The sequence below is a fragment of the Parasteatoda tepidariorum genome, chromosome 3 (genome assembly GCF_982258835.1).
Source record: "Parasteatoda tepidariorum strain Cologne lab strain chromosome 3, Ptep-v5.0, whole genome shotgun sequence".
Lineage (NCBI taxonomy): Eukaryota > Metazoa > Arthropoda > Arachnida > Araneae > Theridiidae > Parasteatoda > Parasteatoda tepidariorum.
In genome coordinates this window covers 42,564,246-42,690,268 of record NC_141757.1, presented here as the reverse complement: position 1 = coordinate 42,690,268, position 126,023 = coordinate 42,564,246, and the positions used below count along the sequence as shown (strand labels likewise).

Genomic DNA, 126,023 nt, shown 5'->3' with positions numbered 1-126,023 from the left:
GACAAAATATAAGACATTTTATTCGTACTCAGGAAGAGGTTTTCGTTATTTAAGAATCGTACCTGTGACAGTGTAAACAAACTCGCTAAGGAACAAAATTAACTATCAATTTATTTTTAAAGTTTAGTTATGAACATGCTGACCGGCCGGTGTAAGGGGCAGGGAACTGTCCTTGCATCAGAAAGGTTCTGGGTTCGAATCCCGGGCAAGGCATGGATGTTTCTTTCCTTCTATCTGTGTTCTATGTCCTTTCTCCTTTGTGTCTGAATGTGACCCGCCCTATAAACGGGTTGTGGTAGTGTGACTGCATTTTGTAATGCGAGGAAAAATATTTTATTTTTAAGGTAATATCTGCTCTATTAGGAAAGATTACTGAGATGAAGGCGATAATTGATCATTCAAACTTTGCCGTACAATTCTAATAATAAATCAAGCGTATTTTGCAATTTTGTTCCAAAGTCTTGCAAATAGCCATAAATAAAACACCATTTCTTTATTCTCTCATTGTAATATTTCTATAGAGCAATGGAACAAAATATTCTCTTAGAATTTATGCCAGATTTTTCAAACATCTAAAAACAATTCTAGAAATCGTTTTTCCTAAACTTATTGTTAATTTACTCATTGACTTATCTTCTATTTTGAAAAAAACTGATAGTCATATTTATATCCTAATTCTTAACCAAGAGAACTTTTCAAAAGTCTTAATATTTCCGTTTATATCATTATCAAGTATTATAATTATAACTTTCTCATGGATCCTGAATCATCGTCTTTAGATAATTCTTATTATAAATCACTCAGGATTTTGGGATGATTGAGGTGGTTTATTTATATAAAACACAAAACTCTAAATTTTAATTTTAGGTTTTATGGTTACTATTAATTACTTACCAATAAAATCTAGAAGCAAGCGCATTATCATCAGTAAAAAACTTTCATACAGCAATAAATGTCATAAAAAGTAATATCTTATTTGAAAATTAAGTAAGTTTCAGAAACATATCTAAGATATTATATTTGAAACAATTTCTTACCTTTATAGAAATCTATTAAAAAAAGGAAGAAAAGTGTTTAATTAATGTTTTGGCTAGTTTCTTCAATTGTCATAAAGAAATGTGTTGAGAACTTTTTACTTAACATTCTGATTAAACCAATATATAATGTTTATGACCCATGAATTTGCAAAAATTATATTATTTTAAAAAGCATTAAAAAAAACTAAACATATTTTTACTCTCCTTGCTGCATTTGTTTGTGATCTCTCCCAAACAAATAAGTCTTGAATGGATTTCCATGATTTTTCTCACCATTTATTCTTTCTTTTAAATATTTGCTTTAGAATTATCTCTCTTCAAAATATTCAAATCGATCGTAATTTGTATGAATTTTGTATCATCAATTAAGATTTTTAAAATCGTTTTATTAAAAGGGTATAGAAATATTATTAAAGAAATAAAGATTAAAGAAATCAAGTCCAAAAAAATTCATTTGAAATTACAGTGATCTCTCACTTATGCACCACCTCTTTTATGCACCTTTTTCATTTATACGACGATTTTTATAGGTCTCAGTACATTAGATAGGAAAATAATGATAAACATCCTTCGTTTATGCGTCGCTCTAAAAATAAATTTTTAATTTTAATTAATTAATTAACTTTAATTTTTTAATTTTCACTTTAATTTTTTAATCCTTTAAATACTTTTTCTTTAAAAAAAATGTTTTAAATTAAAAATGAAGCAACTGAGCAATCCTTGTTACAGATAAAAAGAAATATATGTTGTTAGATCCTATTGAATTTGCTTCCCCCTGTGACCTTTTCATTTTTGCTGTTTCTGGAAAGGCATTTTTTCCAAAATTTTGAATAGGGAGTCTTATCTGTTACACCAACAACAATGAAAGCCCATTCATCTTTCAGAAAATGACCATTCCTCTTGTCCAAAGGTTAGTTTTACTCCCATGCTGTTTTCTAGAAAAAGAAGACACCTGGAATACTAAAGATGAAAGAGACCGCGATCACTTATTTGCAGTCAGATGGACATTATGAGTACATAAAAGGAGGTGATCTGTTTAGTGAGGGAAATACTTGAACAACTTATTGTGCAGCATATTGTGACGTCAAGTACTTTTCTTAGAAATTTATCATGTGCTGTTTCACCCCCTCCCATAAAACTCAAATTTCTTGTGAAGAACTGTTCATTTATATCTAACTAAAACTTGTGAATGATGAGAACGTGGTGGATGATACTGACGAGATGATTAAGTTCTTCCAAATCACACAGCAGTATTGAAAGCTTTAGACACTATTCCTGATTACTTACAATTTAATTTTGCTTCTGAAACTTATATGAACTGGAAAAAACTGTTTTTGAATAACGTCGGCAAAAACAAATACAAACATGTATTAAGATTATTTTGTATGAAAATAGATTGTCTTAAGGTATGTTAAATTTTTTCGTTGTATAATTATAGTAAATACCAAAACAGAATAAATATTAACATTAAATCTTTAGAAACATATTTATTCATATTGTCACTTCAATTTACGTTCATTTATGTGCCTCTTTCACTTATGCGCCTTTTTCTCTTGGCCCCTTACACCGGTGCACAAGTGAGAGTTCACTGTAAACTCATAATTACAAGTTTTGATTTATTATATAAGTATTTGTGAAATTTAAAAACAAAATCGTATTCATACCGATACCAATATCTATAAAATGAAGGAAAACATTAATATAGCGGAATGCAGTTAAATAAAAGAAAACATCAAATTAAAGGAAAGAAAACATAAAATAGAAAATTTTTTAAATTAATAATCCTACATAGTGACATTTTATCATCTTCTTAATGCTAAACCATGTTGAAATTTAGTTATGTATAACATTACCACTTCTTCATTAAAAGTTCACCATACTTATATTTTCTTGTAAATTGTAATATTTAATTTCTACGTCATTGTAATTTTTTTATTAGCTCTTGCTTGTAAAGCTTTTTCTATTAATTTCTGAATCAAAGAAATGCTAAAAAATAAGGATGGTTGAAAAAAAAGAGCATGAAAACAATAGTAAATATGTCATATGACAAAGAATTTTTTTTTTTGTCATATCAAATTTTCTTCGGGGTATCTTTATTATTCGTGTATTTTTTGGGAAAATGAAATTAAAAGAAAGATTTTATTATGATTAATGTAGTTGAGCATGAAAATTTTCTTTTTAAATAAAAGCGCATTTTTCAGTGTGTAATAATGCTAAAAACAACTATAATAGTGTTAATACCATTGAATTTTTTTAATAAAAAATTATTTTTCGTGTTAATCAGTAAGTAATTCATTACACTTCTGCAAACATTTTTAAAAATGACGGTCAAGAATAGGTGTTTAAAATTAAAAAAAATTCATTTTAGTATGTAATAATAAATACACTCGCAAAAATTTTAAAAACATTTGCATCCTGAAAGTTATGCTTTGTAATAAATATTTTCTACTCTTAAAAAAGTAACTTTACACTTTGATTTTAAGTTATAATTCCTTTTGAAAATTGCAATCAGAGACAAATTATACTTTGCTGAAAAGAAGTTGTTTTATTAAGCAATGATGCATTGGTTTCATAAGAAAATATTTAAAGCATTTTTACTATGGATGAGTAACTACTCGTGCTCATTTTTAAATAGGTCTCTAGCACTTAGTTTTAAAAATTTAAATCTTTATTAAACAAACCAAAAGGATTTTAACTAATTTAATTAGTATTGTACAAAGGCATATTATAGTAATTACAAAGGCATCGAAAAGCGAGATAATCTAGATATTTCATGACATATGAAATATCTAGATTATATCATTTAACAATGATAAGAAAAAAATATTTTTCCACACAGTCAGAAAAAGTATGTCTAAAATTATCGGAATATAGTAAAATTTACCATGTTTCTGACTCAATAGGAACATCAGAATCTTTATATTTTTTACCGAAGAACTTTGGTAAAGAATCTGGTAGAACTAAAAATAAAATAAGGCTTTTTCTATTATATAAATGGTATTTTTACCATATGTTTGGTGGTAAGTGATTTAATATTTGATAATATTTGGTAAACATGATACCTTTAGAGCATGGCATAAAAACCATTTTTTCGTTAAAATATACTTTACAGTTTAATAATTATTACTAAATGTGTGACAATTTGTCTCGTTTGGTGCCGTCTGTTGAAAGAGTAGCAAAAGTCATTGAATACGAATTAAATTGAATGATTCTGATTTCCTTTTTTTATTTCAAGAAACTGAAAGAAGACACAGACTTGAAAATAAACATATTAAACTATTCAAGTTATTACTTTCCAATTTGAATGTACTTTTACTGTGATAAATTGTTGGCTCTAAGGAAGATCTAGAACTATCAGAATTTTCGGTAAACAGTTGCCATGAGAGGGAAAAAATGCAAAATAAATGGCTCAAGTACTGTACATTATTTAATTAACTGGAATTATGGTTTGATTTTTACCAGAAATGCCATTACCGAACAAACTGTAATTTTACCAGAATTTCTTCTGTATGTATAGTAAGAGTTGATGGGATTCTGCTCATATGTTTCACTGTCTATATTACCAAAATTTTATTTATAACATGTTTAGAGAATAAAAAAGTCTGATTAGTAGCTAACTTTTTAAGGAATTTAAATAGTTCTATCGTAGAGCGCTTAATTTTTATTTTATCCTCCTACTTGTAATCGTTCATTGAAAAAAAGCAAAAAAAACGTTCATGGTCAAATTGAGGTATTTAAATCTAAACACTTTTAGAACCGTTTTTAATTCTATCGCAAACATTAACTGTCAAATGTGAAGTCGAGATATTTTTTCAACAATTAAATTGTAGTTAAGTTTTCTATGCACGTTTCTACCTAACAAAAATCGTGCAATGTGAATAGTCATAGTATATATATATATATATATATATATATATATATAACATTGTCAGTGTCGCTTGAGATTTTTTTGTAAAATCTTTCATTTAAATAGTATTTTTGATTTTATTTATTTTATAGACAACCTGATAAACATATAATTTCTATTAAAAGACTCTTAAAACTCTTATTTGAAAATTTGAAAATTATAATTCTTATTTAATAATTATCTTACTCAAAATTATTTAAAAATTATAGTTCTTATTACGAAACAGTTTGTATAAATTGCAAAACTATAAATTTAATTCAAACGACTAAATGGTCTTTATGCCGTGCTGTAAGATATCGTGATAAAACTACCAAACTATACCTCATTTAACAAATTAAAGCATATATTATGAAACACATTTATCTTAAAATTTACCAAAATCATTACCACAATCCTTCCATAAAAAATAATTGAGCTTTTTCGTATTGCCATTGAGCCAGAAATATGGCAAATCTTAAAATATTTTGGTAGTATTAGGAATACTTTTTCGTCATTGTATCCTTAAAAATTTTTTCATCAATTTTTAAATCTTGTATTCTTGTTCTCTCTTCCGATATTGATATAATCATCAGATGTACAAATGTATACCCGTATAAATTCAAATTAACAAAGTACTAAAATAAATCCCTTACATTAGAGCAACGCTTCTGATTTAACAATAATATTTTCAGATAAATTATTTCATTATTTATGTTGTATACGTTCATTCCGCATGGGGTAAAAGTAGCATTAACATTAAATAAATTTTTGTAAATCTAATTATAGTTTGTGTGTGTTGTCCTCGTTCCTAGGTTTACATAAATTACGCTTATTTTATAGAAATTGTTTCGAACTTTTCCTGACAAATGTTTTTCACATAGAAACTTTTGTTTAAACTTTTGATTTCAAAAGGCAAAAACTATAGTTATTTAAAGTAAAATAGTGATAGTGTTTCAACCTATTTTCTAAATTTTTTAATTCATTTTGACAAATGAAGTATTTTTATTTTTAAAATAAAAATATTTTTGTTTCTTACCTTCAATGTAGGCTGAAAAAAACGAAAAATCATAAAATAAAGATTATTAATCAGTCATTATTTATTACTTTAAAACTATTATGGGTAGAACTTTCTTTTCATTTTGTAAATATGCAAAACAACGCAGTTAAAATTTGAATCATACGAAAGCTAATTTGAATGTAGCACTTTTTGGAACATAATGAAATATTTTCTTATTATTAATGAAATTGCATTTATTTGTTACATTACATAAAGCATAGCCATTCAAAAACGATTATTAACGGAAGGGACATCTTCTAAATATCTTCTAATCTTATTTGTTTATATTTTGGTTGTGAAACCATGTAACCATACAAGATACACCCATTACCACGCAGCATAGATACAACATAAATGCTCCATGAATGTTCCATGCATCAAGTGTTAAACGCTCTCGTTAAAAGAAAGAAAAAAATAATCGAAATATTACGGCATTTTTAAAGTTAGTTTAACCAATAATGCTATATTTATCTTCGAATGTTTACTGCGCTATTTCGGTTTAAGCTTCAAAAATAAATTTTGTGTGTTTAGTCAATTATTTACGGTTAATAAGAAGGATAGGTCAAGAACCACATTTTATTTTAATATATAAAAGACTCAATTTATTTTATTATTTAAGAACAATATGCCGAAAACAGACATTAATTAAAGAAAGATAGTTTAGTTTTTGTTATCAGCTATTGAAAAAATTTAATTTAAAAAAATATATTTTTGAAATACGTAATTTTTTTAAAAATTTATTCTTTAGAAAAAAAAATTTAAAAAAATATTTTCTTGAAAAATTTATTTTTTTGAAAAATGTTATGTTTTTAACGTAGTATAAACTGTTTAGAGTCTGATCAGTATTTTAACCGAAAACTTTTCGTTATTTCACTACAGTACTCTCATTTATCAAAAACTACGAAACTTATTTTTCTGGAATTTCTTTAACAATCTCAACAAAAACATAAGACTTAGAAGTGAGTTTTTAAAATATATCTGGGGTACAATTACATGAATGACTATTTTTTGTAATTAAACTAATTTTTAAAATATCTAAAAAATAAAGATTCTTACTTCCAATATCTTTAGCTGAAAAAGCAAAATTATTTTTTAACTAAATGTATTAAGAGCTCCTGAACCATTTATGTTGCGATTCCGAAATTTAATCATCGACTAGAAGGAGAAAATTTTGCTTCAACTTTTAATCGTTAGAATTCCAGTTACACTGCAAAAAATTCGGTATTGAAATATGATGAAAAGTACCGGCACTCAGTAATTATCGGTATTTTTTGCCGTAAATCTATTTTTACAGGAACATACTATGAACAAAATGTCTGATATACCGTAATTTGTGCAGTAATAATTACTGTAAGTGATCTGAATAACTCCAATTAAATAAATATTACGGTTAAAAATTAAAATATTTTACGGTAAAATGAATTTTACCGTTGCTGCACCCGAAGTGCCGCTACTTTGTACAGTAATTTGATGTGGAAGTTTTTGCAGAATAGTACTTACTAATGAAGAGATAATTAAAAAATACTGTTTCGCATATGTTCAGAATTAGCTATTGTTCTACATTAAACTGTAGACGATTCAGTTCTAGATTTAGCAAACGTTATTTAATGTTTAATAATTCTTATACCAGTTTAGTGTTCAACGTAGAAGATTTTAACACCGAATTATTATTAAAATTATCTGAAATTCCATATTGTTATTGATGCCCACATGAAGCTAAAAAAAATTATAATAATGCTTCTGGTAGTTTGTTAACCATCTGCTAGGTACCAAATGTAGACATATACATACTATTGTAGGTACTGTGTTAACACTGTTCATACGAACCACCCAAAGCTATAAGTTTTTTGAAATAAATTTTAATGGCATCGAGCAACAGCATCATACCAAATGATATGCCTGCCAAATTTCACTTTTTCCTAGGATGAATTTCTCAGAAGATAGTGAAATAATAACCAAAATACAAGTATAGACAAAAATATTTTATATTTTGCAAGGTCGACACTCTTTATTGTAAGACTACTATGCATTTGTATGTTTTCTTAGTATTTGCACGCAGCGGTCGTCAAAATAATTTATGGTTAATATTATTATACAAAAACAAATTAATACAAGTAGAATAAAACAAATTTTGCTACTACTTTAAAAGCTTGAAAAAAAATTATTAAGTAATATATATATATATATATATATATATATATATATATATATATATATATATATATATATATATATACGAAAGCTCTTCGTGTAGATAGATAACTTACCAATATTTCTGACATCTATAAAAAGAGATACTAAGTGTAGATGCAATGAGTAATTTTATATACATCAAATAAATATCCATACGCATCTATTTTTATAAATATTTGCCTAAAGGATATCCACATAATACTATACGAATATCTATGTCGTACATTTTTCAAAGATATAGTTAAAATGAAAACACCGGTTCCATATATTTTTTGTCCATTATATACATGATAGAAAATACCGTAACATTTTTAGTTTATCATAAATGTGTTAAGAATGGGCATTATCTCTTTTGCAATTCAACCTGTTGGGTACTTGCTCCTGTATTTTAGTCAAATCTTCTTTAGTTTTGACAGCAAATGTTTCTGTAATCTTCTGCTTCAACTTTGAAAACACTATATACTTATTAGTACTGTAATATTAGCTGGGATCTATCCCAAACACTTACTTAATATTGAAAATATAATGTACTAAAAGTAGCTGCTTCCAACAGTTTATATCAATAATTTATGTATGAGTGCGGAGGCTCTTTTGTTACAACTCGTGGAAATCATGGAATTCCGGGGTAGAAGGATCGAGGTTTAGCTGGAAAGCCGAAGGTAGGAAGACCAGACAGAATAGTTTCTGCGCGGAAGGATACCTGCGGATGAACACAACCAACAACCACGGCTAAGAGTGAACAGGTTGCTGTCCGATATTTAGAGTCGATATTTAGCCAGCATGATTGTTGCAGCGTTCGTGACCTCGTCCCGATCTTCGTTTTCCTCGGTGACGCCCACCTTCAGGAGAAGATGCTTGCATTCAACAGTTTAAGTTTTTAATTGTTTTAATAACTATTTTTAAAATGTTTTTCACGAATAACCATTTTCTGGAGTTTGTTTGTTCATTGATGGATTGTTAACTTTTTCTATTAAAGAAGGAAGTTTCAGGGCAATAGTGCTTTATTTGGCATCTTCCAGTTAATCACTAAATAACAATGAGCTTCATTAATTATCTATAATTAGAAATCTAAAATAAGCAATAATGTAAAAAAGGCAAACATTTTAAAAACTCTGATCATGCACAAATCAATAGAATTTTAACGTCACATTGTACCTGAAATGCCGGATATGAATCGCAAATGTAATAAATCTGTCTCTATTCTACTGAAATATTACAGAAAAATAGCTTACTTTGTGGGATGTAGTGAACTAAAGAATCAATCAGTGTATTAAATTTTCAGATTAAAATATATTTTATAAATAAGCATACAAATATATTCACAGTATCAATTCTGAAGGGATTATGCGAAAATAATAGGAATAATGACTTAAGATTTTTAAAAAAAATTTATTTTTAGCTTCTGGAAAAAATTCTAATGCTTAAGTACAGTTATTTACCTAGAATCTGAAGAGTAAGTCCGAAATATTAATTGTTTTTATAAGACTTGCTAGAGGTAGATTTTAAGAAACCAGTTCCTAATTCGTATCACTTGCTCTTTAAATTGTACTTAGCTGAACAATTTTAGCAATTATAATGAAACAATTTAATAGACAGTAAGTAACACGACAAAAATATGTTTAATATTATTATAAAAAATTATGTTCACCATCTAAGCATTAAGCCCATGGGTGAAATTGCATGGAATTTCCCCGATTTGCGCTACTCTCCATTGAATAACAAGGAGTAAACTGGTTTAATAATGCTGGTAAGCTGCATGTAAAAGTTGAAAAAAAGCCAGGACTGATAACCTCCGAGGTTGAGGTCAGTTAATGATATTACAAGTCGACAAAATGCTTAGGAAACAAGATGATTTGTACAAGAAACTTCAAGCATAAATTTTACTCAAAAACTGAGACAGAATTAATTATGAAATAATTAAAAAATATTAGATTTAATATCTGTTAGGTAATAATGGTTCGGTCTAAATATGTTTTAAGTATAAAAATTTCTTTAAAAACAATTATTTCTTGAATCTAAATGAGTACAATTTTCTTACGCCCAACACCACAAAGTAGTTAAATTAGCCACAAAGACAAAGTAAATTTCATTCGTCACTTTCAATTTCAGCTATCTTACTATCATTTTGCTATTTTAAAGCTTTGTTTAGCACAAAACTAACTTGTTTCGGTACCTTGCTTTGAAAAACTCTTTTCTTTTATTTTAGCTAAATTTTTGTCTTTTAGAAGGCTTAGTAGTTAACTATTTAGTCATAGGTTGTGGAATTTAGAAAATACATTTCATTGAAACCTTCAGTAAGGAAGAAGACATTCAATTAATTCGTATCAAAAATTACATATTCTGCTACATAAATTTAGCTTTATTAAAAGCTGAGGAATCAATGGAGCACAAAACACAACAGAACTTATAAATACCTTGACATATTTTGTAATTGCTGCTGCCTTATTATAGTCTAAGCCCCCCATTTAGTAGATTGGGAACTTGGCAGTGTTAAATATCAATCCAGGTTCAGCCCACAAACACATTTTCAACGTTTTTAGTACAGTATAAACGGTGTGAAAAATTACCTACCCAATGATTGGAAACACTGGATGCGAGTGAATACTTGCAAGTTAATCATCCCTTATCGACTCATCAGCATTTATATTTTTCGAATAAATTTAATAGCCTTACAGGAAAATTGGAACTTACTATATTCTTAAAAGTGGAACAGATCAATGCGACTCTATTAGAAAAGATTTTTAATTTTGAAAAGTTAATTTTCAGCTCGTTTCGTTTTTTTTTTTGTCCGTTTTTTTAAACTAAAAGAGACAAGATTACCTGGTGATCTGCTAATATATTATTTTTGAATTTATAATTGTGACCATGCTTGTAATCTTTCAAAATGTTGTCTAGTATAGACGTTATTTTTTTTTTTTTATCTTCGATGGAATTGATTTTTTGGTACTTCGATCATCAACTTTTAGTTCAAAAGAAGACGCGATGATTTCACTACTCACAATAGCTTCCATAAATGATTATCTCATATTAAGTATCAGCATAATCAGGAATTGTGCTACTTCTTACATGCCTGAAGTGTAAAAGATTCTCATATCTATTGATGACGGGTCATCTCAGTCTAGTACTTTAGATGGATGGCTATTGATATTGTAGTGTAAAATTTTGGTGGCTTATATAGTTGAAAGTGCTTTAACTTTGGTTAAATTACTTATTTTGGTTTAAATATTATTATGCGTGGGTGTGTATATATATATTGATAAATATATAGACGAAAAATTTCAATATACCATCGTAATCATTAAGCTTAGAGTAAATTTTAAGTATATTACTTTGAGAAACAGTAAACTTATAAAAACCAAATAAAGAATTTTTACAAAATATTGCTAGCAAGTATAATTCCCAGAATAAAGACGAAAAAGATAAGAATTATACTTACAAAGATTGAAATCTGAAATGTTAAGCATCTTAGATTTTGTGATAATAATTGTTTTCATATATTCTTAAGTTTACATTTTTTTTTATAATTTAGTACTTGCAATTCGAGTAGAGAGGAAACGATTTTGCCTAACCAATTAGATTACATCAGATATAATTGGATACCTGTCAGTGACGACATGAATGTGTGTCGCACCTGGTTAGGTTCCGCATCAACAAATGCCCTTATTTACCTATGATGACGTCATTTCCAGAGGTATCCATTTCTTTTTGAGAATAACAAAATGAGGTGTGATTTATAAGTGATTGTATTTATAAAATTTTTTTGGAAAAGATTAACTATACTTACAGATTTGAAATAATTTTATGTAAAGTGAAGTAATTAATTGTAGATTAATTATGAAGTCGCAATACATCTCAGTGTCCATGCTTGTTGGCAAATGATAAATATGTATTGAAACCTGGCCCTATGAAACACTTTACTTATCATATGTAACACTTTACTTATGGTCTGGAGAGTTTATCTTATGTGAAGTGTGTTTTCAAGTGTTAAAATTTTAATTTGTTATTTTTATTTATTAATTTATTTATTTTCTGATAGAACCTAACAAACCATATTAATGAAATAATTGGGAAATAGCGACAAATAACGAAAAGGGGAAGTTCCAATTCAGGACAAGATAAGAATCAGATAAAAAATTATTGTCATTATATAATATTATTTCGTTAAAAGTGATTATAGGAATGCAATTTCCTTTACTTTAGTTTCTAGAAATAACATAATGCAATTGATACTCTCAATTTGCAATTCCAATCGGTTCTTAACGTTTCCGTACAAATCCACAATATCCATATTAAGTACTCTTATTAGTATAATGGCTAGATCATTAAAAAAAAATTTGAATATTCCATTACCATGGGTAATATCGAAATATATTTTTTTTTTAAAAATTAAAAAACACTTCTCAAGAATCAGTACCATTTTCCACTGGCATGGCTATAAGACCATGAATAAAAAAATGCAAGGATTTTTAACCATTTACAACTAGCATGATTCCAAAAGAGTAAAAAAATTTAACTTGACGAAGAAAATATAACTTGACTTTTGGTTAGGTAATGGGTATCGGAATGTCCAGAAAGTAAATTGCGGATTACAGAACACTGGAAACTCTTCATATGAAGAAAATGGAGGAAATATTCAGGCGTTAACGCTGGAACCCGTACCACAGTTCAGTCGGTCAAGAAACTGACAGATTAGCCCTCTCGGCTATAATATAAGCAGTTACAAGGTTGCAAGATTGCACTATATGGCTTAATGAGATAGGCTGAGTTGGTGCAGTAAAATTTTGGTTGCTTAACGGAATTAGGTGAGGACAGTTAATAAACGGTTTTTCTCACAATTAACAGCTTGATTACCGTCTTATTTATGATTAATTGACTGTTTTGTTTCAATATGGTAAAGTAACAATTAAATAATTTTTTTTTAACCATTTTCCTGAGTAATTACTAACAGTGTGTACAAAATAACCAATCTGTTAAATAAAGGCTAAGATGGTTTTATTATACTGCAATAAATTACTTATCTTAATATGTTTTTAATAATATGAGTATGGGTTCAAAAGTACTTAGTAAACTAAGATGCACAGATGAAAATAACTATAAATATAACATTTTAAGACATGGAATAGAGAGTCAAAGCAAAGAACTTGAATATGGAGGTCAGAAAACTTATGCACTCATAGATTACATTTATATTAAGAACAAATTAAAAATTTAATAAGCATTAGGTTTTAGAGTAGGATATAAATGTATTAAAGTAGACAAATAGCTTTTACCAATGCCATCGAAAAATTTTGCTGTAAGCAAGAAAGTATTAAAATAGTTATTAAAACAATAAAACAGTTACCTGCCCAAGAGAAAGCATTAAAATAGTTATTAAAACAGTAAAACAGTTATTTGCCCAAGAGAAAGTATTAAAATAGTTATTAAAACAGTAAAACAGTTACTTGCCCAAGAGAAAGCATTAAAATAGTTATTAAAACAGTAAAACAGTTACTTGCCCAAGAGAAAGTATTAAAATAGTTATTAAAACAGTAAAACAGTTACCTGCCCAAGAGAAAGTATTTAAAAAGTTATTAAAACAGTAAAACAGTTACGTATTTTTTTTAAGTGATTCATTGGTATTTATCATATCTATGAAGTTTCAATTAAGAACCTCCATTCTACATGTAACAGTTTAGATAATGAGCTGAATTAATGTCAATTTATAAGGAAACTAGGTTTTAAAGATAAAGCGTCCAGTGGGGAGTAAGTACGGACTACCTTGAATAACTTTTGTTTCTAATGTTTAGATCTCCACGTTTAAGAAATCAACCTTAATGGTTCAGAGGGGTGACATCCCACACATATCCTAATTAATTGCAGATGACACGATATTTTAAGTTAAAAAATCAAACATAAAAACGTACTTTCAGTGAATAAACAGACATTTTTTTCAGCAGATCATATTTTCTGATCACCAAAATACAGGAAGTAGCCACAAAATATGGTCCAAGTAGTTTTGTTAGCAGAGCGAAAGTTAAGTCACCTTCAAGTAAATTTTACTTTATGCTTATTTCACCATATATCGAACACTTTTTTTTTGCTAATAGAAAAACTTTTGCAATTTAACTATAAGCTTTGCAATTGGGGTGTCATCCTCTTGAACCATTAAGACTGAGTCTTACCTGAAATCCGATCATTGGATCCAAAGTTATTCAGGATGTTTCTTTTATTTTTTTGCACACTCTACAATCACATTTTAGAATTTTATTTTTTGAAATTTTTTTGGCATTTTTACAATTCAGATTTTGGCTTATAGGTCTTAACCATAGAGATATTTTGATATAAATTATTTGAATGTAAGGATCATGGAAATATTCTAGAAACCACAATACTTTTTTTTACCTATAGGCATAGCTAAAAAAGTAAAACAAGAATGAAAATCAGAAACATGAAACTTGAAAAGAAATGGAGCTGAAATGAAAATAAAATATGTAAAAAAATATTGATTTCAATAAATTTATTTTTTTTATTTCTTTTATTTATTTCTTATGAATATCATATAAAGATCACATAATTTTTAAAATGAACTTAAAAGCTTAAAATGATCATATAATTTATTAACAAATCGCCTAATTTTAAAGATACATAATACTCTAAATTCCGTGGTTAGTTAACCTCAAAAAATTGTGAGGATTTCTAAATTTCAAGAAAACAGCACACCATGCGTTAATATACACTTTAAATAGTGTATTTAAATCTAAATATCAAGCAAGAAAATGGTTACACGTGTCATATTAAGATGATTAATTTTATTGTGGAAAATTTTGCTCTCTTTATTTAATTAAATATAATTGATACATAATTCTAAATATCGTTTTACAATCATTCTGCATTTATTTTTTTAATTTATTTATTGACATTAAATATTTTTTAAATATATTTATTGAAGTTAAATTTATTTAATAAAATTCATTTTAATTTTATTGGATTTTAACCTATTATTGAAAATTATTACATTACAGAATAATGAAACAAATGTTTAGCACAAAACTGTAATACTTTCGAGAAATTTAATTTTCTTAGTACTTACTTTCTCCAATTCCAGCTACATTGCAAAAAAAGGTTTGTAATGAAAATCAAATTATTTATAAAATACGGCACAATAAACATAATTTGAAACTGAAAACATACCTAGACAAGTAAAGCAAATTATAACAAGACTAAAAAGTGACATTTTGCTCAATTTTTTATTTCAAAAAAATATGATGATTTTCAGAATAAAATTTAGTAGAAACTAAGATGGACAAAATTTTCACTTGCCACGTTACAATTTATACTGAAACTGCGTAGTGTGAAGATATTTTCACCGAAGTTTCCTCTTTTTACGATATCTTATTACTCTCATGAAATTGCAGACCGTATCTGTAATAACTTATTTGCTTGTTGTCTTGGCTTTATGGTTAACTGTTTAAATCTAGTAAACCTTTAATATTATATTAAACATGCTGTATTTAATTGTTTTTCAGAGTTTAAACACCCAATTAAAAGATTAAAAAGACGAAAAATATTTTTAACTGAACTAAATAGTGAAAGAGTAACCAAAATTAAATACTCTAAGAAGATACAATAATCTACATTTAAATGAGCTTTATATTTAACACTTTTCTAATCAATTTTGAATCAAAAAGGACACATCTTTTATGCTTGAATTCCAGTAAACTCTATTTAAGGCTCGTGTTTTACGAGCATAAAACTATTATTTCTCTTGTATAAGAAAACAAAATAGAAACAGCTTACTCAAACTTCCAATGAACTGATTCTCTTAATATATTTTACCATACTGCGGCATTGCAAGAGTTTTGTAACGAGCATTGTAGTGTAACAAATATTAGTTTTTACATGCTTTACAACAATTTACTCCTAAATATAACACTTATTTTTATTTTCCCATTGTATTCATTTTCTACGTCGAGAAGTATGAGTTTGTAAGTGATAGTGAAATTAGACAATACTTCATGTCAAAGCTATCTTTATACAAACACTTAGTATATTAATCACTATCAACTACTCGTAATCTTTTCTTTCAATCTTTCTTTCTTTTTTAATTAGCTTCTGGCGGATATGGCAAAAAATTACCTTCGAAGTTATACCTCCTATATGATAGTGCAAACTACTCTTAAGAATTCTGCTCAAACAAATTTGTCTAATGATACCTATTTTCTTCATTTAATTTCGAAATTTAGTAAATGTAAACTTCCTTCCACGCTCCAGTGTCGCAGTCGGATACGGCTTCGTTCGCACAGCTGGTTGGAAACCTGGTGATTGTGAATTTGATCTTGTTGACCAAAAAAAAAACAACCAACATGTATACAATGCATCTTCATAATGTTCGCAAATTCGAAAAAAAACATAAAACTTCAAAAATGAACGTTCTTATATTAGGCGACAAAATGACCCTTTCTGGCTGCTTTAGTTAGTTCCGTAATTATTTATTTTACTAATCAACAGAAGGGCATGAAATTTTGATACTCCATACTTAGAAATGATTTAGAAAAATTCAGAAAATATGACCTTCGAAGTTCACGTGTATCTTCAAAAATTAAATAAAAATTGCAAAAAACGATCAAAATGGCCCCAACGGCGCTTTTGGTATAAAAATTCTACATTCATTTAATGTAAATTTATAATCAATATTATAGTTTTATAACATCTGTGGAAACCTTGTAAGCAAATATTGACTTTTATAGTCTTTTATAAAGAAGAATCCTTTAATTTAATGCACCAAACTAAATTAAATGTACCTGTTAAATATACCAGTTGTAGAATTGCCTATGAAGTGGCTCTTGAAGTGGTAAGCCACATCTGTGGTATAATGCTCCACTTTGCGTAAAGAGAATTAAATCAGGTTTTGTCCAGATTTAAAAATTCATCGACGCTTTCTGAACAATCTCGGAAACATTGTTGTAAGAAAATAGAATACTATATTTTGTCATCTATATGTATCAAAATTGAAGTATCTCTGTATGCCTGTCCCTTATAGACTCCTAAATCATTTAACAGAGAGAAAATGAAATTTGGCATTATTCGAAGCACATGGAAGGTCACTGTCCGCACGTGGAATCGTTCGAGTGGAATGAGAGAAAGACGAAATGGAATTTTCTGATTAGTTAAGCGTTAGCATTGTTCAAAATTTAACTATAGACGATACTATCTTTCCAAATAATTCAAAGATACTATCATTGATATCTGCTAGCCTATAATACTGATGGTATTTGATCACTATTTGATCAAAAAATAGTCTATGGTACTTTTTTTTATATTTAATTATATCTTATTCGCTATGTTAGATAATTTCGAGGAAAAACGTTAACATGGTAGCTTGGGAGGAGTACGTTACTAAAAAAATTAAAAATTTTAAAAGTTATCTGAAAACGCGAGTTATTTTATTTATAGTAATTCTTTAAAAAAAAATTAACGGTGAATAATTTAAAATCAATTTATTTTCTTCATATAAATTCCTTTAAAACGTTTTTATCTAAGAGTAAATAATTCAAAAAACAACGGTAAATGAAATGGAGCAAAAAACTAGCTATGCATTGAAAGTCAAAAATATTGAAAAAGTAGTTGCAGCACTAATTAAATACGTAATACAAAAGCCAAAAAATAGGTACTTTTATGACCGTTTCTTGAAAACTAACCGATCGTTAAGGGGTTAAGAGTCTTATAAGAATTATATTTGTTTTGGAAATTTTGGCTTTAACTTGCTACTTCTAATAAATATATTTCATGCAAAACTCAGATGTTAAATGAGTTAGGTAATAAGTACTAAATACTCTAATATAGGTATAATGATATATTTGGTAATTATTATAACTGCAGCAATACTAAGCAGCTTTAATGCCGATGCTGTGGGAAAATTCGTGCTTGGGAATCCTAAGTTATGTTGAATACAGTCAATATCTATTCTAATGGGATGGACTACAAAAAGTATATTTTGCTTAATTTAATAAGGCAAAGTCACTGATGAAGGCAAATAATAATAATAAATAAGGAAAATTAAAAATATTTTAGCATTATTGATTGTGTCGGCACATGCCCTTTAGTTTTGAGCATGATTTCAAAGCGTTGTTCAGCACTGATATTTTTAATATTTTTTTATAATTATGCCGTACGAGTATTTATCTGGCATATTAATACAATTTAAATGAACAACAAAGTGAAAGCAGCTGTATAAAGAAATGTTCATGCCAAAGTGTGTTTAATTTTTATTATAATTTGAATATTTACATTAAAGTAATCGAAATTTTTTTAAAGTAAGAAACTACATAAAATTAGATAATTAAAGCATATAAATAACAAATATTAGTAAAACAACATAAAAAAATAATAATATAAAAATATTATTTTTATTGTTTATTGTTATTGCTTAAAATGGACATAGGGGTTAACGGAAAGTTAAACGAATAATTCCAAAAACTAAAGCAGAACTTGATAGTGTAAGCGCTTAACATGATTAATAAATTACAAAGGTATTGACATTTTTCGAGCTCTTAAGAATAGTCACCTATTCTCAAGACTCACCTGTTGTGAAGGGAAATAATAAAAAAAAATTTAAAAAAAATTAACTGAAAGTTTTCCGTTGAAAATGGAAAATAAAGGTGGAAAACAAATCTAGATAAACCACTGTAGCTGAGAATTAAATCAGGAGAAAACGCATTCCCGTGAACGAAAGGGGGATTGCTGAACTTTTGCGTTATCGAAATCAAAATTATTCCCAAGGTTCCAACCATGAGCAGCAATCGACATTTTATCGAATTATTGATGCCCGGAAAAATGAGTGTGTTCCATTGCATCATGTAGTCAAGTTTTCAATTCGATAGATTATCTATTGCTTCACATGGTTGGAACCATGGACGCAATTTTCATTTCAACAACTCCAAAATTCTTTTCTCCAATCTCACATCGTCTCATCTTGATGATGTGAAATTTTGTTTCATTCGTATTAAAACCGATTCCTAGGTTTACGACTTGAGCTCCTTTTCACTACTTAAAAACGCACTATTATGTTACTTGCCTTGATTTGCGTCCAAGACATAAGGGTTTTTGTAGTTTCATTTTTCACCTTTATTTTGCTTTTCATTTTTTTATTGTCATTTTTTTCAAACCCCTTGTTTTCTCCAATCACGTCTGGTGAGTTCTGAGAATTGGCGGTTATTCCGAATGATCGAAAAATGTCCAATTTTTATGTTTAAAATTCATGAAGCAAGAGAAATGTTTATAGATATAATCCCGGTAGCAGAAAACTCTTGCGGCAGCGGTCGCTGCAACATCTGCATATTTTCAACCTCAATTTATTTTTCTTAACAAATGGGGAAAATTTTGAAAACAAACAAACAAAACGAGAACAAATAAAAATTATCGATAAAATGAAAAAGAAAAAATTAAATTTCTTCTATTTGAAAAAAAAAGTATTATACTTTTTCACTTTTTTTAATCCAAATTTGATTTTGAAAAAGAAACAATGTTTATTTTACGTTTTCTTTATTTGTCTATGAAGTACAGGGTAACAAAAAATTATAGGGATCATTTTTGAATGTTTTTATTTCCAAAATTTATTACATAAATTCAGCGATGTTTCTCAATATGTCGACCTCCGGCATAATAGATTTGTCTACAACTCTTCGGCCATGATTTTAAAGCCCTCAAAATAATTTCCTGGGGGATTTTCTTCACCTCTTCTCTAATAGCTCTTTGAAGGCCTCTCAATGTAGAAAATCTTTTCTTATTCAGTTTGTTTTTCAGATGTCCCCATAGGAAATAGTCGCATGGTGAAGCATCAGGACTGTGTGGAATCCATTGTTCTGGTCTCAGGAATTTCACTTGCTGATCTGTTAGGAATTTCTGGGTGACCTTAGATACATGCAATGGGGCAGAGTCCTGATGGAACACAGCATCACTATTAGAGTACAATCTGCAGTAATCATCCTTAAAAAAGGGCTTTAATATCTTCTGTATGGAATATTCAAAATTTATTTTGGGCCCCTGGTTTCACAAACCGAGGTTTGGTCACACCATTGGCGGATATGCCCATCCAAACCATTACGCCTTTGACATGAGGCACCGTGGTTGATGATGTCAAGTCTCGCCTGTTCTGTCCACGGCTAAGATATTGAACTTTAGATTTAGCATTGGTATCAGATAGATAGATCCAAGCTTCATCAGTTGTAATGAACTTTCGCCATCTGTCCTTACAGAGAAGCTTGTAGAGAGGCCATAAGCGTTGCCTCCTAATCTGCACCGATCTCTCTCTTAAATGATGACATTTAGGTTTTTTTATGGCATTTTTTTTCAACTTTTGTTTTACTTGATAGCTTACAACTTGCTGACTCCCGTTAAGAGCTTTAGCCATGCTTGTCTGCGTTGGAGGATCCGGTTTTGATGTCATCTTATCAAGCTTCTGCAAATTTGATTTCTTCAATTTGCTTGACCGTCCACTTCTTTTTGGTTTTGCATTATTTTGCATCGATCCAAGTTTTGAATTCTTGATGCGACTGATATGGCTGAGTGAAATCGCAATACCTTTCCTTTTAAAATGGGTTTCTATAATCTTGTGGCTCCATCGAAGTTCTAAAAATGCTTGTACTTGACCAATTAGCTTTTTGTCAAATTTCTTCAAAAGCATTTTTGTGATTTTATGAAATAGTATTGCAATTGAAAGTCAAATAGTAGAGCTTTAGATCAGTATGCTATATATGTAAAAAGGTTTTAAAACTTTAGTGGTAGATAACCACAAAAGTGATCCCTATAATTTTTTGTTACCCTGTACTTTTATTGTTATTATGGTAATGAATTTCCTTGAAGAAGCTTTAAATCAACATAAATTATATATTACACTTTTGTTAACTTGTTTCTTTTTAAGTATCAAAAAATTTTATTTTAGTAATATAAGCTGCAAGTTAAACATTTATTTCTGATTTCTTCATTAGGCATGGGCTTAGTATAAACAATTATTTTTTTCTCCTTTTTATAAAAACTTAATTGTAATTGTATGAAATTTATATTAAATTTAAACAACTAAAAATTAAATTTCTACGCATAACTTTATTAAAGTTAATATTTGAAAAATATTGACAATCAAACGCTAATTTTTTGTAATATCAATGCATATTTGACCGTATCTAATTCGCAGACGCAGTTGCATTCCTGGAGGTGGACTCTGCATGCTCTGTTACCAAAGATAACAGAGGAAATATGCTAAGTGCAATAAGATGAGTCTTTTGAACTAAAACTACGCTTTAATAAGCAAATCCTAGGATTTACAGAGAAAAAATGTTTGGTCAAAACTACCAGAACATTGTGAAATTTATTTTGTTTCTGGCTGCTTGCAAAGAACAAAAATCACGGTAATTTTTACCGAAGCACTTTGGTAATGATCTTGGTAAAATTAACAACAAAACATGGTTTTATAATGTAAAATAATGCTTGGTAAATGTGGTAAAATTGGGTAATATTATCATGATACTTCAGAAAATAGAATGAAAACGATTTTTTCGGTTAAATATACTTCTCAATTTTGAATTTTCAACTATGTGATAACAAGAACCATAATTTTGAACAACTGTTTTGCTAGTAAATCATTACCATACGGGCCATTACCATTTGGACTGCAAAATTACCAAACGAATGGTTTAAGTACAGTACATTTTTGTTTTATTAACCAGAATTAATAGATTTTTTATTACCAAAAATATTATTTCCATACAATATTATTACCGTATTACAATATTATTACCAAAAATATTATTACCATTATTTCCATACAAAAATATTATTACCATAAATTTTCACTAGAATTTTTTTTTCTCCGTGCTCTATCAAAACTTCTTCGAGGAAATTCATTAAAACTGCACTCAGCTAACTATTTCTTCGTAGAAATATTTTTAAAAATATTTATATATTTTGCACAAAGAGGCAGACAGTAGTGTCACTCTTTTGTAAATAAACAGCCTAACGAACTTTATCTTTTAAACTAGCTGTATTGTTTTGTGAAATAACAACAAAATGATGATTAAAATACTTCGAAGAGAGATTCTAAAACATACAAGTAGTCCTCGTATCAGTGAGAAAGAAAAAAAATTGATAGACTTGGGAACTAATGCATTATAAACCATACTCCCCAGATTTAGGCCCTTGTGCCTTAATTTGGTTGTTAAGAGTACAGGTTCCATTAATAGCAATATCTTCAGAACTTTTCAACACATTACTTAGTCTATAGATCGCTAAATTCTAATTACGAACAAAACAGGCTTTGCTAAGTATCCTGCAACTTTTAAACCACTTACAACCAGTTGCATTCAATGCTGGTATTTGCATTAAGGATGGTAAAACTTGTTATCATGCGTAATTTTTGTGTAAATAAAAAATAAATAGTTGCCACTATTGAAGTTCTAGTTTTTGTACATATTTAACCCGGTAAATAGCATTCACCTTACATATATTTGTATCTTATAATAGACTAATTTAAAACATGGCAAGATATCAAAAGTATGATGCACTTAATCGGCTTTGATTAGCTACTGACACAAATGACTGTTTTTATAAGTGTATCCTTATAAATTGTTAGCATTCTTGCATCAAAATTTATTTACCAATAATTGTAAAGTGAAAAACTTTTTATCACGAAACAGTGTTTGGTTTGAGACAGGATTCGTTTTTTGAGACATGGCACTGCCTGATTCATTTATATACTTTGATCACTTTCTTTTGGTTAATGTCGCTTTTTTATAAAAATAGCTGTGTGGTGTTTGTATTTAATTAATTTATTTACTCCTTTATTGTTCCTTTAAAAATCGTTTTGTAACGTATAAGAAACTGAGCAAGAATTTTATAACAATATATTATTTACATAGTTTCTGAAATTCATCGCACCTAATTATTCTATACTCTGAAATTTACGGAAAAGTTTTTTTATTTTTTATTCAATCCAAATAACAGAAGTTTCTTCCAATATAATAAGCCACTGTTCTATATTTTTATGTTATAAGCCAATGTTTCTTTTAGTTTTTATGCACTAGTTTTATTGGTATTTTATTGATTAAAGTTCAATTTCATTTCAAGAATAAGGTTTAAAAAAACAATTTGATCATTTAATGTTCAGATATAATTTACTACAAAAGGCTTTGAGGTATTACTCATACAAACTTCATGATTACTTTTTATCCTTTATTATCCAATTGATAATATATCGATTTATTTTATTATCCATTATTTATTAATCACCAAAACCCAACTAAAATAAATAAATAACATGAATTGCTTACCATGTAAAATAAATTGTCTACTTTTTGTAATACATTTTCCGGTTTTGAATTCAAATACTAATTCTAAATATAAGAGAAAAGTAATCTATGTATTTTATTTTCAGTTATTTCTTAGTGAAACACATAATAACCCATTTCAGTTGTATTTAGAAGTTCTTAAAGGTTTAGTCATAGAAGTTTTTAAAGTATAACGAAGTTGCATTTTGAAATTAATTTTAAATGACTGTCATAACTGACGTGAAAGTTTAAGGAAGTCACATAAGGTAACATTTGGGGAAGTTTTTAAGACAATATAACGTAAATTTTGAAATATGTTTATTTCGAAAAAAGGAACCCTTTCCTAGCATGGTTATGTGTTTTTAATTAAAATAAGAATAGTTATTTTTTTCATTCTTAAAATCAAATTCTATACTGAAAATGATTTAAACTAAAAATTAAATTCCAAAATATCTAAGCAAAACTTTCGCCTTAATTTTAAATTTATTCCTTTCCGTTTCAACAACGAAGTGTGTAAATAGATTTTCTCAATCTGCGCTTTAGCCATTGTGAAAGATTTTTCGGGCATGATCAATATTACATTTTTAAAATAAGTTTAAAAATAAATTAACAATGCAACTTAAATTTCCGAATAATTTAAATGAGATATGCATAAATTTTAAAATGAATTGATGATGATACAACAAGCCTTACTCTCGCTGTAGGGTAAATGATCCAAAAGAGCTAATGTTCCATTTGTTAAAACAAACGTGTTACTAAATAAGTATTTATAATTATTAAAATTTAATATTTAATTCCAAAACACTACCTCACTTGTTTTTCTGATAGGTTAATAAATGTTGGAATTAAGTGATCGTCCTTTACTCTTATGATGACAACATATTTTTCATTTATTGTTGACTGTAAGTATTGTTGACTGCTCATTTTCAAAATTAAAAGAACTTGACACTGAATTTTGTAATAAACATGAGAGAGGGTTTGGGATAATTTAAAAAAAAAGGTCAGAATTTTCACGCAGGGAAATAAACATTTCCGCGTGCTGTGCTATTATCGAGCATTCTGGTCATCAAATAACACAGAAGAATATATGGATGCAAAATTTTCATCCTTCGAAAAAAATATGGTTTTTCAATACTGAGTTACTCTTAAGAAAACAAACAGTATAAAAACAGATACAAAAAATAAAAAAGCATTTTAAGACAACTAAAATGTAAACATATATTTAATTTTGCTTCATGCAGTAAGATCTTAAATTGTTAATGATTAGTAGCAAGTCAATTGTATGTTCAAAAAACCAAAATTTAAATATTGTTAAAAATATCAACTTCAAATCTGCCTCAGTTTAAAACATTTTATTAAGAAGTAAAGCAATGATTTTAACATTAATACATGGCAAATAATGTACAATGTAAAACAAATACATAAATCGGAAGTAATGTGAATTTACGACTGGATTTCCTTAACACTTAGACAATTTGAAATTTTTGTTGTTGTTGTTTTTTGTGTATTTCAGAAATAGAAAACTATAAATTAGGTGCAATTGTGATTTACGTCAGGCTTGTCTACTTTCCTTCTTTCAGTCCTTAAGCTGTGCAAGTGTTGAGAAACTTGCACATTATATTTATGCTCCTGTAGAAGACAAAAATGCATTAAACAAAAAACATGTATCTAAACAATGTAATATTTTTCTGGAATAAAAATATTAAAAAAAAACATATATCATATTTATTTTATTTTTTTATTTTAAATTTCAATTGTTCTAAAGCAAAATCCAAATTAGCAATTTAACTATACACAAATATAAGCATAACATGAAATTTGAGGTAACGTGACATTACCAAAAATAGAATATTGTTCACCAAATATTAACTTCAATTATGCTTCAGTTTTGAGCGTTCTTTTGACAAATAAAAGAATGATTGTGACTTTAATGTTAGTTTTAAAGAGGAACGTTCACCAGCATTTAGTTCACAATCAATTATTTTTACCAGACAAGGAAGTAAAGTATTTAGCGTTTCACTCTCAATTAATTAGCTGGCATTTATTAAAAAACATTTCATTTTGTAAGTAACAATTATGGAGACAATGTATTCACCTTTGTTGGTCTCTAAAATTTCTTCTGAAATTTATGGCATTCTAGAAACAAAATTTTGATTTCGAAAGCAAAGGGAGAGGAACTAATAGAAAAGCTATTCGGTAACATGTTAATATTCCTCAAAACGTTAATGGTTGTAGGAAAATATACGTTGCATTTGGAGGACTCTTTTTGCAGAAGAAAATGCACCAAGGAACGGTAAAAGCTTCCAAAAAAACTCAGAAACTCTATCTATCCCAATAAGAATCGAATTAAAAACACCAAAGCGCTGAGGTAAAAAGGAAGTCAAAAATTAAACAAAAAACACAGTTTCGTAGTTCTGTCAGTGTTTTTTCTGTATATTTTCTGTATACATTTACTTTTTGAACAATTCAAGTAATTCAAAATTAACTTAAACCATCAAAACTCATTGCATATTTACAAAAGTACTATTATGTGTACAAATGTTCTAACAATCTGGTTTGGAAAGATAGATTAACTACTATTGATTATTAAAAATATTGAACCAAACAATTGAATATAGCAATTGAATATTAAAAATAATAAACCAAAAAGAAATCTCTTAGAATTAGAAATGAAGACATTGATATAGTACATAGCAGGAGTAGTAGTCATCTCTGCAATAATCATAATATAAAAACTTTGTATCAATTATTCTGACACTTTTGCTAATTTCAAAAAATCCAATATTTTACGATAAATCAATTCAAATAGAAAAATTCAAATAAGCAAAAAACAAAAATGACTTTAAAAAAAAACCACATTGATAATGAAATAAAATTTCTGATGCTACATTGGAGAATCATATACAGTGCAAAGCAGAAAAAAGAAAAGTAAAAATGCTTAGCGAAATGAAATGGAAAAATCAAATTGTAAATGTATGGTTTCATTTAAATGAAAGAAAAACTGATAAGAAGAGAGAAAAAGAGAGATTGAAGCGTCTATTTATGATGAGTTTGATAAATTAAAACAGATACTGTGAAATGCGTTGTTATGTTTGAAAAAGCATCAATTGTAATAAAAAATTGACAAAGGTTCCCGTCTCCAGTTAAAACAAACTTTTTTTTTCAATGGGAAAAGCTGGTGTAATTACCTACAATGTCGTGTTAAAAACATTAATCTAAGGTACAAAAGCATTTTTAAGACTTGAGTTCTAATTATTGGAGGACTGAGATATAATAATGATTCTCGGAAGATGATTTTTTGCAGTAAATGAATTAGGAAGTTTTAAACGTTTGTAGTAATTCCCATTTCATGTGAATTTGTATTACCGTACTCGTTTGCTGTGGAGAACCTGGAAAAGAACACAAACTCACATGATTTTTTTAAAAATTTGTTAATCATTCTGGATGTCTAGGACGTTATTTGAATCTTAAATGAATTTTTTGTGGGCAATTAAAAAAAATATAGAAAATAAACAGCTCTAGAATTTGACAACTAGTTTTATGGAAAAATGGTCATCTTTCCTAAAAAATGATCACCACTATGTATCTTTTATGAATTGTTGTATCTGTTTTGACTAAATGCAGACATTCGATTTAGAATTTTCTACCCATATTTTTCCTTTCTAATGGTCTTCTCTGTCAGTAACATTTTCCTCGGAATTTTATTCTGCATTGTACTGTACATTGACTGAAGAGTGTATACATTTCAATTATTGTAAATATATTGGTAAATTTTTACTTTGTTTCAGTCATTACATCATCATTAATCGTACACAATTACTTTGAAATTCGAAAAATCGGTGACTTACCTTGTGTGGTAGGCTTTGCTATAATGCAAAAAATAATCAAAATGTAATTATCAATGAAGCTTTCACAATAATCAATATTAACGAAATGATAAGTTTGCGCATGGCTGTGTGTGCATGTCTTTATCTCTCTCTCTCTTAGAAATCTTGAGATGTTTATGTTAGAGACACGAAATTTAAACAGCAGGTGAAGAGTAATTTTTTAATCTCAGATCCGAAAAATGCATTAAAAAGTTTTAATTAGATCAGTCAGGAGGGGAGACGTTTGAAGAAGGAATTATCCTCATTGATTTAGCATCAGCCATTGTCGCGAATTAAAGTAAGGAAGTTTCTGTGTTCTGTGGAAGTTCAAATATTTTAAAGATAACATCAGTGATGCTTGTTAGCTTAAAGTTATGTATAATAAAAAATGAGTCTGTTATTACTTCCTTGATCTTCAATAAATTTTTATCCATTATTTTAGATTAGCTCAATGATCAATCTGTTTATTGAATCACCTAATTTATAAATTACATCATCAAATTGCTATTTCTAACCAGATTTAAAATTACGAATTAATTTTCATTATAATTAAACGTTTTTGAAAATGTTTTGCTAAAACTAAATCACTTATAATTCATAGTAATTGAATTAAAATTAAAACTAGTTGTGTACTGAGAATCAAAATAGAAAAATGGTACTTATTCAATTCTGGCAACCTTAAAAAATACCATATTATTGTTTTATTTCATGACCGTCATTGAACAGCCAATCCAATTTTTGGGTATACGATTACTAATGTTCAAATCCATAGCTTTGCAATTGAACGCAATTCAGAAGACAAGAGAACTTCTGGATTAAATATTGGGAGAAATTTGCCTTTGTGGAGGACTTTCCAACGGAACTAACCCGTATTTGAGCTACACGGAGATGAAAACCACGAAAAAACCCCATGGTTAGCCTGATGGCAAGGGGACTCTTACCTGTGATTCGTCTGGCACTGAGTAATACTTAATTCGTATTCTTATAAACTTTGGGTATCAAAGTACCTCACATAGATATTGTTGTAATACTCATTTTACGGCCTCCCAAAAAATATATGTACCGGAAAAACTTAAACATCATAATTAAAAGTAATTATTTTCCAAGGCAGAAAGGTTAAGTTGCAAAATGTAATAAAAATTTCGTATGCTTACCTGGAGTTGTAGATGCTTCTGCTAATCATGGTAAGTAAAAATAAGAAATTTAAGAACTTTATTAAAGTTATGCATTATCAATTTACAAAACTATTCCCTTGCTTTTAGTTATGAAATCTAACAATTTATTTATCTTTTACGAAATCCATTTTTAGCTATTTATTAGTTTAACATTGTATGGATCACTGTTTCGAATCAACAATTCATGTAAGTGGCAAGAAACTTTTCGTTATATCGTAATATATACGTAATGTCTGATTTTTGTTGTAATTGTTAGGGATACATTTTTTTCAAAAAAGCAAAATGAAATTCTTAATCATACTTTTAATACTTTTTAAATAATGTATAATTAAAATATTTTTTTAAATAGTGAAGTAAGGTAGATTTGGAAATTTAACTTTATTTATTTATTTAACGCTCAAAATTAAAATCGATTAGTGAACATAAAAAATGCTTAGTTTTAATATTTTAACTCTGAGTTAAAATCCGTAATTTAATATTTTTATAGCATGTAGATACATTTAATACAGTCTAAACATGCTTCATATTATGCGTGAAGCTGGTTTTAGGTTTCAAATAATTTAACGAATGACTTTACCGGAAGTTTATAAAAGCATAACTACTAATTGTAAACTAGTTTTTTAGTTTATAAACTGATTCATGTAAGTTTATCATAAGATGGTAATAACATGGAAGTACGTCTTAATAAATAAACAATTCTTTTAGTTTGAAACTTTTAATTAAGAAAACAATCAAGATCAGAAACGTAATAATAGTAGAGTAAAATAAGAAAAGTGAATATTACTGACAAATATCTTTAAATTTGGGATACAAGAATAATTTCGAGGAAAACAATATCTTCAAGTTTTATTTTAATTTTATACTGATGACAACCAAAAGAATATGGAAATAAATATGGTAAAACGGGATCCCAGCATGTAATTTTCTATGAACATATTCATCTATTATGAATGTGTATATATATATATATATATATATATATATATATATATATATATATATATATATATATATATATATATATATATATATATATATATATATATATATATATATATATATATATATATATATATATATATATATATATATATATACTTTCAATTTAGGTCCTATTATTAACACACTAACTGTAAGGACATTTATAATTCCGGAAGTATCTTGGCTCGAAGAGCAATCAAAATTCTATTAATTAAAGCAGCTTTTTTTTGTTTTAGCCCTCAAACTCTAATTGGACAGATAGAGAAGCGCAAAGGTAAATATTTCACTGAATACATATTAATGAGTAGTGCTTCAAAAAAACAAGATGTTTGTAGTTACTTTTTACGTAACGTTGCCATTTTTTCTCAAAACTGCAAAACAGAAATTTATCACAAGTTTTAAGGGCATTATTTGCCTTCACCAAAAGTGAACTGATATGAAAATGTATAAAAAAGAAAGCTTATATAACAGGAAAAAAATAGATATTTGGTAACTTATATAACTTCTATAATGCCTTAAGCTTTAAGGCCCGTTCCTGATAAGATAAATACGAAAATAATAGGAACGCTATAAATCGTGTTTTTAATATCCTACTTCCTGTAGCATAGGCTCAATCTGCTTGTCGAATGTTTTCTTCTCGAGATAATAGCTTATTATCAATTTTTAACTAATTGCACAAAAAGGGGTAGAGGTGGGGTGAAACCTCACTTGAAAATGAATTTATTTTTAACTAAAATTGTGATTCATAAAATTCACTCAGAAAATATCGCTTGATAGAACTTCATTGAAAAAAAGTTAAAAATGTGTATGCCTTTATAATTCACCCGAAATTTTAATTCCTTAGAATAAACTCTCATAGAAACTTACCTGGAGTTGTAGTTGGTTCTAAAAATTAGTAAGCAATGTACATTTCCTTCGTATTTTAATATTATTTCTAAAATTTCAAAGAAAAAACGCACAGGGATAAAAAAATGAGTAACTTACCTTTAGGAGTGGTATTTTCTATAAAATGCCGAAAAGTGGAAAAGCCATTAGGCTTAGTTCGCAAAACTAATTCGTACCGTACATCAAAATAATATTGTATACTTTGGTGACTAAGTATACAATATGAAACATTTACCCTATTGCTTACGTAAATTATTAATAAACAAATCTAATGGAACATTTTTCCTGAAACATACTTAATGATAGTAATGTGAATTTATAAGGCCAACGAGTGAATGTAATTAATTAAATAAACAATCTTAAATTTTTGTAAACGAGTTTGTCACTAAAGTTTTTATAATCATGATATTTCAACCATATCCATGAATTATATATTATTTACAATCATATCCATGCATTATAACCATGCACTACCCATTACATCCATGTTTTTACAATCATATCCATGAATTATTCTTTTACTGCCTTATTAAAGCATTTTTAGCCAATAGTAACATTAGAAACTTTTTATGATGTCAGAAAATAACTTGAAGGTAGGCTGAAGATTATTCAAAATCGGTTTTCACATCATCAATAAAATAAGCAAATCTTTCAATTACATTTATTTTAGTTCTTTTCTTGAGGGTGGGTTTATTTACCTTTGTCCGTTTTCCTTGGACATATTCGTGTAATGAACAAAAACGCAAAATATATTTATTTTGAATTAAAGGTTAAATGAATTTTCGATGAAAATTATCAAAATGTACATAAGGATTATGATTCTGTTTGATTCTGTATAATTTTTGATTCTCTATCAACCAGTTTAAATAGCAAATATAGGAAATACAATAAAATTTCTTTTTATTTTAAGCAAAAAGAGCTATTTAGATAAATAATTCGAATTAAACTTAGTTCAAAACACACTTAAAAATAATAATGTTTCTTTTTAAAAAATATGAAAATAAATAAATAAAACTGCAATAAAATAGAAAAATGTTCATTCGAATTATCTATTTAAGCAATATAATTAATTAGACTTTCAAAATCAATATCTTAAAAATACTTTTAAATAATAGCATAATATAAGAAAATAATCTTTTGCTCTTGAATCAACAAACACTTGAACTGTAATTTTTTTACAAGTTCAAATAGTTATATTATAGTTAAGATGTAAAAAAAAAGAAAACATTATAAACTTACCAGGAGTAGTGGGTTCTGAAAAGTGCAGTAAAAATGAACTCATTACTACATCAATGCTTAGATAAAATAAAACATGGATTTTGTTAAACGTATAAAGCATTTCTGATGTACTCTACTATATATATATATATATATATATATATATATATATATATATATATATATATATATATATATATATATATATATATATATATATATATATATATATATATATATATATATATATATATATATATATATATATATATATATATATATATATATATATATATATATATATATATATATATATATATATATATATATATATATATATATGTATATATATATATATATGTATATATATATATATGTATATATATATATATGTATATATATATATATATATATATATATATATATATATATATATATATATGTATATGTATATATATATATATATATATATATATATATATATATATATATATATATATATATATATGTATATATATATATATATATATATATATATATATATATATATATATATATGTATATGTATATATATATATATATATATATATATATATATATATATATATATATATTATATATATATATATATATATATATATATATATATATATATATATATATATATATATTTATATATATATATATATATATATATATATATATAATATATATATATATATATATATATATTTATATATATATATATATATATATATATATATATATATATATATATATATATATATATATATTTATATATATATATATATATATATATATATATATATATATATATATATATATATATATATATATATATATATATATATAATGGACAGACAGATAATAATATGGATAGCTAGCTTACCTGGTGTAGTAGATTGTTCTCCTAAATTTTAAAGAGTAAGAAAATTTATTGAAATAAAACTGATAACGATTTCATAATTACGTAAATATAAAATTTTTATTAGGTATAATTTTGTTTAAAGAAAAAAATTTAACACAATATAAGTGAAAATATAAGACACACATTAAAAAAAAGTTAATTGTTATCCGTAAACAAAAATGAAATTGAATAAAATTTTTTTACGTATGAATAAAACGTTGAAGGAGAAAAATTTATTTATCAGATTAAAATGTACCTAGTATAGCAGATATTTTCGAAAAATTGAAATAAAACATTGGGTAATTTTTCGGAACTTTTAAAGAGAGGCGATGGAAGAAAGGAGTTTGTGAATTCTTGTTTAAAAAAATTAAATTTTGTTTCAAGGGTAAATTTTTTAAACATGCATTGGTATAGGTATCCAACAAAAAAAACTCAGTTGAAGAGAAAAATTGAGGCTTATAATTCATATCCTGTATTGTTAAAATTATAAACATTAACTTTATTACCAAATCATATAAGTAATCGACAAGATGAGAGAGTCAATGTTCTCTTCATTCAAAATTTATTAATGATGGAGAGTTATGAGAAGAAATAATTACTATTTCATAAAGACAAAAGATTTTAGCTAAACTTTTATACTAGAAATTAAAGGAATGGATTTTTATCTAAATGTTAATTGTAAAAGCAATATTCAATTATTTGCAGGCTTTTTATGAGCGTTACACTGTGAAAAAGAGATTGAAAGTTACATTTGTTGAGAAGAAGTTAATTAAAATATTAACTTACTTTATAAATTATAGGATGAATATTATGCCTATTTTAGTCACCTTCGGAGTTTTTGCTTATCATAAATATATTTAATGTTTTAGTTATAAGTTATAAAATTATATAGTATTTAGCTTTATATAGTATAAGTTATAAAATTATATAGTAATTATAATTATATTATATAGTATTAAGTTATAAAATTATATAGTATTAGTTATAAGTTAAAAAATTATATAGTAATTATATAGTATTTAGTTATAAAATTATATAACTTTACAGAAAATATTGATTTTTGAAGTACATCTTAAGGAAGATCTTTTAATAAATATGGAATACAACAAAGAAAAGAGCAATGTCCAACAAAGAAAAGAGCAATGTTATGTGCTTTGTAGACTAAAATTTTATAATCAGTGTGTTTTCAATTTTAAATCTTGGCAAGTTTGGAACAGCAATAACTTTATCCCGATTCTTTAACAACTACAATAGAAGAAAAAATGTCCTTGGTACATATGTCTTCCAAAAACTTTTTTTACATCTTCAATTTAAAAACTGCTCAATAGCATTAATAACATTAGTTTATAGTATTGCAGAACAGCCCAATATAAATCATTAACTGAGTGTTGGATATTCTATAGAATATAAATTTTCGGTGAACTTTCCCATGCAATATTTGAATTAACAGTTTAAGGAAACGGTATGAATGAATTTAAGAAGACCAATTTCATATTAAGTATTTAACAACTACTTATAGTAACCAAAATTTCAAAAAAATCTTACAATTTCAATTTCGGATTATTCTTCTTCTTCAAAAGTAGTAAAATATTTTTAGCAGCTTTGCATTGTAAAAATATTTAGAAGCATCTTATAGATAAATATATATCGATTAATAAGTAACAAGCTAATACTAACCAGGAGTAGTAGATTTTTCTGCTAAGAATTAAAACGAAAATGAAAGGTAACAGAGGTAATTTATAGATACATATATACAGGGACAGACAGATAGATAATAATATAGATAGCTTACCTGGAGTAGTAGATTGTTCCCCTATAATTTAAAGAGTAATATAATGTATTGATAATTTAAGACTGATAAGGATTTCATAATTTCATACATATAAAATTTTAAAATAGGTACAATATTGGTTTAAAGAAAAAGTTAGTATCAAATTCTGATTGTTATTCCTTTTCAAAAGTCGTAAATTATTTTTAGACAATCTGTATTGTAAAACAAATTATATAAAAATAAATCGGTTAATAAGTAAAAAGTTAATACTTACCGGGAGTAGTAGATTTATCTGTTAAGAATTAAAACGACAATGAAAGGTGGCAGAAGATATATATATATATATATATATATATATATATATATATATATATATATATATATATATATATATATATCTTATATATACACTGGTCGCACATGCAAGATACCCGCACGCCGCTCCATGTGTTTGACAATGGTTCCGTGAATGCCCAGAGGTACAGGCAGGAGGTCCAAGAGCCCTATGTGCGCCTTTTCAGGGGCGCTGTTGGTTCTGAGTTCATTTTTATGGACGACAATGAGCGACCACATTGGGCTCTCATGGTTGATGAGTGTTTGGAAAGCGAGAATATTCAACGAATGGATTGACCAGCCAAATTTCCAGACCTGAATCCAATTGAACATGCTTGGGATGCTCTTGGGAGAGCTATCGCGATGTGCCAACCTCCCCCCAGAACTATTCTGGAGTTAAAAATTGCTCTGGTGGAAGAATTAGAGGGTCTTTCACAATTCCTCCTTAACTCCCTTATTAACAGCATGCATACTCGTAGTGCATGCTGTCTGTCTGTCAGGAGTGACCATACACCATACTAGAGGCAACACACACTGTACAAGCCTCACTTTTATTGTCATCTACATTCAGACTACATTGGATTTATGGGCAATAGGTCTTGCCAGTGAATGGCACTTTAATTTTTGTTTTGCATACTTTATTATCATGAAATAAGCTATATTCATACCAAATTTCATTTATTTATATTCAGTATTTTTTGAGATATTTGGGAAAATGTCTTCCATTTCCTAATTTGGTCTACCAGTATATATATATATATATATATATATATATATATATATATATATATATATATATAAACTAAACTCATGTTTGTGAAAATTGCAACACCATGAAGGACTTATGCGAGATAGCTGAAATTTTCAGGAAATGCAAAGTAGAGCATGCTATGCAAATGATTAGAATTTCAGACCCGTAGCGCATGCGCATGCTGAGCAGCGCCCTCTGAACGGCTGATGGATCCGAGTAGATAGACGGCTGTAGCGACCCGTGTATGGTTATCGGTGGTAATCTGCTTGTGGTAAACGTTAGCTTAGTCGTTACTTATGCCTCTTCGACGAAAGAGAGCGAGTTTTCAGCAACTTACGGACTTTGAACGGGGGAGAACCATCGGCCTTCGGGAAGCTGGATTATCTTATGGTGCAGATGCCGTTCGTGTGCAGCGTAACAGCAGCACAGTGGTGCGTGTTTGGAAGCAGTGGACGAACGAGCGTCAGACAACTTGGAAATCCGGGAGTGAACTCCGAAATGTGACGTCAGCTCGCGACTATAGACACCTGGTCCGCATGGCGCTGACTGACCGTACGGCCCCCACTAGACAACTGGCAGCACAGTGGTCAATAGCTGCAGGTTTTTCATTGTGTGCTTCATCAATTCATAGACGTCTGCTGCAGCGTGGACTGTGCGCAAGGGACTCCTTTATACAGGATCCCCCTCACGCTAAACCATCGCCGGCTGCGGCTGCAATGGGCCAACCAGCATAGGGACTGGCGTGCTGATTGGCAGCGTGTCGTGATTTCTGACGAATCCCGCTTTAATTTGTAGTACCATGATGGCCGCATTCGTGTCAGACGCTATGCCGGTGAACGCCACCTTCCGGATTGCGTTATCGAACGCCACAGTGAACGTACACCCGGAGTTATGGTCTGGGGTGCCATAGCATATCATGGACGATCTCAATTGCTACGAATTGTGGGTAATCTGAACAGCAGCCGGCTCATCAGTGAAGTTCTACAGCCCCAAGCTGTTCCCTTCCTTCAAGCCTTGCCAGGTGCTGTATTTCAACAGGACAATGCCCATCCTCATATTGCTAGGACTGTGCAATCCTTCCTTGCATCGCGGCAGGGACAGCTTCTTCCTTGGCCTGCGTATTCCCCGGATATATCGCTGATTGAACATATGTAGGATTTCGCTGGTCGGTGTCTCATTCGTGATCATCGTCCTGTTGCCTCAACTGACGAACTTTGGGTACGCATACAAACAATATGAAATGCTCTTCCTCAGGCAGACATTCAAAATTTGTTTGACTTCATGCCACGTCGGGTAACAGCACTTATTGCTGCGCGTGGTGTTTACACAAAATACTGATTTTGATTTCTTGTTATTGTTTGTTTGCTTTGAAAATTTAATCAGTTATTTGTATTACTACTAGTCAGCTGTGTATTAAATTTCATTTAATTATGATGATTCCTTCATGGTGTTGTAATTTTCCCAAACATGAGTTCATGTATACAATCGAAAATGTTTTTAAGAAAAATTGTTTCTGTATGCAAAAAATAATAAATAAATAAAAAATATGAAAACGTCTATGTGTGAAAACTAATTAAACTTAAATAAATTTATTGAAACGCTATAAATCCTACTAGTAGCATTTAGCAATCCTTGCACGTTAATATACATACGATAAAATAAACTTTCAAATTTCATCAAAAATGTACTTTTTTTTTCTTCAACGTATATAAATACATCTCCATTGTTTTTTTCGAATTTTACGTAATACAGTACTTAATATTTATAATGAAAGAAAATATATTATAAATATGCAGTCCGGAGTTGATTAATTTAGCAGTTGAATTTGCTTAAAAATGTAATGACATTTTTTTTTGTATATTAATAATGCATTAGTATTACAAAATAGTACATATTTATACGACTTAGATACGTTGTATTATGTAATGTTGATAAGAGAAAACACGAAAGAGATTTTAAAACTCCAATTTGTTGCACCCTTTGCTATATTTCTACAATATACGGAAATAATACTTAGATTTAAGAGTTTAAACAATCATGTGTACCTTTTAATGTATATCATTAATGAAGTAATCAAAAAGATTAAAATTATCAATGTGTGGCACTTACCGCCTGGTGTTGTAGATGTCTCAGCTAAATTAAAAAAAGTAAAATATAAAAAAAGGCAACATTTTTTGCAAAAATAAGGAAAATTAATTTTTTTAGAAGTATTCTATTTTCTACACAGTTTTTCACTTAATTGTTATTAATAAAAAAAATGAAACAAAGGAATTATTAAAATGAAATTCGTTTTTTTCTTTATTGATAATAGTAAAACATTAAGTTTACAATAAACATTCATTATCTAGGAAATATGGCCCTCATAGTTTGCTCAGGAGATAGGTCCAAAGATTGGACCCCTTGATGGTAATCGATTTTTTGCGTATCCTGTTGGATCCTGTTTCTCTGATTGCCGCTACCCCCCCCCCTTATTTTGGGGGCTGGAAATCCGAAACTGTTAAATGAAAGGTATGTATATTCAGAGAAAATACATTTTAAGTCTGATTTCGTAACTTTAAATATCGTCTAAACTAGTTATTTAACATATTAAGTCATTCCCTCAATCCATTAAAATGAATTTCTAGAAAGTGAAGATCCAATTTCTGGATCAAAAATTATTCAGGGAGGTCCATTTTTTATTTTGTGCACTGTAAAATTTTAATAATCATGATTCTTTTTTTTATAACTCAATGGTAAGGATATTTAAATGATGACTAATGGCATTACTTTTTAAATAAAAAAAATGTATTTTAATTTTTAAAAAAATCATTTTGTAAACGAAAAAGTACATTTCAGCATTTACCTGGAGTAGTAAATTCATCTCTTAATTCTGAAAATAATAAAAATCTCTTTTTAATAATAAATAATGAAAATAATAATAATAACTCCGATCAAGCAAGTCACCCGATCTTTAGTCACTTTTATTTTTCTTTAATGTATCAGACATACAGAAAAAATAGTTGGAATACATTATCAGTATGCAGCTGCTTTCAATTTTAAATATTTGAATGTAACTATATTCAATGTTGAGTAGTTTTCGATCATAAATTTCAAATTTATTAATTAAGTTTACCAAAGGCATTCCAAGAACTGGTGTAAATTATTAGAAAATCTCAAAAAATAAATATCTGTCACATTTCTCTTTCATGAAAGTTTTAAGGTGTCTGCTCTTAATAAATTTAATAATTTCAACAAAATTATCAATTTTTTCGCTTATTTTTCAAATAAAGCCTTTTTTAAATTTACAAAGATGTGTTAGTTTTCATAGAGCTAAATTAAGGAAGTTTAATAAAAAAAAAAATGCATACTATGATCCTGACCGTCAACGATAAGAAATTACAAGTTAGCAAACTCGTAAGAGTCCTGTAATATATATATATATATATATATATATATATATATATATATATATATATATATATATATATATATATATATATACATATATATATATATATATATTTATTAAATTTTTTTTTCATTTTTATTTATAATTTATATTGTTTATATTTGATATCTATATTTACTTACCAACGATATCTGAAAAATGAATCAGCAATAAGTTTATTTATTTTACGAAATATATATATATTTTTGCTAAAATAATTTATCAATTTAAATTATGTATATAATATTTTGCTTGTTTTTAAAGAATAATAAAGTTTAATCAAGCAATAAAATATAATTCGTAAGATATTTTATTTACCTTTATAAATTTCTGAAAATATCAATAAAGAACGGATTATAAATAAATAATATTCATGTACAAAGAGAGAGGGCAAGTAATATACAACAAAAAGGAACACCAAAGTATTAGATTAAATAATGAAATCAATGTCGTTACATTTATTCAGATTTTTTCTTTCGTGTTTCATGCAAAGAAACTTTTTCTAGAAAGAAATATATACGACAAAGTACACAAAGGTTTGAGCTGTTAAGTAAATTACATTGTTAAAAGGGATAAGTCTTAATGAAAGAATAATCTGTCTTTTTTTTCTTATGTAAAATCAGCAAATTTTAGAAATAAGGTAATGAGCATGAAATTGCATAACTTGTCTTGCTTAGACTTTAATATTTTAAACAAAATCAAAATTTCTTTTAAAAAGCTTGTAAAATACGAAAAAAAAAGTAATTTTTTTAATATTATGTTTAATATTATGGAATAGTTTCTTTGTTACTCAATTTATTTTGAACCACGTTATTACCATTTTCAGTGCAATGAAACTTTTCTTGTAAAACCAAAAAGAGTTTAAGTACATTATAAAGATAAAAATCTTCATGATAACGAATAAATTTAACTTGATATTTACCGTTTCCAACATCTGTAAAAAATTTAACTTGTTAAAAAAAATTCCATAACAAAAACATACAATAATGTGTGCATATTACACTATTTGCTAACTTGAAATATAAATTAGAGCTAAATAATAAAAATACTTCTAAAATTGTTAAAAATGCCTATTTGCAAATCTGAAAATCTTACGATAGAGCTAATAGCTGATCACGAATTATAAGTTTCTCACAATAAACTGAACATGTAAAACAAATTATATATAGGGTATAACACTAAATATAGATAATTCCTTATTGATTTTCGCTTTCAAGTGATAAAATTTTTTAATATTATGCAGATATACCTTAACTATTTATAGCAATAATTATTTTTATTCTTTTCGAAAACTAAAAAGAATTGAGAAAATCTGTTCTAAAACCAGACAACCACTAAGAGAAGACCAAAATTAATTTTAAACATTACTTTTAATTCAAAACAGGGGTACTAAAAATTTCCAGTTCTATGTTGTTAATCTATGACCTTTACCATGATAAATAAATGGTCAACTTAACACAGAATTAATATACATTTTACAGGGAAATAGTATACATTGTTTTAAGATTAAATATTTTTTTTATTTTATACAAAGCATATTAATATTTTCGTCAAAGATTAAAAACTATAATATTTATTAAATAAAAAGTACTAATTATATTATTATGAAATTATAATTATTGAAAAATACATTCGATGGAAAAAAAGACATCCTTTAAGTTTTTTTAAAGTTGTAAAGTTTTGCTCCTTAAGTATTCTTTTCATTTCAGTTTATATTAATTTGGTTGCTTTGGTTTAGAATATGTTATATAGATTTTTTCATTTTACCACTATGTCTCGAATATAAAATAATTGACCTTAAGATATTTATGCAACAAACACAATTTAGCTAAAAGAAAAATTTTAAGACTTACTTCCAATAAAGTCTAAAATGTTAAATAACAAAATTAATAGATGTAAAATGACATATTATTATTAAAAAATACAGTAAGTAATATAAATAACAATGTATGTCTATCTGCGCGTGTATGGGAAATATGTATAAACATAACATAATTATCGAAATTCAGTTCAACTCATGATATTTCATTGTTTAAAGGAGCATTATTACTAAAATTAAATTTAAAATAAAGCAGCGGTAAAATATTTTTCTTCATTTATTCAACTTGGATTTTCATTCCAAACTTCTATTAGAAAGAATTTCACTATAATATGTGTGATTATTTGCTCCCAAATAGCAATTAATTGTAAGTGAAACTTTTGTAAAGTTATATCTGGCAACGGTGAGTAAAATCAGTTAATTCAAGAAAACGGCTTTTGACGTCCTTCTAAGAAATGGGATTTTTGTTTGTTCGAAACAACTTTTTTATTAGCAGCGATCAGGCATACACTGTAGGTTGTAGTTTTTACAAAAAAATAGTTTAAAGCAATTTTTTTTTCAAAGGAAATGATTATGGCAAATTTTGCACTAAATTTAAGACGTTTATTTTTTGCATTTTTTGTACAACTGGATAATATACTAAGTAGAAATCAAATCCCATTGTCTTACTAAGTAAATTGGAAAGTAATTTCGTTTTTTCTTTATCTGCAGCAGAGGCCTCAACCAGTTAATTCATCAATTAAGTCGTTCTCCCTTTATAAATTTTTTATTAATAACAGTTTTTTTTTTAAATTTTTGATTCACGTAATAGTTTTCATTTTAACTATCAAATATCAATTGTCGAGGCCAAACGTTCAGCAATATTTAGTTTCGAAAACACAGAAATATCATCGAAGATGGAGAGAAAACAAGCCAATGAGCACAGAGAAGATATTAAGACAGAACGCCTGTGCCAAAAATAGGTCAAGAAGAGAGATATATTGCTAAGCCAAAACAATGCAACCACTCATACAAGTCACCAAAAAGTTTAATTATTTTAGAGGGATGTAAAATGCATCATCCAATACAATTTTTTAACCCGGCACTTTCATATTAATACTTGTTCTGGTTTTGGCTTATTTTTAGAAGGCAAAACCTTTACAGTAAATGAGATTGTCAAAAATACCATGGTAAGTTTTTTTTTACCAACTAGAATAGATGTTTATAATAATAGAAGCATACCACTACTAGAATTGTGGCATAGTCCTTATTAAATTAGAAATCACATCAATCGATAAAGTTACATAAAATATTATAAAATCTTCGTCTTTTTTCTAAACTCTTTCCTGAACAATACCGCACTTTCCGGAACAGTACCGGATCATAGACTGAAACTATAATTTAACATACTATAATTACAAAACTCTTCACTCTAAATATAACAATAAAATGTGTAGTTAATAGAACATAATGTTTAAATAGTTACTTGTCACTTGATCAACTATAAATAGAACAAAATTTATAGAATAAATTACGTGAGCTACTATAAATAGTGTTAGAAAAGTGCGTAGCGTAAATTTGAATAAATTATATTTCTTAAATGATAAGTATCGCTAAATACATCGTCTTATTATTTAGATATATTATTTGTCATTGGATTGATTATGTATTTTTATGTAACTTTTAGAGCTTACTTAAATTTTTTAGTTTAGGTTTGGATATCAGAACTATTCTTGGATATTATTTTTCAAATTTTGTGAATCAAAATTTTGTTCTGGAGAAAGCAATTAATGATATTAAATTATTATTTCCCTTAATTTTATTTAAAATTGCAAAATAAGATCATTATAAATTAATTAATAATAAATCAGTGCAACTTTGAATTAAAATCTTAGTCAGACAACATGTCCTACCTACCAGACCTGGCTAGTATGACAACCACTAAATAATAAAATAGCCATGTAACAGAGAACAAAACGCGTTTATATATCTTCTTCGATTTCACATTGTCAAATTAATGAAACAAAATCATAAAAATTTATCCAGTACTGTACCATGTTTCAATGACTAAATAATTATTGTGATAGATAGCTTTACACCTTTCTAAGCCATTTTTTTTTTCAATAACGTAATGTTGTTCCAAAATTGAAGAATTTTACCAAATTTGTAGTTCTGGTATAACCAAAACTACGTATTTTGAACAAATATAAGTGATGTATTATGAAATATTAATCATGATAAATACAAATTAAATATTAAAATTAATAACTATTTTCTTATATTTTAGATTTCAGCATGTTATATAAATATTAAAACTTATTTGTTTGAAACACAAACCCGTAAAACATTTTACAAGTTTGTTTGTATTGCAGTAATATGCACTGAAAAAATTATTTTAAAACTACAGTACTATATGGCAATGATGTTTGAGAGAGATCTTAATTCTGGGTAATGAAACCAAATATTTATACCATTCATATGTTAATTTTTTCATTCATATGGCAACGGCTAACCGGACATTATAGATTTTAAAATTATAGCTCTTATTGCCACACGGCTTAGTAAAAATAATCAAACAAATGATGGTTTTTATGCCAGGCTCTAAGGTATCCTGATAAAATTACTGCATTTGCTAATTTTATCACGTATTATAAAACTATATTTTATTATTAATTTTACCGAAATTCTTACAAAAGCGCTTCGGTAAGAATTACCGAGTTGAGTTTTTTTGGCTTCTCTTAGATCCAGAAACACTGTAAAGTTCACTATATAGTCGTTTTGAACACAAATTTTTTCGTAGAGTCATATTGAAATAATTTGGTTTGATATATATATATATATATATATATATATATATATATATCAAACCAAAGTTGCTTTCATGCTAAGTTGCATTTTCGGAAGACGACTAATATCAGCAAAATCAAGTGTGGTGGGCGTGGTATAGCAGTACCTGTTATCTCCATAAAAGGTATATTATTTCTGAAAAATTCAATGTGGTAGTGGTATTGCAATGATTAAGTGCAAAATATTAGCAAGATGTCATGTGATTTCTTGGAATCGTGTACAAGCAGTTAGATGAATGAAAGCAGGATAAAATATCTCCACTGTGGTCGCAGTAATCCAGTAATCGGAGTGTCAAAAAGTGTCACCTCGAGATTAAAAAAGCTTGCCAATGGGGGAAATGCTCAACGATGGCATGTTGTTATTCGTTGCAGGACAACCGCACCTCCAGAGGAATAATTTGCATCCCCAGTAGAGAAAAGGAACAGAAATGTCATTCGCAGGCAGATAGCCGCAGAACTTGCCACAACTACTTGTACACATGGTTTTGCCGAAACCATCTCACAATGATAAAACCAAGTTGGTTTTCATGCATGGAAATCTGCTCAATGCCCTTCACTTTAACCACACCATCGTCGAGAAAGAATACGCTGGAGTTAGGAACGTATTGGTTGGGATAACCAGAGAGAGACTATCCGAAGAAGCATAATTCTCTATGACAAGTGATTGTGACTACTAGTTAGTGTGGAGAGAAAGGCGAACACGTTGTGCACAACAATAGGTTCCTGAACGTAATCAGTATGGCCCAGGAGTGCCGAAATGAGCACGCATCATGCACAATAGCTGATCACCGCTTCACATTGTTGAGCGTGGTAAAATTATATCGCAGTGGTATTGCAGAGAGATAATTCTGGATCATGCTTGTCTATTTAGGGTTGTGGTAGGTCCAAACTTTCCATTTATGGACGACAATGTGTGACTACACAGGTGGTTTAAGATATCGGGCACACCAGAAAGTAAACATATTGTCCGTATGCAATAGCCTGTGTACTCCTGGGACCTAAATATTATAGAGCTAGGAAGCTCTTAGTAGACGTGTTTCACAAACAAATGCCCTTGCCAAACTGTGCCTGAGCTAAAAACGATTTTAGAGATGAATGGATCATAATCCCCCAAAGACTTTTTGATAGTATAGTAGACAGCATAAATAAGTACATTAGTACTTGAATTATTCATAATCTTACTTAGGTGCTCATTTCTGTTTCATTCTAGCAATAAGACCCATTTTTTATGTCTGTTTGGAAATCGTCCAATGAGCATCTTTTTTATTTTATTTTTATTATTTTTCGATAAGTCTATCTTTGAAATATTTTGGATAATAATAAATACATATCACCTCTACTGAATATGTTCTTAGTTTTTTAGTTATTAGTTTTTATTCAATCAAGGTCCTTTATTAATCATTCCGAAAAACGCAACTTCCTTAGCAATTGTGAAATAGTGCATATATGAAAATGAAAGATTTCATAAGTAACTTCAATCTAATTTAACTCTTTTTTTATAAATCTTTATTATTTGTTTAAATTCAAACCGAAATGGAAATAAAATAAGCAAAATATATCAAAAATGTATTATTAGAAAAAATTAAAACTGGAAATTCCAAAGTTTTTAGATTATGAAGTTTTTAAATTATATAACTTACATGTAGGAAGGTAATCAACTATAAAAAAAATTCAATAAAATATTATTAGCTGGAATCATCAAAATAAAAATTTTTAAAGCTTATTCTAATTAAATTTTATGAAGCTTATCAGATTTTATTCTAATTAATGTTTTACTATACCAGCAATACTTACACATATTGAATGCTAAAAAATAATTAGAATTGCTTTTAGAAATAAATAAAATTTAAATTTGGATAAATGTATTTAATAGAAAACAATGAGTGCTCTAATCTTGAATGTCTAATTTTTAATGTGTTATTTAATTTTACATTTTGCTATTTTGCCTTCGATTTTTTAAACATACATTAATGTTTTAAAATGTCACTTTCAAATTAGTTAATAATTTTTTCTGAGTTTTAATTTTATTTTGGTGCATTTTTGCACCCTTCATAAAATGTTAACAGATTGATCGCTTCTAAGGTGTATGATTTCTATTAACATAATTTAATCTTATAATCGATGTATTTTTTCGCTATTATAACTATATGGTTTTAAGCTACCAATTTAAATAAATGTCAATTTCAGTATCACGATTCAAAAAATACTTAAATTGAAGCATGCATTTAACGAAACAATGATACTTTATCATATCAATTGTTTTATTTCAGAAGTGAATAATATTATTTTAATTTTGAATACACGTGTAATATCCATCTGTTACATTTAGGCTCTGACTTTGGATAATGGAACATATGTTAAAAAATAAATACAACTTATAATACGGCATAGAATTGCACAGTTATTTATAAATGCATTTTTCAGAATAGACGTTTTTATATGACACATTGAAGGTTTATTCAGCAATTAAAGGGAATAATTTAAGAGTTGATTATTATTCGAGTAGACTATTAAGAGTTGATAAGAATAAAGTATATGCGTTTTAAATTTTCCGTTTCGTTAAAAAAACATTCACATTTAAATTTCAAATGAAAAAAAAATGTTTAAATATTAAAAATTTATTTGTTCATATTTTTCTAATATATGAAGTAATTGACGAGTTAACCGTTTTATGATGTTTCATATATTATTCATTAAATGTACAATATTGATCATGTTATAATCATTTAATATAAAATATAATTTCATTTTATCAACTATTTTAATGGTGATAATTCTGAGTATTTCAGTTATATACTGTATAAAAATAAAATAAAACAACATACGATTTGGCAGAGCTGAAATAACAGAGTTAGTAGAGGAAATTAATTTTTGTAAATTTTTCAAGAAAAAACATAATGCATATTTAAGCCTAACACAATACAAACTAATAAAATAAATTGTAATTGCTAAAATATATATATTTAGAACAATAAAAAAGAAACTGTATTTTTTGGCCATTTTCTTCAAATAATTTCTTATTATAAAAATATAAATTCGTAAAATGAGTAATTAATTATATCTTATATTTTTAGAAGGATTTGAAGAAGTGTTAAATTCCTTTAGAACAATACAGACTTCGCTGAGTATCACGTTATCAGAAATTATTATCATTCACCTAGATTTACCAAGTATGCTTAGCAATTTTTTTTTTGAATTTTTGAATGATTATTTTTAGTTATTCCAGTTTTTTAAATTTCAGATCACTTAGTTTTATAAAGTACGAAACTAGAATTTATTTCTCATCAAACTGACTCATCGCTCAAATACTCTACAACAGAATACCTACAATGTCTTATACCAGCTTCGGAAAATAATTTTATCTCCAAAAATATATATCAGAATTCATTTATAATTCAAACACGTTTCAATGCTATTTTGTTTGGCAATATAACATCCTGATAATACATGAAAAAAACTTTCTTTAGAATACTTTACTTACTTTACTTTACTTTAGGATATTCTTTAATTCGGTATTAAATTCCACAGATAATGCAATAATAATTGCAATGGAAAATTTATAATAAATATTAAATATAGTGTTGTTTTAATGCTGGGTAAAAATTTGTCGTCATAATCCAAAGGTTCAACTTCGGTTTTTCATCGAAACGCTTCTTGGGAAAGAATAAATAACTGTACTTATGCATCATCCTCAAACTTTCCATCGCTAACTTAGGAATAAAAGACCTTGAATTTTGATTATTTGCACTTGCTATTAAAAGCAAACCTTAAAATGTATATTCTCACATTAATACAAAATACCTAAGATTTCATTATATCACGGTCTGTAAAAAAAATTTTAAAAAATGTCAAAATAGTTCAAATAAATTAGAGTGAAATTTGAAAACTCCAAATATCATTAATCATTTATCATTATTGATGTATCTATAATCAATTTTGAGCAAAATGTAGTAGCATAGTGGTAAATGTATATTCTCAAATAGGGAGAGAGTCATATGTGAGAGAGATTTTCCTTCACAGCCGCAGCATTCGATCTAAGGACGTCCTGGTTCGTAAATGAATGCATAACCAACGCAGCTGTCAGTTTAGACATCTCCAGTCCAGAGAAAGTTAGGAAGCTTTATATAGTGACCGCAACAATGACACATCATGACATACTAATTTACAACTACAATGGTACAAGAACTCGAACTTTGGAGAACACATTTTCCAACAGCTTAATTAGGAGATAGGTAATTTTAATTTCATTTTTTTTTACTGTTTTGATTTATCTTAAAAATTTTAAGAAACTGGAGTGTATGTAATGACGCATTGATGCGAGGGCTGCTTTATAAAGTTTTCCAACTCTCTTTGGTCTAGAGCAGGGATGGACAAACTACGGGCCGTGGGCCGCCAACTGTGGCCCGCCGGAAGGTTTATCAAACCCGTGGACAGAATTTTAAATTGCCGATCCGTGGCGAATATAAACAATATACATTATACATCCATTTTCTTGTCTACTTTGTTTAAAGCCATTTTTGTTCTTTCTTTTTTAACATACTGATGACCTCTTTACTTTCTCTATTTTTGTTCTACAAGACATAGATTGATGGAAATAGTTAACACAGACAGCTTCAATTGGTAAAATGTGAAAGCAGAAGTTCTTTATAGAATAGCCGTAGATTGGCCCCAACTAGTGTTTGTCTTTCTTGAGGAGCTGACATATGGAATCTAATATAGGTGAATTGTACTTCATATGAGGCAGACTAAGCATTTTTAAGTTCCAACGAGCGGATTTTTCTACCCGCTCGAGTTCTAACATTATTTACTAAGTATGGAAAGATTGCACACATACAACGTCATTGTAAATAATGGTGAAAATATTAAATGTATAAAATGGCCATCTAGGTATGCCCATCCATCAAAAGTTTGCCTATCATTTGTTGGTCTAGGGTGTACAACAATGGTGGGTAGAACATCCTACTATGACCCCCGGAAATCTTTAGTTTGAATTTTGCAGTGAGTTAAAGAATGTCTCTCTCGCACATTTTCCCTCTAAGTCACAAAATGCAAAATCTCTATGCATTTTGCTCCAAAATTAGTATATGCTGCAAATGAGGTTTTCGCTTTTAACTGTTGTTTATTTGTTTTTGACACATTTTTGCTCAATTTAGAGAAACCTTTCTTACAGTATGGTTATACCAAAATAAATTAATATTATTTTTCTTTACTTCGATATATTTCATTTCAATGATTTTCCTTATTTTTATAAAATATCGTAACGTAAATAAAATTTTCTCTTATAATCTTGAAAATATATTTCAGTATATTGTCGGACAGATTCTATTCTGGAACTTAAAATGCTTGTTGAATGCAGAGAATGAATATGGTTCAAAATGCGTATTTAAGATGTTGATCATAGCTATATAACAAAATGGACATGATTCCGTTATTCAAATTTCCCCATTAAAAATTGTTCTTTTCCTTAGAGAATAAACTAATAGATCCAAATAAATTCGAAATGTGATATCATTTATGAAAATATTTCAAAAGTTAAAAATGATATGAGAAATTTGTAAAAAATCCAAAACTTTATTACTTATTAAATTTTTTGAAAACTTGTTTGTTTGAAAAAGTTTATTATTTTGATATTAAATTTTCATTGTACGAATTTAGATTTTCTTAAAAACATTTATCATTTAGAGTTTTGAATGGAAAGAGATCAAATAAATAGATACATCTGTAGTATACCCATTCACCTCATAATTTTGTCACACACGGACTGTGCTTAGTGTTTAAAATTTTACTAAATTCCTCGTTTAGTTTTGAAATTAGGATTGAATATTTAAAAGGCGCCATTTTTTAAAGCACGCATTTTGAGCTGTTTCCAAAATAAAAGCTACACAGATGTATAAATATTTTGAACTTTTTGATGTTATTTTCTTACACCAATAAATTTTCTTCTGAATTCCTCGTAAATTAGTTTCAATTGTAAATTAATTTCATTAATTTTTTTCCTTGCACATTAATTTCATTACAAGTTAGTTTTTTCTTGATGAAAAATGTATTAATTTCAATTTTTTTGATAAATATCATGAACTTCTTCATTTTTTATTCTTATGCCAATAAACTTTCTTCTAAATTACTTGCAAATTAATATCAGCATCACTAATTATGTTACACACAGTATAATTAATTATATATGTGTAATGTATAGATCTTAATATTTTTATTCTTAAGAAAAAATAATAAAAGAATCTATGAACTTACGAGCAGCTGATGATCCAACTGTAACATTAAAAAATTTTTAGAGTCGCATCGAATAATAGCAATTTGGAATTATCAATGAATTATTACAATATATTACCAACACTGCATATGAAGATTGCGACGAAAAGACGGAACGACATTTTACTTCAGAATTTTCTTTAAAATCAAAATTAATCAAAATTTCAATACAGGAACGACAAATCTGCTTTTCACCGTGGCGAATTAAAGACTGGAACTTTTACTGGTTGCATTTTTTATGACAGTAATTCTGCTTAGTTTTTTAGAAATAGTACATAATTTGATGCACGTCATAGTCAATAAATTAAAAATCTAATGAAAAGGGAAATAAAGCAAGCAATAAAAGATTTTATATAAATATAAATGAAAACATTATCTAATACAACTAGGAAAATAAATTAAGTACATTTTTTGGACAAAGAGAAATGAAAAATATAATTTAAATACCTTCCTGAAAAGCTTTCTTCTTCGTTTATTTCGCTACAACGAAGCTGTGTAAATAAATTTTTATCTGAATGATTGCCTTTTGTGCTTAAATTACGAAATCCGTATGTGAAATAAATAACTGTAATAACAAATGTATACATGTATGTAAAAATAAATAATATTTTATTATGAGATGGTAAATATACATGATATCAAAAATTTATTACTTCTACAGAAGTTAAATTAAAACGGAAATGAATGGCAATGATAATATAAATAAAAATGAGTATTCTTTTTTTATATATTGATCTTTCATACACACAAAATTATAAGTTTCCCAAGTCTGCTTTTTATTTGCAATTTATGGGCTTTCACGAATTACAATCCTAAAAAGGCAATGTTTAATTTCAATAGATTTTTTTTCTGTTTTGAAAGCCCTTTTTTTAGACATTTGCATCGAACTAATGTTCTTTTTATTCAATATTATTATGAATTTTTTTAATATATTTCGAAAATTTAATCAAATTTTTTCTATTTTCATTCTGTTTTAAACAGAATATAGTATTATAGAGTGAATGTAAAATCTTCAGTCCTTACATTTATTTCGCGCATAAAAATTTATTTGTTAAAATCTCATTCATAAGTCAATCATCAATAATTTTCAGAGTTGTTCTTCTTTTTCTGCATGTTAGTGAAGTGCTTACAAAATCTTGTTCTTGTAGACCAACATAAATTGGTATTGCAACCCATGAGAATGATTCCAGCAGTAAGTGAAAGTGGTATAAGTGTATATCTTAAGAAATATATACGATGAAGACCTTTATTATAATTTGTTCTGAGTGTAATTTGACTTTCTTTCCCTTTTATAAATTAATAAGTTTCGATATAACGTTTTATGCGAAAAAAGGAATGAAGTCAGAGTTTGAAAGCTGTATTCAAAAACAAATATTTATTCATTATCACTCATTCATTCACATTCTCATAAGTCATTCATCAATAATTTTCAGATTTTTTCTTTTTTTTAATAGTGTCTAGTAATTAAGATTTCATTTAATGAAGAGCATTTTACATGTTCGTTGCTATAACTAACTCATTCCAAAATAATGGTTCATAGATATGGCATATTATGCCTTAAGTTAAGAAAATATCATGGTAGTGATGTACTTATAAAATGTTGATTGTTTTTGTGAATTTGCTGTACCTAAATTGGTATTGCATAGCTTGAGAATGATTCCAACTGTAAGTGAACGTGGAATAAGTGTATATACTAGGTAATATATGATGAAGAATTTCTTTATAATTTGTGCTGTGTGCAATTTCACTTTTCTTCTCTTTTATTAATTAATAAGTTTCGTAATAACATTTCATGTGAAGAAATAACTTGTACTATTGTTTACATTTTTTGTTTATTTTCAAAGCATGGAAATCAAACTCTTAAAGCTGTATTCAAAAATACATGTTCGCTTCAGAATGAGAAAAATTACAGGCAAACTTCTAAAGTTCTGTAGACTTTTTATGGCTCTATGGGAACACCAAAATCATCGGTAATTTTTCTGAAGCTGATTGGTAATGATTTTAGTAAAATTATCAATAAAATAATGTAGATTTATTAATATGTGCTACAGTATATCTAACTACTTTATTATATGTAACTACCATATAATTTGATTTCATTAACCTGAATTATGTTTTTCTGCCCGAATAATTATACCATATTCTGGAACAGTATTGCTACCATTACTATGCTGTACATGATAATGGTACCGTATTGTACCGTTACCGTAGCGTACAGTAATTTTATGGACTTTTTTTCACCGTTCACTTTTAGAACCTTAAGACAGAAAATAGTTCGTTTCAAAAAATGTGAGCATACAAAAAATTAAATAAGTGCAAAAACAAATAGCACTAAAAATATTTAATGTTCTTAAAATTTATTTAACAAAAATGTTTGAATCATGTTTTGACTATTAATTCCCGTAATCAGAACAAGATTCTATAAATATAAGTTTTTTTTAAAAAAATACTATCATTATTATTCTCAGCCTTATCTAAGTTTAGAAACTCAAATATGCATAATAGAAATTTCAAAATGCAACTTTGCGGTACTATTCTGATTTATTCATTTATTGCTGAAATTAAATTAAACTTAAGTTATTATTTCAACTGTCAATTTTAACTTTTGCTTATTCAAACTTCATTAAAGGTGACTTTAAAGCAATATTGAGATGTTCATTTAATCTAAAATGCTTTTAAACTAAAAAGTGCGTTTTTAAACTCATGTTTTGCAGTTGTGGCATTGCTAATATAAGAAGTCCGCTTAAAAAATTTTCTGTCGTTGCAACTCTGATTAGATAGTGCCAAATCAAACAACACTAATTGCTGTATGCATTTTAGTGACTTGCTAAGATTATAAAACTACTTATTGTCTACTTTTCATTTAACCCACTGATATGGCTTGCTATATTGATGAAGTAACTGCTTTTTTATGTTCATTTAATTGTTTTTTTTTTCTTTAGAAAAAAGGAAATATTCTACCTCTTCGATTGAAGAAATATTCTGATCTAACAAATTCATCAGCAAACTATTTTTTTATTGTATTAGCGCGAAGTAAATTCTCCTTTGAGAATATCACGTTCATTCATAAACTGTAAATAGACAACTTCAAAATGGAAATCAAATAATTTTTACTACCTTTTCATACTCTGAAGAAAAAAGCATGGTTTAAACAACCAGAATATTGTAAATTTTATCATGTTTCTGGCTCTATAAGAACACCAAAATGCTCGGTGATATTTTTTGAGATGATATTAAGAGCTTTGGTAATGATTTTAGCAAAATAATCAATAAAATATGGTTATATAATGCGTGATAAAATTCGGTAAATGTCGCAACATTTCGTAATTTTATCATGATATCTTAAAACATTGGAAAAAAAAAACACTTATTAGGTTAAAAAATTTTTCCGGTTTTGTATTTATTACAGTATGTGTGGTTGTAAGTCTTATAACTTTGAAGACCAGAATTATTTCCAATCAACCGTTACCATATGAATGGAAAAATAACATTCTTTAACTGAGAAGTTATTGGAAATTTTTATATTATTCTTGTCAGAAAAATTTTATCAGCCAAGAAACTATATTTTTTTTACTGTTTTAGAGCACTGCTATTGAAATTGAGCGTCATTAGTTGTTCTTAAGAGCCTTCTTTACATGTAGTTCTGATGCAATCAGAAAACTATTTTACTAACTTACGTAACTGATACACTGAAGCAAGTGGGCATGCTTATCTAGTGCGTCATATTTAAATGTAAAGCTATGTTTTGACATAAATGGTTTGCTTTCTTTCTTTGTATATTCTTTATATTCCAGTCTGTGCTTTATTTAATGTAAAAAAATGCGTATTATAATGTTCTGATCATTAATTTTGACTATACATGGTCTGGTCACAAACGGTATTCAAATGAATGCCAAATCTAAATAAGTTTTGAGTTTACGTGTAAAATAACGTAACGTAAGTAAATAAACATCAAATACCTGTTTAATGGTTATTATTTACGTTTAATTTATTCTCTTAAAACAATAATATAGAATCTGCTTTATTCGATGTCATAAAATAATGGCTAAAAGGAACTTTCCAGAAATGATTTGCTGAAATTAATTAAAATAATTAACAGATTACCCGCTAACGGAGAAAATGTTCTGGCAAAATTTGCGTACAAGTATAGTAAATACATTTCTTATAAAAATACCATAATTCTGGAGAGTTAAACTAAACATACGGTATTTAAACGAATAATTTGGTAATTTTTCCATTTGAAGAGTATTAATATTCGTTCCTTGGTAATTCTGCATTTTAAATTGTAATTATTAATGACATAGAGTTAGAAAGTAAAAAGTAAATTTTACCAAATAAATGATTTTTATACTTTGCTCTAAAATAAACCAATGCAAATTCTTCGGAGCTATTATTCATTTCGCTATTTATTTATTAGTTTTAACCTTTTGATGTCTATGTCTATTACCAAATGCTCTTCTTATGGCTTATTTAAAATGGAGGTTTATATAAATAGTAGATAAGAGTTATTTCACAATAACTCATTTATTTGCATTAATATGATTCTCTATTCTAACAAAGGGTGAAATTACATGACTTATGGCTTCAAATGTTAAAAAAAGAATGTTTAATGAATTAATATGATTCTCTATTCTAACAAAGGGTGAAATTACATGACTTATGGCTTCAAATGTTAAAAAACGAATGTTTAGAGGATAATAAACTCAAGCTAAGGTGTCTTGTTAAGTTATGGTGTCCAACTTTTATAGGGATGGTGGGGTTTATTTATTTAATAAACCCCACCATAAATATTACATAACATTTAATAATTTCTAAATTTTACAATGTGAGCACTCTCATTTGCCAAAAAATATTCTCAATAACGTTTGCGATGATAATTTCACCCTTATATATTATAATATATATATATATATAAATATATATGTTTTAAAAATGTAAGAAAAGAATATAATAAACAGATAAATAAAAAGAGAGGAATGCTTATGAGCAAAAAACTTTTATAGTGAAATAATATGGCCATCAAGTTTGAAAAAAACTACCAGAATACCGGAGATACCTCAGCTTTCCCATTGCGCCTCTTGTGGATACATTGTGGATACATCAAATCATGGGGATACATTCAGCAAATGGGTTTATAAATCATTAAAGAACCGTTAAATGCCGAATTAGAAAGCGTTAACCAAATAACTTGAAATTTGTTAAATTCAATACTAAATAAAATAAAATAAAAAAATTGAACGAAGAAAAATTTACCATTGATTGTTAAAAATTTTCGTTTTTAATTATCTTCCCTTTCTTAACATAGCTGTTTTACGGGGGATCTTTTTTCCAGATGTAGTCAAGATCACTTCAGCTATGTGTCAGTATTTGTCTTCAGTCGGAACAAAATATTGATAGTTGAAACTTTTTTAAGCCTAAAAGAGCACACGTATCTCACAACATAACTCAATGAATTACTTGAAATCTAAAAGTAGAATTATTGAATTTCCAATGTATCAAAACTAGAAAATTAGGTTTTAAACTAATATTTTGACTCTAAAACTTTAAAATAAAATTTTAAATTTGATACCTAACAGATGGTTAAATTGTATCTTAAAGCCGACCGGGCTGTATAGGGTTCAGGGAACCGACTTTGCATCAGAAAGGTTCTGTGTTCTAATCCCGGACAATTCATGAATGTTCATTCATTCTATGTTCTATCTGTCTTTACTGCGGAGCAACGTTTGCTCACCTAACATGGTGCCCATGAAAGAGTGAACAACAAATCTGCCCTAATATACCTGAATTGACGAAATATAAACCCAGGTGGGAATAGGAAAAAAAATCTTTTTAAAAGACTGAAAGTACTGTAGTCGTTTTGTAAAAAATAATTTCAAGGTAAATTTTTTTGCTAACTGGATAAAAATTAGCAAATTATATCAAATTTCAAAAATTCTTTAAAAAAAAATAATTATGTAAATGGAACCGAACAAAATGCAAAATAATATAAATTTTAAATGTATGAAAAATAATGTTATACAGACTTTAATTTATTCTAAAATTCAAACTTAAAATCCATGTTCCAATTTCAGTATATCGGCATCTAAACGGTTAAAATAACTGTAATAGTCCGATCCAGTACCTCAAAATTAAGATTAAAAAATTTTGATTGATATCAAAATTTTATGTTCTTACAATATTTTCCTTGTTAGTTATAAGTTTCATTTCGCTAAGCTGAAATATAATTTGACAGAAATAGCAAATATCATTGTCAGTCACTTCTATTGGGCAGCAGGAGTCTAGTATGTGCAACAAGCTTTTATTGAGTACTTAAAAGCAACGATTATGCCCCTTTTTTCTTTTATTATTACAGAGAAATATTTCAGGATTAGAAATCATTAAAAATAATTGGAAAAGAAATAATCAATAATCATTCGATAACGTAATTAAAAATTTTACGCTTAAATATTTCCTCCATTCCTTGTACACACGAGAGTATTCTAATATTCAGAACTCCTCGATTAGTGACCCTGGACTACCGAAATACGGAACTCTTATTCACGCCTAAATGACGTAACCATAGAGCTGCTTAACAGAAAAAAGTCTAGTATTTCCCACCACTCGTAATAAATGAGATCTCCAAATAAACTATTTAATCCCCATTGCATGGTTCACTTGAGAATACTCAACCACAACTAAACTCCAATGTCAATTACCTTACAAGACACCAAACAAAACATTACTTCATTCTCCAGTTAACCATGATCCAGTTTGAGACTAATCTCTAGTTTTGAAACCATGCTGGAATAGTTACAAAATCGTTTGGTTTTGTATTCACGTTCTTTTTTCTCCATATCATTTGTAAATGATTTATAACCCGTAAAGGTAAAGAAGTGTTTCTAATCGCAAACTTTGCTGCAAATTGAATGGATTTTACCGTAATTTTCAAATGAAAACTTAAACAGCAGATTCTGTGTAATATTCAAAGGAAAATAAAATTAAAAAGTTCAATGTACTGAATGCGATGAATTTGACCAAATTTTATTTTTTTAAAAATCAAACATTCAGGTGAATCAGAAACAGTTAATAAATAAAATTTTACTAACATTTCTTTTACTCTTGTTTTAAAATAAACATTGCGCATTTATTATTTTTTAAAAAAATTGTATTTGCTCTCTAAAACTGTATCTTGATGTATTTAAATTTATAGAACAAGAAAAATTAAAACAAAAAAAGAAGCAGTTATGCAATCATTTAATAAGTTTTATTATCAGCCCATACAATCAGCATTTCACAAATTTATCAAAATCATTATTCTACTTCATTTAATTCGTCATTTATGACATGCATCAAAGTGTTTCCTTTTCGTCTCATTTGGCTGCAAGCAAAATAATTCAAGTATTACAATTTATTTCTCTAAGAATTGCTACAGAAAATTATAAATACACGAAATGATATGATATCTAATAGAACATTAGTCTGATCTATAAATATATTCGATATTTCCTTTATAGTTAATGTATATATCCCTTCAAGCATAACGTATTTTGAAACAAAATTTTGTTAGATAAAAAAATGCGTTACCCAACTAAGTATTCACTTAAGTATTCACCAATAAATTAAGTGCTTCAACCCTACTGATTTGGATAAATACAGATTTAGTATAAATAGGTTTTAATAGTTTCCGGATAATTAATTCTATAAGCAAGTTTCTAAAATTAGTTTAAAATTTTTCCATCAGCTGGAGACGCTAATATAGAAAAACATTCAAGCGATATTTTCAAAATACCTACTATTTGCAGCAGAGAATACTAAACTTGCTTACAAGCGTCTATACAAATATTTTAGTTGGATTGGTTTAAGTGGAGACAGAATAAAATGTTTGGTAGTTTTCTTTTTTCATTTAACGACACAAACGTTTGTTGAGCTTTATAACTATATTTGATCCGCGTTGGATCAAAGGATATAGCATTCGCGTTCCAATCAAGTGAACCGGGTTCCAATCCCATCGATGGCTGGTCGATACGAACTCCACATCCGGCTTGCATCGAACACAGTACTGACGTAAAATATCCTCAGTGGTAGACGGATAATGGGTTAGAGTCCCTTTATCGTCAGGTGACAGGCAGGTTTTCGTGACTTTCCTCTCCATGTAAAGCAAATGAGGGTTAGTTCCATGAAAAAGTCCTCCACGAATTCAAATTTCTCATAATTCTTGACCAAGGAATTCCCTTGTCTTCTGAATTGAGTTCCAAACTTCAAGGCTAAGGAGTTGAAGGTTAGTAGTCGTAAAGCCACAACTGGGTCGGCTGTTCAACGACGGTTTTAAAATTAAAATATAACCATTGAAAATTGGTGAGTATTGATAACTTACTATCTTACTATTCTAACGCAGAGAACCGTATATATAATTTTTTTGCCACCTTGATTTCTTAACAAAAGGTAGAAAAATTTACAATTCGATATTTAAAATTGCTATTTATTTTTTCGAAAACCAGCAGTCTAGTATATAGACCTTGGCCAAAGGATACGTGCTCTTTGTTCGCCAAGATATAGACAGTATTTTCTCTTTCAAATAACTTAAACTAAACGAGAGAATAAATCAAACTGAAAAATTAAAAATTAAACAAAATAGTGCCTGCAAATAACGCCATTTATAAAAAAAAAAATTCAACTACAAAGGTGGCTAGAAATGGAAATTCCTTTCGTGAATTTGATTGGATGATTTATCCAAATTCTGTTAAAAAGTGCATGTAAATATACAGTTTGGATAAATAAAAGTTTTATTTAAACAATAAGTACTGTTTTACTTGTAAAACTTAGTAAAAAATTGCTCATCTCATAACCTGAGCCAATTTTCCTAATATAAGAGCCTTATTAAACTAAGTAGTTATAATATTTTTATTAGATTTTTTTTTTAAATTCGCTACAACGTTAACTATTGATAGAAAATACTTTTTTAAAAACTCTTGGCATACTTTCTTCATTAAAAAAATTCATAAATTTTATATTGATAATAAGAACATATTTAAAAAAAAATCTGTAACTAGATTATTTACGAAAACTTTCTAGTTTCCAGCTTTGCTTATTTGTTTCTAAACAAAGTAATATTCCGGATACCTCAGAAAATTATTGTAGAATTTAAATTGGGTGTGTTCCAGATCATAACAGAAATGCGATAATGAAAAGGAATTAATTAACTACAACCCAAATTATACGTTTTATGACTTAAAAGTTATAATTACTACAAGTTATTCAAATTGGTGCAAAAATTATCTTAATCAAGTTCTCATGATTGAATTTCTTTTAATAACAAATTTTTTATTTCATTTTTTTCTTAAAACATATTTTTGAACCTGCACAAAAGTGTATTCTCTTTCTCTTCTTTGATGGTATGACTGTCCAGGGAGGGCCCTAGACTTCGCAAGAATTTTCTGTCTGGTCAGTCTTTTATTGGCTTTGATCTTCTACTTATTCACTAACAGAATGAAAATATTTCTATTTAGGTGGTGGACCCATCTAATGTTGGGTCGAACCTTAGCTCTCATACCAGTAGGCTTTCTGCCAAAACATCTATTGTGATCATACTAATAACGTTTGTTCATACAAATAACGTAGACGACAGCCCCATTTACTTTTTTGGATATTTGTGTTGATGATGTCAGGTTCGTTGAAAGCACGTAGATTTGAGCGTATGTGCCATGCATTTTTGTTCCGTAAATAATAGCTCTAATGTATTGACCGCTCGAATCATTTAAGAGCGTTTTTTTACTATTGAGCCATTGTCCGTATTTCTGATGAGTAGATGAGTATGGGTATAATAATACACTTATGAATTAATAGTTTAGTTTTCCTTTTCACTAGGTTTGATTTTAAATATTTCTTTTATCGTAAAAGTTTGTATCAGCAGTAACGATTCTCTTCTGTATTTCAGATTTGATATTGTTGTAAATATAACTTTTGTCATAAATGCCTTATTTTTGCTATGTAAGGATTTCAAGTTTATACATAGCTATTTACAGAGGATTAGTGATGTCTATTTTCTAGGTTCACAGCATGCATTTAATTTTGATTAGTAAAATGCATTTTACCAGCATTCCTCTCCAAGTCTAAAAATGCCTGTTTCAGATTAGAAGAAGAGACCCTGTCTAAAACGTCAGTAAATGCAAACATTTGTACAAATTAACGAAATATATTTCCCCTGGTGTTTATCTTTGTGTAACGAGAGATCTTCTATTAGTTTTCGATTTATACTTTCATAAGCAGTTTTGAAATATACGAAGAGGTGGTGTGCTCCAATTCCACATTCTTTGGTTTTTTTCTAGATTTGGAATTTAAATATTAGTTAAGTTTTGGATCTTCGTTTTGTGAACCAGCATTGATAATCTCCAAAGGAGTTTTCCACATGAGTAGAGAGTCTCTCAAACGAAATATTTTGAAATGCATTATATGTCGTACAGAATAGATTAATTCCTATTGGAACATGTACGAATTTCTTCTTTTTTGTGTATGAGACAGATTGTGTTAAGTTTCCATTCAACTGGAAGTGCCTCATTTTCTCATACTAATGAAAGAATATAGTGTACTTTTTTCACTTCATCTGTTACCTTGTTTTTGATGAATTATGTCGTTGCACGGTTTGGACAAAGGACTTTTTATTTCCCTTTCTAAGTCAATTAATGTGGAATAACAAGAAGCTAATTACTTACATAAATATCAAACTATTTTCTGAACAATATAACTTACCAGGAGTTGTTTCATCTATTTAAAAAAATGTAACTGTTTTTTAGAATGATTCTAATTTTGAATATAAATTAGTTGGTTCCTTCAACTTGTATAGTGTGTGAGTATACACTTTAATACCAAGCTAAACCAATGTACGAAAAGAAAGAGAAATATCGAAGAATAGTTTGGAATATTCGAAGAGTAGCTTGGTAGAATTTTTTGTATAAATTATTTATTTTTATCTCATAAAACATCTTAAAATCATAAAATAATTTTGATTTAGTGTTACTTGATTTTGTATAACGCGAAAGAAGAATTAAAACTGTTTCGATCGAAGTCTTTGAGTCACACATTTCCCTTGCGTATCTTGCAATTAATTACATGTGTTACTAAAATCATAATCGTAGATATCTTGCTTTGCAAATATTTTATTTTGTTTTAAGAATAGTAAATTTACGGAAGATAGCTTTGTTATATTTGCTTTATAATGCAGATTTTTATATACAATGTTTGTTATAACTAACTTTGTCTTTATTAAAATAATAACCAACAAAAAGCAAAAAATTACATTTTTACGATATATCTTTTTTTCAAACTTATATTTGATAGCTTTAATCTCGTTTTGCATGTTTTTTTTCTTTCACGAATTCTTTTTACTACTGAAATTACAAAAGAATATTGTAAGATAAAGAATTCCGTAAACGCATTTTTAAAACCTTTTCAGTAAATAAATGCATTTTAAAAAATATCTATTTTTAAGAAAATATAGTTTTTCATATTAGTTCAATTATACACATGTAATGTTATAAAAAAATTTTCAATAAAAATAAAAGAAAATAATTGCGTTTACTTTGTTATTTGAATTAATACATTAAATTTATTGTCAGCATAAATTAATACGCAATATATTCTATTAAAATTATTTATTAATGTCTACCCACTGTCAAATTTTATGAAACTTACAACTCAAGACGTTGGAAATCGTTTTAAGTAGTTTTAAATTATTCCAAAGAATTAAAATAATGCTTCCAAAAAATGATACTTCTAAACTGGAAAAGCAGCTCACATTACGTTTACATATTTGAATCAAAGTTTTCTATTTCTTGATGTTCATATGTTTTTTTATCCATTTTTTTAAGTGTTCGATTTATAAAATCCTTCATTATATAAATAATTTAATTCAAATTGTTATGAAACAAAGAGCCATTTTTATTCATTCATGTATTAATAAATATTATAAACCAACTAATTCGGATATTTTTTCTTAGATTTGTCAACTTCGTAGCAAAATAACTATTTAAACTTTGCATTGTTAGAATTTACTTACGTAGAATGTCTAAAAATAAAAAAAAATATTGCACATTTAAAAAAAATATTTTAATGATCTATGTATCAGTAATTTGAAAACAAATTTAAAATATAATAGCTATTGATATCTAAACCTTGGCTGCAGTTCGTAAACTACGACATATTATTCCATAAATTGCATTTTAAAAACATTCAGGATATAAGTGTCTGTTGACATTCAATTACAGGTTGAGTTATTAGGTTGCTATATTTTTAAAATTATTTTTCAAAGGTTTTGATAATAATAAAGCGAAAAAAAAATCACAGTGAAGTTTTAACGGTATTATAATTCTCAAATCTGAATGTATCTTAATGTATCTTAAAAGTAATGAAAAGATTCCGTAATTGTTTTCTCAGCGAATTAAATTTGTTAATTATTTATTTCTTCTAGGTAAGTAACTGTTTTCTTTTGGTTTCAACTTAGATTTCATATTTTTATTTTGGATCACTGTTAGTTGCACGTTTTTTTATTATTTATTCATAGAATTCAAAAGATTATCTATCGTAAAATTCACTGTTGAAGCTACACTTAGGGTTCCATAATTAATTTTGAGAGTTTCGAACAAACTGTAATGAAAATTCTTTTAATTCAAAGAAAGTCATTGTAAGAATATATTTAATCAAAATAAAAGATTTTAAAACTTTAAAATTGTGTATTGTTGTAGTCTTGATATTCAAATATCTTTTCTGAAATACTGAAAGAAGTTTTTTTAAATTACAATTCTAAACAGTATAAGATTTAACTTTTCTTCATATTTTGTTAAAAAAAACGAAACTATAGCAATAAAATAAAATCAAAACTATAAATTACTAACAACAATTTTTCTAATTCTCTTTCGTAAGTTTATATAGTGCGTATGCCTGAATATAAAGTGAACTATGCCTTTAAAAATTATGTACTTAAATTCTTGAATTATTTTTTTTAAATTTCCGAAAGCCTTTAATTAATGATTTTGGAATTTGTAATTATAATTCATAGTTAAAGAAATTTGAAAAACAATATGCTAGTTTGCTTAATTGCTATCTAATTCCATTTGACCTACTCATGCACCTTATTAAGTGCATATCAATCTATATAAATATTCAAATTCATGTTTTTCTTACCAACATCAAAATCTAAATAAAATATAAGCATACATGTGCTTTAACATTTCAATATCCATAATAGAGAAATTGAGAATAGAGTAACTGCAGCATTATATAATATACAACATCATATAATATATAATATCTTATAATACCATAGATAATGAACAGTAATTGTGATTTCGTACATCTATTGCCAGAAAATATACGCACTATATAATATTTAGTAGTATTGTTTCCAAAAGCATCAGTTAAAACATCATATAATTATGCTGAATTAACAAATATGTCTTGTCTTATAACTAACAGTTATAGCAATTAATATTTGATTAAATTTCCTAACTTTATAAATAAAGTTAAGAGTTTCAACTATAATGGAATTTAAATTCATTACCAATTTACCAATTTACCGTAATTTTTCAGTCCAATTTACCGTAATCATTCAGTCAAATTTACCGTAATTTTTACGGTAATATTTATTGAATTAAAGTGATTGAATTTTTACAGTAATATATAGTTAAAAACTGAAATTTTTAAAGTAATACTTAATGTAAAATAGCTGATTCACCTTAATCAAATAAATATTACTCTTAAAATTATGGTATAAAATTTCACAATAAAAGGGATTCTAGGAAGCGTGGCAGTATTTATACCGTAATATATTCCAGAATCACTTACAATGTATAGAAGAAATGCTGTTTAAGTATAAATTTATTAAAATTTAATGATTTTCTTTTCTTTATGAAATCAATTCATTATTTTCTTATGTCTATATGCATTGTAAGAAAAGATTTTTACATTTAATTTAACCATATCGTGCATTTTTTTGTAAAAACATTCCATCATTATATTATTAAACGCATTTAAAAAATTTTCTTTTCCACAATTCTCTTATAAAAACCATTATATTAACCATTTTATAAAAACCATTAACTGCAAAAATTTTACTTGTGAATCTACTGTAAATTACTTATCAGGAGTCTCGTGTAAAATACATAAAAGAAAAGAACTAGATTCACCGGAGACTCAGCAATTTAACAGTAAGTAAAACAAGTATAGTATGTAAGACTCTGATAAATAACGGAAGTAAAACTCTTTAAATGAATCCCCAGTTCTGAGACATTAAGACTTTTCCTACTCTGAAGCCGCCAGGGACATTACATTTGAGTGAAATCCAAACCACTAAGATACAATTGGAGAAAGTGCTAATTAATCAAACATCCTGTTTTTAGCACAGTCCAGGGATGGGCGATATTTCTAACCATCATATAGAAAGTGGCTTCTACTTATGTACGAAATAATTAATAACATATTTTAATATCTAAAAGAAAGTCCATTTAAGAAAACTCTTAGAAAAAAGTCTGTATTTTATCTAACTCTGTTAGCGAGAAATTCGGTTATGTGGGTACGAAAAAGAACTTAAAAATTTGTCAGACACATTTGTTATTATAGTTGTTTTTTAAAGGAACTATTACAGTGCTAAGCTTTTCAAATGTACCTTACTGTGATAATATATTTATGAGCATACACAAATATAATAAAATTTTCCATTCTTAAAAAACCAATATAAATTTCCTATATATTTAATAAAAATGCGTTATAAGTGTTATAAGATCATAATAACTTTTTCCAATTCTTTTTTCAAATATTTAAAACTTTACTGCAATCACTAAGTTATCAACATAAATAAACTTACCCTTTCTGAGATCTTTAAAAAAAATAGTTTATTGGTAAATTTAAAAAAAAATATTATTTGGATGATTCCTTTAATTTAACGAGCATTCTATATTCAAAAGAATATGAATTCAAATCAAGATTATACATCGCTATGAAATATGAAATGTTTATTTTATTATTGCAGAAATAAAATATTTGCAATGCACAAAATAGTTCTTCAACTAAGATTAAATATATATTTTTTTTAAATTGCTTAAAAATAAGATTAAAATAGTATTTTTAAAATTATTTAATGCAGATTAAATGATATAAGAAACACATTTGACGATATAAGACACATAATTGATTTGAATACAATAAAATATCAATTCTTACTTAAGAACAATTTCTAATTAATTCAAATTCAATAATTAAAAAATAAATAAAGAAATATTTAATAAGATAGTAGCAGGTGTTTGTTTGGGCTAAAAGAAAAATGAATAATTCTTGACTACTGATTCACTACTGATGAATGTGAGTCTGAGGAAAACAATACTTTTTGAAATTTCCAAATTTCATCTGCCAATCAAATCTGCCTTAACTGTTAACTACGTTATTAACAGAACACCATATTAATATTTAGGCTATAATCAAATTTTTATTTACAATTATTTTAACATATTAGGAACCAAAACTCTCGACATGGGAGCAACTACTCTTTATGCTTCCCCTCCATTACATAATTTAAATGCTAATAAATGGGTACTAAATATAAGCTATGACACTCTCATATATAATTTTTTGTAGAAAGAAAAATATGTATTAAGTCTTCAAAAAAGATATAATGGAATCATGCGAAGACTTCGTATGCATATACTATGTATATATGTCACGGCGAAAGACCGAAATTGGTGGTTGTTAACTTTCTCCGGTGAATGTCGACAAATACCAAATACGTCGGTGAAAGATCGAATATTTCATTACATTCTTGCACATTCGGACCCTCACCGGTGTATGTCGACAATCACAGACATGCTTTGGTGAATGTCCGAAATATTTATTACATTCTATTTGATATGAGTTTATTCGTGGGCATAATTACATTTATTCGGTATTTTTACCCTACACTGATGTTTTTTTAAGGTAAAGTGTCCATGCCCGGTATACATTTGCCCGGTATACCCTACACTGATGTTTCTTCTAATCTGTCGTCAGTAAGTATTAAAATATAGAATAAATATAAATATATCAAATAAATATAATAATAATGACGAATAGATTAATATAAAATTGGATATAACAAATATTTCGGACATTCACCGAAGCGACTACGTGAATGTTGACATTCATCGGTAAATGCCGTCGTTCTCCAGATTTCGGTGGTTCACCGTAACATATATATTTCTATTATATGTATCATGCGAAAATTGTGTGACTTTTTTTTAGCTCAATTCTTGAAAAATATTCATTACTATAATTGTATAAAATCTTTAGAAGTTAGTCGCCTCTTAAAACCTGGTAAAATTTGAATAAAATATTATTTCAAGTAGTTGAAAACAACTTCTATGATCGTCAATCCTGATGGGGGATCTTTGGCCGGAAGCATGCATTTTAAATTAAGCTGACTAAGTTCTTAGTGCAAAATCTTTTATTCTGCTTTGTGTGCACATTAGTCAATATGATAATTCTAAAAAAAAAAAAAAAATTTTGCCATTTTCTATTGTTGTGTCTTATGAGCAAGTAACACCGTGCATTCTTAGTACTTTTAATTTATATATCTGGCATGAACTATACCTAAAACTTGCTCACTCCTGCTTTTATATTTTATATATATTATCAAATTAAGTTAAATAACGAATTGTAAGTACATTGCAAAATAAAATTGTTTTAAATATACTTACCATGAAGAAATTCTAAAAAACAAAAAACAATATGTTTGAATTCGGAAAACTGTCTCTTTTTCTGTCATTATGTTTTGAGCAAGAATAAATCATGATATTCACTCTTATTTTGAATTTTATTTCTTCTACGCTATAACAAAATAATAATTTACAGTTGACTTTTAACACTGATATAAAAGATCCTATAAATTTATTAAAATAAAGCTTACGTTTCTTACACTTCTTTCGTTTTGCTCGTCAAAATCTACAGTAACTTTTGGTATAATCTTAAAATTGCCAATAAGATTTCCAAATACTAAAATAAAGCACGAGTCTTAAGGTCATCCATTGCTTATTTCTAAAATCTAATATTTTCCGCCAACTGGAATTACTTTGACAACAGGAATAACTTCAGCTATTTTCTGCAATATAGATTAGGGGGCAATAAACAGTTAATCTATCGCCTTTGAAATGTATTCCGGGATATTCATTGATAGTTTATTTAAGTGAAAATATTTACAAGTAGATAAATACATTGAACACAGCCAACAATTTCAGTACCTTAGTTATTTAGATCAGTAAAATCCATATTAATAGCGTTTACGTTTTTTTATATATTATTTATAGTACTTATATAATTTATATCTATGTAATTTATATTCATGTTATATATCATAAACATTAGAGAGACGATTTTTCATAGCTCATTGATCATAAAAAATTTTTTTTGTTCGCAATGTTACCCGATAATCTATAGGAAAATTCGAATTAAATTTTCCAAACTATTGAAAACTATTACTATGTGATACAGGCTTGAGCACTGACAATCTACATATGTCTTTTACATTTCTGGTCAGAAAAAGGATATTAATGGCGCAATATGATAAAATTGATGAAAAACTGGAATTTCACTTGCAAGTAAGAGCTTATCAGTGGTTGTGAAAACTATCGGGAAATTACTGAAGAATCGAGATTAGATGTTTATTTTTTTCACATTTGTGTCCTTTTGAATTATGTTCTTTTTGAATGACCAAAAACAAAGTAACGTAATCTACTTCACTTAATAAGTCTATGAATATGGTTTTCCTTGAAAAAAAATTTTTTTAAAGTTACTTACCATCAAATTTAAAGAAAAAAGGAACTGTAAGAAATATTTTCCACAATTACAATCAGTAATACATCTGATTTTAAACAATATCAATTAGAACATCGTAGAGCTAAATATATAAAAAAATTTAAATGACTGAAATAACAATTAAGAGAATTAAATGTATATTGCATACGCTTATACCAAATGCTTCTAGAGAATTTTATTGAAACTATCAAGCAAACGTCTGGAGTTTTCAAAACAGATTCTCAAAGATGCAATTTGTAATTTTGAAGTAATTTGTAAATTTGATCTGTACTATGATGTAAGATTAGAGAACATACTTTATCAGTCAGTTATTTTATTTCAAATTTTAAGAGGGATTCAAGTAAAAGTTAAGTGTTTTTTTTTAATTTTGCTTATTTAAATATTATAAGTTTTGGACACTGTGCATTTTCGAATGATAAGACTATTGAGACGCTATTTCCCTGTCAACTACATACGTAATTATTTTTTGAACCTACGTAACAAGCTACCTACATAACTAAATTGTTTTCAAATCAAAAATATTATAAGCAAAAGACTTTGCAGGAATTAATATTATTAATAATAATTGACAAAAAAATATTTACAAACTTAACAGATGCTTTCTCCTAAGCCATGGTGAGCTTTTTATTCAGGACACAGCTCAAAATCCACATCAATAAAGATACACAACTCAAATTGCGTGCTTAAAAATAGATACAGATCAAAATGCGTGTTTACAAAAATTGACACAGCACAAAAGGCGTGTTTGCAAACATGAGAACAGCTCAAAATGCTAGTTTGCGAAAATAGTTGCAGCTCAAATGCATGTTTATGAAAATGAACACAATAAAAAATGCGTCTTTTCACTCTGTTCAACCTAAATATAACACCTAAACGAGGAATTCCGTGCTTTCTTTTTCTTACTTATTTTAAACACTAAAAATGACACTTGGAAGAATTTCTTTCTGTTTTCTGTTGGATGAGATTTTTTAACAGATCATTGATACTTTCTTATCTCTAACTTTAAATTTGCAATTGATTTCTCACTCCATTCTGCAGTTTTTTTAAATGATATATTTAGTCTACATTTTATCGAAATGTGTAAGTTTGAAAACGTTATATATAGCCAGAGGTCACATAAATGTTGTGATATTCTCATAGAGGAGTTAGGAAATAGCATCGGTAATAAAACTACAAGGGAATCCATGATGGGAAATGTCGTCACACGCAGCTGGAAGTGCTGCAATATTATGCAGTGTTTTTTCGGGTGCTTCTGATCTGGTAGTAATTGGAGAAGTGCCCTCAGCCACGCTCAATGACATTTCCGGACTTGTGTTATTATGCAATTTTAATCTCGATTTTATTCCTTAACTCCCCTAGAAGTTTGTCTTGTTAGAAGTTGTTATGTGAGTCTGCGTCCCCCTGTTACATACAACTCTTTTAAACATATACATTTCGTCAGAAATAGGCTACAAAAATACTTTATGAAATATCTGTAGCTTAAGGAGCAAAATTAATTTCAGATTTGAAATTTCCACATCACAATTAATCAAGATTAAATATTTGCATAAATGCAACAAAAAAATCTGTTCTCCAGTGAGGAACGGGGCAAATGTGTAGGCTTTGGGGTCGGAGTGGCTAAATATATCACAGTTGTGGCTGTTTCAGAATTCTTAATACGGTGAAATCGCTTGAAAAGAAAGTGAATTTTTGAAATATGAACCCTAACAACACAAATTTACCGCCGTTATTGTTAAATTATAGGTCCAGTAGCAACATTCTATAAACAAATTTTGACTTTGTTGCTGTCTTTAAATATAATAAAAACCAAGTACAAATTTAACATCGATACGAATTTAATGAATACAAAAAATAATTACCAGTACAAATTTAATAATATATTTCAAGTTATTTATACAAAAGGACGATATTACTTAGTGAATGTATTCGCATTCATTTGTTTATTGTTTAAAATATGAAAAATACGCAGATAGAAATTGAAATAAGGAATCAATTGCTATGTTCATTTTCATAAACATGCATTTAAAGTTGTGTCAATTTTCGTGAGCACTCATTTTGCTCTGTGTCCATTTTTTTAAACATGCATTTTGAGCAGTACCCATTTTTGTTAACATTCTGCGTTTTGAGCTGGGTTCAGAATAAAAAGAAACATGTTGTTTTTTCCTTAACTTTATTTTATGTTTTAAATTAATTTTACAACATAACAAACTTGAAACTTTAAGGAATTAAAAAAAACTAAATGTGTCCAATAACCTATCTACTTACGCGGTGTCATACTCGGCGTTGTGGTTGGTTCTGTAAAACAGAAATAGTAAAACTATAACTTAAAAATTTAAATGAATGATTTAATGCATCAGTAAAAGTATCAATTAAGCAATTTTGTATTTAGTCGTCATATCCACCTTTATCAAATATTTAAAAGTTATCTCGAAAAGTAAGTGCTTACTATTTATGAACACTTTATGTGTTTAGTATTAAACTATTAGTAGCCTTCACTCATTCTACAGACCTGACAATAATATGTCGTAAGCAATTAGAAGTATATAGTTATTAAGAGTGTTCTAGCAATAGGGCAAATTTCAGATACAGACGTAAACAGTTGAATTTTTTACTGTATTGTAAATATTTACTGTCGTCCAAAATTAAGGAAAATTTCTAAGTTTGATTATTTTCTCTGATAACAATAGACTAATTTAAATTTAAAAAACATATATATATATATATATCTAGATTAGATGTATCACTAACTAAATCACCAATTGACAGTTATTACACATGCGATCGTGCGTAACAATCATCGAAGTTGAAAGACGTGAAACGGTAGATCGAGCAATCGAACGAAAAAATTGAATAGTAGGAACAAGTTATCCTTCCAGAACATTTTCTATGATATACAGTAGACACACCATCGTGTTTTCATGATAGAAATACATTTTTGATAATTTTGTAGCAATTGATGTTACTTAATGCTAATGCAAGGTCCTTTGTGGTTGTGGCAGTTGATTTGAGATTTCCTGTTGCCCTCTCCAGTGTGTCCTAGAGATAAGACTGAAATCTTGAGATCTGGATATTGAATCATGCCATGGTATAGAATTATCTTTTTCAAAATATCGTCTATAAAATTAACTTTAAGTAGACGCACATTCACTTCCGTTAAAAAGAAACCTGTGCCAACTGTATTACTAACGAAGCAAGCATAAATCTCAGAGTGCCATTTTCAAATAAATAAATAAAAAAAAACCTAGAAGTGCCTTCAAGGGCCTTCTATTATCCTACTTTTTGCCTGCTCAGACTATCAAAATTTCTGAGACACTTAAGGAGAGGTAAAATGCATCTGGCCAATACTTTTTCTTGAATCGATCCTGATACTATCTACCTATCTTCCAACTCTAGGAGAACGACTATTTTGTCATCGATGGTGCCATGGACTGATGGACATCATGTTAGAAGTTCGAACACCGGATCCATGCATTTGAAACACACTGTGACTAGGGTGAATCATATGGTTAGCCTTTCAGACACTTCAAAGGTGATGTTGGTCCTCATTTCCTATTAGCTGGCGTGATCATGTAGAGCTCATCATATGAAGTATGAAGATATCTGCCAATAGGATTGACCAGTCAGATCTCTAGACTTCAACCCTATCGCGAATATATAAGGCAATCTGAGGAGTGCCCCAAATATGATTTGAACTAGCTAAATAACTGTTCTTTATATGGAGTAAAATAAAGTAAATTGGAAAACATATACCGATACAATCAATACAAAAAAATTACAGAATGTGTTGTTTTTTTAATATTATTTGATGATTTGTCCGATTGCTTATATTTTTGATTAAACACTAAACATTTCAAAAATTTATTCCAATAATATCAAGGTAAACTATGTCCTTAAAAAACTTTCAATACAATTCCTTTTAATCGAATATTGAAGTAGCTATTAAAGCATTAAATTTTACCATATTACTACCTAGTAGTACCTATTTTCAAAATTAATAAGACATCGCTGGTATCAGTAACAGTAAAGGGATTTTTAGAATTTCTCGAAACAAACAAGCTATTTTACTCAATTGTCATTGTTAATTAAATATATAACTATTTTCATTTCAGCGATGGTTAATTTTAAATATTTTAGTTTAACAGAATGGTATTGCAAAAGCGCATCTCTTATCAAAATAAATGTGTGGTTTCAGATAACTTTTAAAGCACCAATTCCACCACGTGCTTATCCACGTTTATGTTAAGCTTACATAACATAAAAAAATAAAAATAATTGGATGCTAAAAAGCGTGTAAAAATTTAAAGTTTAATTAAATGCAGCTGTTAGCGAGAAACATCATGTTCTATTAATTAAAAAAAAACATAATCGTTAGCCGCTTAATTTTTACAAATCCCAAATTTTAAACCTATAAGAAAACGAATTTGATCAGGAACACCTGAATGGATTAAATGAAATTTTAATAATTTTTAGGAACAGGGGTTAAAATTGTTAAATTTACCTTCTGTCCAAATTTCTTGACGTTGGTATAAAATGTTCTTGATTTATAAAAAAGCGACAAACACCGACTGACGCATAAAGGCTTACTTTTTTTTAAATATGAAGTCTTGCTAGGTTACACAATAAGTTAGTAAAGTTAGTTTCTTATTTCAATTAAGCTACATTATTTTTATTCACCAGTGTATCGGTATAGATCTTAGTCATTAAAAATTGTAAGAAGTAAAAGTAATTAGAGTTTTATGAACAAAACTTACCTGGGGTTGTAGTTTCCTCTAAAGTAAGTAGTGAAAGTGAAGTAAGTTGTACAACTTATCTAAAGTAAGTTGTATTGAAAGTATTTAGGGTTTCATGAACAAAAACTTACTTGGAGTTGTAGTTTCCTCTGAGGAATAAAGCAAAGATTTAAAAAACCGCTATTTAAAACTTTTAAGATATTTTCAAAATAACATAAATTAAGATTTCTTTTCTATTTTTAAGATAACTGTTTGGAGTTAAGAATTTTAAAGATAATGCAAGCTAAGTATTAAAATAAAAAAGAAGGAAAATTAAGTTGTCTAAAGTAAATTGTAGTAACAGTATTTAGGGTTTCATGAACAAAAACTTACTTGGAGTTGTAGTTTCCTCTGAGGAATAAAGCAAAGATTTAAAATATCGTTATTTAAAACTTTTAAGATATTTTAAAAATAACATAAATTAAGATTTCTTTTCTATTTTTAAGATAACTGTTTGGAGTTAAGAATTTTAAAGATAACACAAGCTAACTATTAAAATAAAAAAGAAGGAAAATTAAGTTGTCTAAAGGAAATTGTAGTAACAGTATTTAGGGTTTCATGAACAAAAACTTACTTGGAGTGGTAGTTTCCTCTGGGAAATAAAGCGAAGATTTAATATACAATTATTTAAAGCTTTAATGATATTTTTAAAATAACATTAATTAAGGTTTCTTTTCTATTTTAAGGATAACTATTAGCAGTTAAGAATTTTAAAGATAATGCAAGCTAAATACTAAAATAAAAAAAGGAGGAAAATTTACTTATCTGAATTTGTAGTAAAAGTATTTAGGTTTTCACGAACAAAAACTTACTTGGAGTTGTAGTTTCCTCTGAGGAATAAAGCAAAGATTTAAAATATCATTATTTAAAATTTTTAAGGTGTTTTTAAAATAACATTAATTAAGGTTTCTTTTCTATTTTTAAGATAACTGTTTGAAGTTAAGAATTTTAAAGATAATGCAAGCTAAGTATTAAAATAAAAAAGGAGGAAAATCAACTTGTCTAAAGTAAATTATAGTAACAGTAATTAGGGTTTCATGAACAAAAACTTACTTGGAGTTGTAGTTTCCTCTGAGGAATAAAGCAAAGATTTAAAATATCATTATTTAAAATTTTTAAGGTGTTTTTAAAATAACATTAATTAAGGTTTCTTTTCTATTTTTAAGATAACTGTTTGAAGTTAAGAATTTTAAAGATAATACAAGCTAAGTATTAAAATAAAAAAGAAGGAAAATTAACTTGTCTAAAGTAAATTATAGTAACAGTAATTAGGGTTTCATGAACAAAAACTTACTTGGAGTTGTAGTTCCCTCTGAGGAATAAAGCAAAGATTTAATGTACAATTATTTGAAACTTTTAAGATATTTTTAAAATAACATTAATTAAGGTTTCTTTTCCATTTATAAGATAACTATTAGCAGTTAAGAATTTTAAGGAATAATAAAAATAAAATGCAATTAAGTGAGTTATTAAAAAAGGAAATGAAATACTTGATGTAAAAAAAAACCGGTAACCAGTGCAATCACACAAAAAAAATATCAAAAAGAGAAAACTTACCCGGATTAGTGTTTCCCGGGGCTGAATTCGAATGAAAAAATTATTATTTACTTCCAATGTCCGCAGAAAAATTTCCTCAATAATTTCATTTACAAAAGCATTTGTGCAAAAATACAAATATAAATATATAAATATTAGAGCCTAATAGAAAATGATTACCTTTAGGTATTCGACTGGTTTCAACCACTGTTTTTTTAATATTAATATAAAATTTTTAAAAACTAGTTTGTTTGTCTTATTATCTGATAAAAACTTCCAAAATTTGCCCAAAAAAAAATTCTTATCTTTTAAAAGGACATTTTTTGCACTTGCACTAAACACTGTAAAAACATTTCTATTTCCTTAAGCAAAAATTACTTCGAGGATTTTATTTAGAAGGCTATCAACCCTGTTATGAACTATTATCTTAACAGCAAGTGCATATACTACTGAGTTAGGGATCAATGTAGCTAAAAAAATATATTTTTTAAAAAATTCCCTCACTTGCCTTTGCGAAAATACATGTATAAAGATGAAATTTTACTTTTCCTCTTAGTCTGTAGTTCAAAACATGCGTGATATAATCATAAACACTCAAATTGCAAAAATTATGAATCGAAATATTGTGGACAATTATTTTAAAAACAATTTGAGATATGGCGTTTACTGTGGTAAAATCTGGTTATGAATAAACGCATTTAAAAACTTAAAATTATTAGTCCATCCACTGTCATCAACTTGCACAAAACTGCGATAATATTGTAAATAATTAGAATTCACACAAAAGAAAAACATTTTCAGAAAGCTAAGAGTACAGAAATTTTAAATTTGTAACAAGCACAATTTCAGACATTTTGCCCATAATCATGTTCTTGCGCTATTCAGATACTTTAAATTATTAATTGCTTTATTATATGTTATCCTCTCCACAATTCTGTATTGATCACATTGCTATTTATTTTTGTAAGTATTAACAGGTTGTTATGTTTGTACCTAATGTAAAATAATGCATGAGTATTTGTCATTCAAATATGAACCTAACCTACTTAATAACATTTTCAAATCAAATTATTATTAAATTTATTTTTTCCTTCCATAAATATAAATTAATTTTTTAATAGTTTTTTTCGTTTCATTCAGTGTTTTTAGTACTCTAACAGCTAATAGTCTATGTCTAGAGATTTTTTATATACGTGTCTAATACATTTACTTAGAATTAAAAAATTCTTTGTAGATTTATTGATTTATTGCGAAGTTTTTTTTTTTTTATAAAAGTGTTTTTAATTCTCATCGCCAACACATTTGAAATGTAGAAAAACCTTTAACGGGACACCATATCACGGTAAAAACTTTTCGTCTAAATTCTCATTAGCTCCATTACTAATTTAAAATTAAAAAAAAAAACATTAGTTCAGGCAAACCTATAGTAGGCCATGAAGTTTCAGTTGCTAAAAAAAAAACTACAAAATATCAAAATGCAAACAAATTATTGGAGAGGAATTTCTCCATTGCATAATCTTAAGTTATCTTATCAAAACTTAGTTTCATTCGAATATTTTAAAAATTTCCTTTTTTCATTTGAAACTTAGGCTTACTCTAAGCTTGTCTGAACTCAACTTTTATATACTTTAAATATTAAGGTAGTTTTTAGTTATCTCAAGCATGCTAATTAAAAAGTGCTGACGACAAAAGTGCAACGAAATCAGACTCAAAAGCGTATTTTTTCTGAATTAACCCTCACACGTTTTTTCGCAACGGGTTCAGATTTCCGTCCCCCAAAAGAGTGATCTAAAGTATGGACAACTTAACGTTGTTTTCGCTTTTAACGTATTGCACCATATCTCGAGCACTTTTTAAGTGAAATGAAGAAAAAATTCGTACAAAGCTGTAAAATTCGTTTGCCCAAAGCTATTTCCACGTAAAACATAAACTTCCGTAAATTATTATTATTTTTTATTATTTCATTTTTGTTTAGTTTTCATTATTAGTCGAAAAAAATTTGAAAGGAAAGCTTTAAAATTATTTCAATCATTTTAAAGTATGTAATTTTGCGAGGCAAAATACAAAATTTGAACGAAATCGGTTGAATAGTTTTCAAGAAATCAATTTTTAAATGTATCACTTTCTTAAAATCTGATCTCCCAATAACTATTTAACCGATTTCACGCATAATTCAAAATTTAGTATTTTGACATTTAAAATTAGGTACCTTAAAATGATGTAAAAAATTTTATGCCGTAGAATATATAACTGTTTCGACTATTATAAAATAAAATAATAAAAAGTAATAAATATTTACTAAATTTAATTCTTTTTGGATGGAATTATCTTTGAATAAACGAATTTCATAGTTGTGTGCAAAAAAATTTTTCGTTCGCTTCAAAGGTTTTCAAGGGGGTCTAAACTTTGGATCGCTCTCCTTACAAAACTATAGGGACCATATTTTTTTAGATTTTGGCTAGATATCTGAAGGTTCTAGACAAAGGTTTCAGGGGTTAGATATCTGAATAGGTTGAAAAAAGGGTATGTTTATTCAGTAAAAGTACGTCTTTGTATTTGATTTCATAACTTAAAATATCGTCTGCTCTAAATAATTAGCTTATTTGAAGTAAATCCCATGAACCATTAAGATTTAGGCCTAAAACGTATAGACCCAATGTAAAATCAAACGTTGTCTGCGCTTTTTTTTTCAAATTTTTGGCGCTTGGTTTCGGCGCTCTTTCGTTTTTTTGAAGTACCCTTTTTATATACGATACGTTGACAATTGTTTTACAATGCTGACATTGATTATGTTCTCAATATTATAAATTCTATAGACACTTTCATGCAATTCAAGTTTGAAGATGAGAATAACAAATGTTTACTTTTCTTAAACGCGTTTATTAATTGTAAATGCCATGAATTCCCTTCTTTACTGTTTTCTGGAAGCCTTTTGTGGTTTTACTGACTTCGCATAATCTTTCATCACATCTTTCTAACCAAAAGATTAAACTTGAGAATACTTGTTTTCCGTGAACTTGAAATTTGTTCTATTAGTTATATTTGTAATGTCTTATTTATACTTTGAAGCTATCCCTTTTGACAGTCGATTTTCTTCTAATATTATTTCAATTCATAGAAAATTGATAGCTCAATTCAACAAACCATCAAATTCAAATCTTAACAAGTTGATTATTTTATCCCTTTTTTCCGAAAATAATTCCAAAAAAAGAAAACACTTTGACTACATCTGAGTTTGAAATTATTTTTCCCCTTTAAATAAATTGATTCTCACTAACTTTCAAGACCCTATTGCTGATAATAATAGCTGGTATATTTATCAAATTTTTCGTTAGTGTGGTCTATGGTATATAGAATTAACTAAGCAGACAAATTGAGTCGATCTTCGACTCTAAGAACATGAAAAATACGTCAAAAATCAGGATTATAAACGATGTTAAACATAGGCTTTAGTTTTCCTCTGCTAAAATCATTCAACGCTGCTCCTCAGCCACTGAACTTGATTTTCTTGGAATTACTCCATATTTTGAAAAATTCAAAATATTTAGCTATTGATCATTCTAATATCTCATCAACTCCCAATGTATGAAAATCTATTTTAATTTGAACATTTGCCCCCTCACCTGTTTCTTATCACTTTCTTTTTTTTATCTTGTTCAAACTTGTCCCTCTGTCCTGATTGATAACCACTTTGTGCGTGTTAATCTCTTTACTTTTCTAATGCCATTTAGTGCTTAGACACTGTGGCCGATATTTTTTGAGAATCAGATCTATAGTAAGTCGATTTCTGCTCTTGATTTCTATTTTATTAACGTTGCTCTTCACTTTAGTTTATATAGCGCAAAGTTTACCATATCCTTTTGGATAATAATATAATGTAATGCATTGAGCGTAAAAAATGAAGAATAATACCCATATGAAATGGCCCTAAACAAAAGATGCGATGTTCATAATTTTTTTAAAAATATAACATGCAATGCTGTTAAAATATGCGTTATTCCTAAATGTTAATAATATTTTTAATATAATTAGAGGAAAATAGTGATAACAATAGAAAAATAATACCAGCCATCATTCTTCTTAACATTGCTAAAACAAAAATTGCAGCAAAAATGTTACGTTATTTTTTTATTTAAAAATTGTTCTACACCATACAATTAAAAAGATTCTTAAAAGTGGTAAAACAGGCAATATAATTAGAAGAAGAATAATACCTGGATGATACTGTCCTAAAGAAAGAAATAGAACAAAAAATTGTTTATATTATTTTAAAAAATATTGTTAGATTTAAAAAAAATTAAACGAATTTTTCAAATTAAATAAAAATAAAATTTCAAATTAAATAAAAATAAAATTTCAAATTAAATTCAATTAATTTTACTGAGTTCAAACGCTTTATTTTTGCTGCAATGTTTCAAATAGATAATTTTTTAATCATGCGAGGCTCCCACAAGCGCATTTCATTACTATTAGAAAAAAAACAACTGTTCTGGTCTGAAGTGTAGATAAAGCAGAATAACAATCAAGTACCTGTTTAAGTGATTTTCTTCAACACTTAATTAATAAATTCAGAAAACATTTGATGTTTTGAAATTTATTAACGAAAAAAAAATACTTCCAACTTTAAGTGATCTTAATATGGCAAAAAAATTTGGTTACAATAGCATAAAAAAAGGCAAGGGAATGAATACTGCGCAAAAGTATGTGCTTAGGAAAACAACAATTCCGTTCATTTTATGACATCTTTTTCCTTTTGTAATTACAGCAAAAGTTTAAGAACCTAAATAATAACATAACTTATAACCAAGCAGAATAATGTTTTAAGATTGCGCATAGTGAGAGTCATTTACTAGAAAAATCGTTTGAAAAAATTGCCCCACTTATTTGTGTGATAATGCCATCAGTTTTTAACTTTTTATTACTATTATTATTCCTGCATGAGTCAATTCTTCCTTTTCAAAACCTATATTCCTGACAACACCATTTGATAGGTATTTTTAATGGACACTTTATTGACTTTATTTTTTTTAAAATTCAATTATATTTAAAAAACTGATATACGGCCTTTTCGTTTTCAGTCATTGATTTATAAATTTGCAGCCTGGTTAAGCAAAAGCTATTAAAAAGGAAAAATCAGGAACCATTACAATTAGGTTTTAATATTCAACCGGTAAACTAGGGAGCAGCTTTTCAAGTGAAATACCTGCTATAGAGTATCTTACTTTCAAAAGAGTTTTAGAATGCCTATTTTTTGGTACGTAGGTAATTTTCTACATAAAGCAACTGCTTAGTGCTTCAATAATATATATATATATATATATATATATATATATATATATATATATATATATATATATATATATATATATATATATATATATATATATATATATATATATATATATATATATATATATATATATATATATATATATATATATATATATATATATATATATATATATGTACACTCTATAACAAAAAAATCGACGCACCAAGAAGCAATCATCCGATTGCTTTGAAATTTCGTATGCATGAATGTTTTGAACAGATACGGCTGGAATGATGCCGACTGGGGACGTATGGTCTTTAGCGACGAATCCAACTTCCAACAGTGTCCTGACGATCATCGAAGACGTGATTGAAGACGCACAGGGCAGAGGAGGAATCCTGCCTTCAATATTGCACGCCACAGCGGCCCTCAACAAGGCATTATGGTCTGGGGTGCCATTTCCTTTGACAGACGGACCCATTTGCTCGTCATTAGAGGTACACTTACTGCACAGTGGTACGTCGACGACATCCAAAGACCTGTTTCGCTACCGTTCCTTTTGCAGCTCCCTGGGCAGGTTTTTCAGCAGAAAAATGCTAGACCACGTACAGCAGGTGTTGCTATGAACTGTTAGCAAGTTTGTCAAACTCTTCCTTGGCCTGCCAGATCACCAGATCTCTCTCCCATCGAGCATGTCTGGGATATGATGGGAAGGCGATTGCATCTGGCACGGAATGTTGATGACCTCGTTCGACAATTGGATTGAATTTGGCAGGAAGTACTGCAAGAGACCATCCGGGAGCTTTATAGGTCTATGCCACGACGTGTGGCAGCTTGTATCCAGGCTAGATGCGGGCCAACACCTTATTGAACGTGTTACTGTAACTCTGCAATAAATTATTCAATTGTTCTGAATTTTAATCATTTACTATTCAGTACATTGTCTTCGTATCCACCAATTTTTGTTTCAATCGGACAACTCCTTCTTGGTACGTCGATTTTTACATAAATAATATATATGTATGTAATATGTATATAAATAATATATATATATATATATACATATATATATATATATATATATATATATATATATATATATATATATTATATATATATATATATATATATATATATATATATTTATATATATATATATATATATATATATATATATATATATATATATATATACATATATATATATACATATATATATATACATATATATATATATATACATATATATATATACATATATATATATATATATATATATATATAATATATATACTATATATATATATATATATATATATATATATATATATATATATATATATATATATATATATATATATATATATATATATATATATATATATATATATATATATATATATATATATATATATATATATATATATATATATATATTATATATATATATATATATTATATATATATATATATTATATATATATATATATATTATATGCAATATATATGTATATATATATATATGAAATAACATAATATATTTTACATAAAAACGTAAATGGTAAAAAATATATGGGTACTTATAAAACATTTTATTTTTTAAACAAATGGATTTCTTTATAAGGATGCTAAAATTAGAGATTTATTGCTATTTATCAAGCATATCTAGCTAATTTTACCTTGAGGTGCGGCAGCTGGAGGTGGGTTGAAATATCCTAAGAAGCAAACACATGAACGTAAACTCGAAGAACATGCTTTAAAATCATTGCAAAGAAAATTTTAAATGAAAATAGTTCTATAGATTGAAAAATTTCTTCGTTTTGTTATGGTGGTTAAGAAAATAAGTTCTTGCTATTATTTAATCGATTAATATATATATATATATATATATATATATATATATATATTTATATATATTAATCGATATTAAATCGATTACGTAAATGGTAAAAAAAAGATATTATTACGAAGTAAAGAATTAAGTAGAAGTAGTAGAAAAATAATACCTTGATTAAACTGCCCTAAATAAGGAAATAATATTTTTTCAAGATTTTAACAATGCATTCTATATTATTCAATTTAATAAGAAATGCTCGATTTAGTTACTTGATGAGTCCTTACTGAGTCACAGAATGTATTAAAAAGCAGACAATTTTAAAAAAAAACATTCACCAATTTTTTCCATTCCGGCTTCTTCAAGACCTGCTTGCTGACTGGTTCAAAAATGCCAACCATTACCTTGTCACCCTAAAGCTCTGACGTTATGGTTTCCTATTACTTTTTTTCTCACGCCTTTAAAAAATCCAGTAAAAATTTTTTATTACGGGGCAATTAGAAAAATTATAGAGCTTGCACCCTGAAGAGCAATCTGGAAGGCACTTTCTGTGACGTCTTTATTACCTGGAAATCTCAAGATAAATATCACTGGATAATTACCGAACGAACTCATGTCAGAAAATTTTAATGTGTTATACCAATCGCATTAACATGTGATTTTTAATCTATTCTGAGACATTACATTCTAGTTCTGCATGTGCAAATAGTAGAAAAATAGTACCTGAATTAAACTGTCCTAAAAATAATTTCACAAAATATTATTTTTTTTTTGTTATTTTTAAAGATCATGTAAATATTGCATAATTTTCAATCATGTATAATGTATAATTTTTAATCTATTCTGAGACATTAGATTCCAGTTATGCTTGTGTAAATCGTAGGAAATAATACCTGGGCTGAACTGTCCTAAAAATAATTTAACGAAATATTAGTTTTTTATTATTTCCAAACATCATGTTATATTGCATAATTTTCAATCATGTATAATGTATAATTTTTAATCTGTTCTGAGACATTACATTCTAGTTCAGCATGTGCAAATAGTAGAAAATAATACCTTGATTATACTGTCCTAAAAATAAATTCACAAAATATTAGTTTTTCATTATTTTCAAAGATTATGTAATATTGCAAAATTTTTAATCATGTATAATGCATAATTTTTAATCGGTTCTGAGACATTAGATTCTAGTTATGCATGTGTAAATCGTAGAAAATAATACCTGGATTATACTGTCCTAAAAATAATTTCGCGAAATATTAGTCTTTAATTATTTTCAAAGATCAAGTAATATTGCAAAATTTTCAGTCATGTATAATGTATAATTTTTTATCTATTCTAATACATTAGATTCTAGTTATGCATGTGTAAATCATAGAAAATAATACCTGGATTAAACTGTCCTAAAAATAATTTCACAAAAGATTAGTTTTTCATTATTTTCAAAGATCATATAATATTACACAAGAAAGAGATAAAGGGATTTTTATACATAACTGTTAAATTGAAAAAATAGGCAATGCAAAATAAGTCAGTGTTCCGCACTGTTTAAATGCATGATATTTTATTTTTATTTATGTTATTTTATTTTACTTATTTTTTGCTTAAATCATCTAAATTGTGATTTAATTAATATGTAAGATTCCCACAACTGCTTTTACTTAAAAAGTTACTCTTTTGAAGTAGTGTAGGTTAATTAAGGTAGCAATGGCCACTGATGACTACCGTAGTTAATAATTTATTCATAAATTATGCGAAATATCTTTTATACCGTTAGAACTTTTTATGATTATTAAAAAATACAAGATAAGACTGCTTAAATTGCCGCTGAGTAATCCACAAAGCAACTGCAATTACTGCTCAGTAATTGCCTGCTTAAAAAAAGATTGGTCACATATTTGTTTGATGATCGCTGGTTGTTGTTTTAATCAAAGTTTAATTCAAAGATAAAAAAAAATAGCACTGCTGTGATGCGCTTAACAGGTCTTAGGATTGCCCACAGTCAGAGTAATCCACAAAGCAAATTACTCTAAAAATTAACCTGCTCACTTTTTAAATCAAACTGATGTTGAACATTTTGTTAATATCATAATCTATTAAAGAGTTGTGTCTTTGTTTCTAAATCGCATTTCATGCAGCACCCTTTCCTACCTATTTTTAGCCGCATCATTTTTTTTTAAATTTAATGACGTACTAAAAGCAGCTTGAGGGCTGAAAGTTTTTGTCCATTTATTAATATTTTTTCGGCAGTTGCGAAAATATTAAATGGCAAGCCTGTATAATCAGGTTTTAATATGAAGCGTCAGGTGGGATCTATATCCTGTTGCATTTTGTGTTAAGTTTGAAACTAAAAGTTTTAGAAGCAGTTGTGCATATTTTCGGTATGCTTCCACATATTCCACTAAAGTCAAGTTTTAATTTAATGTTTCTACAAATTGGTAAAAAAATAACATATTTTCTATAAAGATTACACCACAAAATAGATAAACAATGCAAGGCAGTGACAATAGAAGTATGATATTTGGTTTACACTGCTCTAAAAGTAGAAATAAAGTATAAACTTATTATTATATGAAAGTCATGCTAGGTTTTGCAATTAAAAGAAATGAAATAATGCAGTTACTGGGTATTTCCAGAAAGTGATGTCACTGAACTGAATAAAAATGCAGAGGTTTATAAATGTCTGCATTCAATGGGACTTGTCACTCCGCTTTCTTCTTAACACACTTCTTGGCCTTTTCTAAGATTACATTGGCTCCTAAAGCAAGGGCTTGTACCAAAGATTTAGTGGACATAAAGAAAAAAAGCTTACTGTGATTCCCAAGTTGACAAGAAATTTTGCTGGATTGCTCGTAAAAATGCCAGGGAATTCATTACCCGGCTGAGAGGGACGGAAAAGGTCTTAAAATAAATGTCGAAGGAATTAATTTAAAACTTTTTAATGTGTTATATAGATCGTGTCAATACATCATTTTTTTATCAACTCAGAGTCATTTCATTCAAGACAAACCATATGTAAATAATAAAATAGTATAAGAATATTACTTTGATTAAACTGCCCTGTAGAAAAAATTTTAGAAAAGATTAATTTTTTGATTATTTTCAAAGATCATATTATGTCGCACCAATAAAATTATAGTAGAATTTTGCACGCATAATGTAAATGTTAATAATAAAATAATATATTAACAATAATAATAAATGTTAATGTTAACAATAATAATAAATGTTATTTATTGAATAATGAAATGTAAAAATTTGCAAGGCATTTGAATCAGGGTTCGAATTTAACATCTAACGAATTTAATCAGGGTTGCAGGGTTCGAATGTAACATATTTTAGCTACAATTATTTAAAATATAGTTTTTCAATCATGCCAAATTGCCATATTTACAATTCATTTATTAAAAAAAGGCAAAAAATATAAAAATGCAACTAACTGCAGGTAAAATGAAGTGCAAAAATTAAGGGTTAGATTTTGGCATTCAAATGTTCAATTCATTCAAATGTTGGCACAAAGAACACCATAACATCCCCAATAATTTTGATTCATGACATGAGTTCAGAGGATAAATGAACCAAGCGTAACAATAAAGAAATCTAAAGGAAGTTTATTAAGCACTTATCTTCGAGTATAATTGGAATAAATAGTGAATATATAGAAATGAAAGTTCAACTCTCTTGATATAAAACTAATGCAAGGAAATGCTCATTACAAAATAGTGAAACTGTACAAGAACTTAAACGGAGAGCGACATATTCAAGCTTGGAAAAGTATCATTGTTGATCCTTGTCATGCAGCATCAAAAAAACTTCATGTGAATTCGAACCTCGATACAATGACTTGCGCTAGTGACTGAAGACAGTACAGGCACAAAACCATGATACCACCGCATACTAGAATTCCTCCCCATGAGACACACTAGAGAATTTCTGGTATTGGACAAGTCATTCTGTGTTCACCATTTTATCCATATGAGTATGTGTTCAGAACTGGTAGACAGAGAAAATGTCCTTTCATCTATAAATCGTAATCAGTCTCATTGCTCATCTCTGAAATTCTAATTCTAATATTTCCGACACCACCAAAAACATCGTCCTCAATGAGCCAGTGTTGATTGCGCACACTATAATGGTCATTGTGCTAATACATCGCTATTATACAATCTCGTCGCCACAGTGAAACATGATATTGATCACACTGTAGGCTATTATATGCGTCTTAAAAGATTTCTTCAGCTATCAGCTGCCAGTACCTTCTAACCCGTAGGACGAAATACCAGTTACTGACCGCTGTGTTTGAACGTGAAATAGCACAGCTAAAGTCTGGAGAGCATTTATTTCAAATGGAAGCTGTTCCTATCATTTAAAATACTCTCCGAGCTCATTAAATGCTGATCTTGTTAATATAGCGATCGTTAAAGAGCAAGATAAATAATGTTGTGACTGGTAAGCAGAATATGGTTTAAAATTGCGTAAGTAAGACACAATGGACAAAAAATTTCTCAAGAAAAATTGTCTTACTCATTTTTCAAGCAAAACTAGTTTAACACTATTTCCTACCATCATTACTTTCTCATGTGCTGCGTCTATGTTTACAAACCACTTTCTCGGCAATAACTTTTAAATCCCTAGCATCACCAGCCTAGTATCAACTCCTGGTTTTTACTTTGAATTTAATTTTGTTTTTAATCCAATTTCTCACGCTTGTACTCTTTATTTGTTTATTTTTAGTATTTCGACAAAACAGGGTTTGTAAAAAGGGAAAAAAAATATATCAAAATCCTGCATACGCTGAATGTGAATTTTTAGTGTCGAACCATCGATCCAATATGGAAGGAGAATTGTTAAAGTGGAGTTCCTGTTACAGGTTGCTTTATACAGGAAGTTTCAGAAGCAGCTTTGTGTATCCTGTGGTAGGCAAAGCATTTTTCTATTGAAAGTAATTCCCTTTTTTAATATTTCAATAATATTTAATTAAAATTACTTAGTTTTAACCATTTAGTCCATTTAGTAGTAAAGTTAAGAAATAATTAACCAAATAATTGAAAGTTTGATAAGTTCACTAATAAAGGCTATTTAAAGACAATAAAAAAGAGAGTGAAAAAGATTTTAAATGTCCTTTTAACGATGTTACAGTTTCGGAACACTGAGAGTAGCTTTTTTAATGACAGTCGCATTGATTGCTCCAGTTTCATTCCAGGATATATCTCAGTGCTCTATAGCAGTGTTCCCCAACCTTTTTATCACCGCGGACCTGTCAACGTTTGATAATTTTACCACGGCCAACTGAGGGGGGGGGCATTGATTGTTTATATTTTAGATTATTTTGATTTTATACCTTTAAAATAAAATACAGTTACACCAAAAAAGAAAGTGATTTAACATTTTAACTTACTTGAACGTTACATCAATGAGAACCCTGAGCTTGTTTCTTTGCAATAAGACGGCTCCATCTGGGGGTAATCGGAGACAATGATACCAGAAGTGTGTTGCTTATCTCCAGTTTATTCCGTTGCTTTGTTTTGGTTGCTGTTACTGCAGAAAATCCCGCTTCACACAGATAGGTTGTCGGAAATGGCAATAGGTATTTAAGTGCTGTGGTGGCAATCTCGGGGTATTCTGCCAAGACTTTAATCCAGAACACCGGCAGAGTTGTTGTTTCGAACGTAGTCTTAAGGCCACCGTCATTTGCAATTTCCAACAGTTGATCTTCTTCTTGCATTGACAAGCTAGATTCACCCGATTTGTTGGCAAATGGGTCGCGGGTCCATTCCTTACCAGTTAGTGGGTCTTTTGTGGTTGGGAAGTAGCGCTCGAACTCTTTTAAAAGCAAAGACAGGTGATCGTGAACCAACTGGGAGAATGAATCTTCAGGCTCTGTCTCGCCTAAAATACCCGCTAATGTCTGAAACATGTCGAAAATGCCTCTGTTCATGCGTCGCCCCCATAACTCCAGTTAGGCTTTAAAGGCAGCTACTTTGTCAGCCAACTTGAAAACAGTTGTCATTTTCCCCTGAAGGCACAGATTGAGTTCATTCAGCAGGTTGAATATGTCACACAGGTAAGCCAGTTTAGTGACCCATACCTTGTCACTGAAATGTGCTGCCAGCGGTGACTTCTTTTCTAAGAGAAATCTTTGCAATGGCTCTCGCAATTTAAATACTCTCAGTAGCGATTTTCCTCTGGATAACCATCTTATTTCTGTGTATAACAGAAGGCATCTGTACTCTGAGTCCATCTCCTCACAAAGCTGCTCAAACAGGCTCGAGTTAAGGGCGTGTGCTTTGATGTAGTTAATAACTTTAACGATATCAATCAATACGCTGTTAAATTCTGGTGACATTTTTCGGCTTGCTAGCACTTCCCTGTGAATGAGACAATGTGTAGCTTCACTTTCAGGTGCAACTTCCTTAATCCGAGCAGTTAAACCAGATAGACGTCCGGTCATAGCAGCAGCTCCGTCTGTTCATATGCCTACACAAAAGGACCATTTTAGTTGTCTTGATATATAACCATCCAGTGACTTGAACACTTCTGCTCCTGTGGTGTTGGTTGGCAAAGATAGTGCACATAACAAATCTTCATGCACATCTTCCTGATATAGATATCGCACATAAACAAGTAGTACTGCCTTGCTGTCAATATCTGTAGATTCGTCAACCTGGAGTGCGTACCACGGTGATGCATTAATCCTCTCCAACAATTGCTCTTCAATGTCTTCGGCTATTTCCTCAATGCGCCTAGTCACAGTGCTAGCCGACAAAGCCACATGTGCTATCTTTTCTACAGCAGCTTCTCCTAGTATTTCACGGCAAATGTCTTTAGTGGCGGGCAAGATTAATTCTTCACCAATATTGAATGGCTTTTTAGCTTTAGCAATGCGGTTAGCCACCAAATATGATGCTCTTAGTGCACTCTCCTTTATTGATGTGGTGGCCATCATAAATTTTTTCTGTCCTTCGTGTTCCCGTTTTTTTCTTTCAAAATACTCCAGGGGCTTGTCTTTTAATCCAGGATGTTTGGCGTTTAAGTGGCGAAGCAGTTTTGAAGGTTTCATAGCGTCATTAGAGAGTTGATCGCCGCAAACTATGCAGAGCGGTTTTGGTTTGTGTGAATCGCCTGTCCCGACAAAACCATACTTCAAGTAGGGCTCTTGGTAATGTCTGTTAAAAGTTGCATGTTTCTTTGATGTTGAAGGCTCTTCGGTCTCTTCACTGAGCCTTTTCTTTTTTCCAAGGAAACTTTCTAAGGACGTTTGTTTTGTACTCATGATTGCTAACTTGTGAGCTAAATTTGTGCAAACACAATACACACGTACCCCAAGCACTGTTAAACCTGAGAAAGTACCGGTGAACAGAGAGAGGAGTGATAGACACTTTCTTTTTACAAAAAACAAACAAATCCGCATAAAGCACACAAAACAGTAGAGAGGAATCATGGTCACGTGGTCTTTGGGCGACTAAATGGCAGACGAGCCAGCTTCTCTTTTATAGCCTTACTATACACCCTCGCTGTGTGAGGCGTCAGAATCGAGAGAGAAGACGAAGTTCTTTATTAGTTCCAATGCAAATGTCGCGTCGCGCTTTCGTTTTTTATTTATGATATTTACAGTTACGATGATTGTTTTTTTTTTTTATTAAAACTAATTGAATGAGAAAATAGTTGCAGAAGATTTCTTTTTTTTTTACTTTTTAAAACATTAAAAAAAATTATGTTACTACCTACGGGAGCATATTTTTTTTTAAATAAATAAAATTTTAATGGAACACAGATATTTTTAATTTGGGGTATAAACCTAGAAATTTAAATTCAGTTTCAATGAAATGGGCGGACCGGTACCATTTGATCCACGGACCGGTACCGGTCCGCGGACCGGGGGTTGGGGACCACTGCTCTATAGGATAGTATGCACTTACAAGCTCAAAAAATTGTAAAATATGATTTCAGAAAATTTATTAAAAGTTTAAACTTTTGGTTAAGCTTTAAGTGATCACAGATTGGCGAGATATTCTACACATTCTCCAGGAATAGTTTATAAAACACATCAATACAAGCACGATTCATATTCAAATTTCAATTATATGTTAACAAACATGAAAAAATATAACATTCTCTGACAGCCAACACTTTATCAATAAATGTTTCTTTTCCAATAGTTAAAATTTGAACCAAATTCAAAAATACTGATTATCGATGACTGCATATTTTTTTATAAATTTTTTATAAGTTTTAAGTATGCGATAGACTCTGCCGCAATCCCTCTGTTATTAGCCACCTGTAATTTCAAAAGAAGTTAACGCTAGACATCCCCTTTCTATTTGAAAATCAATATTTTCCTGAATAAGTGTCATGATTTCAATTGAATGAAATGCATACAGCAGAACTCAATAAATTACAGGATATCTATAACTTGAGCCTATAGAACACCAATATTCAAAAAAATTATCAATTGGTTCGAAACTATTATTTTAACTTAAACATTTTGAAATAAAATATTTGAATTTGATGCCTTACAAACTGTAGTATTATCCTTTTAAAACTTTGCAAATATTGTAATCGTCTCATAAAAAATAGATTTTTTGGTAAATTAAAATTACAAAGGAAGGAAATATTTACAAAATATATCAAATATCTAATATTTCTAAAAACAAAAAAAAACTAACAATGAAAACGTTATAAAACAGGAAGAAAAGGTAATTCATAAAGAAAGTTTCAAATCTAGGTTAAAAAATTTGAGCATTAAATTCAAACTCAAATTCATGTTCCATTATTGTATCATTAGTATGTAAACGGCTAATAAAAATATAACAGCCAAATAGATAACAATAAAAAGAATTAAATAGAAATAGTAGATTAATAATACCTGGATTAAACTGCCCTAAATTAAAAAAATATGCATTACAATTTTTATTTGATTCTCGAAGATTGCGCTATGTTTCACGACCAAATAAAAAATACAAGATTATATTTAATTCGAGTGCCCGAAGAGTAGCGTCACTGAGTCGAGTAAAAAATAGGCAACATGCAACAGGCCTAGTCACTCCACCATCTTTGATCCCCTTCACTGCCTGGAAATATCACTAGAACTAATTTATAGAGGCAGGGGGAACTGGTTTTTAAAACAAAAATTTTTAATATAGTGTACTTATCCTGCAATGCTTTGTGTCGATTTGCTTTTTAATCTACTCAGTGACATTACATCAACGGATACATCGTGCTTAAATATTAAAGAAATAATACCTGGATTGAAGCGTCCTAAAAAAAGAATTTTAATAATTTTAATAATATATAAGTTCAAAATGTAGAGAAAGCAGGGGAAAAATTACAGAACAGTGAAAGAAGGGGAAAAAGTAAAAGAAAAAGAATCATAAAAATAAAAAGAAACAGGGAAAAAAATCAATCCGCAAAAAAAGGAAAATTTTTTTTTTTTAAAAATCCGGAAAATGAAAGATGTAATCTTTTCATCAGCTCACACGATTACGTCAACAAAAAAGAGTGCTTCCTAATATTGTATCAATATAGCCAAAGCAAAATACATCAATACAATAGCGTGAGGAGCACTCAAAAAAATTGACAAAAAAATAACAACAAATAAAATTGAACACAATAAGTAAAAATATCACATAAAAATCGAAAATAAAATATAAAAAAAAAAAAAAAACAGAATAACACATGAAATGAAATCAGAAAATTGAGCAGCGAATTCAAACGAACTTACATGAACGGGAATTTTTTAAAAAATGATTTAAAATATTTTCATAACAAGATTGCCCGAAAGCAAAAAATGAAAATATAATGAATGATAATATAATGAATGATAATATAAATGATATATATATATATATATATATATATATATATATATATATATATATATATATATATATATATATATATATATATATATATATATATATATATATATATATATATATATATATATATATATATATATATATATATATATATATATATATATATATATATATATATATATATATATGTGTGTGTGTGTGTGTAAAGCGAAGTTCTTAGCATTTTTTAGCTGTTATGTTAAGAATTGAAACATTTAATATAAATTACCACCCTTAGCAATTCACATGCTACTCTTCCGCTGAAATTTTTAGAATCTATGAATATTAGAAGAATATAAGATAGAATGTATGATTTATTCGCTTTCCCTTTTCAATAGCCAATCTCTTATTCATTATGCTCCAATGTAAACAAAGTAAACCACGTTCCTTCCTTTACCAAGTAGCCAACTGCTGTTAAAAGGTGTTTTGCAGTCTAAGTTTAAAAAGTATTTGTATTATTCATGTTATGCCAGTTATTTTCTACGAATGAAATACGTGTTTAACTGATTAATAAATGGATAATACAATGTAAAACTATTCATATAAATATGAGAGGACTATTAATATAAATATTAGAGGAATAATACCTGGAAAAAATTGCCCTAGAAAAAGAAATTATTCGTGAATTAATTTGTCTCGCATTTTTTATCATGCTATAATGCTCATGTGATCATTCTATTATGCATATTTATGAAAAAATTCCAGATTTACTTACATGCTGTGCCCACAAATTAATGTCATTTAGGTGATTTAAGAACAATTATTATTCTGTTCGGGAAGGTGTATAAAACTTTCCTAATTTGGTTCTCTTTATTTGTATAAATCCTTTCCAAAGAGATTTCTACGTGATGAAGATATCAGGGTTGACTTTTTCCGAAATATTATTTAAGAGTTTTAGCAAAATCTCTTGATGTTGTCAATTGTCCAAAAAACACATCCTTTCATGAAAGTTTTGAAATACATGAACAAAATGAATCGGTGAGCAACATCAGATCGTTAGGCCAGCGGAAGAATGTTGGCCTCTGAATTGGTTAGAAAGCGAATCACGAAGAATTCGGTAGCGGCAAGGTCCATCGCATGATTAAGACTCCAATCGTTCGGGATGTCAGGCCATTACTTTCTGGAATGTTCATTGTTTGTGTCCTTTAATGAATGCTCAAATAATGGTCTGCATTCAAGAATTTACTGACAAAAGTCACATTTTCGTTGATTATTTGCTACCACGAGCTTCTTTAACTCGTAAGAAAAAAAGTGACTGATCTTTTTAAGACTGATTAAAAAATGTCTTATTGTCCCAATAGACTTTCCGGCTGACTTTCTGATGAAAAAAGTTTCTGCTACGATCTTTACCGAGTTTTACACAAAACTTCATCGCAATCTGTGTCTTGCGTAATGACTCAAACTTGAGAGGAAAATGAGTTTCCCGAGTACTGTCGCTGGAGTAATCTTACACGTTTAATGACCGCCTTCTTTACTAATTAAAACTGGACTGAGAGTGTTGGAATGCGTATTAAGCTTCAAAATGAGTTTAGAGACGTAACTTTCTGGACTCACTTTGCATACCCGTTAAACGGATGAGTAATAGAATGCAAAATGTAAGAAAAGTAAATCAAAACTTAAAGGTTGGAAGTTGGTACTTTTTTCCTCCAATGAGAGTAGTCTGTCTTTTACCTGTGTTTTGCTATGTCTTGGCATCAGTCTTTTGCTATGCATGGTTTTCACACGAACACACACTACTTTGACTTAAAAAAAAATTGGTTTTACTAAAAGTAGTCGAATAACAGAAAAGTACTTATTGAACCACTGACTACAACATCTTTAGGAACAATAAGAATTCTCTTCCGAACTATAAATGATATGTTCTTTACAAAACAAAGCTCATGGGAAAGTGCCTTTACTCATTTGTTGGGTAAATCCCATGGTGAACTTTTTGTAACCACAATTTCTCTGTAGGCATTGTGTCTTTCTTTCCAAACTGCTTTCTATGCAAACACCCTCTCTACACATTTTTAAAGACGATTCAATATCTGATTTCTTTTCTTGCTCATCTAATTTCAGAGAATATCCCAGATTGATAGCTTTTGTTCTCACATTAAAAAATTTTCCTCCCACTAAAATAGAGATAGTCTAAAGGAAGAAATTCAAATTCTTTTATTAGATGAGACCTGATTCGGAGCAAGGAGATGAGGTATTTAACTGAAGTCTTGTTACTGATTGTATTACAGTAAAATAATGTTTAGAAGTAATTTTATATCTTAGCAGTAAGATAACGAATTTACTATTTAAACTACAGCTTACTTAAATTTATTGATAGTATTAGAATAAAGAAAAAAATTGCCAAAAAAATCCTAAATAAGCATTAAACAATTAAATGTTATTTATTAAATATTTGGATTTTAAGCAAATTATACATACCCATTTGGTTTTGAACTGAAAAAAAATTTATTAATATTATTAAAAAGATTTTTATTAAAAAAATAATAAAATTCAAAGTGTAAAACTCAATATTAAAAATACTACTTCAGATACAGCATACTAAATTACCCTTAAAATATGCTTTTCCTTTTGAAAATTCTTTTTTGTTGCTGCTAGCAAGATGACAAATAAGAAATTACAAAATAACTTGAAGATGCGTTAAAAAATTTACCACTTTTAAGGAATGATTAAACATGACGAAAGAAACACTTTTTGCTCTATAATGGAAGGAACTAAAATACAAAATTTTAGTTCAAGTGTATTTACCGATTAAAAAAATTATCTTTTCACATAGTGCTCATAAATGAATTTTATAATGTTAACAACGAAAATTTGAAAGAAATGGTTTAATATTTTCATTCGATCTAAGAATTAAAAATAGGTGTATATGCAACTAATGTTTCATAAATTGCTACCTATTTTTTAAGAATTTTTTAGGGTATCCTTCTTTACTTTGTTCACTTTAAAATATAGAATTTACTTATTAGGTAGTAATGAGAGTTTTTCAAGTTTGTCGCAAAAGAGATCCAGCAAGGTATGCATCGTACAATTTTGCACCTGTTTACCGAGGGAAAATAACAACTCCAGTAATAGCCAGCAATAAATTTGTATCGAATCAATTCGCGATCTAATCAATGAAAGCAGAAAAATCAGTTTGATCTTATTTTTTATCAATTACAATTTCTCGCCTTAACGTCTCCTAAGTGTCTAACCCAAGAAAGTACAGTACCGCTCAAAAGTATCAGTACACCTAGAAACTTATAAAAAAATGGCAAAATTCAAAGTATCATAACTTCTTTAAAAATGATCAAAAATGCTTCTGCTTTAGCTCACTTTGAAGCTTAAAATCTCTACTTTTATGTACTTTAATTGTTTTTTGCAAGTATGTGCAATTCTACTCTAAACAATCATAGAAAATTGTATTAATTTTTTGTGAAGTTTGACGCGATGTACGAGCACAAAGGGGTTAGATATTGTTAATTTTTATTATACCATTGAAAAAATTTGGACTTTTAGCTTTCATTTAAAAAAAAAATTCCAAAAAAACATGTTTTTTGACGAAGTTATTGTCAAATAAAAAAAAAGTTTTTTTTCTTCAGAATTTAATGATTTTTCAGCAATTATAATGAATTTTAGTGTAATTTTAATATGATATGAAAATTTTTTAATTAAAATAAATTAAAATTTAATATTTCTCGATAATATTATTTCATAATTTATTATAACAATTTTAACTTTCTTTTTTGGAAAATATAATAATGAAATAAGAATCAACGTTTACAATTTAATATTTTGAAATTTATTTTTTCGTATTTTTCTCAGAAAAAATTTGAAAACAAAAATGTATGTACATTTTTGTTTTCAAATTTTTTCTGAAAATGGAAACCAGGTTTTTAACAATTATTATGGAAGAATTGGCTTCACTGGAACATTTTTTTTTATAAATTGCGTCTGTACTGAAGAGGAAAATTGCAAACAAGGAAATTCGTCTTTATATTATGGAGTATTCAAAAAAATTGCCTCATTTGTTACTTGAAAAACACATATTAGCAAAATAAAACATTAAGCAGCATTTCTTTTAGTGAGACTCGATTATGCATTCATTTTAAAAAACAACTTTTAAATAATTATTAGCAGCCAAACTAAGGAGCCACTCCCCAGTCTTAACGGTAAGAAATTCTAATTACCAGAGCATGAATAGTTACTAACGGAAACTTAAGAGTTCAGAAAAAAAATTCGAAATTTGATGAGTTGTTGAAAGATAATATAGCAAAAAGTAAAGTGAACTCCGCGTTATTAATATTAAATTTTGAATGATCTGGCTGCAGCTTAATCACCGAAAATGTCGTTAAAGTGAATTTAACCCTCATGTAGTCGAAACATTTTTGTGGTTTGGGAAATATAGTAGCTCAAAGAGAAATAGAGTTAAAAATAGATTTTGATACTCGATTACTCGCGGTATTGAAATAATGAGGTATACACTCTTGTGTTGAAATAAGCAGTTAACCGTTGTATGATTGTTAAATAAAGAATAAAATTATGTATCTTCGCTTTTTATAAAATGTGTTAAAAATTAGGAATTTGTTAAATTTAATTAAAACAAGATTAAGAATGATTAAAAAATATATTTACGAAATTAAAGAAATTCTTAAGGCAAAGAAATGGGTAATACCTATAATAGCATCACAAAATTAAAAAAAATGTGCAGATAACTCTCGAAGCATCATGTTATGAAAAATAAAATTATCTTCTATATCAGGGGTTTCCAACTGGTGGCCCGCCGGCCGCATCCGGTCCTCGAAGCCTTTTTTCGTAGCCCACGAACTAAAATATATTAGTTTTCATTGCGGACAATTTTCGCAAAAAAATCTATAAGGGCTTAAAATACTTTAAAAAAATTTTTTTAAAAACCTAATTTTTTTGTTTTCTGTGAAATTTAACATACCAACGGTGCAAAAAAAAATATTTTTCAGGTTTTGCATCCAAGAAAATATCTATTTAAATACAAAAATAATCGTGTAAGTTGCTCTCTTTTTTTTATTTCGTTTTTCATATTTTTTTTTTTATTTTGTGAATATAATTTAGCATGTGCTTAACAGAAATTCTCCAATTTAACTTTTTGAAACCACTCATGTTGGACGAAATTATTTACTTTTGTAAATTTTAAAGTGCATAAAAGAGGGAATGAATATCATGTTTTATCTAAATTCCTTGAATTGAATATCGCATGAGCGGAAAAGAAGAAAAAAAATTAATTTCAGATAGTCGAGAATTTTTTAGTTGTTGCTATAATTCCTAATAAGTCGAAAAAATGTTAATTTATCACAGAATTAAATGTGAAAGTAAAAAAAAATCTTGTCGCTAAGTTTCAGATTAAGAGAAGATTCAAAATGATACGTAACAAGCATTAATTGTAATGCTTGGTATTTTTTTTAATAATAAAATAAAACTTTTATAAAAATCTGACAGCAATATTTAATGTTCCTTCAAACATAAAAGAGTCCTATATAAAATTTTGATAACGTTGTGGCCCGCCATTTGACGGGTGCTTTTAATTGCGGCCCCCGGCCTCATGTGAGTTGGAAACCCCAGTTCTATATGTACCCACAGATTTCATAAGGTATACCAAACTTTTTCCTAATTCATTGAAAAAGAGTCCCTTGTAAAAACTATATTTTACCTTTGCAAATGAGTTTTTATTTCATCAGGATATGACACCTCTATAACTAAAACACTTTTCTTTAAGGACTACACGACACTGTATTTTTCACACATTGTGCTCCTTAACTTTCATGATTGGACTGCAAATATTTTGTAAAACATTTTCATTCAAGTATATTTTGCAAATGGAGGTAAAATGTATTTGCAAGTTTAAAATCATTTTTTTTCAAAACAACAATCGTGATTTTGATTTTTTTTTCGAGTCTTTTGTTTTGTAAAGCAAGGTAATTACTTCTACAACAATGTTCGAATTTTTGTTACACATAGAATTGTTTTATTCGATTTTGGAGTTTTAATTGAAATATATATTCTCTAAATGTTAAAATATTTTTCATTTGATAGTCTGTTATTTTGTCAAAAAAATATTTTTTTATGAAGTTTCCTATTGCAAGGAAAACTGCATCTATGCATGTCATTAAATTGGAAATAAATTGTTGAAGTTATCAATTCCACTATTCGCAAATAATTTCTACGTTTTCGCGCATTATTTTATTCAGCTCAGCAATTTCTTAATAGTTGTTACAAATATAGTACAAAAATGTGACCGATATAAAACGAATATATGTTTTCACTTAAATGTAATTATAAACTTATTAAGATAAACATAAATCTTATTTAAAAACATTGGGGTACATTCTCTTAATCTCAAAGTCCGATATCTTCACATTATTACCAATCAAATAAAAACTGTGAAAAAAAATTTTTTTTGTTATATTATTTTCGTCATTAGTCAAATACTTAAAACAATCATAATGTACATTAGGGTTAAAAGAATAATCCGATAAAAATATTAAATATATTTTAATAATAAAGTATAGATGATATTAAATGAATCTGATTCATTTCATCTCTAGTTTCAAATAATTAACATTCATTAGTTTTCAAAAATCCAAAATTACATAATTACCAAATTGAAAGGGATCAAAACCACCTACTCCAACTCCTGCTCTTGCTCCTGCTCCCCCTAAGAAAAAAAATCATAAATGTCTGTGTTAAAAGATATTAAAAAAAATTAAAAACACAAAAATTATATTGAAATCTTAAATGTATTTTTAAATGTGGATTCCAGATAAGAAATCAAAATTAGCAAATGATCGCTAGGCATTTATTATTTTTTTTTCGCTTAATAAACAAATTATGGCTTTATACATGTTCTGAAGCGCAGAGATTGCGTGATCTATCTATCTATATATATATATATATATATTTATATGTATAAACAGTCTCTTGTAGGATAAAGATTATGAAATATTCACTTATATATTAATATTTATTGATAATTATATAAAGATTATCAAAATTATCAAATATTCGAAGCACTTTTCCTGAACTTATGTGTCTGAACAAAGGTACTGAACAGATATAAATTAATCTAAACTTTCAACCTAAAGAAGTGTCAGTGGAATGTGCATTGTTGTCAAGAATATAAATGCATCTTACTGCAATGTAATTTTCTAGTACAAGCTACATTTCCAGTAAAATTTCGATAATAATTTCAAAATTTTCTTTCTACTGAAGTATATTATTTATTTCATTTGATATATTGATCATGTATGAATAATTTAGAACTATTCCATGTAAAAATTAGTCAATATTATTTAAAACTAAATGTTGATTTGTTTACATAAATATTCGTTATACTTGCAACAAACAGAATCACATATTCAATATTTATATTAATATATCAATAAAATGAAAACACATTTTTAGATGAATGTGAATATTCTTTACCAAATACAAAGCAAAAATCCACAAAAAAATTTCATATAATAATAAAATACATTAATAACTATAACAAATATGAAAATATAAATACGCATCATTTCCATCAAGTAATACAAAATATATCTTGTTTTTCTAAACCGAAAGCATTATTGTAATACGAATTATAATTTTCCTACCACTTTTTTTTAGAAAATAATTTGTGTAAGATTTTACCGAAGCCAAATTGGGGATTTGCTGAAACAAAATAAATGATATTGTTACATTCATAGCAATTCTTAAAGTGTATTATATTTTGAATTCTTATTTAAAAATATATTACTTGTAAGTTACTTGTAACTCTCATTAACCATTTAATATATTTCTATTAAAAAGCTGTACTCACCTACAGCATACGCTCCTTTAAAGTAAAATAACAATAAACAAATGTTGTATTAAAACCATTCGCTTAAAAAGAAGGCAAAATATTTTTAGCATTTTGTAATCATTCAAAAAAAATATTGCTTAGTATCTAGATTCAATAAGATAAAATGTTTTATTATATTTAGATAATTAAAAATTTTATTGTATTTCTAAAATTAATTATTAGATTTAAAATTTAATTATGAAATAGTTTATTTAATTATTTCAATATTCATATTTAATCCTTAAGGAAAAGAAATGGCAAAAACTGCAAAAAATATAACAGATGCTCCAAACATTTTTAGCTGTTTAAAACAGTAAATGATGAAACACAATCATTTAATTAAAAATCATTTGCTCATTTGTTAAAGCTCCATCAAGCTTGAAAATTCTTAAAACTCAAGAATTTAAAATGCAACGGTTGGTAAAGACATTTAATTTCACTAAAAACATTTTATTTTATTTTTGAATAGTTTTAAAAACTGAGGAAAATCGAAAATATTTTGTTGCAGTAGATAATGGCATCAAGATAGCTAGCCAAAAGTTATTGATAGTTAATTAGACCAGCTAGAATATTAATGGCTTAGTAAGAAAGATTTCATCGTAAGTACATTTAATTTCTATGATGATTAGTTTTTCTACAATCAATAGTTTTTTTATGATCACCATTTCAGCCAAATAAATTAATCAAATATATTGATGATATAAACTTACTGTTTCATACAATCATGTTAACTGAATGACATGTTACATTTTGTTGTAATTAAAAAATTCTACTTACCAGCAGCAAACGTCTCTGCAAAATAGTAATATATATCAAATAAATGTATAAATTTAAATTTAAATTAAAGCTTTTCATATTGAAGTGCGCAAAATATTTTTTTACCAGTTGCAAAAAGACAAATTGTAACTATCTGGTAAAGCATTGCTACGTTTAGAAAAATTTTTTAAAAGCCAATTGAAAAGCTGCTTCTGGATGCAAAAGTTGCAATTTATTGCTAAGTACAATTAAACTAAATAGTCGTGCCCGTTTTGCTTTTTGTTCGACTTGAAGTGAAACGCCATCAAAGCAACTTTTAATTGGCTATTTTTTAAGAGCTTATAAAAAGTATAAAACTTTTTATGTTCCCCGTCAAGGAAAAATTGCTGATACAAAAGATACTCGCAAAAAAAATATTAAAAATCTTACTTAATCTGATCAAAAAATCCATAAAGACAGAAAAAAACGCTTTTTTTCTGCCATCTCAGAAGAAATATCCAGCTAAAAAAACACATTTTAAAAAACAATCTTCATTAAAGATATTACCGATTAACATTAATCACTTATTTAAGTAAAAATACTGTAACTAGTTAAAGTGCACTTCATATTTGTATTGATAGTCATTTACTTTTATGGTGAGAAAATGACATTGTGGTCAAAAGTGCTTCTTATCTTTATGACGTCAGCCTTTATAATAAAAAAAAATGTAAGTAACGTCAGAAACGTGTACTTTAACATGAAATAATATATTTTAACATACTTTTTTATTTATTTATTTTAGATCGAATTCCTGTGTAACGAATACAATAGGCTTAAGTTGAAAACGTCGTTATATTGAATTTTTTAATATACTTATTTGTACTGTGGATTTGTATGGTTTTTGAAAATTTAAGTCAGTTCTACGAAATTCTTAATCGATGTGATAAGCTCAAAAATATATAATTATGCATTTTAATAATTATTAACTTATTAAATTCGGATAACTGAAGCGCTGAAAAGTGAAGAAACGTAATCGATTGAAAAAGATGTACATATGTCTATTTTAATAAATAAAAACAATATTAGGAACATTTTCTAAGCCTCTAAAATTTAAAAAACCTCTTTTAATGGTTTACATTAGTCTAGTCACTATAGTTCTCAAATAGACAGTTACCATTTATGCATCTGTGGAATATGAAGCAGTTAAAAATTCGTTGTTCACTCAAAAGAAGTAAGGAAAATATACAAATGATATTCATCCTTACCCTTCTAATGCTAAAATACTTGAACATAGTTGCAGACCAGGTTCACCCGTTCATGGCAACAGTTTTTCCTGAGGGGGATGGTGTTTACCAACAGGATAATGCACCATGTCATAAGGGTCGAATCGTCGAGGAACATTCCAGTGACTTTCAAGTCATGTCTTGGTCCCCAAATTCACCTGACCTTAATCCAATAGAGCATTTGTGGTCCTACTTGGAAAACCAAATTCATGCTGCCACGCTACCCCCTCGCAAATGTGACGGAATTGCGGGAATAGTTGGAGAGCACTTGGTCCAGATACCTCAGACTACCTATCAGCACCTTGTGGAATCAATGCCACGGCGAGTGCTAGCAGTTTTGAGGGCTAAAGGTGTTCCTACATATTTATTAGCTGGGTGGTCATAATGTAATGGCTCTTCGGTGTATTCTACATGAGAAGAAAGTCTAATATGATATAATAACATTGCTATATTATTTTTCATTGCATAATTATGGTCGAACAATTAGTCTTAATGTATAAAATTGAAAATGTTTAGAATTCGTACGTTTTCTGAGCAAATCAGAAGTACAGTTTTATATTGTTTGTATTATAAAAGTTATAAGTTTGGTACAGTGACAACAAGTTACTCACAAGGGTCGCGATGTGCCAAATTTGAGGTCTAATTCATTGATAGGAATTTCGTTAACTATGTACTGAAATAAAAAATGCATATGTTTTCAAATAACATTTGACCTAACAAGGACAGTGTATTGGAAAAACGTCTACAACAATAAATTGACTTTGTTAAAATGAATATGGTGCTGAATGTCATATTTTTATATAATAAAACTCTATGATAAACGAGATTCGTTTACGTTAGCATGACAAAGACATGATATGCACTGTCTATGGAATGTAACAGTTATGTATTTTTATATGAGTATTTTCAAATTTTCGATGTCGTTAAAAAAATTGCTTGCATTACAGTTTATGAATTTAGAAATCTCTGTCCAATTTTAACTGATAGTTGTGCCACTGTAATTTATTATGCTTTACTTTTTAAAAGAAGTTTTTTACTTAAGTCGCACATCAAAATGTTTTGACAAAACTTAATATGGTCACACATGATTTAATCTCTCTCATTTTTTCACAACTTAAATGATTTAAGAACTTTCTTACCTTAAGTTTTGAACCATTTGCTTTATTTATTTCTCACAATTCCTAATTTAAATCTTGAAATTTAAAGTAGCTGGTAGTTCCAAATAGCAATCTCGACTAATCAAAGTACACTTCCACACTAACATTCAATCTGGGAAGAGCTTTAATCATTTCATTTCCTTTATCTTAGATTCAAACTGAAATTCTGATCTTCATTTCATCTTGCTTTGTATTTGTAAATGATATTACCTGGAGTGTCTTGAGATACAATTCCTTTAATTTTATTCCTTTATCTTGAAGTCCCGATGGGACAATTATCAGAGCTGTCATGCTCGATACATCAGTTCTGTCATATGCAAGAGCAAAAATAAGCAAAGGTAATCTCGTTTATGTGTAGTATTTTCCCTCTACTTTCATGTGTTAGTCTGGTTTTCAGTGTTCTGGAAAGCATGACGAGAAGTTCTAGAACCGGATGCTTTCAAATGGTTTGCATCATCTTGACTTACATATCCATCATCCTTTTCTGAATTGCCTTTTGAATAGTTCTGAAAATTTCTAAAATTGCATAAGATTAAATATCTGAAAATTTTCAAAAAAGTATCTTCGTATTTCTTTGCTTTTCTTTCCTGTTATACCCATTTTTCGTGTAATGTTTTCAAAACGCATTCTAATTTTTCAGCATACAAAATAAAAATTGCTCCAATAATCATTTTATTGCATTACTTTTTCAAACTGAGTTCTTTGTTTGGACTTTCCGCACCATATTTTCAAATTTCATTGCTTGCCTGTCGCTATGTTAAAGTGTTTTAGCATATTTAAAAACTTTTTCCATTCGCACTCTTAAGATATTTCAGCATATTTTTTGCTATTTTTTTACTATTCTTTACTATTTCTTATGAAACGACACATTTCTTGTTGAATAATCCTATGTATTTTCTGCATCGCAATAAACTACATTTAACGAGGTTACTGATGGGTCTTATTTGTTCATTGGCACACAAATGCTGCTACAATGCATGTAAAATTCATCCCATAGGCAGAACTGTATTGAAACAAATGCTTTATTTTCCGTTAAAGTCATGTCATTACAATAATAAGTAATTTTATGACCAATATAAATTATGCCATGAGTTGCTCTGAGTCAGTCAACAACGCAATCAATAGCCTCCAATAATACTTAGCTTTTCCAAAGTTTTAAAATAGTAAAAGGTCTAGCAGCCAGTGTCAGTTATTGGACAAAATTTTGTATTTTAGAATCAATCATAAGGAACTCTGGAAGCGTAAGTCCACAAGTCGAGCACAATTGAAAAGTAATATCGAACTTCAAGATTAACGTATTTCTGCCAAGAAATGGACAACATATCTTCTTTTTTACTTCAAACTACAAACCCTGAACTTCATAATGCTGGTATTTGTATGCCTTAAATACCAGTTAGGACACTGTAAAAAAATTCAGGATCAATTTACGGTATAAAGAACCTGTACGATGGGGGATCATCATTAAAATTTGCTTTACCGTAAAATATTATACATTCATTTTTACAGTAATATTCCTTTAATTAGAGTGTTTCGGCAGTTATTACTGTAAAAATTACTGTATATCAGATTCTTTGTTCCATAACACTTTCCGAAAAATGGATTTTACGGTAAGAAGTACCAGCATCTTGAGTGATGGCATATTTTACAGTAATTTCATTTGGAATTTTTTCTAGAACCTCATCAATGCTTTTTCGGCACGTCTCACTTTGGTCCATCCAACAAATGGTAATTACTTCGGCATTTGAGGATTAATAACAAAACGTTACTGTATTGTGTATAAATCTATATAATAGTCAACGGGAACAAAAAAAAATTCAAAATCCTGTTCGGTACTCCGAAGTTTATCGTGATAAATTGTATATAGAGGTCTTGAATATCATTTGTTGAACGCTATAGATATCATCATTCTTGGAGAAAAGCAGGCATAATGAAAAAAGAAATTACTAAATCTTTTTCTAACCACGATTTTAGTGTTTGCAAAAATATTCAAAATTCACTTAATCGTAACTTATTCAATAATAAAAACATATTTCTTCAGTGGTTCCACCATCTAATTACTTTAATACTAAATTTAGAATTGTGTTTCATTGTAGTCTAAGTGAAAAAAAATATCTTTGAAAAAAAACATTTAATGTTTAGATTTTTTGCTCAAGTTATAGACACTCTTAATGTTTCGAATCTTGGACATCACAAGTAAACTAATTAATTATGGGTAATTAATAGTTAAGTTGCAAAAATCAGTCACGAAAACGTGTAATTCGATAAATAATCATGCTTCTTTAAGGCACATTTGAATTCTTTACCATAAAAATAAAATCAGATCACCGCAAAACAAATATCCTTTAGACAATATAGAGGTCGATTGTTTGAACTTTAACTTTTATCATATTTCGCAATGTCTTGAGAGCTTTTTAAGTAAAACTTTTAACACACAAGCAATGCCTTAGAGAGAAAAAAAAGGTAAATAACTCATTATACCGAAATATGGATATTCAAATTTGCTGCTGCCAAAGTCATAATATGAATATTTTTAATCTAGAATAAAAAATGGAGGAAAAGTGCGTCTATGAATATGTGTCCTTCCTTATAACTCTGGAACAGTTTGTGCTAGGGTCCAGAAATTCAAACAGCGGATGAAAGGGCAATTGTAGCCCCGATCTAAGGAATCGTGCAACATTTTCAGCTGCTCGATTCATAAGAGATATTTGAAAAATGAAACAAAATAGTTTCTCTTGACATGTCTGAAGCCATGTATTTATTTTGTTTACATTTGGGCTTTTGAAATGTTTTTTTTATTAATCAATTTAAAAACAACTGTAATTGAAATAAAATGAAAACTTGTTTAATAAAAAATCAAAATTAATGGAAAAACATACTTAATCGTTTCGAATGGCTGGAAAATATTATCCTTCTATAATTAATGCCTAAGGTGCTTAATTAATTTTGGATGTACACAGAAGAGCCATTACATTATGACCATCCTCCATCTATAACAATGGGCTCGCCCCGGTTTTCATGGCTTCTCGCCCAGGAACAATGTTTTCATGGGGCACATTAGGATCCATAATCCTCATAGAACAATTCCTGACGTCTGTAAGCTACTTGAACATAGTTACAGACCAGGTTTACCCATTCATGGTAACAGTTTTTCCTGCGGGAGATGGTGTTTACCAATAGGATAATGCACCATGTCATAAGGGTCGAATCGTCATGGATTGTTGGAGGCACATTCCAGTGACTTTCAAGTCATGTCTTGGCCCCCAAATTCACCTGACCTCAATCCAATAGAGCATTTGTGGCTCTACTTTGAAAACCAAATTCGTGCTGCCACGCTACCCCCTCGCAATGTGAGGGAATAGCGGGACCAGTTGATGAGCTCTTGTTACCAGATACCTCAGACTACCTATCAGCACCTTGTGAAATCAATGCCACGGTGGATGGTAGCAGTTTTGAGTTAGCAGGGTGGTCATAATCTAATGGCTCTTAGGTGTAAGTACTTTTCAACAGTGGTAATAGGTACTTTTTAAATAGATATCAAATGTACTATTCTAGATATTTAAAATAGGTTCCAGGAGTCAAATGTATGTACTGTGGTAAAAGTTTTTTACTATTCTCAGAGGGGTTTAAGAGTTGGCTACGAGGAATTACATCTTGATAAATGTCACTGAATATATTTAATCTTTACTTTAATGTTATGGGCTTCGAAAGAGGTGTTTTAGTTTTGTGCATGCATGCTTTCATTATCTTGATTAATACCGATTTATTGGTTATTTGCTTTTTTATTTCCTACCCGCTGCAAAAAATGGGTAATTAGATTGCAAATTTTAAAAAATATTATTATTATACAGTAAACTAAAGTATACGTATGGAAAGTAACATTTTATGTGTTTAAATTGTAACTGGTTAGAAAATATTTGATTTTAGCAGGATATATTGAAATTTAAAATTTTGCTCATGAAAATTTCGAAATTCAAATTTTTGCATTAGTGTTACCCTGTAACATGTCCCAGGGTACAATACACTTCACTCTCTGGAGACATAATCACCAGAACTCAAAATTGCGGTCATTTTAATGTACTATCACTATATTTCATAACAGAAAATTTTCTTTTTAATAATCAATTAAAATTCAACTGAATAGTTTTTCCAATTCGCATTCAAAAAGAAAATCATCTTAAAATATAGACTTTTAAGTGATGAGATTTTCTTTCTCTATGTAAGACATTAGGCAGATTTCGCAAATTTACGTTAGATTCCGCACACTCCCGTACGTAATTTTTAAAGCAACTTTACATGTGTGTGTTCGTGTATTTTTTTCTAGATTCTTTATATCTTTTTGTCTTATTGGTGTGATTTTATAAAGCTGCTACCACTCTTTTCATAGCTGTAGAATGTTTTTTTCTGATTATGCTCTTCTTCGAATCAACAAAATGGATATATAACAGATCACAAAAAACGAAATGTTAATCAAAACTTTGTTATAACAAAATGTTAAAATGAAACGTGTAATTCTACAACACATTGTTGATTTACTAAAAAAATATTTTTTTATCAGTTTTATTGCAAACTATTGATTGACTAACTAGAAAATTAAATATTTTTTCGTTATTTAAAATTATGGAGAATTTAGTTACACAATCTAGTTGGGAAAAATTTTACTTCTATAATGACGCATCCATTGTAAATGTTTGTTTTAATTTTTTTGTCACAGTTAAGAAGACGTTCCATTAAATAAGCTTTTATAAGTTGCAGGGTTTTGCAAAATCCATTATTTTCATTCACGCAAATTAGATATTTTTATAATCAAAATTATGACCGCTTGCGCGATTACGTCAACTCTTACTGAGTGTAACACAAAAATGCGAAATCTCCATATTAATTAAAAGTCTGTCTGTTTATTGGACATCATCAATTTGCAGATATAAAGGTAATGTTAAAGATACAATTAAAAATCTGAAAATTAACAAAATCCCAAAATAAAACGCCATCCATGTTTTGATGCAACCTTAAAATAATATGGCAGACAAAAAATAAAATACCTTTATTACAGATAGTACTAAGGTATTGGTATAAAGAACATGAAGCTCTTTTTTTTAATTCATGATACGTTTAAACTTAAATACAATGCCACTCTTACAATATTTTTTTCCTTTTTTAAGGTTCATCATTCCAAATTTCTTCATACAATTATTTTCTTTTCTGAAAAGAAAGTACATAGTATAGTTGTAACTTTTTCACATGAATCTCCTTGAATAACGTTATTATATATTTTTTTTAATGAATTGAGTATCAAAATGACTGATTTGATAATTTGACATTTGAGTTCTAGTCTTGACATATTTAACAAAATGCAAAGATAATATTTTATCTGAGAATGCAAATTCTTTTCAGGGGAAAACTATTTAAATGAGATTAACTCACACGCGATGGAGTTTGTACCGTATGATGGATGGAGAACAAGTTTGTACCGTATTATAGCTCAAAATTCTAATATTGCGTTTCAATAACGAAGCAATCTTCTGAGTACGAGTAAGCTATTTTTCTAATTCAAATTTTTTTTATTGATTGAGATTTAGAGCTATTAAATTTTCTAGCAAAAAAAAAAAAGAAAACGTGAAAAATAGTGTGATACACATTTTTAAATTGACTGCTGTTGTCTAACTCTTAAACAAACTTTAACAATCATTGGTAAAAAGTAAAATTAAAAACAATCTTACTTATGTATTTTCTTTTCCCTAAACAAAACATGGTTCAATAATTGTTTTTACATACACTAAATTTTAACTCTTTAATAATACAATTAAACAGTGCGTTTTTTTCTCTAATAGTAAAAAATAGGAATAGTAAAAACATGAATTATAATTTAACTAGCTTAAATGAAAATTATTACTTACATTATTATTCATTAGTGATTTATAGAATTAAGCCAACAGAGTTTCAGAATTAAAAAATAATGTCATAATTATAAATTAATAGCGTATTGTGTGTCTGTTTAAGTATAGAAAATTTCGTGATTAATTTCCAAATCTAATTGGTACTTATACTGTTAAAGATATTGGTGCTCGCTTAAGCAATATGTCACGCAAACTTTTGCGTCTAAAAATAACTGAAAATATTTTCTGTAATACCACGTGAATTAATCCCTTCTATGTTTGGTGACACTACCTGTTATAACTTTCCAGTTAACCTAAAGTAAATTAATTGAAGTGTTCCTTTGAATTTTAGAACTATGAATTGCTTTTAAATTATGCTTAAGAATTAATTATGAGTTTAAATATTTTTATTCCTTAAAAAAACGTAGTTTAATTTCCCTATTCTGATGTAAATTTGAAATGTTTGAACAAAGAATGTGGAGTTTTTTCTAAATCTGATAGGTTATAATTAAAAAAATTCAAAATTATTTTACATAATACTTTAATTGATAAAAAAATTAATTTTAAGCAGATTTTTATTAATAGTTTTATTTAATAAATTTTTATTCATTTATTTTTCATTTATTTGATTACCAATTAAATGCATTTTTTGTTTATTTCCTTATATATGTATAATACTCACTGCCATTCATATTTCCAAGTTTTAATTCTAAAAGAAAAGAAGTGAAAAACATGAAATTGTGTTTTTTCTAAATATTCTGACTTAAAACTTACTCCTTCTTTCCCAATTTCGTTTGACCTCTTACATAATGAAATTATTTTCATCCAAAAGAATTAAATTTTATTGAGTTTAAAATTTTGTCCGATTTCTTAAGCATTCTTAAAATAGTTCATTAGTGTTTTCGTTGATATCTATTTCGTTTCGTTGATCGTTGTTTTTCGTCCAGAAGAGTAAAATAAAAATTGTATATTTTTCCTCTGTTATAAAATAATACCTTTCCTTGCATAAATAAATTGAAGGAAAAATAAAAATATTATATTTTGTAAAATAATGTAAAATAAAATCTTCAGAATTTAAATAATAGATTGAGGAATAATTAAATCTTGCTAAATTAGTTTTTATTTCTTAAAAATAGAATTTTTTTACAGCTTTAAGCATAAGGCACGTATTTTATTGCTTTTTAACTTCTTTTTTTCCTTTATAAAAGTATTTTGTTACTACTATGGTTCCCCCTACGTTATTCAATGGAAAAGAGGTGCATTAACAGTGTATTTCTATATATTTAGTCAATTGATTAATCATTGAAAAGTTAAAATTTTATGTTTCGAAAATTTATCAATTTATATCATACATACTTAGAAACTTCTCCCGAAAACAATGAAGAAAATCTTCTTAAATTTATTAATTCATTAATAATTAATTTTTAAATGTCTTTCTAATTATACAGGCTACCAACTTCTGTGTATTATTTTAAGGAAATGGTATGTATACAAAAAAAAGCAACTCCTTTTAAAATAAACAATGCATTCACTTGAAAACTGCATTTTATTATGATTTTATACTTAACTTTATAATTTGTTTAATAAATGAAACCATATTAATGAATATATCTGGACGAAAGTCACGTGATTATAATATATCTGGTCAGATACGAAAATAAAACGTAAAGAAGATTGGAGACTAAATTTAAGACAAATATTTGATTCAAAAATTTGCAAAATGTAAACGTCTTTCACATTTATGCTTAGAAAAACGTCTACATTTTAACTTTTTCTAATTTTAACAGTAATTAAACGTCTATATTTAACAGTAATCTAAGGAACATAAATTGGATGATTTTATTAATTGTTTCAGTGGTTCAATGTAAAGAGATACGCAAACAGAATCTACTTTTCTTTATACTTTCATATTCGTGGGATAAGAAATTGGTATTAATAAACATTAAGGAAAAGACTTTTGATTCACATTCATAATTTGAATTGATGATAAAATTTAGATTATGTACTAAGTGAAAAAATTTCTGCTCGTTCAAAGTTTAATTGCCTTACAGGAATGAGGTTTTACCAATTCATATTTATATTCTAGAGATTATAACTAGAATAACGATTAAAAAAATCTTATATTTTGGAGAAAAAAATATTTTAAAGTTCCTTAGTATGGTAATAGAAAAGCTAAAAATTTTATATTTTGGAATGTGGAAAAAAAAGTTTTTTTCCTTAAAATGATTAGTTTTGTTAGATGAAACATTAAATTTCACTTGGATGAATTGTGAGAGAGTTTTAGTAAAAAAAAGTATTTAAAATTGCAAATTCCCTTTCATTTTATATGCTTACGTAAATGTTGTAACTAAATGCAGGGAATAATATCCTGTACTGTTTTTTTTAACTAATTATATTTCGTACCTTGCTTGATTGGGTGGCTGAAATTTTCTAAAAGAGAAGATAAAATTATGTATCAAGTGTAAATTTTTTTTTCATTAGTGTACTTTGCCTAATATCATGAAATTATTATCTTAATCTATACCTAAATGGAATATTGTAAGGATAAAATATTATATCTCAAATAAACACTGAATACAAAATATTATAAATTAGTAATAATTTTACTTCAAATAGATTTCATCTAAAGTAATGGAGACTATTTTCGTTAACTATCTGTTTTCAATCATAATGTATCTTTCCATATAACCCATGATTAGTTCACCATTCGGAGAAAAAAATTCTGGCAAAACTTACCTACTGTATTTTGATGAAATTCTCAGTAAAAAAATATATAATTCTGGTTGATAAAACCAAAATATAAGTTCATTGTTCCTTTGTACCATTTATTTGGTAATTTTTACTTTCATATGGTTACAGGAAATTCTGGTTTTCAAAATTATATTCTGATTACTACACATTTAGTAAAAAACACAAAACTCAAAATTAAACTTAACCAAAAAAATGGCTTTTATGCCACACTTTAATGTATCATGATAAAACTAACATATTTTACTGCATTTACCAATTTTTTTCATAGATTGAATAACCATATTTAATTTCTAATTTTATCAAATTCGTTGCCATAGTGGTTCTATAAAAATTACTGAGCTCTTTGGTGTTTCCATAGAGCCAGAAATATGGTAAATTTTACCATATTCTGGTACTTTTGACTGTAACTTTTTATTTTCAGTTCAATATGCAAAACATTCCAACAGGCACATGTATAAGAGATGCACATTAGAGATGGATATAATTTTGAATTTTTATTGTTGATGACGTAACAAAAACCAACTAATGGTGATTCCTCTGTTTCTTTTAGATCTGCTTTCAATCGATGTCTAAAATTTGTTAAGTTACAGTGTTCCAGCATCTGTCTTCGAGATGTCCTAAGCACATTTTCTCTGATTTTAACCGTGTACTGAAATAAATTTTGTTTGTGAAAACTTTATTATCTAATTATAATGATTAATTACAAATTTATAATGATATGGTAAAATTTATGATTGTATGATTTTTCTTTTTAAAAATTAACATTTTACTATGGTGTTTCTCTGAAACATGTTCTTTATTTGGTTGGGTGTCATAATTATTTATTTTTAACAGAGAATAAACAGCTCAATATGCCTATAATTGTGAAAAAAATTATCTTGAAAGCATGCGATACGTTACCTATAATCTTCTTCAAATCTATATTAAAAATAACAAGTTTACAGTGTTTGATAATATATTAATTGAATAATTTTAATATGTTTTGATATTATTTTAATTATATTGCTTTTTGGAGAGAGTAATTTATTTTAAATAGCAATTGCAAATACATTAAGTTCCGTTGTTGCAGATAAAAGGAAAGGACTGTTTCCTCTATATTTCAACATGCTTAAAATTTAAAAGGGTATAGATATTCATTTATTCTTTGTAAAGAAAATCAAAATTCGGGTTTGAGAATTTTTACGGAAGTTGCAGCTTTCAACAAAAATAAATCTGCAATCAATTTACACTCTGCCGATATTTAGATTTAAAATTTTAAAATATGTATTTTCTTTCTATTGCTATATTCATAAACAAAATCAACAAACATAAATTGTTTTCTGAATTATAAAATAAAGTGTAATTTTACCTGGAAGATGAAATTTTTGTTCATTGGAATTGGGCGCATTCATCTGTCCTACAAAAAGAAAAATAAATAAGTGAGAATGCTTTAATTAGGATGAAAGCTTGTCAAAAAGCACGAACTTGACAGAAATATGTAAATACACGTAAAAATACATTCACACTATATTTTTAAACACTATGTATCGCAAGCTATGCTTTAACATGTTCTTGAACTTGTTAATGTTAGTGTTATGTTAGTTAGTGAAGCATTTTTATAGGAATGATGAGTGTGAACTTACAGTTATGAGGAAGTTTCGGACATTAAAATCTATAAAATTGGGTCTATAACCACAAATGATCTGCGAAAAAATTATTGCTAAAGACTTTTACATTTGTCCTGAAACAGGGTAGAGGAATCTATAATTCAGGTAGGATCTGGGTAGAGGAAGAGAGCTGAAATCATGAGTGCACGGGGAATGCTGGATATGTCGATCATCATGGTGGGTAAAATCCTAAGGAAAATCTTGAGCTGTTACACGTACAAGATAACTCGTGTTCAGCAGTTGCTACCTGCTGACCGGAAAGCTCTCGCATATTTTGCAGTATGATTGATTGCCCGGATAGAAGTTGACAACAAATGGCCATGATGCATTCTGACGAAGCCTACTTCCAATCGCAAGGTTTTGTAATTACGCAACATTGCAGATACGGCAACCGAGATTCTGTTCCAGCTACGGCCATCACCTCTTCACTCTGAAAAGGTCACTGTGTGGTGCGGAATAACGGCAGCGTTTTTAGTCGGTCCATTATTCCTGCGGGTCCTTTCACTGACAGGTGGTATGAAGCACTTTTGGGTAACCATATCCATCCATCCAGCACTTCAGAAACATGTGCGGATCGCACAATATTCATGCAGGATGGCTCTCTTCATCACATTTCTACTCCAAAAGCAGCTGCTGAGTGCTCATTTTGAAAATGATAGAATCATAAGCCGTCATTTTCCAACAATGGATCCTGAAGAATGTTGATGTTTAGAGCATATTGAAAATCTAACTGACTTGAAGTCAATCCATTGTATCAGTACAGATACTCTCTGATCTGTTGTAAAGCATGCCGTTGTGCCCTTCCACCCAGAAGCGGAACAAGGTGTAGGGCACATCACACAACTTATGCCTTAATCATCAGTAAGATGTTTGTTCCATGTAACTCTTTTATTCTTTTTTCTCTCCTTTTTTTGACATTATCTTTTGTTGTTGCCGTAAACCCGTACTCTTGTCTTTTCGCTAATAAATTTTTAGTTAACCCCTAAACTCTATTGTTTCCTTTTGGCTAACAATATCTCTGTGTGTAACGAATCCATTTTTTGTGTTTTCTTTGACAGAACCCTGCCATCTATCGGCAAATTTTTGAACTTTTTTCATGACCAAGCATAATTTCATCGCCTTACGATTGTTCTGCTAAAATACTAGGTCATTTTGACGAGTAGTTTTAAAGTTTTAGATTTTTACAATCTTAACTTTAATTATAATCACCCTGTCCATATACATATCATAAATCTCAAGTTTCTTTCGAGTTTCCTTTATTCCCGAACACATTTTTCATTATTTTGGTCTTTAAGCTTTAAAAAACTTTAAAGATGTAGAGTCAATTAATTTACTATTCATTCATCATGTGATGGCATGTTTATTACATTTTCACTAATCACTATCACAAAAATTGTCTATGCTATTTTTTGAAGACAAATGTAATTTCTTCTAATGTCCAGCTGAGTAAAAAATGAGTAAAGATTCTTTGAGAAATTAGTTTTCTTTACTAACTGTTACTATAAGTTTCTAAATTTAGGTGATAAAACATAATTCTGTTCTGGCAAACCAAAATTACACACAGCTTATATACAGGTATGGGACAAAATAATAGGAACACCTGTTCATAGTACCGCTATGCACAGGTGTTCCTTTTATTATGTCCTACACCTGTAGATGTAGGACATAAACTTCATGTTTCTGTGAATGTCATTGTTAATTTTCTTTTTATTGCTAATTGTGTTTGAAATTTTATTAAATACATTTATTTTTCTTTTTTAATAATCTTTAATTTTAATTTTTAAAAAAAAAATTTAAAGTATAGTGAAACAAATAAAATTTGTGCAGGCCACAGAAAACAATAATATTTACCAACATCTAAGGATTTTGAAAATTATATATTAACAGTGCAAACAAAGATGAAAAAAGTGTAATGAAGTTCAACTTAGAAAAGGAATAGTCATCTCTTGAGCAATTGTAAGAAACATTGATTAATTTATGTTTTCTTATTCTTATTTTATTATACATTTTTCTAAAAAAAAGAAAGAATTGAGACCAGTCTTCGAGGTGTTTACTAACATGAATCAGAAAGATAATTTTAATAGTTTGAATAATCAGTTTCTGCCTACAGTCAATATTTTCATGATGAGTGTGCTACTTATACTTCTATTTCTCAACAGAACAGCTGGTAAACAATTATTTCATAAAATGCAATTTTATGTTTAAAACATGATATACTTACCCAAATCATGCAAAATATTCCCTGTATATTAAAGTTTTAAATCATTTTTATGAATTTAAATATTATACCTTTTAGCAATCACAGTTTAATAAAATCAATTAATTATTTTATTTGAACTACCATTTCAATTAAGTTATAAAAAAATTCTAAACTGCAGAAAAAGGAACAATTTTACTTACTTTTTAACTCACCGAAATTGTGATTGAAACATTTCTAACAATTAATTTAAAAGGTAGAAAATTACCTTGATCGAAGGAGTTAAATTTTCCTGAAAAGTGAATTAAAAATATTAATATTAAAGTTCTCCATTGATAAAAATTTTAACCTAACAATAATGTAAAACTAATTTATGTTACCTATTCCACCAAGCAGACTCCCTAAACCAGCAAATGAAAATAAGATAAGAGTGAGATACGACGCATAAAATCATAAACTGCCTTTAATACAAACTACGCATCAAATTAATTTGTGATTTCATAATTTTATTTTAAAATAATATCTACACATATATGCTTTCTGACTGCTCTTTTGAATCTGGTATATTTCATATTTAAATGAATTTGATTTCCAAATTAATGAATGGATCTGTAAATAAGCTCATACTTATTAAATATTACTCTAAACATTATAGTATATCAGATTTATCTTGCCCTGTAAATTTTAATGACTAAAGTGGGATTTCACGGTAAGAAGTAGTGATACTCAGAGTGCCAAAACTTTTCACTGTAATTTTATTATGAACTTTTTAGTGCGCAGAAAAAAAATTGTCCTGTGGATTTCTGATTGTGATATGTATCTCAGTGTTATTTAATAGTCTAGATCATTAATCACAAATTTTCAGTACTCAGCATTGCATTCAAGTCTAACAACACTGCGAAATACATCGAATAAAATTATGGTAAAAAACACTAGCATCCTGAGTGCTGTATTCGTAAAATCTATTTTACTGTAAAATATATTTTACCTTAAAATTTTATACAGTAACTTCTACAGTATTAATTATTTAATCACAGAGATTAAATAAATATTACTTTAAAAATTAAAGTATATCAGATTTATTTTGCCCCAGAACTTTTGACGCTAATTTTATCTGATTTTTTTTTCTGTGTAGAAAAAAAATGTCCTGTGGATTTCTGATTGTGATATGTATCTGAGTGTTATTTACTAGTCTAGATCATTAAGCACAAATTTTCAGAATTCAGCATTGCATTCACGTCTAACAGCACTGTAAAATACATCGAATAAAATTATGGTAAAAAACACTAGCATCCTGAGTGCTGTATCCGTAAAATCTATTTTACAGTAAAATATATTTTATCTTAAAATTTTATGCAATACCTTCTATAGTATTAGTTATTTAATTACAGAGATTAAATAAATATTACTTTAAAAATTATAGTATATCAGATTTATTTTGCCCCAGAACTTTTTACGCTAATTTTATCTGAAAATTTTTTCTGTGTGGAAAAAAAATGTCCAGTGGATTTCTGATTGTGATATGTATTTGAGTGTTATTTAATAGTATTGTGAAAATATTACTCTGAATACATATAACCCTTTTTTGCACCACAAACTCAAGGAAAGCATATTGGAATGCATTAAATATGACGGAAAATTTAAATATTTCAATTTACCTAGTTGAAGCAAACTTAAAGATCCTGAAAAAGAAGCATCGATGAAAAGTAAATTCAGGTCTGAAAAAAGAACTTCAACTAGAAAACAAGCAAAAATACAGGTAAAGAGTTCATAAAAATTAAATTTTTAGAATAACATATGTTACAAAAAAAAGCGTAATTCATTGTATTCAATTAAAAAGTTACAATTACATTATCGGTTATTGAACTCATTACATAATGTTCTCTTGAAGGAAAGCTAATATTAACTAAAGTAAAAAATAGATTCCATTTTGAATTTCATGATTGGTAAAAAAAATTTGAAAAAAAGATGTTTTGATTTAAAGTAGAAACTAATTTACTCCCAATAAGTAAAAAAATAATTTCTGAAATAATTAACAATTGTGTGAGGAATAATTAAAGATGAATCTTGAATGATAAATGTAGCTTAAGAATCTAAAATGTGTGCCATGAAAAGTTACATGAAATATTTATCGAAAAAATGTTTATTTGTAATCGTTACATATCTACCAAAATTTTAATTAACATTAATAAGGTTTCCAGGGCTATATATTGGCCCATGTATGATGTTCAAAATATTTTAAAGAATATTGTTCCTGATTACCATCCACACCAACGCCAGGACCTTAAAAAAATAATATAAGTATATTTATTAGTTAATTAGATAATTAATCAAACGCATCATTAGTGAAAATTATTTTCTTGTAAAAATAAGATTACAACAATTTAAAAAAAATTTAAACTAACTGGCTATTTTTTCTCATAATAAATTAAATGGTTACATAATGTGATTCCAAAACATAAAAATCAATTAATTCCATTAATTTAATTTATTTAACAGATATATAGGTTCAATTTAAATTATAATTAGCTAGTTCAATGAATAAAGTGAAATTAACAGACGCATGTCAATATAGATATCTGGATATTCAAAGATCAAATCAGCTTTTGTCTGAATGGCTAAAGCAGGGTGACGAATCGAATTTCAATACTGTCCGGTATTTAAAATGCTTGAGCGGCGATAGTAAAATCTATCTACACGTGAATATTTGTGGTAATGAGACTGCAGGTGGACTAGGCAATCTTAGAAGGGCAATCTTATAGATTCTATAATTGATGGATGCATTACTTTCTCGGATGTTGTTCATTAACGGAATAATTGCAGTAGGCGACTTGGCACTGCTCTTGTTAGAGAAGACATAAGATGTGCATAGGTGGCTCTTGCAAGGTTTCGTGGTGGACGCCTTCGAGTTCGACACCATATAGGTGGATCAAAGTGCAATTTGACTTATTCTAGTCGCTCCTGCTCATATTTTGACCTACATTGTTAGACAGAAGAGCCAACTGTTCTCCAATCCTGAAATAGTTCTTCTTAATGAAGGAGGGCAATCGTGTAGATTCCATAGTTGATGGATGTATTACTTTCTCGGAAATAGCTTCACGGGTAAAAGTCTTTCTGGATAATGTCCCTTGTTCCTTAACGGAATAATTGCAATAGGCAACTTGGCACTGCTCTTGTTAGAGAAGACAGAAGATGCGCATAGGTGGCTCTTGCAAGGTTTCGTGGTGGACAGCTTCGAGTTCGACACCATATATCAGGATCAAAGTGCAATTTGACTTATTCTAGTCGCCCCTGCTCATATTTTGACCTACATTGTTAGACAGAAGAGCTAACTGTCCTCCAATCCTGAAATAGTTCTTCTTAATGAAGGAGGGCAATCGTGTAGATTCTATAGTTGATGGATGCATTGCTTTCTCGGAAATAGCTTCACGGGAAAAAGTCTTTCTGGATAATGTCCCTTGTTCATTAACGGAATAATTGCAATAGGCGACTTGGCACTGCTCTTGTTAGAGAAGACAGAAGATGCGCATAGGTGGCTCTTGCAAGGTTTCGTGGTGGACAGCTTCGAGTTCGACACCATATATCAGGATCAAAGTGCAATTTGACTTATTCTAGTCGCCCCTGCTCATATTTTGACCTACATTGTTAGACAGAAGAGCTAACTGTCCTCCAATCCTGAAATAGTTCTTCTTAATGAAGGAGGGCAATCGTGTAGATTCTATAGTTGATGGATGCATTGCTTTCTCGGAAATAGCTTCACGGGAAAAAGTCTTTCTGGATAATGTCCCTTGTTCATTAACGGAATAATTGCAATAGGCGACTTGGCACTGCTCTTGTTAGAGAAGACAGAAGATGCGCATAGGTGGCTCTTGCAAGGTTTCGTGGTGGACACCTTCGAGGAGTTCGACACCATATATGAGGATCAAAGTGCAATTTGACTTATTCTAGTCGCCCCTGCTCATATTTTGACCAACATTGTTTGACAGAAGAGCCAACTGTTCTCCAATCCTGAAATAGTTCTTCTTAATTCAAATTTGCATGAGTTCATAGACTTGATTTAGATGTTACTGCCGATCAAGTAGGAAAACAACAAAAATAACAACAAAAGCGAATTTATTCAGACAAAATAAACGCAGTTAATTATAATATTTTCTCCTTAATATATTCTAAAATGATATCAGAGCATTTTAACAAAATTTCATCATAAGATTATTTTTTTGTAAATACGGATTTCCTTGGAGCGAATTATTTTGATATTGAGCGTATTATTTTTAAGTTTCACTTTTTGAAATGTAAAGCATTTAAATTTACATTAAAGGTACAATCTTAAACTGCTTTAGTAGCTATAAGACTCCCAATATCAAGCTCTGATAAAATAAATGCTTACCAAAATGAATCCCAAACGTCCAAATTGCTAAAATAAAGAGTTTTCATTTTTAAAAATATTACCTCCAAAGCAAATTTATAAATGTGTTAATTTCGCCTTTTTTAGTAAGAAAATTTTTAATCTTCTTACGCAGCTTGACCAAACTACCAAACATTGAGTTTATCGCTTACTGAGTCTTCAATAATTTAAATTTCATTAAAATAGCCTAAATTAATTAAATTATAGTAATGAAGTGCCTTTAAGAGCAATTTAAATGCATACTTTAGACTATTTATAAATCTTTATTAAAGCAATTTCTATTATTTCATTTTATTTTATTATTTTATTATACCTTTTCTTTAATCTTCTTTTATTCTTTATTAAAATATTTATTTTCTTATACGTCAGGTATGTAATTATGTATTGTGATTCTTTGAGAAAAATTCGATTGATAAATAATAATAACTTTAAGTATATATTAAATAAGTTAATACCTTCAAGTATAACGCTATTTTCATATCCACTTCTCATGCCAAATATGTTAAAAAATAAAATTAATATATTTAGTAAAATTTAACAAAATTCATTATTTAAATGAACTTAATTCATTCAAATTATGCCAAACATATATATCTAGGAGAGGTAATTTAAATCAGATCAAAGTCAAATTTATGAAATATTTCTATATTACTGAAACTGAAGTGAAAAGCATACTGTAAGTTACTTACAAGCTGCAAGAACTCCAACTGTAATACACAAATTTCTTAAAACTCCAACCATTAAACAAAATATCAGATGCATAATTTGAGACATTTCTTTAAATTTTGTACCAGTTATTGCTGTGAGGATAGAAAACGACTGTGTTATTGACATTACTGGGCTTATCGAAATGTAAATTAAGTTGATTTGAATAAAATCAACAAAAAAATTTCATTCTAAACATTCAGTTAAGGCTTGGATATTGCGCAAAAACATTTAAACACAAAAGTTTTCTTTTATGACCAGGTAATGCGTTCAATTTCCTGACATGATTAAATTGTTTTTACAATTATAGAAATTTCATAAACAATGACACGCATCTGAATTTGGTTATTACTGGAAGCGACACCGTTTTCACATTAAAACTAAATCGTGTTTGAAGAACACTTGAAATAACATCCGTTAATGTCTTATAACGGTTCGTTACTCATCAAAGTTTTATGCGCCAATTTTTTTGAGGGATGATTTTATCAGCTTAGTAGCAAATATGTTTCAGCTGATTTAGGCAATACGTTAAAAGAAGTATCTAAAGACTCAGTATTTAATTTAGAAACAGTATATGTGCTTTTCTTAAATTAATTTTGACTTTCAAAATGACGATTTCTTGCGAAATTATCGTGGTAAAATAAGTACAGTAATGTATAATGGGTTATGATGGAGATATTTTTATTCCAGCATTTGGAGAAGAATAATTATCGTAATAATGGTCATTTTCTCTCTTACATATGAGTTTTGTGAAGAGGCATTATTGTATGTATAAATCAATGAATGTTTTATTTAGAGAGAATTTTTAAAGAAATTATTAAAGACATTTTAAAAGTTGGAAAATATGTATTATCTATAATGTTACAGTAGTATTTATAAAAAGGTTAACACTTGTTTAAAATGAAGGATGTTTGGAGTGAAGGATTCACGAACAGCTAGCAATACAAAAATATTAATAATAATCAGGCTATAACTAAATAAAAGTTATCCATCCAAACCTGAAACTTTCAACAAGATATACCTAAAATTAAAAATAACTAAATGCTTAGCCAAAACAAAGTGGTTGATTTAGAGAGGCAGCAAAATGTCAGAGATTAAATACAATCGAGATTGTACAGTCTATAACGAAGAAAAAATTCTCAGAAATATAATTCATAAGCAAACATAGCTTCAGTTACTAATTGATTTAAGTATGTTATAAAAACTATAAAAGCATGATAGAGTCGATGGTTCTGGAAGCAGAGTTAGAGCACATTAAATACAAAAAAGAAAAGAACAAAATGTACTATTACTCCCAGAAATTGTTATTAAAACTGTGTGCTAAATTCAGTTAATAGGCTCGCTACTGCTTTAGTTTATTAAAACTGTAATATTATGGATAATACATCATTTCATATTTTTGAAACACTTATTTGAGAATAAATGTGATAATAAATTATTATAAGTGAATACAATAATTAATAAATATTGAAATTGATAGAAATGATGATTGATAAAATAAGAAGAGTCTTTTGTTTCAGAAACTGAAATATTCCTTTTGAAACGTACTGTAATTGAAATTTTTTATTACCGTGTCACAGTTGGTTACATAAATCATAATTCAGATAACAATTTATTGCCTGACCTAATGTTATTAAACGAAATAATACTATTTTACGAGTTTGCTCAACTTAATTATTAAGTATCCAACTATTATAACCAGGAATAAAGGGTATTTTTCATGATGCTTTTAATGCTCCACTAACTTCTCATAATTAGATTTATGTTTTTTCAGTATTTCAGATATTCCGTAACTCGCGAATATAAGTTGCAAAATCTATTTATGGAGCTTTTAGATAATTTAACAAACTAGGAAGCTCCCTTCCCTGCTCACTTCAATTCGCAACCAACATAATGTCCTCTCATCCATCGTTGTTTTTATCTTAAAATCTGATTTTTTTATTTTTAAAAAACGATAATTTTGTTTATGAGATATATAATTATAGTATTATTATATTATATTATTAGGATATTAGTTTCATTATATTATATTATGAGAATTATGAACATTTTATGATTTGTTTATTTAAATCCAATTAATTTAGATTTCGTTTGATTTGTAAAACAAGTTATATTTTAATTTAACTTGCTCATTTACAATTCAAACTAAAAGCAAATACTCAACCACATTATTATTCTTAGATATTTCTGCTGTAGGAAATTTCGTGCATTTCACGTTCATAATGCAACGCATGTTTTTGTCCCTATGTAAGTCCCCATGAGTTGTATTCAAGCTTAAATTTTCATAAGTTTTGAGCTGATTACTGTTTCTGAAATTAAAAAATGAGTACTACTAGAGCTCAATTATAATGATTCGTAGAGTATTTATGACACTCTATTAGTGGCTTTTTTGTGGTTTATAAGGCAATTCAAATATTAATTATACTGAAATTTACTATGCAAATATATTTACTTGAAGTTTGTCACAACATTTATGAGACCCTCTGTTACATATAACTTTTTTGAACTTCTATATTTTGACAAAAAATAGGGTACAAATGCTGTTAAAGAAAAGAAAAAACTGTAGCTTGGAGAGAGAAACTGAATGAAAATCCTGGTACGAGAGTATCAGAGATTTGTTAAAAATTTTCATGTGACAGGCGTTGTGGCTTGCCTATTACAACTCAACGCTGCCAGTCCAGTATTTCCTAGTAACGAGGAACACTAAAACTAATGTTTTCATTTCTCTTTTTGATTATTCTTCTAATTTTGTATATATACCTATAATAACAATCTACTTTTGTTATTATCGTTGCTTGTACAACTATACTTTATTTATTATTGCTCATAACTGTTTATCATATAAATTTTATCCAAAGCTAATTACTTCTCTACAGATAGAATGGATTTAACATGTCTTATATACTGCTGAATTGATGTTTGATAATCATAGTGGAAGTTACTTCACAATACTCCCCCACCACATAAAAACAATCACCCATTTCTCTTTTTTTTAATTCAAAATCATTATTTATCTTGAATAAGTGTAATTACACAAATTGAAAAGATGACGCAACATAATTCAATGAATCGCTTGAAATCAAAAAATATAGCCCTTACAACGCTAATATTCCAAAAAAGAAACATTTGGTTTTAAGCAAATTTTTTGACACCGAAATTTAAAAAAAAAAATTATTTTGATGCCTAACAGAGAGTAATGTTTAAAACTTTGAATGTATTGTAGTCGCATTATAAAAATAGAATTTTTACTAATTACATTATAAGCAGGATAAAAAATTACAAATTACAACAAATTTTTATAACTCATAAAAAATAAACTAATCATGGAAACACAACCAAACTAAATACCAAGGATACTTCACATTGCTAATTTTAAATATATGAGAAATACCATTATTCGGACTTTAATTATTCATTGATTTCAAACTCAATGAACATATTACATTTTTTGAACATAGGAAATTAACGGTTTCATCAACTAAACGTAGTATACTGATGTCATTTAACATTGTCTCTATTTCTCATTGGCTGACGATAATTTGTTCGAGGTATTTTCAGAATGTTTGTTTTCATGTTACAGCATTTTTACAAATTTTTAAATCTTGTTGCTGTAAAAACATGGAGTTTCGAGAGAAAAAATCTAGTTAACCCCTTCCTTCTCGCTCCCGTGCAAATGACGGGGAGAGGTTTTGCTCATTATTTCTCGCTCCCGTGATATTTCCGGGCTGGAGTGTTCAGTAGTAATGCGCCTATAAGAATAAAACTAATTCATTTCTTTTGCCCGGAAAACATTTTATTTCTCATTTGGCGCAACAGATATCAGTACCAGGACAATTTTAAGGTAATTGTAAATAGTTAGTTTATTTTAAACTAGATACCAGCACTAATCAAATACGTGTATTTGGCGAAATAGGCACTTTTATGACCGTTTTCTTGAAAATTAACTGATTGTTAAGGAGTTAAGACAGGTGTAAAGATATATGAAAATAGCATTTTTAATGATTTTTACGTACATTATCTTCATGCATTATTTTCATTTATTAAGTGTATTAAACCATATTATGCATGGTTTAGTTTTTTATTGATCGATTTTGACTTACGCAGTGAGCGACAACTGTACTATACTGAGGTCATTTTAATAAAAATGTTAATAGCGCTTTAAATTTTAATATTTTTTTTCAATTTTTTCCAAATATTTGAAAAAAAAAATTTTTTTTTAATATTAGTACCTCCCATAAGGCATGATACAAATATAAAATAGTACAGGTGATGTCCTCTTAAATTTTAAACAGAAAATAATCGTTAGATACTTAATTGAATACCGCTTTTCTTCGGAGTACTTTTAAATTTGGAAAATAGCACGAAATTTGACAAAGAGTGTTTACAAAAATTTACAAAGCTCAAGATGCGCGTTAACGAAAAATGACAGCTTGAAATACACGTTCACAATGTTAAACAATGAGTACAAACTTTTAACGACGTATCAAATGCTGTTGCGCAGCTAGGGAAATTTGGTTGAAGTTGTTGTTATGTATGCCACTTGAAAATACTAGCAATTCATCTTGAAATCAAGCAAATTTTTATGGTAGAGGGCGCGTTTCCTGTTTTTTTACAGTGGCGCAATCTATGGCCAAGAATACGACTAAAATGCCACACACGCCACAGCCTGGGAAATTCCGCGGAGGAGTTTTTAAAATTTTTAGTTTTAATATCCAAAAACTATCACGACAAGTTAAACACTAAAACTCTTAAATATTAAAGTACTACATTTAAACCTGATTGTAGAATACATTTTTTTAAAAAATAGCATTTTTATTATGCAGCACGCAATATAAAAAGAAACAGAGAACAGTGGAAACGTTTGATATAATGATTGGATTTCAACGGTCAATGAAACAGTCTTAATAAATATATGGGTACTGACTATAAACAGAGTTGGAAAAAATTAATCGATTGCATTTATAGATAAAAATAATCAACTACTCAAAATCAGAATTGCAGCATATCATAGTTTTGATTATTGGTGTTATCGTGATTAAAGGTAATCAAAATTATGAAATGCACTATATATTGTTTCTTCTTTAACTATTTCATCAGAATTTAAAGATTCAAAATTTCTAGATATCTTTATTGCACAGTAGATAAAAATACAGCATTAACCTTAATGCCAGATTTTTTTTGTTCGTAGAGCACAGAAACTAATAAAAAAGATTTTTTGGTAATAATTCAAGTATTGATTCATTAATATTTATAATATAATTAATAGTTTACTGCTTTTTAATGTTTATCAAGGGACTTATTTAAAATCCCATCTCAAGAGGATTTGGTCAAGCAAAATATTCTATTCAGGAATAATTATGAATGCCAAGATAATTTTGTGAAATGTCTTAGGTTTTTAATTCCACTTTTAAATTTCATTGACATTCTGAACAGAATTTAAGTCATTAAACATCTACATAATACCAAAATAAGTTCTAGAATTTTGTAATACGTAACAATTTTAAAATTCAATCATTACATACAATTTTAAAAGTACATTACCCGCAATGACCAATTTTTCTTGGGGATAATTTTTCAACGGCGTATAATTAAAAAGCATAGGTGATAGTCAGATATAACACCGTTTTTTTGTCAAATTTATTCTTTATTTTCTTAGTAATAAAGAAGGAATTAAAAATATATTTATTAATTTATATTTGGTTTCGATATCTTCATATTTCGGTTTTGATTTCTTCTCTTTCACAAATGGAATAAATAAAACAATCATCTCAGCAAAAACACTTTATTTGATAACTATCTTGAAATATAAATCTACTTTCAAATATTACATGATCTCAAAATAAAATGAAGCAGCTGAAGTTGAGAGACCTGAAAAAATACGTTTAGTAAACATAAAAAATACATAAAAAATATATATTTATAAAAAATAAAGTTTATATTTATAAAAAATAAAATAAAATTTATTTTTTAAACTATGCATTAATATAATTTTAAATAATTCATTTTTCTCAAATGTAAACATGAACAAAATAACATAAGAAATTTCGTTTCAGTTTATACATAAGAATATCTTTTATACTTAATTATATATTTAATTATATATTTTACAGCAACTTATTTACATGAAAAAATCAGTCCTAATATTAAAAATTATGTACTCGTGGAAAATACATTTGGAGAATGTCTAAGAGTATTAAGAAAGAGAAGGTGCACAAAAGAGCAATTTTTTTACATTCTACAGTTATTGGAAAAAAACAAAGTAATTTAGCTTCGACACTCATCATCTTCCCGTCAACTTCAAAACTACTTGTGAATCAATAGAATAGAAATGCTTTCATAACAGTTATGAGAGAATATTAGATACCTGAAAAAAATATTTGGAGTAATATGTATTGCACTGAATAAAACTAAAATTAGTGTCAAAATACAAAATAATCTCAATTAAATAAACAAATGTGTCCGACAAGTCCTTTTTCAATTTTGTATTAGAAAAAGCAATAGGAGACTGACATCAATACGAGAGGGAACATCTTTAACGAATTAATATTATTGCTTGCCCTTGCTTATCATGTGAACTCTTTTGTGAGATCCCCTTAAGAATTGAAATTGACTCCTATTTCTCTTGAAAAAGCCTGAGCCTTAATCTGAAGAA

The 126,023-nt window shown here is 28.1% G+C and overlaps 3 protein-coding genes and 3 long non-coding RNA genes across 27 annotated transcripts in view; all 6 read right to left on the bottom strand.

Moving 5' to 3' along the window:
* Nucleotides 1–8,354: 8,354 nt before the first annotated feature.
* Nucleotides 8,355–15,839, bottom strand: LOC107444699 (uncharacterized). The gene is made up of 3 exons (XR_011636414.2): nt 15,344–15,839; nt 15,243–15,257; nt 8,355–14,566 (listed from the first exon to the last, which is right to left on the bottom strand). It is a non-coding gene; the product is annotated as an uncharacterized LOC107444699 (long non-coding RNA).
* An 8,967-nt stretch (nt 15,840–24,806) lies between these two features.
* LOC107444702 (uncharacterized) lies at nt 24,807–38,728 on the bottom strand. 19 transcript variants are annotated; one of them, XM_043041653.3, is made up of 12 exons: nt 38,220–38,467; nt 37,487–37,510; nt 34,568–34,585; nt 34,315–34,335; nt 34,200–34,217; nt 32,505–32,525; nt 31,616–31,630; nt 30,476–30,493; nt 30,359–30,376; nt 28,490–28,507; nt 27,318–27,335; nt 24,807–25,098 (listed from the first exon to the last, which is right to left on the bottom strand). In XM_043041653.3, the coding sequence occupies exons 1-12, from the start codon at nt 38,235–38,237 to the stop codon at nt 25,000–25,002; spliced, it is 306 nt and encodes a 101-aa protein (XP_042897587.2). In that variant the 5' UTR covers nt 38,238–38,467; the 3' UTR covers nt 24,807–24,999. The 19 variants fall into 19 exon arrangements, with proteins under 19 accessions (XP_042897587.2, XP_042897585.2, XP_042897586.2 ...); XM_043041651.3 differs by having other exon boundaries at nt 34,200–34,220; nt 38,220–38,437; XM_043041652.3 differs by having other exon boundaries at nt 28,490–28,510; nt 38,220–38,407.
* Nucleotides 38,729–40,779: 2,051 nt separating this feature from the next.
* LOC139425155 (uncharacterized) lies at nt 40,780–50,474 on the bottom strand. 2 transcript variants are annotated; one of them, XR_011636412.2, is made up of 5 exons: nt 49,795–50,108; nt 49,698–49,715; nt 45,243–46,285; nt 45,089–45,106; nt 40,780–42,103 (listed from the first exon to the last, which is right to left on the bottom strand). It is a non-coding gene; the product is annotated as an uncharacterized LOC139425155 (long non-coding RNA). The 2 variants fall into 2 exon arrangements; XR_011636413.2 differs by lacking the exons at nt 40,780–42,103; nt 45,089–45,106; nt 45,243–46,285 and adding an exon at nt 46,295–47,272 and having other exon boundaries at nt 49,795–50,474.
* Nucleotides 50,475–67,497: 17,023 nt separating this feature from the next.
* On the bottom strand, nt 67,498–99,704 carry LOC107444696 (uncharacterized). Its single transcript, XM_087160091.1, has 29 exons — nt 99,502–99,704; nt 99,397–99,411; nt 98,599–98,613; nt 98,430–98,450; nt 97,399–97,455; nt 93,210–93,224; nt 91,382–91,396; nt 90,181–90,195; nt 89,804–89,818; nt 83,983–83,997; nt 82,326–82,340; nt 82,160–82,174; nt 81,994–82,008; nt 81,828–81,842; nt 81,658–81,672; nt 81,107–81,121; nt 80,780–80,815; nt 78,043–78,057; nt 77,894–77,917; nt 73,850–73,870; nt 73,587–73,604; nt 73,346–73,363; nt 73,105–73,122; nt 72,867–72,884; nt 72,626–72,643; nt 72,385–72,402; nt 72,275–72,292; nt 69,789–69,818; nt 67,498–67,529 (listed from the first exon to the last, which is right to left on the bottom strand). Exons 1-29 carry the CDS (start codon nt 99,539–99,541, stop codon nt 67,498–67,500), a joined length of 597 nt encoding a protein of 198 aa, XP_087016217.1. The 5' UTR covers nt 99,542–99,704.
* A 7,116-nt stretch (nt 99,705–106,820) lies between these two features.
* On the bottom strand, nt 106,821–119,820 carry LOC122269302 (uncharacterized). 3 transcript variants are annotated; one of them, XM_043041648.3, is made up of 14 exons: nt 119,458–119,817; nt 119,356–119,373; nt 118,649–118,675; nt 116,524–116,544; nt 115,920–115,943; nt 114,642–114,662; nt 114,530–114,553; nt 114,286–114,306; nt 111,767–111,814; nt 111,319–111,336; nt 110,071–110,097; nt 108,350–108,376; nt 107,512–107,529; nt 106,821–106,993 (listed from the first exon to the last, which is right to left on the bottom strand). In XM_043041648.3, the coding sequence occupies exons 1-14, from the start codon at nt 119,498–119,500 to the stop codon at nt 106,974–106,976; spliced, it is 357 nt and encodes a 118-aa protein (XP_042897582.1). In that variant the 5' UTR covers nt 119,501–119,817; the 3' UTR covers nt 106,821–106,973. The 3 variants fall into 3 exon arrangements, with proteins under 3 accessions (XP_042897582.1, XP_042897580.2, XP_042897581.2); XM_043041646.3 differs by having other exon boundaries at nt 119,356–119,820; XM_043041647.3 differs by lacking the exon at nt 107,512–107,529 and having other exon boundaries at nt 119,356–119,819.
* A 5,319-nt stretch (nt 119,821–125,139) lies between these two features.
* LOC107444697 (uncharacterized) overlaps nt 125,140–126,023 on the bottom strand; it is a 4,604-nt gene continuing 3,720 nt past the window's right edge. Inside the window, exon 3 of the long non-coding RNA XR_001584165.3 lies at nt 125,140–125,239. This is a non-coding gene — a long non-coding RNA (uncharacterized LOC107444697). The remainder of the gene's footprint in view (nt 125,240–126,023) is intronic.

Coding starts and splice junctions, on each gene's coding strand:
- LOC122269302 (XM_043041646.3), bottom strand. CDS start 119,500: ATGTCAATAACACAGTCGTTTTCTATCCTCACAGCAATAACTGGTACA. Junction 116,545..118,648: donor GACGTTTGGGATTCATTTTG/GTAAGCATTTAT, acceptor TATTTTTTTAAG/GTCCTGGCGTTGGTGTGGAT. Junction 114,663..115,919: donor TTTAAGTTTGCTTCAACTAG/GTAAATTGAAAT, acceptor TTGCTGGTTTAG/GGAGTCTGCTTGGTGGAATA.
- LOC107444696 (XM_087160091.1), bottom strand. CDS start 99,541: ATGCTTTACCAGATAGTTACAATTTGTCTTTTTGCAACTG. Junction 97,456..98,429: donor AAATCCCCAATTTGGCTTCG/GTAAAATCTTAC, acceptor TTTTTTTCTTAG/GGGGAGCAGGAGCAAGAGCA. Junction 67,530..69,788: donor AACGCCGAGTATGACACCGC/GTAAGTAGATAG, acceptor TATTTCTTACAG/TTCCTTTTTTCTTTAAATTT.
- LOC107444702 (XM_043041650.3), bottom strand. Junction 34,221..34,314: donor GGAACAATCTACTACTCCAG/GTAAGCTATCTA, acceptor TTTAATTCTTAG/CAGAAAAATCTACTACTCCT. Junction 32,526..34,199: donor AGAAAAATCTACTACTCCTG/GTTAGTATTAGC, acceptor TTTAAAATTTAG/GAGAACAATCTACTACACCA.